The following is a 144179-nucleotide window of genomic DNA, read 5'->3' as shown; positions in this document are numbered from 1 at the left end:
ATTATAGATAGAGATAAACTGTCAACAGCAATAATGTTCAGCAAAGTAAGATTTACAAATAAGTCAACATGACCGAAATGGTCAATTGACCCCCTAAGGAGTTATTGTCCTTTATAGTCAATTTTTAACAATTTTCATAAAATTTGTAAATTTTTACTAACATTTTCCACTGAAACTACTGGGCCAAGTTCATTATAAATAGAGATAATTGTAAGCAGCAAGAATGTTCAGTAAAGTAAGATGTACAAACACATCACCATCACCAAAACACAATTTTGTCATGAATCCATCTGCTTCCTTTGTTTAATATTCACATAGACCAAGGTGAGCGACACAGGCTCTTTAGAGCCTCTAGTTATTTTGAATTGAAAGTAAACCTAAAGGAACCACAATCATTTATTTAAACAATGATCGAATAGTTAACTCCTGCAACGGCTTCCAACATCCTGTCTTGCTGCCAGGAAAATGGCAAAATTTGTTGTAATGACCCTATGATCTTTAGTCTATTTGTCTAATGTTAATAGTAAAATGCATCACAGAAAGACAACGGATTGCAATTCTCTTGTTGATAATTTTCAGCACTGAAATCTATGATTTCTCGTTGCATATCGGTTGAAAACACCATATTGTTTTGTCTGATGAGTTGTTATGTTCAACGTTTTAAAATGTTTTCGTTTTGAAGATATAATCATATGAATGTCTATTTGAGATGACGGTACATTGCCTTGATGATGTGTTTCTATTCTCACTCTTTGGTATGTATTTGAAAAATTGAAAGTAGATGTGTATAAATTAATGAGAGAAAGAAAAATCTATTGATAGAGTTGTTTTTGTATTTTTGCAGATAATTCTAACTATTTGAATGGAAGTGATTTGGGCAACGGTTTTAAATGTAAAATAAAAAAAGCAAGGATTACGCTAAGTCAGGAATATAGCATTTGTTATGAAAAAGTCCGTTTCTATGTATGCTTGCGTGTTGTTTTTTTTTTTTGTGTAGCAGTTCAGTATTTCTAGTGTTCCATTGTTGATGTGTTTCTCTCTGTTTTTGTTTGTAACAAAGATTTGTTTCAGTTAAATCGATGACTATTAAACAGAGGTATACTACTGCCTTTATTTATACATAATACTTTTGCGAAAAGCTCTTTCACACTCAATAAACGACGAAGTAACTTGAAGAAGCTGCTTCATTGGCGTTGCTTCACAAAATATAAAAAAGTATAACATAAATACCGAACTCCCAGGTAATTCAAAAAGGGGAAGTCCAAATAAACTGACAAGTTCAAACGTTATCAATCAAAGTGTGATGAATTGGAATTAAAGAATAAAAAAAGAAATTCCTAGTCGGAAATTCTTCTTATACGATTTTTTTTTATAAAATATCAATGTGACGTATATGTATTGTCATAATTACTTTGGTGATCCAATTAATTGAAAGCAATAAAGGAAGTATTTCTCGGTATTTTTAAACATGAACCTATTTCTTACAACAGGAAATCAGCATCCTTCATATATATATTCAAAAATATCTTCCCTGTTTTCACTTTTCGCAATCATTCATCAACAAATTGAACGATGGCAAAGTCGTACAGGTGCATTTCATCTTTAATAGAATGTCCTCCAGTATGCAATCTATGTGAAACAAGTGTCAGTGTACATTCCCGGTGTCTTGAGTGTCAAGAATTTCTATGTGAAAATTGTCGGAAAGTTCACTCGAAAGGAAAAGCTACGAAGTCACATAAAATTATTCAGATTTATGGTAATCGAGATGCTTTACCATTTACTAAGTTCATTAAATGTACGGATCATGAAAAAAGTGATGTTATCATGTATTGTCAAAACTGTGAAAGTTTAGTTTGTTCGGAATGCATCGCCATTACCCATTCTGGACATTTATTTCAACAGATAGACTCGGTTTATAACGTTAAGGTAGAAGAACTAGAAATGAGACTTGCAGGAATAGAAAACGATTCACTAAAGGAAATTTCATTGCACATTAAACGAACCAAGTTTAAAAAAAGACATAAGAAATCTGAAATTGAATTCTTGAAAGAGAGAATTATTCAACTAACAGAAGTACAAAAGAAAGTGTTAGAAAAGAGAAGAGATTGTATCTTGAATGACTTAGACGATCATTTTAATACTTCTGAAAAAATACTGAATGAAACAGAAATGGATCTGAATCTAATCAAAACGGAATTAAAAGACTGTCAGCAGATCATTTACAAATCTCTTTCTTCTTGTGAACGAATTGGAGTTATTCGATCCGCCAACTCAACAAAAGAGAAACTGGATAAGATAGATGTCTCAAAAGGAGTCCCTGCAATTGAATCGCCATCTTTTGAAAAGAGTGACCTTGACGCAGACATTTGTCTAGGTGTCGTTTCATTTTCATTGAATATGAATGGTGGCGATACTGTTAGTGAAACCACTAATGGTGTTAAGGTTGAAACATCAGTAGCTGGCGTCTTAGATACTGATTATCGGTTTATTTCCTCCGTGTGTCAGCTTAGTGGTGGATATTCTTGGACTGGAAGCTCTAGTGGTGACACCATTATGCTTGTGCATCATAACGACGATTTACAGAAGGTAAGCGAATTGAATGTTACTGCAGATGATATGGCACATTTAGCAGCTGACAACATTCTCGTCACTTGTCCAGATGACCCTATTATTCAAACAGTGTCAACAATTGATGGTTCTTCTCAAACATTTCTAGATGTGTCTCCTCTATACCCAACTGGAATTCACATCAATGGAAACAAGGACATTTTGGTGTCCATGGTTGAAGGACATCGTTATAGTTTCAAAGTCGACAGTCAAAGAAAAGTAGTTCGATATTCATCAGATAAGAATATAAAATCTGAATATCAATTTGCAGGAACAAAAAGACTTTTTACGTATCCGTACAAACTCTGTGAAAACACAAATTCAGATGTTTGCGTTGTTGACAAGTCTGGAGCGTTTACTGGCCGTCTGGTAATGCTAGATCAGTCTGGAAGTTTGAGGTTCACGTACAATGGAACCTCATCTATGGATCAAAAACCGACCTTCGATCCAAGAGATGTTGTCTGTGATAGCTTGGGTCGTGTTATTATTTCAGACTGTGGCAATCATACTTTGCATATCCTTGACCATGATGGTGATATTATATGCCATATTAATACTATAAAACTTGGGATAAAGTATCCATGGAGTTTATCATTGGAGTCATATGTGAAATTGTGGATAGGATGTAAGGCGGAACCAGAAAAGTCTGACACTGCTAAACTTTATGTTATTGAAACAGATATAGACCAAATGTGTATTATATAATTGCAGTGGTATTTTCTGACAATTTGAATTTTAAAATGCGTATGAGGAGGAACTCAACGCCTTCAATTGAAAAAATAATATCTGATAACCTTCCATATTTAACGTATTTTGTCTTTTCGTGAATAGTAATTCGCATTTTCCCTAAATCGCGCACGATATCAAATCAAGAAAACGACCATTTATAAGTGTGTTTTGAGACTATCCGTGCAAACACAAGGGCGACACAATAGAAGAAAGCTTCTGTTTACAATTTTCAGAATTTATTCACTGATTTTGTGACAACGGTTATGACATCCAAGTTAAGATACTTCTAAGATAGTTTTGATGTGGATGTTCAAATATGTCATAGGTCTTTTCCAATATTATAGTTATGTATATGTCTAAGAAAAGATTATCGTTATGTATATGTCTATGAAAGATTATCGTTATGTATATGTCTTAGAAAAGATTATCGTTATGCATGTCTTAGAAAATGGTTCAGAACAGCTACGTAAAACAGGTTCCAGTGAAAAAAACCTACTATGCACTTTGTTAAACCCATATTAACTCCAACTAAATAAATCTGTATATTTCGCCTTTCATGGTCATTAAGACAAACAACAAAATTCCAAATTCCTCATTGACTCGTATAGTATTTATATGGACAAAAAATGTTGCGGAGCTATAAACCAAAAAGGACCTCAAAATCATAGCCAAATCTATTTAAAGCCAACTTTGCTTAAAGGAATCGGAACCTTAGTTTCTGTATAATTTCAAAATTTATAAACGGGCAATTTTAGATATTTTGTGATAAATCATGTCAGTACAGAAGTATTGACTACTGAGCTGATGATATCATCGGGGACTGAAATTCCACCAGCAGAGATATCGACTCAGTGCTGTAAAGAAAGAAGAAGACAACAACACGTTATAAATCATGTGTAAATAGAGTAAAGAGAAACGAAAAAGAGTATTTGAAGTATATGGTCAGAGACCAAAATTGTCGTCCCTTCGTTGTCCACAAATATAGTCCCTAGTGTTGAAAGTGGGTTACTTGCCATTAATTTTTATACCCCTTCCAAATTTATTTCTCCATGTTTAATGACTCAAATTGCAAAAACGGGGTGAAATTACACTGTAAAAAAATTTGGGTCCAGAATTTTAAAGGAGAGTAGTGTGATTTGATCCAGCTGAAAAACTGACACCTCGAAAGCTGTCAAAAGATTTCAAGACGCCGTAAATATAAAATTGTCAATATTTTGAGTTAGAGCCGATGAAGTTTTCTATAATTTTGATATAATTTGTCCCAAAAGTAGTACAACACAATTTCTTTATGCATTGAGAAAGCGCAGGTGGGATTTTTTTAATTTTCATTTATGTTCTAAACGAAATGCACTACGAATACTTGAGGTCTCGGACCATATTGGTGAATAATTTTCAACGATTAACAATGAATCCATAACGAAATATTTTATTCTGTATTTATTTTTACCACTTTACTGCAATTCATGAGGGTTTAAAACACGTCATTGATATTTTGGAAAACGTTTAATTAGTGCATTTAATTGGTGCATCCTGTTAGTATAATTGTGACGCTGTTAATTTTACCACTTTACCGCAATTCCTGTAAAAAAAATCGAATAAAAACGTGTCATTGATATTTTCGAAAACGTTTAATTAGCAATTTTTATATCCTGTTAGAGGAATTGTGCATTTAGAAAAAAAATAGGAAATGTTTTTTTACTAATACAATTGTTCGTCCATTAATCTTTTATTTTGATTTGACAGAAATTGTACCGTATGGATATTTGACATTTTCAAAAAGCTAGATCATACGAGCCAATCTTCCAATGGTACTAACTTGTGATTAATGTTTATCAAGGAAGTTTTAAACTTAACGTTAAATAATCTGGTTAAGTTTTTTGTTTCTATTATGTCAGTTCGATAAAGGATCCTGAGCAAAACGAATGAAAAACAATAGACACAAAAAATATTCCTTTGAAAATATCTGAATAATATGCTGAATAAATAAAGGCAATAGTGGTATATCGCTGTTAGAAAGTCATAAATCGATTAGGAGAAAATAAATATGGGTTACAAACTAAAACTGAGGTAAACACATCAACTACATGAGGAAAACAACGAAACAACAGAAACAATGAAGTGCAACAGAAACAAAAACGACAATGCAACACACACAGAAACGAACTATAAGTTATCAACTGCTATTTTCCTGATTTGGTACAGGACATTTCAAGAAAAAAATGGTAGGTTGAACATGGTTTTGCGGTTACCCAAACCTCGCGCTTTTATGGCAATGTTAAATATAACACTAAAATGACAAGATTACATGACAGGACTACAGTACAAATAAATGCAAGAGCATTCAGGACAGAGAAATACACAAATAAACATTACAATAGGAAATTTCGACATAATAATAGTTATAAAAAATACCAGGCATATGGTCTACATAAGACTCGGAAGTGATGCTCAGATCAGTTATGAAATCAAGATTAAAATACGTGTTCAAAACTTTCAAAGAGCCATTTCAATTATGTGAAAAGATTGAACATACTAGGTTTAATAACAAGGGCATTTAGAAAAAAAATAATATCTAAACAGGTGATATTGTAAACCTGCAATGATTCTATTGACCACAAACCTGATGATAATTGGTCCGTAATTCATCAACTGGATTAATAGTTGTTTTATAATGCACATACTATATTTACTCTTTGTATTGCTGATTATTTTTCCAATTTACACGTTTAATAAGATAAAATTCGTCTCAAATTTAGCCTAACAATGTTATATCTCTGTTAGCGGGATTCAAACCCTTGCTTCTGTAACATTGTGTCAACACCACTTGCAACGTGTCCAACACGTTTATACTAGTCAATTTGTTGAAGGTCAGGTTACTATTGGCAACTGGAAATTGTTATTTAACAATGATTCTATGAACAAAATGTAATTAAACTGTAACTAGAAGTAGCTTAAAACCTGATTTAGAAACAAGATAACTTTGTCCAATGAAGAATACAGGGTCATGGTCAGGTGAACCAGTCAGACAGACAGATACTCATTATGTGATTCACCTTAATTTGCATATAGGAAAATAAAGGCAACAGTAGTATACCGCTGTTTGAAATTCATAAATTGATTGAGAAAAAAACGAATCCGGGTTACAAACTAAAACTGAGACACATCAAATATAGATCTACGACACAACAGAAACATAACATTAAAATGAAACACACACAGAAAAAGTGACAAACTGATTAAATCTGTAAATTTTAGTTCAACAGTTTATTAAATCAATAACCAAGAAAGTGAAGATAGCTTCCTTATGTCAGACAGAACATACACTAAGCAGTCTACAATGTATGTACAAACTATAGAAATTCTGAGAAAAAGCTCATAAAATGTAACTCTGTCCCTGGTATTCATAAAAAATTTACAAAGTATTGATATGAACCATGCAGAAATTTCAATCTTATTCACAATATACCCTCTTATAATGGATAAAAATACTGCCAAGCACTTACATTTTTAAGGCATTCATCAGTTCACAATATGTATCTACTTTTGAAATTGAATATCGGGATGTAAACTCGAACTGTTTGTAACCTTGACATGGCAGACAGGCATTCCAACCTTAGTTGTGACAAATCATGTGGTGTTTGGCTAAAATATCATATCAAAAGATCTTTCAAGGCATTTACAAGATGTTAACAGCCAAAGACTGTATATTCAAATATAGGTAAGTGAAGATGTCGGAAGTTTGTGACGTTGACCTAATAGACAAAAACTTTAAAACTCATTTTGCCAAAAAAATCAGGGGGTCATTTCGATCCTTTAAGACATTTAATAGTTCTGAATCAGACACAACTTGAACCCATGGACACAGAGACATCAATATAATTTTAGCTCCGTTTGTTTATTGTGTTTGTCCAGCTCATGTACCTTCTGAAATATTGAGCTTTATACTGTTAATTCACTTTTTAGTGCAGCAACGTTTGTGGTCTCAAAGTTTGTTCAGTTGACACCTTTACGATATTAATGTAAACTTTTTCCCCATTTGCTTAGCCACTAAATAGGAAGACGTTTCTAAAATATGTTAACATATGCTGGAACCAAAGTATAACACTAGGTTATACTGACCCTTCCAACAACAAGGTAATCGAAAATAATACCCCTAAAAATTTATTGTCCATAGAAAACATTGATGAAATTTATAGTATATACTATTCATCAGATTTTAATTAACAATACTAAAGCAAACACACGAACAAATAGTAAATCAATACCAAAGAATTAGTTTAAAAATAGATTTATTGATTCATAAAATATGTAATCATAATAACAATCAAGAAATATTGGTGATATACTTTATGAACACAGTGTTTATATAATCATGAATATAAAGAAATGTAAAGCATGAGCATATAATCTTTTAACCCTCATATCACAACTTTATACCGCACTGCAATGATTGAACAGCAACACAGAAGACAGTTATATTTTGGCTGATAATTTATAAATGATTTATTCTAAATTAAAAAGATACATATAATGATATAATGCATTTGATATGGCATTTATATGGAAATTATATTTCTTTATAACTTAACAACACTAATTATATATAAATAGGAGGTATGATAAGAGACATCATTTGACCCTTGAAATTGCAAATTTTATTCTAGAATTTTGTACAAGATCTCAAAATAAGCTACCTTTGTTAATTTTTTCAGTTTGGAAGTGCAAAATGTTGGAAGCCCTAATGCAAATATGTGAGAAAAAGAGAGCTTAACAACTCAATACTGATATCTGAGGACTTATGTCGAATGAACATCTAAAAGATGTTATTTGGACAATAATCATAACACTTTTTGATTTTCTAATTTAAGGGGCCAATAAAGTCTTATCATACCTTCGCATTAAAATTATTTGTTTCATTTTCAAAAGTTTGAGAATGGTATGAATACCATTTAAATGAAATGGACAATATTTCTGATTAATATGATCTAATGGTTTGGTTTATTCATGACTGGTTACTGTTGTAAACAAAACAAATATGAAAAGGACATTGTTTAAATTAAATAATAGCTTGTAGTACTATACTGCTAGGAGTATATTGACTGAGTATCATATCCTTACAACACTAATAAATGACACGTCAAAATGCCAGGATACATGTTGTCTTTTTTTAAATGCTAGTCCTTGAGAACTTTACTGATTATGCATATTCACATCAGAAAAAAAAAGGTTTTAATTAAAATTATTTTTTTTCCTTTTCTGTTTGACTGTTCATTCTATTCAATTGAAAACTGATGAAAAGTGTACATCCAAAAAATTTCCAATATATAGAAATGATAAAACCTATGACAACTATGGAAAACTGAAAAAAGAAATCTTAAATAACAGGATCAAAATGCATCGCAAAATTTTCCGTGTCACAAAGCAATCTATGTTTAATTCTTATGCAACTTGTAAGAGATTTTACGGAGGTTAACTCCTTAAATGAGGAAAAGAAAAGAGTTCATGGCAGACTTGGGAAATGAGGCTGATGAAAAACTTCAGAAATACATGTGATAAAAAGCTTTTTTCATTATACTTTCGTTTTACATAACACTTGCATTTTCTATTTTTTTAACAGAATGTCTTTTTTTCTAAATTCCAAAACAGTACATATAATATTTTGAACTGAATAATATGGGACATGATTTGGACAAAACCAGTGCCAGATCAATGCAAATATATTTTATTTTTGAAATTTGTAAATACAAGGAAAAACCAAGGAATTGTTTATAAAACTGTTGTCTTCTAAGTTTTGTAGTACTTAAAGAAAATGTAAATTGTAAGAATACTTTTGAACAAATTACAAAACAAAGAATGCAGGTATAAGTACAAAGTCAATATCAGAATACATCACAGGTAGAGCTATCACAGCTTCAAATTTTTCTGGCGACCAGTTTTCTGGAAAATTTAATGTCACACCTCTTTTCTATAAAAAAGAGAATCTGATTCAATTAATGTATTAGCTTTAACATATACTAGAAATGCAATGCCTATTTCCCTAGTATTTTATTAAGATTGTGACATGTTTTTGATGTGTTTTTACCATTTGCTGAATAAAGCACATTTCCAAGAACTGTTTTAAAGGTCAAACTTCTCTATTACCTATAAATTATCATATATAAATAAACTAAAAGATGAAATATCTCTAGGCACTCAAACTCTTCTTGCCCTAGTTCATTTTACTTTAATGTGAAAATTTTTGAAACCGTAATATGTTGTGACAAAAATAACCATAAAATAATAGAATAACATATTCATAACAAATCAACTATCAAACAAGGAAGTAATATAATTGCACAAACCCCAATATTTCAGGAAATAAATTATTAACAAGGTCATAAACTGATTGATTTCATTGATCTATTATCTTCCTTATGTTACAGTTAAATGTTGCAAAACTATATATAAACAAGAGGCTCTCAAGAGCCTGAATCGCTCACCTGGTAAACAATGCCTTATTGAACATATTGAACCATGCCAGGCAAACATGTACAGCTAACAATTCTTCAATATTACAAATATATATGACTGACTGTTTATAAATAAAGAAAATGAGACCAAAACACAAACACTTAAAACTTAGCAATGGACTGTGAAAATGAGGTCAAGTTCAAATAAAACCTGCGTAACCGACATATAGATCATAAAATATTTTCATACACCAAATATAGTTGACCTAATGCATAAAGTATTAAAAAAATAGACCAAAACTAAAAAAGTTAACTTTGACCACTGAATTATGAAAATGAGGTCAAGGTTAGATGACACCTGTCAGGTCATATTTAACTTATTTGTAGATCTTACTTTGCTGATCATTTTTGCTGTTTACAGTTTATCTTTATCTATAATGATATTCAAGATAATGACCAAAAACTGCAAAATTTCCTTAAAATTACCAATTAAGTGGCAGCAACCCAACAATGGTTTGTTTGATTCGTCTGAAAATTTCAGGGCTGATAGATCTTGACCTAATGAACATTTTTACTCCTGTCAGATTTGCTCTAAATGCTTTCGTTTTTGAGATATAAGCCAAAAACTGCATTTGACCCCTATGTTCTATTTAAAGTAAGGGCGGCCATGTTTTTTGACGGATCAAAAATCGAAGCACACACTTTGTGCAGGATAATCTAAGGAACTATCATGCTAAGTTTCATCCAAATCCATTCAGTAGTTTCAGAGGAGAAGATTTTTTAAAGTTAGCAAATATGATGAACAAATTGTGAAAAATTGTCATTAAAGGACATTTACCCCTTAAGGGGTCAATTGACAATTTTGGTCATATTAACCTATTTGTAGATCTTACTTTGCTGATCATTTTTGCTGTTTACAGTTTATCTTTATCTATAATGATATTCAAGATAATGACCAAAAACTGCAAAATTTCCTTAAAATTACCAATTAAGTGGCAGCAACCCAACAATGGTTTGTTTGATTTGTCTGAAAATTTCAGGGCTGATAGATCTTGACCTAATGAACATTTTTACCCCATGTCAGATTTGCTCTAAATGCTTTCGTTTTTGAGATATAAGCCAAAAACTGCATTTGACCCCTATGTTCTATTTAAAGTAAGGGCGGCCATGTTTTTTGACGGATCAAAAATCGAAGCACACACTTTGTGCAGGATAATCTAAGGAACTATCATGCTAAGTTTCATCCAAATCCATTCAGTAGTTTCAGAGGAGAAGATTTTTTAAAGTTAGCAAATATGATGAACAAATTGTGAAAAATTGTCATTAAAGGACATTTACCCCTTAAGGGGTCAATTGACAATTTTGGTCATATTAACCTATTTGTAGATCTTACTTTGCTGATCATTTTTGCTGTTTACAGTTTATCTTCATCTATAATAATATTCAAGATAATGACCAAAAACTGCAAAATTTCCTTAAAATTACCAATTAAGTGGCAGCAACCCAACAATGGTTTGTTTGATTCATCTGAAAATTTCTGGGCTGATAGATCTGGACCTAATGAACATTTTTACCCCATGTCAGATTTGCTCTAAATGCTTCCGTTTTTGAGATATAAGCCAAAAACTGCATTTGACCCCTATGTTCTATTTTAAGTAACGGCGGCCATGTTTTTTGACGGATCAAAAATCGAAGCACACACTTTGTGCAGGATAATCTAAGGAACAATCATTTTAAGTTTCATTCAAATCTATTCAGTAGTTTCAGAGGAGAAGATGTTTGAAAAATTGTTAACGACGACAGACGACGACGACGACGACGGACGCCAAGTGATGAGAAAAGCTCACATGGCCTTTTAGGCCAGGTGAGCTAAAAAAAAGAAATTTTTTTTTTCAAGGATTGATTATTTTTAAAATATATGAACAGACTTTAATCTTAAATATATTTCATTTCCTAATTAATAAGAGTCCTGCAATTACTTTTGACTCTTGATTATCAAAGAATGATATATAAGAAACCAAGACCAGATGTATGGCATAGTCAAGTACTTTACAGCTGCTGTATTGATAATGAGTCAAATGTTTTAAAACCTATTTCATAGTAATGTGACAGATAAGAAAGTATATAAACAGATTCCTCAACTTCAAAGTTACCACCCATGTATTGTGTTTATTGTGGTAAACATGCAGGGGAGGAGCCAGCAATTTTTAAAAGGGAGGTTCCCAACCCAGGATAAAGGGGATTCCAACAATATTTTCCCATTCAAATGCATTGATTGTCCACAAGAAAAGGGGTTCCACCCCCAGAACCTTCTTCCATGGATCGACCACTGCACATGTATCCCCTTTAGTGCGACATACTCAGGACCAAATGAAAAAACTTAAATAAAACAAAATGTCTGTGTTCACTTGACACAGTAATCTATCATGTTTAAATGAAGTGACTAAGGCTGGCAATAGCATTATGCAGAATAATAATATATATCACCGGTCATCCATGAATTTAAGCCAAAGCTAGCTTTTTACATAGAGTATAAGTTATTCTATTCTTGGTGCTTTCTTTGGCAAATTTGATGTCATTAGCAAATTAAGTTAAAGTTAAATTTATAATTTAGAAATTAACCAACAACTGAAGTGCAATGAATCCACCATGTCATAAATATCATACAAATATCATACAATTAATCAGATACAACTGTAAATAATTCACAACTTGAAGTATTCAATCATGAAACTTAGTATTGCTATCACATCAAACTACATTACTATTACCAGTAGCAGGACTGTCACACAAACATAGAGCATATAACTATATGTCATCTCAACTTTTTCAACTTGACATAAAAAAATTCTTCACAAAAAATAATTATCCTACTTAAGTGCTTAAATTCGAATTTTATACATTTCATTCTGATAAAATAACATTCTCAAATCTAACTATTGAGGCAAACATATAATAATAAAATTTTGCAATTATGAAATATTTAATAACTAATGCCTTTCTTTTGACAAAAGAGATTAAACAATTATATAATCAAATCAGAGTGAACAAGACATCACATAAAACAAAGGAATTATACTTGACATTACACAACATTTTATTACTACTTTTATTTACATACAACTCTATAAATAGTACATAACATGTTACTGGTGATAGTCACTACTGATTCTACATGTAACAGACACAGAAGGATATCTTGTTCAATAACAATACTTGCAGACATGTATGTATTCATCAACTTTTACCATGAAAGATAAAATTCCTTTTATGAATTAATTTCCATCATATCAAATTTTCTTATTTCCTTAAAATATACATGCATTTGACAGATTTTGAAGCTTTCAGTTTTTTTACATGTTTTTTTCAATTAACTAACACAACCTTTGACAATGAAACATTAAACCTTGTATACCAACCAATTGGTCCCAAAACCCAGACATATGATTCATTCATCAGAAAATACATATTAACCATCAATTTCATAAATAACAAAACTAAGAGATATTTACATATTTTGTATTACTCTAGGCAATGTGTTGCACAGCACCAATACATTTCAGAACACAACTGACAAACATTTCAGTTATCACTCAGGTTTCAGTGGATTAGCTCCCTTTGTAAGACAAACTAATGGTTTTATCTTTTTATCTTCCATACTTAGTAAATATCATTACAGACAAGTGAAATACCAAAGCAATCCGATTGGATAAAGCAAGATACTAAATGTATTTCAAAACTTATCCGATTACAGAATGAGATGATGAAAAAAATGTGATTCAATAAACCAATTCTAGCTAAAAAATATCAACTGCTGAGATATAAACTCTCAATTAAAGATGTATTCCATAAGAAATTTGATTGTGTGATTCCATAATTAAATGGCAAAACAAAATAAAGCTAGACTCTTGTGTATTTGTTTATTCTGACATTAGCCTTTGTTTGCTAAAATCTGACAGATCTCCCATGTGACATCATTTAGTATTGATATAATAAAAACATTTTATCACAGCTTTTACTCAGATTTTCTCACAGTCTTTGTTGAGATGTTTCAAAAATACAAGCAAAATCTTTAAGCAAGTTATCTTTTGTACTGAATTTACAAAAACAAACCGATACAATTTAAATTCTTAACAAAATAAATAGTAAACAAATAATAACAGCACAATAATGTAACAATACAGGCATATCCAGTATCTGAATAATGCTAACATTACAAATATTCCAACTATTCTACGAGGATATTCAGGACACCTGATTGGTTTTTAACTTGGTACTGTTTTAGATATGTACTAGATTTCTACTTGGTGTCTTTGGTTTCACAAACTAGTTTTATATAACAACTTGTTCTTTACGTGGGTGTGCTCAGCCAACCCTGTAAAAATCAAGTCGACAATTAATTAATTGCATAAACAGATCTAGAATATGTAATAAGATTTATCATTAGTATAAACCTTGAAATATTATTTTCCATGACTTACATTTTAATTGTATTCATTTAATAAATAAAAATGTGTGTAAGCACAGAAGGGTTAAGATTGTGTTAGTTTATCAGTGGGAAGTAAAATAAAATATTGCATTGAATAAATCATTGGTTTTAGTTGATTTAACTAAAATTCTGAACAATGGGAGATAACTCCAATTTTTAAAGACGACTATAACAATGACACCATTTATATTTTTTAAACAATATTAGATTCCTGCATCTTGCAAAAGTTATGTAATTTTCTTGACAGGCTTAACATCATTTTGTGACAAGAATATATGAGCATATATTACATTACATTGATTAATTTCTGGAAATGTTCATGGATAGGACGTATAGAATGCACTATATTTTGTGTATCAAAAAGGTAGTGATAAGCATTGGAAGATTTAGCTATCAAGTCAGTAACATATAGTTTTGATTGCATTTCAATCTTTACCCAAAAAATGTTGACTGCTTTTAATTCTTAAAATTGTTCTGTGTTTAAATTGTGTGCCTAATGAATAAAATATATCTATAACTGAAATAAATACTGTAAACTCATTATTTTTTTAATTGTTGTATCATTGCATAAACTGACATGGGATATGTTTCACAAAATCAAAAATGAATATTTTAAATTTTGAAAGTATTGTTCCTACATGTCCTATGCACCCTTACCTTTTGCTGCAATAATTATCCTGACATTTGTCTTCAATTTTGAACGATTGCAATAATAAAATCGTGTAAAAAATTCTGAGTTTACAGTGTATAAACAGAAATGAACCAACACCAAAGCCCCATGCATATGTATTGACAGGAAATAGGATTTCATGAGCACAGGGTATACATATGTATACTATTAAAAGTCTTTAAAACAGTGATGCTAAATACAACTTATTAATATCATTTTTTTGTGAAATAATCTATTGATCAGACAAGTAAAATATTCTTTTCTGTTTATAGCATAATGTCAAGATTATAAACATAGTATTGGTCCGGCAATTCAATTCTACAATTATTTTTTTCATCCTTTTTATATTCCTATACATTTACGTTTTTTATAAATTTTAATGAATAGACAAACAGTAAGGAAATCCCCATGGAAAGATAAGAAGAAATATAACAAACCCGAGAAATATCCTGGATCAGACCTGTGGATAATATAGCAAAGCTTCAGAACCATGTAAAATGTTTTAGTGTGTGTCATGGGTTACTGCTAAAAGATAATCTTTTTTGTCATGCAAAGCTTGGTAAGAATCATTACCCAGCAGACATAGAAATTCAAACTCACTTTAAATACATATAAATTTTCTGTCAGACAAAGGTTCCTAGGGAGCAGCATTATCAATAAGCAAAATACACTTTACTAGTACCAATTATGAACAAATATCTACATAGATGTCAACTCTGTCAAATATTCAAAAAAAAAAAAAAACTCAGAAATTGTACCCTCACATTTTAAATTTTGTAGGTTACATAATAGAGCTTTACGGTGCACATGAATATCCATACAGTACGAATGTTGTTAATGGAAATCTCACATTATAGAAGTTTTCAGAATTGACACCTATGTAATAATATTACTTCCAAGTTTAAAATTTCAGTGCATAATATATAAGACCAAATTAATCAGAATAGTTATCTCAGGATTAGTGTTATTGTTGTTGTTTGATATACTGTGGATTCCTTTTTTTCTTGGATAATAATTTTCGTGAATTGAGAAAAAACTGAATATTCTGGGATATTTAAAGCCAACCTTTTTCTTAAGTCTGCACACAAGCCGAAAGGAAATTAGAAATAACATTAATATTCAATTTGTGGCTCACCAAAATCCACTTATGTACTTAGGTAGCAGATTTTATTGACTTGATACAATTATGATAATTTCATTACAATCCAATAAAGCTTCCATTTTCAAATCTTTTCATACTTATTCATTTTGAAGATAGTTTATTTGATATCATTGTTTATATACTTACATTAGTTTTAGCATCTTCTCTTGCAACCACTTTCCTCATTTGTTCATCATTAAAATGTACTACAGTTCCTATTACTCTAGATAGAGTCTGTAAATAAAAATATAAAATACTTCAGTTCCAAAAGTTTGGTCAGGAACCAAAAATTCAAAATATTTCATATGTTGGAGTCAAGTTCCTAAGGAAGCAAAGTAGCTTTCTCTCTTAAGGGACCGTTCAATATTTATCAGATGGATGGGCCGGTGCATTCTTAATATTGTTTCATTAAAAAAGTTATTGCCCATCCTTTTAAATTCTGAAAAAAAGTCCTTGCCCATCTAAAAAAATCTATAAAAAAAGTCCTTGCCCCTCTAAAACTCTAAGACAATCAAAAATGATTTAGGTTCTTTTTCTATTTTTAAGTTTTTAAAAATTTTAATGTCTTGGAATCAAAGAATAGACTTTATACAAAATTTAAAATGTGCTAGTTAATTCTATATGTATATATCTATGTGTGTATCAGAACCATACATTTTATTGATTTTCAAAACCAGTATGAATATACATGTACAGATTTGATTTTATATACAGTACAGCCTCAAATACAATACTGATTTAAAATAAAGGAAATAATTTAAATTAAGGGATAATAACTCTTGGACTAGTAAACATATTATCATATACTGAATTACTGATTATTGTCTTAATAACAGAACTTGTTTATAGTTCAAATATCAATGTTCCTTTATCTATTCTACTTTTCAAAAAAGAAATTATGGTCTTCTTAAGCAAATATAGGCAGACATGTTTTTGACTTTGATGCAGCCTATGAAAATCTAAGTTGATTTAAAAAAGTTAGAAAAAAAATGAAAGGTGACCATCTGAACTTAGTCTAAACTTAAAATTGTAGCTTTTTTTCAACCTATTAACTAAATCCATAAAATGACAGCAAAAAACCAAAGTACTAAACAGCCTGGCATTCAGTAAGATCAATATCAAAATGATATAGCTGTAGAGTTTTATGAAAATGCAAGTTGATTTGAAAAAGTTATGAAAAAAATTAAAGATGACTATCTTGAAATAACCAAAAACTGAAAATTTAAGCTTTTTCTTAAACCTTTTTATTAAATTCATAAGAATGACAGCAACACACCAAACTACCAAACAACTAGGCATTCTATAAGATCAATATATAAATGAAATAGCTGTAAAGTTTTATGAAAATCCATGTTGATTTGAAAAAGTTATAAAATTTTTGAAAGATGACTCTGGATTTAGCCTAAACTGAAAATTTGAGCTTTTTTTTTTAACCTTTTTATTAAATCCATAAGAATGACAGCAATACACCAAACTACCAATCAACCTGGCATTCTGTAAGATCAATATATAAATGAAATAGCTGTAGAGTTTTATGAAAGTCCATGTTGATTTAAAAAAGTTATAAAAAAAATCAAAGATGACTATCTAGATTCAGCCTAAACTTAAAATTTGAGCTTTTTTTTTCTTACCTATTAATTAAATCTATAAATTTAACAGCAATACACCTAACTTCCAAGCAACCTGGCTTTCTATAAGATCAATATATAAATGAGATAGCTGTAGAGTTTTAGGAAAATCCAAGTTGATTTGAAAAAGTTAGAAAAAAATTTAAAGTTTACTATCTGAATTTAGCCTTATTTAAAAATTTGAGCTTTTTTTTCTTACCCATGTTACCTATTACTTAAATCCATAAACTTTACTGCAATAAACCAAACTATTAAACAATATGGTATTCTATAAGGTCAAAATAATTTAAAAGATAGTCTGAACAGAAACTTATAGCTTTTTATTCCTTAATTAAATCCTTAAAATTGACAGAAATGAGCCAAGCTAGCAGTTTGTTGAGACATGTTTTGAGTGCCCGCAAAAGAAATATCCTATAGCCAAATTTTTCCTATAAAATATGTTCTGGCCCATCCACTAAATATTTTAAAAAAAGTTCTTGCCCATCCAAATATTTCCACAAAAAAAGTGCTTGCCCCGCCCCATTTTGCACCGGCCCATCCATCTGATAAATATTGAACGGTCCCTAAAGGAAATGCTAAAACAAAATCTAAATGACAGTAAAAGATGCAGTTTTTAAATGAATAGTATTTTGACATTCTCTTCATTCTTTTTTTTAATAGTGAAAGAGCATACAAAGTACAGTTCTGATGACAGGAATAGAAATATAACATAAATCATGATCTTCAAGTACGATTCAATACACACCTTGGTCTCTCTTCCCATCATATACTGGTATAGTATGTTCTTCAGATACTAAAAAAATAAATCAGATTAAGATGAATATTTCCATGAAGATAGAACTATTTTAGTGAGGTAAAAAGCATGTCTCCCCCTCAAGGCCAAATTGGATGCAAACAAGGATGTTTCAGAGAGAATAAAAAAATTCAACAGTAATGAGGTCTTATATTAGCCATAATAGCACCCCTACCAATTAGCTTGCAATTATTTTCCCACATACTACATATCTGGGGTTGGTTTAAGGACACATTACATGTGAAAAGATAATGCCAAATAATTCATTATTTACATTAACATAAGGAGAAAGTGAAGAGATATAATCCAATTCATTACTAGATAACTAATGAGGTATAATATCTAAGGTTCCATAATTGATTTGTGGTGAATAAAAAAAATATTCTGAGATGTGAAAGCAAATTAACCTTTGGCCTTTACTCTTCATTTTTTTGCATGCAATAATCAGTAGTATGATAAAAACAAAGCTCAGAGACTCTATATTTTGCATATTGTCAATGTAGTAAAGTTGAAAACTAGGGGAGATAACTGACCTCACACTGAGTTGGTTCCTGCAACAGGGGACCAGTGGCATGGTAACCAGGACTAAGAGGTGGTGAATCAATATCACCATGTCTTCCTTCATAATGGTGTAACTAAAAAGTACAATGTATTTATATAACAGTTAAACAAAAAACACAAAAATAATTCATGATTAACCAGCATAGAAATGACTCTTGTTTTAAATAAAGCATCATAATAAAACATACATACAGATTGAATATTGAATTCTAGATGTAAATTATGGCAAACTAGACTAGTCAGCTTGAAGTCTTACTGGAATTTATTACATATATACTACTTTAATTCATTGACCAATATAAAGACCCAATGGCTTGAAGTGCTCATGTTAATGTAATAATGTTAAGCAAAACAAAGGTAACAAAAGAAAAGGATTGATCTGTAATATACCTTATTATTTAGTTCATTCTCCCTGATTTTGGTCTGAGCTAGTTCAGTTTTTACTTGTTGAAGTTTGGCCTGAAATATTAATAAAACAAAATAATCTCTTTTTAACACTCTGTATTATCCTATCAGGTAAAATAAACAGCTGCACTATGAGCGCATAATACGCCCATCACATTTTCAAAGAATAAAGTTCAATTATTTCTCAATGTCATATCAGATTAATGAAAATCAAAAGAAAGCTTACATCATTAGATATAAACAATTCACCTAAGTTTCATGAGAATTGCTGAAAGTGTTTTTGAGTTATTGTCCAAAAACTGGAAAATCCCGCCTTTTTTTTAATGAATAAAACTCCATAACACGGAAATGTATAATGTAAATTAATAAAATTCTAAAGTGAGCTTACATTAATCGATATAAACAATGCACCAAAGTTTCATGAGAAACTACTGAATTTTTATGGGGGGTTATTGTCCAAAAACTGGACCCCCTATTTTAAATGAATACAAGAGTGCACACGCTGAAATGTCTCGCCTTCTATACTAATCATTGAAATTATGTTGATAGTCGTAAGTATAAAGCTAAGCTTTATTACAACTGTCACATAAACTTAACATTAACCAAGATAACTAAACAAAGACCAATGAACCTTGAAAAAGAGGTCCAGGTCAGATGAACCATGCCAGGCAGACAGGTACAGCTAACAATGCTTCTATACAACATATATAGTTGACACATTACTTAAAGTTTAAGAAAAATAGACCAAAACACAAAAACTTAACACTGTGCAATGAACCGTGAAAATGAGGTCACGGTTAAATAAAACCTGCTCGACTGACATAAAGATCATAAAATATTTCCATACACCAAATATAGTTGACCTATGGCATATAGCATTAGATAAAAAGACCAAAACTCAAAAACTTAACTTTGACCACTGAACCGTGAAAATGAGGTCAAGGTCACATGACATCTGCCCGCTAGACATGTACACTTAACAATCATTCCATACAACAAATATAGTAGACCTATTGCATATGGTATGAGAAAAACAGACCAAAACACAAAAATTTAACTATAACCATTGAACCATGAAAATGAGGTCAAGGTCAGATGACACCTGCCAGTTGGACATGTACACCTTACAGTCCATCCATACACCGAATATACTAGCCCTATTGCTTATAGTATCTGAGATATGGACTTGACCACCAAAACTTAACCTTGTTCACTGATCCATGAAATGAGGTCGAGGTCAAGTGAAAACTGTCTGACAGACACGAGGACCTTGCAAGGTACACACATATCAAATATAGTTATCCTATTACTTATAATAAGAGAGAATTCAACATTACAAAAAATTTGAACTTTTTTTTCAAGTGGTCACTAAACCATGAAAATGAGGTCAAGGACATTGGACATGTGACTGACGGAAACTTCGTAACATGAAGCATCTATATACAAAGTATGAAGCATCCAGGTCTTCCACCTTCTAAAATATAAAGCTTTTAAGAAGTGAGCTAACGCCGCCGTCGTAGCCGCCGCCGCCGGATCACTATCCCTATGTCGAGCTTTCTGCAACAAAAGTTGCAGGCTCGACAAAAACCCTGTAACTCTGAAACATACAACCTAAAATTTATAAAAATCCAAAGGGAGACCATGTCAATAGATATCCACAATTCACCAAAATTTCTTGCAAGTTGATAAAGCACTTGAGTTATTGTCCAAAATCTGGAAAATCCCCCTTTCTTTAATGAATAAAACCTCATAACTCGGAAACTTATAATCGAAAATTTATAAAAAACAAAAGAGATCTCACGTCAACAGATATAAGCAATTCATCAAAATTTATGCAAATTGGTTGAAGCATTTGTGAGTTAATGGCCAACATGTTGACGAAGGACGGATGACCATACAGACAGATTGACAGACACAACAGTATACCTAAATACGTCCCTTAAATGGGCTTATAAAAATCAATGAAATCAGTATAATTTTTTTTCTCTTTACTTTTAAACATGATATACCTGGCACACAAGCTTTAATCTCCAAAGCTTAATAATTACTTGACAATTTAGCACAGCTTCTGTCATTTTCGAATGATATTGGTAACACTCTAATTTTGGTATATATAAAGTCTTTTAACAATTCACAATGCTCATATTTGTAAATCATGTTTACCTCCAAATCTATATTCATCAGTTCCATGTTCTGACCTTGTTCTGTCTGATCTTCAAAATGAACTCGTTTCTTCCTGAAGGGTGTGTCAATGAGTGGAGGCTGTAAAGAATTCATCTCACTTCTACCTTGTAGTTCTGCTATCTCTAGTCTACAAGAGAAGGAATCTTAATGAATATTACGACACATTTGTTATAATTACTTGAGGGTGTTGTAATTTCAAGTTTTCAATATGTATGTAACCACGAATGCTTTTCCTAGGTAATGCTTTAAATTTTATAGCAACTCACCTCATTTAGAAAAAATATATGTAAATCCCAGTTAGCAGCTGTACACCAAACAACTTCGTTAACTTTACCTAAGTAAATACCAGTTAATAGTACACCAAACAACATTGATAACTTTACCTAAGTAAAAGCCAGTTAATAGCTCATAAAATGAATCAATTACATATAAATATGGTCTTGGTGTGGCAAACTTTAACAGGAAACATGTACTTAAATATTCTAGAGTGAAAGTGATGAGTCTGTGAAATCTGGACTACAGGATACAGGATTAAAATGTATGAATTCGAGATCTGTCTTTTTAAGATTTTTAAAGAATTTAAAAATTTTGGAGTTAACAATGAACTCCTATAAATAAGTGTGTTTTGTAGGGTATAAGTGTGTTTTGTAGGGTATAAACATAGCTCACCTATGTTGTTCCTTTATTTCATCCAGTCTCCTTGTGAGTAAGACAACCTGTTGCTGTAATTGGGGAATGTTAGTTGAGCCTGGCTGTAAAGCACTAATAGCTAACTGGTTGTGATGTAGTAATTCCTGAAATATAGATCCAAAATTAGTAATGATTAAATGAGCATGACAGACCTCATCCTCATTTTGATCATTTACTACTGAAAGTGTTTATGATCAAATTCTAACAAATGAAAAACTTGTACCATTTGTGACATACAAATCTTCTGACCTAATTTTTTGGCGTTATCACACATACCAACTTAAAGAGCTAACACAGATTATTCAATAGCAGTCTGTATCAATTAATAACCTGGAATTTCAACAAATATCCTGTTATAACCTATTGTAGTGCCATGAGACTTCCAATGGCATAGGGTGTACAACTTCAGTCTGAATCGACAAGGTTTTTTCCAGGTTTCCTATCAAAGGTCAGTTGTTCTCTCTTTCATTCTTTTCCTGACAAGTAAATCTGGCACCCATGACATAGCCATGGGAGCTGAAAGTAGCATTAAATTTTAACAACAATAAACAAACAAATTCATATAGGCAAACTAAAAATGTTGCATAGGTTTGCTAACAAGTGGAATCTAATAATAATTATAAGAATGTAGAAATTACATGCAGTCAAATAATAAAAAAGAATTAAGATATCTAACAATTTGACAAGATCAAGTAAGTAAAAAAGATGAAAGGAATATGATTCATGCATGGGACTGCATATGACCACTGCTACAATTTAACAAAGTTTAACAATTGCCTCAGAAATATAGCAAGAATTTAGAGGAAGTTTTTAATTTTCAGTTTTGTTAAATTTCATTTCAACTATGCTAGAAATTTTGAAAGAAATCTCTGAAAATGTTAAAATAAAATATTAAAATAAAGAAATTTAGACTACCGGTACTTTTGGGACAAATTATATCAAAATTATAGAAAACTTCATCAACTCTAACTCAAAATATGGATAATTTTATGTTAAGGGGGTCTTGATTTCCAAGCATTGTTCAAATCATTACATTACTTTAAAAGTTCATCAGCCAAAACTTTTGACAGTGTAATTTCATCCCCTTACTTTCTCTGAGGCATAAAACATGAAAAATATTTGAAAAGGATATAAAAACAAGAATGTGTTCATAGTACACGGATGCTTCACTCGCACTATCATTTTCTATGAAGTTCTGGTTGCCATGTTTCCTTTGCAGGATTTATCAGTTTTTTTAATTTCTTTTTAATTATAAAATTCTCTCGAGCTCCTTTCTTTAAGAATAGTTAGAGACAAGAAAGCAATTGGGATAATTTACTTTTGCGTTGAGATCAAGTTTTAAAAATTCTGTTATAACAAAGCCATTAAAATGCAGTAACAAATCATATTTGTCAAGAGGATCATTAATGTACTATATGTTCAAAGGTTCGGCAGAATGATTAATTGAACCTTTCCCAACATTCTATTTTCAGTAAAGTTGTGTTTGAATGGAAGGTATATCAGATGGGAAATAATACATTCTTATAAGATGTTTGTTGATTCAGATTAGTTATTTTGGTAACAATTTTCTCATTGCTTTTGGAGATGAAGTTTTAAGAATTTGAGGAAAAATACTAAGAGATGGAGTGCTTCACACTAACCCTAATAGCTAGTTAAGTTAAAAATCAAAAAGGCAAGTGACATTAAACAATTAATTCTATGTGGACTATACAGTCACTATATAACATTCTTAATGAAAAACTATTGGATGTGAATCATGCAGGTCTTTTAATAAAGATACGTCAAAACATTATACTTTCAAGTAAATAAGAAAACTAGAGGCTCTAAAGAGCCTGTGTCGCTCACCTTGGTCTAAGTGAATATTAAACAAAGGACACAGATTGATTCACGACAAAATTGTGTTTTGGTGATGGTGATGTGTTTGTATATCTTACTTTACTAAACATTCTTGCTGCTTTCAATTATCTCTATCTATAATGAACTTGGCCCAGTAGTTTCAGTGGAAAATGTTAGTGAAAATTTACAAATTTCATGAAAATTGTTAAAAATTGACTATAAAGGGCAATAACTCCTTAGGGGGTCAATTGACCATTTTGGTCATGTTGACTTATTTTTAGGTCTTACTTTGCTGTACATTATTGCTGTTTACAGTTTATCTCTATCTATAATAATATTCAAGATAATAACAAAAAACAACAAAATTTCCTTAAAATTACCAATTCATGGGAGGCAACCTAACAACCAGTTATTTGATTCATCTGAAAATTCCAGGGCAGATAGATCTTCACCTGATAAACAATTTCACCTCCTGTCAGATTTGCTCTAAATGCTATGGTTTTTGAGTTATAAGCCAAAAACTGCATTTTACCCAAAGTTTCTATTTTTAGCCATGGCGACCATCTTGGTTGGTTGGCAGAGTCACAGGACACATTTTTTAAACTAGATACACCAATGATGATTGTGGTAAAGTTTGATTTAATTTGGCGCAATTTCAGGGGAGGAATTTTTTCTAAAAGATTACTAAGATTTACAGAAAATGGTTAAAAATTGACTATAAAGGGCAATAAATCCTAAAGGGGTCAACAGACCATTTTGGTCATGTTGACTTATTTGTAAATTTACTTTACTGAACATTATTGCTGTTTACAGTTTATCTCTATCTATAATAATATTCAAGATAATAACCAAAAACAGCAAAAACAGCAAAATTACCAATTCAGGGGCAGAAACCTAACAACGGGTTGTTAGATTCATCTGAAAATTTCAGGTCAGATAGATCTTGACCGGATAAACAATTTTACCTTTTTGTCAGATTGCTCTAAATGCTTTGGTTTTTGAGTTAAAAGCCAAAAACTGCATTCTATCCCTATGTTCTATTTTCAGCCATGGGGGCCATCTTGGTTGGTTGGCCAGGTTACCGGACACATTTTTTAAACTAGATACCCCAATGATGATTGTGGTAAAGTTTGGTTAAATTTGGCCTAGTTGTTTCAGAGTAGAAGATTTTTGTAAAAGTTAACGACGACGGACGACAAGTGATGAGGAAAGCTCACTTGGCCCTTTGATAATTTGTCAACATATATTACAGGTTTTTAACTATTTAAGAAAGCTATTTAAAATAAGAAACAAAACTGAAATTTTGTAAATGTGTGGCCCCATTCTCTAAATCTAAAAGAGGAGTTATAAGTATTAGTAAAAAAGAATTAGTAAAAAAAGAAACAAAAGTGAAATAAAATACCTGTGGTTCTATAATGGAGGAATCGGTAGCTCGCTGTACAACATCATACTAAACAAAAAAACAACATGCATATAAACTTAAAACTCATAATTGCATTTATATATTTGTCTGGTTGTCCTATCAACAAAATAAAATATCAACATTCCAGATTGGACTTATTATTCAAAATTCATTATTATTTAGTTACACAATTTTATCTACATAGGAATAACTACAGACAAACCTGTCTTCTGTGGCCTTCCAAAAGTAAAAGATAACTATAGCTAGCATTAGCTCTGATTTAGATAAAAAATAACGTTTATGAATTTTTTTGTTTCAAATATTTATAACAGAGAATCCTGAACTAATATTTCTCTATTTGAAGTCTGTATAGTTAAATTTTGTCAAAATAAAGTCAAAACATCGCTGATGTGTGCAAACCAAAAATGTTACCTCATCTGAATCCATATTCAAGCAACTTGTATCTAGAAATGGCTTGTGCTAAGCATGTTCAATTTTAAATTTATTTTTACACAATATTCTTGTATCAATCAATGTTTGTATGCCAACAACATCTATTTAGGGCCATTGAGACCACTTCCCTAAGATCAAATAGCCTGTATACTCACCTTCTTTAAATCCAATTCTTACCTGTCTCTCCTTATTCCATTCCTGTGTTAGAGCACTCACTTCCTGTTTTTGCATAACCTCTTTCTGAATGATGGATTCTCCATGTGACTTTTTTAATTTCTCCTGTAATTCCCATATCTCTACCTGATGCTGCTGCTTCAAGCTTGTAATCTCTTGTTTTAATTCTGATACTTGAGATAATATTTCCAAGTCTTTGTCCTACAGCATAACATATATAAAGATTGATAATAAAATCAATATCTTTATTCCAAGTGCTTGTGAGCATTGAAGGGTAAAGATTGCATTGTATTAAGCAGTGAAAGCAATAGTATGAGTTGTGAGGCCATATATAAATTGTAGTTGTTCATCTACAATTATGGACAAAGGAAGATAAGTCCTATTCTATAAATTACGTTCCTAATGACTTGATATTCCTGGAACAGATACTATCATTCATTCACTGTTAATGTTATTTTCTTGACAAGTATATATATATTTTTCGCTTCATTAGAATTAAAAGGCTTGCATCTAAGGACTTCATTTCAAATTTCAGATATTCTAACTAAAGTCATTGACAAAGTGAATGTATAAGAAAACTACACTGAACAACAAAACAAGCTACTTCTCCCCATCTCCCATAACACACACACATATTTAAGGTCTTTCCTCTCCGTGAGAAAAGACCTTACCAGTACTTATTGTTTTTTAATGTTTTTAAGGTCTTTCCTCTACGCAAAGGAAAGACCTTATTGTTTTTCTAATATTTTTTTTTCTTTTTTTTTTCCTTCCAACATTTTTTTGCCATGCTCTCCCCCCGTTTCTGTTGAAGTTATCAAGACCAAATATGGACCACCAGTTTTCCCCCTCTCAGACTCATTAAAGCTGATACTAAGCCAAACATTGATTGAAGAATTGTTAAGATAAAACTGTTAGTCCTACCATTAATCTTCCCTCCCATTCTTCATTCATTTTATCATAAGCCTCATCTTTCTCCTGTAATTCTTTGTGTAGGTCTGTCACTGTCTGGTTATGGTCTTGGAATAGGCGGTCTTCTCCTCTTTGAGATTTATCTGTTAATAAAAACACACTATTTTTTTAATAGACATTTATTAAACCTGACAGAACTTTTTTGTTTCATTTTTTTTATTTCGATGATATATGTTTCATGATATTTAAGCTTTATGCCTAGTTTGCTTTTGTAACTGTTTATCATGTCTTTTAATTAGACAAAGAATATACCGTACAACTGGCCAGTAGATCAGATTTTAAAGAAATGATGTTTACATTTGGACATCATGTAATGCATCATTATTTCATCAAGTTCAATAAAATACAATAGTAATTTAAAGATGTTATTTCCATTTGGAAATATATGACACCTCTCCTACAAAATAATGGGTCATTTACTTATTTCATGGGAATCCTAGATTGAACTTTACAGAGTTAAATGGTATAGTCATGTGAAAGTAAGCATAAGAGTGAATCTACTGTATAATAAAAGTGATAAAAATTGCTTTGATACAATACTTGTTATATGCTGATAGATAACCTTACCTAAAGCATTAGAGAATGTTTTCTCAAATTCTTTCTCTTTGCCTGCCAATGTCTTGTTGAATTCCTTGACCAGTTCTTTGATCTTGCCGTTATGGTCATTCTCTGTATCCTGTAACAACTCCTCATAATGTTTTTTCATTTTCTCTAATTCTTCTTCCTGTTCCTTTACCAATGATTCCCTATTTTCCTCCTTGTCACGCTTAAAATCACTTAGTTCTTTTTCAATTTTATTTTTTTCTGATTTTAATTGTTTTAAATCAGACTGACATGATTCGGACAATTTAGCTAGTTTGGATTCCAGTTCTAGAATCTGTTTATTTAGTTCCTCTTTATCATGTGACAGTTCCTCTACCTTTTGCTGTAAATTTTTCATTTCTTGTGAATTTGATTCAGATTTTTGTTCTTGTTCTGTAACTAAGATGTCTTTAGATTTTTGTTCAGAGTCTAACATCTGTTGGAGATGTGACTTTTCACTTTCGTGCTGTTTTAACAGTTTATCTCTCTCTGTTGATACTTCCTCTACCTGACACTGTAATCTCTGACACCTTTCCTCAATGTCTGATATTTGTTTGGAATGTTGAGTGAGTAAAGACTCTTTTTCTATTTGCATCTGTTTTTTTACTTGTGAAATGTAACTTTCAGCTTTTTTCTTATACTCTGACACTTTAGAAGTACTATCCATGTCACATTTCTGTGTTAATTCCTCAATTTCTACTGAATACTTTTGTTTTAACTCACATAATTCACTTTCAAATTTCCCTTTCAAGATTGTTTCAAGTGACAATTTTTCATTCAATTCATCAATTTCAGCTTTATATTTGGCTTCCATAGTTTCAATTTCTAAAGATTTATCCCTACTGAAGCTTTGAGTAAATGCAGACAAGTTTTCTTGATATGATGTTTCTGCTTCAGTTTTTTCTGATAAAGCTTTGTTCAATTCACTTTCTAAGTTTTTCACTTTAATATGAGAATTGTCTAACTGCTCTTTAATGTTTTCATAATCCTTCATTTGTCCAACTGAAGACTCCAATTTTTCTTGCATATTTTTAACTTCATTTTCCAAAGAATGAACATTTTGTTCTTCTTCACACAACAATTTTTGAAGTTCACTACATTGTTTTTCTCGTTCCGATACTTCCTTTTCTAAATTTGCTATCTTAAGGTGGCTATCTCCAACAGATTTCTGACAATTATCCGAAATTTCATTCAATTTAAGTTCAATAGCCTGGCAATTTGCTTTAACCTCCTGTAACCTTGTTTCTTTTTCATTAAAATCACTTGTTAATTTAAGTATTGTATTTTCCTTCTCTGTAATTGTTTCCCCTTGTTCACGTAATTGTTTTTCTAAATCAACAATGGCCATTTGAGAAGACCCTGAATTTTCTTCTAATTGTAAAAGCTTGGTATTGGAATGTACAAGTTCAGCAGAAATTGAGTCTTTTTCCTCTCGTTCAGCACTTAATTTTTTTTCTAAGTCACTAATTCTTATTTTTGCTTTTTCTTCACGGTCACTTATGGCTTGAACAGATACAATTTCAGACGCAAGTCTTTCTTCCAATATAGTCACTTTAGATTTTGAATCTGAGTTTTCAGTGTTAAATCTTTCCTGCTCTGAAGCTAATTTAGCATTAAATTCTTCCTTTTCAGCTTTTGCTTGATTTTGAAGGTCCTGAATTTTTATTTTGACTTTCTGTTTCAATTCATTGTTTCTAGTTTTCCACTGTTCATCAAGAGAAACAATCTCTGCTTTATGAACCTCTGCCTGCTCTAGTAATTTCTGTTCACCTTCTCGTACTTTTGACTGGAGAGAATTCTCCAGGTCTTCAGAAGTCATTTTTGCCTGTTTATCCATGTCTTCTAATTGTTTATTCAGCATGCCTTTTTGTTCCTCAAAACTTTCCGTTTCTCTCTGTAGTTTAGAATTTAATTCTTCGATTTGAACTTCATAACTCTGGATACAATCAACTAATTTTGCTTCTGCTTCGTTGACCTTGGTATTTAACTGTGTCAAATTTGACTGTAGTTCAACATCATTGGCCGACATTTCAGCCAATCGTTTTTCATATTCCTCCTTTACAACTTTTAATTCATTGTCTTTTGCCTCCTTTAAATTTTCACATTCAGATTTCATTTCCTCACACTTTGACTCAAGATCCTTAAACCTCTCATCTTTTTCACTTAATGTTGAATTTAAGTTATCTATTTGTACCTGAAAACCATTACACTGTGATTCTAACTCTTTAGCAAAAGCATCCTTTTGAATAAGCTCTGACTCAATCTCTTTTACTCGTGACTCACACTCTGATTTTACCTTCTGACCATTATTATCTAATTCCTCTTCCAAGGATTTAATTCTATCGTCTTTATTTTGGGTTTGATCATTTAATGCATGTAACATTTCTTCCATTGATCTATTAGCCTCTTCTAACTGACTAATTCTCTCTGATGACTGAGAAATAATATGATCTTTTTCCTGCTTTTCATGATCATGTTTTTCTGACACTGTAAACAAAGCAGTATTTAATTCTTCAATTTTAGCCTCTAATATTTTACATTTCTCTACATATTCTGCATTTGACTGATCTCTATTTTGCAGTTCTTCATTGTGTTTTTTGCACATATTCTCCCTTTCATTTTCCAAAGTAAGTTTAGCATTACTCAGTTCATTTAATTTTTGTTCCATTTCATCTTTGATATTCTTGACTTCATTTTCTTTATCCTCTGTTGTTTTCTGCAGTTCATTATCAACCCTAACTTTTTCTTTATTCAGTTTTTCTTCCCACTCCTGAGTCAGAGAAGTGATCTCTGTTTTATATTGTTCTGAAAGCTCAGTGAATTGTCTCTCTTTTTGTTCATTCATTGTCTTCATCACATCCTGTGTGCCCATGTCTTTCTGAGTCAGTAACTCTGTTATGGCCTTTTCATGTTCCTGCTCCTTTTCAGCCATCTTTTCTTGGTAACGCTCCTTAATCTTATTCATATTATCTTTATACTGGCTTTGTAATTCCTCAAACCTCACTTTGAATCCCTCCTCCATGTTTTTCAAATTTGTACCTCCTTCAGTAAGTTTATCCTCTAGTTCTTTGATTCTGACATTAAACTTGGTTGTACTTTGTTCTTTCTCTTTCTCATAATCTTGTTTCATATTTTCTTTTTCTTCACTCTCAGTTTGAAGTTTAAGATTAGCCTGATCCAAGTTTTCCTTGAACTCTTTCAATCTTGTTTTGGCTTCATTACGTAATCTGTCAAATTTTTCTTTCATCTTACTAAGTTCTTCATCTTTTTCTTTTACTTGTACTTCAAAAGTCTGAATTTGTGAATCATTGCCAGTGAGTACACTCTGACTGGCCTTTAATTCTTCACTTTTTTCTGCCAAGGCTTTCTCAATGTCACATATAATCACATCTTTCGTTTCAAGGTCATGTGATAAAGCTGATATCTTATCTTCTAAGCTTGACTTCTCCTTTTTCAGATGTTCTTGATTTGAGTTAAATAATTCTTTTGTCTCATTGACCTTGACATTTAAATCTTCATTGACCTTCATACTATCATTCAAAGATGTTTCAAATGACCTAATTTTTTCTTCCAATGCCTGTTTCTCACATTCAACCTTTGTCAAAATGCCATCTACTTCCTGCAACCTCATTGCTTTAGAATCAAGTTCTATAACTCTTGAATTAGCATCAACAAGTTGGGATGTCAAGTCCTCTATTTCTTTATCACTTTTGTTTATCTGTAATGTCAGTGTTTTAATACTTTCCTCTGATGAAGCAGATATTGCTGACATGGTATTGCTATGATCTTGTAAAATTTCCTCCACTTTACGTTTCCATTCTATCTCACAAGCAACAGTTTCTTGTCGCATGGTGTCGATCTGTTTAACATGTTCATCAAGTTTCTCAGTCATTTTCTTGTTTTCTGATTCTAACTGATCACATTTACTTTCTAATGACTGAATTTGACCTTTTAGCAAATCTCTTTCCTCCTCACTTGAAACTTTGGCGGACTCAAATTGTTTTATTAAATTCTCAAGATCTTTTTGTAACTTTTCATTTTGTTCAGATTTGTTTTGAATGCATTTCATGGTTTCTTCTTTTTCCGATTCAAAATTAGCTTTGATCTGTTCGATATTGCTTTCTTTCTCTGCTAAGGTTGACTTTAATTGTTGTATGTTAGCACTCAGTTGTTCTGCCTGTTGACTGCGTTCTTGTAACATCTGTTCCAGATTCGACTTCAGTGACTTTATTTGCTCTTTATAATAAGATTCCAGATCTGAACTGGATCCTTGCATTGATTCCTCATGTTTCCTGGTAAGATCTTCCAGCTGAGCACTATGTTGTTCCATTATTTCCCGTATCTGATCCTGTGCAGCTCGTAAAGATTCATGTTTCATGTTTTCCACCTCTTCTTTATGCTTTGACTGGATATTTGTAAACTCAGCTGTGAACTTTTCCTGTTGCTCCTTCAGTTTATGTTCAAATTCTACAATTGTAGCCTCATTCTGATCTTTCAAGGCTGACAAGGCACTCTCTAGTTCTGTTCTTTTCTGCAAAATGAAAAAAATTCAATCACACTTGTTTTAGAAATATTTTAAACAATACATCCATTTCTCTCTAATTTGATAAATGCCAAATATGAAAATCTTAATTCAAATCCTTTATGATAATTGCATTTTAATTTACCACGAAAATTGGCACATCTGTATATTGTAAATTCAGAAATTATTGCTATGGTTTTATTATTGTGAAAAATGCAGATTTATAACTGCACTAATTTAAACTCGCATTTTAAATTTTTCTTTATGGATGAAACAGATTTTTTGCGACATCACAAAAAATTTAATCGCATTTTAGTCTAAAATGACAAAATGGCAATAATAAATGCACGCAATAATTTCTGAATTTACAGTAGTTATTTGGCAAACAGGAATCACCACAGAGACTAACTGTCACAAACATTTTATATTTGGGGACTGTTCAATAAGATCCTATGTATTCAATGAACATCAATAGCTCAAAAAGAAGAGGTTGATTGCTTCCCCTAATATTTCTTTCTGTCGGCTCAAATCTTAATATAATTGCTCCAGATATGATCAAGTCAAAATCTTATTTAACAACTGAATAAATTGTATCTTTGGTTCTTCAAATTTTCTTTTTGGCATATTTCTATATAGCCCAGTAGTTCCAGAGAAGATTTTTGTAAATTAAAGGATGATGTTTTAAAAAAAATTGACCTTTTCCTTGAGTGAAAATTCTTTGTTTTATTATAAGAATGGCTAAAGTATAGCCTTTTTGAGCTGATGTAGGGTAATATTTGTCTATTGACAAGAAAACCATGAACTTTTAGCATAGCAATTATCTGGTTTTCCAATACCCTAATGCCCCTAAGACAGTATTATTATATATAGCAATACAGCAATGCCAATGCTAATACTTACACTAGTCAATAAATTAACCTCCTCCTGCAACTGTTCTCTTAGTGTGTCCTGCTGTGACATTGCAGCCATTTTCTGAAGGTCACGTTCCTCGACTGCTAACTTCATTTCTTCATCTTTTTCTGATAATCTGTGATTTATTTCTTCCTCTAACTGACGAACTGCTATATCTTTCTCTTTAGTCTATTAAAAAGAAATAACTTGAATGAAATATTTCATCACATGCAAGGGGAATCTATATGAACTAGAGGCTCTTAAGAGCCTGTGTCGCTCACCTTGGTCTATGTGCATATTAAACTAAGGACACAGATGGATTCATGACAAAATTGTGTTTTGGTGATGGTGATGTGTTTGAAGTTCTTACTCTATCTATAATGAACTTTGCCCATTAGTAACAGAGGAAATTATTGTGTAAAAATTTACCAAAATTTACCAAATTAATGAAAATTGTTGAAAATTTACTATAAAGGGCAATAACTCCTCAAGGGGTCAATTGACAATTTTGATCATGTTGACTTATTTGTATATCTTACTTTGCTGAACATTATTGCTGTTCACAGTCTATCTATAATAATATTCAAGATAAAAACCAAAAACAGCAAAATTTCCTTAAAACTAACAATTTAGGGGCAGCAACCAAACAACGGGTTCTCTGATTCATCTGAAAATTCCAGAGCAGATAGATCTTGACCATATAAACAATTTTACCCCCACGTCAGATTTGCTCTAAATGCTTTGGTTTCAAAGATATAAGCCAAAATCTACATTTTACCCCTATGTTCTATTTTTAGACATGGCGGCCATATTGGTTGGTTGGCTGGGTGACCGGACACATTTTTTAAACTAGTTACCCCAATGATGATTGTGGCCAAGATTGGTTTAATTTGACCCAGTAATTTCACAGGAGAAGATTTTTGTAAAAGTTAATGATGACGGACGACAGATGCAAAGTGATGAGAAAAGCTCACTTGGCCCTGTGGGCCGGTAAGCTCATAAAAATATAAACAATATACAGCATACATTTATTACCTATAAATACACCATTTGCATTTTCACAAGAAAACCATCTTTATGTCACCATATAAGAATCCCAAGTTTTGTACCATTTAAATCTTGTTTATAACAATAAAAATGAAAATCTTCAAAATTCAACTATATAATTTCAGTTTCCAAATTTTTTTAATTGAAAACCACATTAATAAAATTATATAGATTTTCATGACCTTTGTTGGTGACATAATTTTTACACCAACAAAAATCTTCAAAATGAAAAGCTTAAATTTTGAATAGCTGTCAATGATTACGAATGGCAATATATATCAAAGACAAAATATTCTTTGCTCTTCTTTGTTCTATTCCCCCTATGAAGAGCTAAAACTCAAACCTTACAGTAAGTAAACAAGGTCAAGTAGGATCTTTGATTTCTTAACCTTAATATCCCTATTGTGTCAAATCATTTTCATAAATTCTAATAAACACTCTTTCTAAGCTTTTCTTCATGTTAATTGATCTTTACTTATGTAGGAACATTCACAGTTAATAAAATAATCTAGTAAAAGGCAGAGAATAACATCTATGTGCATGAAGTTTATGTCATTATATCAAATTTATTCTATATGTTGAGCCATTTTAAATATAAGCTGCTGACGCAAAGTATATCTAATGTCAATCTTCCTCAAATATAAATGTATTTGTATGCTAAGATCTGATTGTGATATATGACAGCCACTGCTTTCCCCTATCATCCCTTCTCTCTCCCTCTCTTTTTCTGACCAATTATTCTCTTCTCTCTCTTACTCACTGACCCAATTCCTTTCTTTAACTTGTCTGTTACTACCTATACATACCAGAGTTTGTATGGCACTTGAATGTTGTTTCTCCATGTCATGTATTTGTTTCTCCCAGAATTGATCTCTCTCCTCCACTGTTTTCTGAACTTCACCCTCTACTTTCTTGTGTGTTTCCTCCTGTAATAATTACAATAGACTTAAAAATAAAAAATAAAGTATAAGAAATTTTTCAAAATAACAAACAATGTTAGTAATAAAATACCGTGCCAAATAAGAGTGTTTTAGTTCCAATCTATTCCATTCTATAAGCAATTACACTCCTGTAGTTATTCATTGTCTTACTTTTATGAAATGTTCTACACTTTAAGCAGAAAGTTTTCAGTTTACAGATACTTTTTTTAATTTTAATTTCATTCTTTCTACCTGCTGAATTGTTTATTTCTCTTTCATACCTGTAAGCAGGTCACTGCAGCAGCCTTTGCCCTTGACAATTCCTGTATCAGGTTTTCTTTTTCTTCCTCAATGGTTTTTTCAGCTTGTTTTATTCTTTCTTCTGATTCAACTACGACCTGCTTCTTTTCATCTTTTAACCTCTTAATTATCTCCCTTGATTTCTCTAGTGTTTCTTGACCTAAAATATCACAAGAATAGACAAATAATATCTTTCATATAAAATACAGGTATTAAATCATTAAAGTAACATATAACATTCACAAATATTGTGGGAAATAAGGAAATGCATTGTAGCTTCTAATTTTCTGTTTTCTGTATTACATGACTGATAAATTTTCCCTTTAAACTATATAAGACCATGGGAATATCATTTGAGTATAATGATAAAAACTTACTGGACTTTTCTAGTCGATCTACTTTATCTGTGTTAGTTTTATTTTCCTCCTGAAGTAAGGCACACTGCTGTCTGATTTCCCTTAGTTCCTGATCCTTGAGTTCCATTTCTTCGTGCACCTGTTTCTTCACCTCAGCAATGGCAACCTCTCTATCCACCTCTAGTTGTTCAATAACTTTCCGAGCTTCCTTCATCTGGTTCTGCAGTTTAATCATAGTGTCTGGTGCCGCAGATGACTGCAAAAAGCATAATATAAATACATTTATTCAATTAAAAAAAATTAAAAAGCACTGTGGTATATAAATCAAGATTCAATCTGAAATGCTTTTGCTTTACTGGCCATGGTTGCAATTTTTCAATAAAAGACTTTAAGATCGAGGATTTTCAATAGAAACATTTTGCTTTGGGTATAACAAAATAAAAGCTTTGCTTCTCAGACAATAAGAAAACAAATTTCAGAATTGTATAGGATTTCAATTAGAAAAAATGAAGAAGGTGTCCATGAAACACAGATGCATATAATGTTATAAAGGGACATAACTCAACTCAATAAACATAAAATTGATGCAACCCAAATGAGAACATGTTCCATGTTGATGTTCTGTGGTAATAATTACCATGTATAAGTTTCATAACATTAAGTTGTTGAAAACTAAAGTTTGAGAACAGAAACCAATATTGAAATGTAAGGGAAGACAAAGGTAACAAGTAATGCCCCTTTGGTGACAGTGAGTGGCATACAAACTTGATATTGCTGAACTATGAAAATGAATTCAAAGAGAAGAGACATGTGACAGATGCAAACTTACTAACATAATTAGTGCATCCTGGTCTTCTACCCTTAGAATATAAAGCTTTATACAAAGTTTTCTATAAGCCAATTTTCACCATAATGGAGAGAAAAATTAAGCACATAAGTATTTCATAGGAATGTTGAATCATTGTTACTGAAACTTCTATTCTTTTTTCACTGAGATACAGAACTTTGTGGAAACTTTACCTTTAATTTCTCTAATTCTGCGTTTTTCTCGTGTAGCTGTTTGTTTATCTGTTCTTTTTCTGTTGTGATCTGTGTATATTTCTCTTTGTTGGTTTTGATGGTATCTTTACATCTGCTTAATAATCCCTCCAGTCTTTTCACCTGAAATTGACAAAGTACATCAGATTAAGAAATATGAAATGAAACTGAGAATGGAACCATGTAATGTGTCAAAAAGACAACAATCTGACCAAAGCTAAGAAAACATCCATAGGCCACCAATGAGTCTTTAACTCAGTGGCAGGCTTCAGCTGAGTCCAAGCCAAATTCTCATCATAAGCAAATGGTCTTTACTATTGTGATATCAAAATCAAATCATAAATTTGTCATTGATACTTAAAATAATTGCAGCAAGTATGAATTACAAACCTTTTCATTTAGAATTTTAATGTCATCAGTTTGTATGTCTGAGTTGTCTCCCTTCCCTACTTCTTTACTCTGGACTTTAGATTTAGTAACTTTGTTTTCCAGTTCTGGTGGAATCTCTTTACCTTCTCTAAGTAGGCGAATCTACAAATTAAATAAGATTTTTTAATAAATTCTAACAGAAAACAATGACTGGTCTGAAAATTTATCAAAGATTTAAATGGCCAAGTCAAGTTTGCATAATTATACAAAACAGTTTGTTACCCATTTTATATGCTACAAGTTACCTCAAGAGTTGAGTTTAAGTTAGTTTTTTTTCAGTTTTATGTCACATAGGGGTCAAAGTAAAACTCCCTAAGTCTCATTTAAATTTGAACAATGTCGAACTATGAACTGCAAATATTATTGTTAAACTTTTTTTTGGGTTATATTTGCAGTAGGGTTTTTGTTATAGTAAAGAGAAGATATTTTAGAATTTTTTTATAAGTTTATTTAGGCATTTAATATTGTTATATTATATATATTTGGGCTTAGACAAATTAGATTTCATGATCTTATCTTTATTTTTTTAGAATGATCTAAATTGTATACCTGCATCTGAAACACTTTGATGTGCTCATCCTTTTCTTCCAACATAAGCCGATAGTTCTCTTCAAGATCTCTCTTAGCCATCATATCCAACTTAATCTGTTCTTTAAGTTCTGATATCCTCCGGAAAGCTTTGTCTTGAGTCATTGTTAGTGTGGTCTGAAAAAGTGATTTATATTTGTGAGAAAGCCTTAATTTTAAAACATCATTGTAGTAGGTTCTGGAATCAGTTATGAACATACATTTTATAAATATGAACAAGTAGATTTTTTTTTAAATTTATTTATTTGTGTTTTGTCAATTAAGTGTAAAATCCACAGTTAAAAGTCAATTACTGTTGAGTCACGACTCCTCAAGTATTTTATATAACATTGCATTGATGTAATTTTTTTAAACAGCTTTGCCCCAAAGTTAGTCATCAGGTGCAAAAAGCATCAATTTTGACGATTTTCGTCCTTCATCTTGACCCTGAGGACCCAGGGATGCTGGTACAGATATCCAGCTGTAGCCTGCATGTAGAGTGGACCCCAGTTAACAAATTGACCCCAACAGTTGTTAGGTAGGAGTGAATCTGATCTTGGTCATTTGGACCTAAAATACAGAATTTCAAGATTTTTTTCTGATTTTTGACATCAAATGGACCCGAAACCGGAAGTAGTCGTTTCCTATGCATATTTCAATGATAATTATGATCAGTAGTTATATGCCTGCTGGTTTGCACTATTTCTGCAAGTTTTAGGCCTCTGAACTTCCTGTGTCTCTTACACAGGAAGGAAGCCCACCCCTCCCGAAAACTGAGTTTCATCCGATTTCAATTTTCCAAGTCCGTATTTGTGCCCAAAATGAAATTTATACATTAGAAACATGATTATAGCTAGCCTCGATTGACGGAACATGCATAACTTTCGAAATAAGTATCATAAAGCTGACTTCTAAAAGTATGGAATGCCATTGGAGCCAAATAACGATAGTCTGGGTACGCCCGTCATAAGACAGGTACCACATGGTAAGGGTTAATATATGTTTTCAACATAAGAAATATAAATAAAATATAGATATTACAAGGTTATTTAGACCTGTTAGTAATGTTTTCTATTTATTTTCCTCTTTATATAATAAGAAAAGTGATTGAATTTATTTTTCAGTTTACAAGCAATTTTTGATATATATATATATATATATACAGTGAAACCTGGGTAAACCGAACCCTGATAAAACCGAATTTCAGTTTAAACCGAACAATTTTCAAAGTCCCACAAAATTTCCCTATCAATTAACTTTAATCTAACCTGAAAAAACCGAACCCTGTCAACACCGAATTCCGGACGCTTTTTGAAGGCTCATTAGTAAATATGTATTTAAAAATTACCTGTCAAAATCGATCGATAGCAATCAAAACAAAAAAGTATTTTTTATTATTTCATGATTTAATTAAACAAACACAGGATGACAGAGTATCCCCGAGGGTATTTGAGTTTAATGAATTGGTGACTTGTTATTCCAAACTAATTAGCATGTTTGTGTCTATGTATTCAGGGATCAAATGATTTTTTTTGTAAAGAAGCATTAAACTGGTCCCCTGCCCCTCTCGCCGAAAAGGACAAGAATGGACCTTTCCCTTAGATCAATTAAATGCACGTTACTCAAATATTTACAACCACAAACTCGTAACTGCCATTCAGTAGCTAGATTGTTTAATCAAATAATAGTTTTAAAGTGTTTCACTGGATTAAGAAGTCGTACAACACAACAAGGTCAACGATATTCAAATTATATTTACGGGATGCCGGATTCCCTTTAGAGGCCCTATATATAATATCCAGATGCTCCTGCAGACTCTCATTAGCTATTTATCAACGATAAAGTCCGAGAATAAACTGGACCCCTGCTGTTGTTTCGCTCTTATCTTGTGGCAAAGTATCAATCAGCGGGTGGCCAGTTTAGTCCGAGAACTCGTGTGTACAGATAATTGAAAATGACGATCTGGATTCAACTACAGACTCGTCATTTAGCAGTGACTGAGAATCTGAATTGGTCAGTGAATTTACGGAAGAGAAAATAATTATATTAAGCAAAATGGCTCCACTTTGGACATCATTGAACGATTAATACCTTTAAACAGCATGATTGCCGAAGTAGCGTTTGATTAATATATAAAAAGGGACAATACGTCTATCTTCATCTACCTGGATTTTTACATTTACATCTAAATCATCATGAAAAAAAATTGTCGTCTGTGTATCACCTATCGTCCCTTGTCAGTATTAAGTGTCAAAATTATTTTGGTGTCGACTTCCATTTACCTCTTCAATCCCAACACCTGTGAAAACCAACAAAGCGCAAAGTCCCGTGGGTGTTCGGTTTGGACAGGTTTCACTGTATATATAATTTTACCCCTTTTAAGCATGATAAGTGTAAAATATCTATATATAAGCTAGTTCAATCAAAGGTCATATGAACAATTCCTATTTAGTTTGAACTTGTCTATATTCTGCATGTTTTTAATAATGAAAATTCTGAAATTATTCATTGCAATATTTTTATTATTGTAAAAAATGCAACAGTATTTTAATCACAATAATTCAAACTTGCATTTTGAATTTTTTATATGAATTACACAGGATTATTCTCAATATTGCAAAAATAAAAATCGCATTTAGTCTAAAATGACAAATTGCAATAATTAATGCATGCAACAATTTCTGAATATACAGTTCATTTTTTAACCCATTGTGGTGCAAATAAATTGAGACAGTTTTTTACCTTGATTTTCTCCCTTTCTTGAGCCAGGTCTTTGTAAGCAGCAGCTACCTATCAAAATAGCAATATTTAAAATAAGAAATACATAAAGAATAGTCTAATATATATTAAAGTTTTAAATCCAAGAAGCACAGACAGTCAATAAGGTTTGGCTAAAATGAAAAGATATGTTTACCAGTATGTAGTTGTGCATTTAAAATTTTTATCCTTAAAAAAGTCTTTTTAGATGAATAGAAACAAAACTATGAAGTATTTGTATTCTTCACAATATCTAATATCATTATTATATCAGTCAAAGAAGGGAAGTAGGGAACAGAAATAACTTTGTCAGCAATTTAAACTTAGCACCTTAAGCTTCCTAAACTATTTATTCCATCAAAATCAAAATTATTTTTCATGTCATGTTTTTAAAGGGGCAAATAGGTATCAACTATAACTCTTCAGAGCTAGTGGTGACTAGGGAATATTTCAGCTATCATACCTCCATAAATTTAGACTTATATTTGTAGGCTCTTCGCTCAAATCTTTTAATCAGCATATATAAATCTTCTTTACTGTAAGAATCAAAGTTTGATGCTGATTCATCTATTTCACTCTCCACGTCTGATGGTAATTGGTAATGGTGAGTTCCAAATGTGGTATTGTTGAAGAAAGAACTGTCACTGGTAACAGAACTGATTGATGAAGCTCTAGATCTGGATGCTCTAGGAGTTTCATCCCCGGGTAAGTTGGATAAGGCTGATGCAAACTATAAAGTCAAATCAAAATAAATCAATAATGAAACTTATTTACATATCTGTTTGATGGTCAATAATTCAGTACCTTCTGTCTAGAGCAACTCCATTTAAAATAGTCTTGTAACATATGAAGGGTTACAATTTTGGTACTATACATGTAGGTTAAAACCTGATGAAAAGAAAGTTACTAGTGAAGTGGGGTTTTTTATTGGTGCAAGATGACTTTGAAAACAAGTCTATAAAATAGTAGAAATGTGCACATAATCAAAACATTAATGGCATATTCTATTATTTTGAAGCAATAAGAGAAGGTTTGTCAAATAAACCAAACACAAGGTTGTTCCTCAGATATTTGCAGAATCTTTTATTCCTTCTCTAAATCTGAACTTATTGAAATTGATGTCACTGGAAATCAAAAAGGTTACACTATATAGGGGGAGGTAAGTTTAATTTTGATTTTTTTTATTCCTTTAAAGAACAGTCATATTCAAAAGCAATTTAAAATGCACTGAAAATGATTGTTTAATAACACAAGGATGTAATAAACATATAGCTATGACAGCATGCCCTGACCATCTCTCATCAATGCTGTTATCAAGTAGTCACACTTGGTATTGACCTTTCTTAATCTTAAACACTTTTTATATATGCAATATACATTTGTAGATGTTTATCTGAAGACAATACATATATATAGCAGAATACCATTTTTATGCATCCAGGCCATTATTACATGAAATAAAATGTAATGGTCATTCTTGACCAGTAGCATTGTTCAGTTTAATCTTAAGTATGCACTTGTTTTTTTACGTCATTATTTACATACATCAGTTGTATTGTTAGGGGTTCCTTCATCCTGTAGTGGTACATCCACAAGCTGACCAACAGCAGGGCTGGAAGACTGGTCTCCTAACTTCTTTGGTGTACTCTCTGCCTGTGGAATACCAAAATCCTGTCCATCACCTTTTCCAGTCTGAGGACTACCTTGTTTTCCATTCTGTTTTGATGTTTCTTGCTTTGGACTTTCAGTTGCACTTGAATCATTCTATAAACAATTTGTAAAAGTTAGTATATACATGTATATATGAGTCTATTAGAACAGAGGTACATGTAGTAAGTACCCTGTATACTTTGTATGTTACTGTAAATTCTGTTTGCATCATCTCCAGTCTTAACTTTATTTTTTAAGACATTTTATGGTTACCAAATTTAAAAGACCATATATAAGTTAAAACATGCAAGACATTTGACATAAAACATGTGGACTCATGCTGGAATTTTGCTGCATCAAATTGATTTACTTTGGATAAATATATTTAAATAATATAATTTCTCAGAGTTTGCGAAAACTTTTGTTGACCCGTCCCATCATGGGATTAAATTGAACAAAGCAAGATTATTTGTCAGTCCTACAAAATCTGTCAATTTTATCATGAAATAAAATTACTAACATATTTTATGGAACAATAACTTTATTAATATTAGTTTTATTCTTCACACCCACAGGCAAATTAACAATGAAGGACCAGTTCAGGTCTTCTGATTGTTCTTATTTAGAATCATCTGAATCACTTTCTCGATTGTAACAGTACATGTATTGGTTGGCTTCATTGAAGGATTGAATCGCCAATTGTTTGCCAGGAATGGCTCAATGAACAAATTTAGTAGGCCACATGTAGATTGCCGATTTGGTTTGTTTATAATAAATTCGGAAACCAGTCCAAGAAATTGGCAGCAGGTACATCTGATGACCGATGCAAACACGCATTGGAAATAGTTTCTATACATCTAATAACTGATGTAAATCAAAGAGCAGATTGCTCTGAGGGATACAATTGCCATTGTTTTCATTGACACATGTATACATCATGTACATGTAGCTGGTTAATATTATTTTCAAAACTAATTCAACTGCACATGTAAAATGTAATTTACATAATCTGAATAGAAACAAAATAGCCAATCCCGGATACAAGTGTACATGTATGAACAATGTACTTATTGTGTTTTATTTCTGTACTATCAATTTCAAGTTTACTTTCCACAGCAGTCACTGAGACTCAGAGTGAGAAAAGGTACGTTAATTCTAGGAGGAACCCCATTCCTAACTCTTTAAATATTTAATTTCCTTTAGGTCAGTGGGCATGACTCCTTTCCGTACACATTCCTCGCTTTAAATTGCGATCGTTTTTTATATAATACGACGTTTATCGACAGAACGAGTTAATTTTTCCCAACGTGTCATATTGTATTTTGATTCAGAATTGATGGACGTTACTTCCTGAAGGGAGACAACTCGAAACGATAATATGGAAGACTCCATTTCGGCTGAAGGGGTGTTGTAATTACACCTTTACAATGTGGACTAGGCCAAAAAAAAATATATGTCTGTTTCCTGCTGCCAAGGCAAAAAAATCAGGGTCGGTAGGTCGGGATTTTTTTTAATTTTTTTAATTTTTTTTTATTATTTTTGCACTCCCTGTCAGATTTGCAGATGGTTAAATGTCATGTTAAGAAGCTTTAATTGAATAATCCTCCCAGTGCCGACATTTTTTAAACCTTAATTGTAGCACATTTGTGCTGGGAGCAGCCATTTTGATTGTTTGGGTATAGTAAAATACGGATCTGGATCGGATCGGAACCAAATTTTTCCGGACCGGAAACAATTTTTTTCCGGAATTGAATAAAAAGATCTAGGGTCAGGGGCTTTGAGTCAGGGTCGGTCGGGAAACAGGAAACAGACATATATTTTTTTTTGGCCTTACCTTTATTTTAATTTAAATAATGCATATGATTTAAAATTATGCAACAACAATAACCCTCAATAGCAGACATACATAGAAAATGGAATCACTGAACAACAAGTGTTTGACAAAACTACAATCTTTCTAAAATGGGCTCCAAAAAGACAAGGTGTGAGAAGAAAGAAGTTGAAGTTTTCACTATTATTAATAAATAAATTTATTTTAAAATTTTATCATATTGAAAATTTCTCTATATTAATCAGTGGTTGGACATTAGAATACAAGGGGCAAGAACAGCAAATTTTGTTTTATCTTTTGATCACTCAGACATTTCAAATTGACATTTGGCAAAAAATAAATTTAGGATAGTTCAATATTGAAAATATTTTTTTGCTGATTTTTTCAAAAATTCTCTTGGATGATAATTTGTGTTGTTATTTGCATATGGTTGAATGTTAAGAAAATCTTGGTGGTTAAATTAGGGTTCGTAGGAAAGCCCTTAACACACATATTTGTTATTCAGTTGATTGGTTGTTGACATCATCATGGTCAAGCCATGCTCTCATCACACGAATGTGGTCACTCAGTTTTTTTGTTAAAAATAGTAATCTTTTATGAGTAATTGACAGTCAATGGCATCTATTCAAAGTTTGGTGCACCCAACCACTTGTTGTACTATAATATGTTAACAAGAAAACCATCAACCAAAGAACATTATTTATATATCTTTAGGTCAACATACACTCTTCAACAATGAGCAAAAGCCCACACAATGTCAAATATAACCAGACAATGACTTTATTTAAAGTTGAACAATTTTTTTGAGATTGATTGATTGTTGGGTCTGATGGAGCAGTAATTGGATAAAGTTTCCTGCGTCAGAATGTTGATTGAGTGCCTTGAGAAGTCACTAGCTTGTGTATTGCTACAGCATAAAATTATAGACTGCAAGACACAAAAAATACAGGATGAATGACCATTAAGTTTTAGGTTGAAACACAGTTGAACACATCCACTTACCAATTTGGATTCTGTGTGGAATATTGTATTCACCCTGTATTCAATCTGAATTCAAATTAAGCTATTGGTTGAAACAATGTTGAAGCAACTCTTATACTTTATATTGATTGAAAGTTGAACATCAACGTTGATTCAACATAGACTTTCAACGTTGATACAAATTTGCAAAATCTAATAATAATTCAACATTGATTCAACATAGACTTTCAACGTTGATACAAATTTGCAAAATCTAATAATAATTCAACATTGATTCAACATAGAAAATAAACATTGATTCAATATTTAATCAATGTTGTGTGCCTGCAGGGCTGCTTTCCTGATGGAACATAATGCCATTATTGGCATTAATGACAATGATATACCCAACTTGTCTCAAAAAGGGGTCTCTTTCGGGGTTCTGATCCCGGATCTGCTTAGTGTTTTGTCAGATTCCTGTATCCCGCTTACACTAAGTACATGTATGTAAGCAATTCTCAGTCAAAGTGCAGTAGGACTCCTCACACTAAATTGGGCACCCAAATCCTATATTGATGTGATTCGAGACATCAAAGAACACATCGAGGACCTACGAACTAAAGGGATGGAAATTTGCATCCTATGGAAACCAGGACATGCAAATATTCAAGGGAACGATGAAGCGGACTTATTGGCAAAGCAAGCAGCAGAAGAAGCAACACAACTCTTGCCAAAAAACAACATAATTACCCTTCAAGACGTAAAACAAGGTGCACACAAGAGTGTCATGCTGAAGTGGCAAAGACGATGGGAACTAAGCAACACAGGAAGAGACCTTTTTGAGATAACACCAAACGTTAAAAACATCCCAATCTTTGACTATCCAACCAAAAAATTCTTCAGCATCTTTATACAACTTAGAACTGGCTACACAACCCTTAACTATTATTAACAACGCACAGGGCAAAACACCACCGACTTATGCAGCTGTGGAACTAAGGAAACACAACAGCACTACCTCACAGAGTGCCCCAACTACGAGAGTTATAGAGAAGAAATGTACCACCAAATTACAAAAGAAATTGGAATACGCAAAATCAACACATGCACACTGCTAGGAAGACTAGATCACGAAAACACAGAAGAATATAAACGGAAGTTAGAAATCATTTCGGCCTTTATTTCAAAAACAGGACGTTTCGACTTACCCGAACATCCGCAACCTCAATTGCAACAGCAAAAACAAAATTAAAGTACATGGAGAAAAATACATGGAGGAAGATACACATAGTGCGTAATATGCACCAATGAGAAGAGTTGTGCCATAAGGCCATAAGATTGAGGATTGGGGAATTCTCATTTTTTGTTAATTCCTGTGTCCCCATAGATTTCATTTCTCGTTTTCACGGCACAATAATTTGACTTTTTCAAGTGTCATGCTTACTTAAAATCGGCAATCCCGCTGCACGCTTAAACCCCAATGAGACCCACTCAAGTGAGTCAAGAAAAAGCAACACAAGTCAAAACAGAAAAATGAAAAGAATTTACAGACTACGGAATAAATGAGAATTTCTGTGTGCAATTTCTGAATTAGAAAAAATGTTATATATTTCATTTTTCTCCTGATACAATATTGGGATGATTATTTTGATAAAAAGGTACAATGTATATATTTTCAAGGGAGACAATTTCAAGATTTGTGATGGAACCGGATGCTGCAGAACATATATATGCAGATAAAAAATACCTTTGTCACAGCACTAAGTGCTCCTTTTAACGGTGTTTGTGCAACCCCCTGTTCAAGTTTCTTTTTAAGATTTTTAAACATCACTAAAGGTGACTAATTAGCTATAGGTAGTCTGTTTCTTTTTTCATAACAAATCTTTTCGCCGTCATGCGCACCTTTGACACGGACACGTTTCAAATCTCGGTCTTGTGAATGCTTGTAAAACAAAAACAAAAACAAGAGGTCTACATTAGTTTTGGATGTTTAATCGAGTTCGTACGAGGTGTCGAATTGACCCGGTCTCCCTGTTGTATTCCACACGCATAGAATTATTATGAATAGAATACTATTATTGTAAGATTGTATGGACAACATCAAAGGAGTAGGTTCAGTAAGACCCCTTTTTGGCCCCAAAATATATCAGTTTTACAAAATTGTTAAAATGTAAACCTTTAGTTATTTATTGGACAGTAGAATGCTTCTGCTACATAAATATGGGCTGTTTTTTGACAATACAACGTACATATATCCGGTACTAGCACCATTAAGTCATGCTAAATTACTGAAATCCTCATAATTCTAGCATTTTAGTTAAATTTTAGACGGTTTTCGTGTAAAACAAAAGTGGCCGCATTCGTGTTCATCCTTAATATTGAAATGTCAGTTGTATTTGATGATAATACATAACATATATAAAGGTTGAGGATGAACACGGATGCGGCCACTTTCATTTTTACCAAAAACCATCTGAAAAGTGACATTTTTCGGCATATTAGGTAGATTTTTCATATTTGAGCTTGAATCGGATCGTTTTTAATGACTATATCTGTTAAAATCTTTCACATAAACTAATTAATTCAAATAAAATAGACACTTAAGTGTTTAAAAAGTGGTCAAAATCTTTCGTCAGATGAACCTGAAATTTGAGGCCAAAATCGGTCCTTACCGGACCTACTCCTTTAGTACAAATTAAACATGGAAAGGTGACTGAGTATAGTAAAGAGGCATTATGATTATATGTACTGTACTAGTATAGCTGCCATGCAGATATAAAAAAAAAAAATTGTTCGTTTTGTTCAATCAAAATAATAATTCGCATTATGATAAGCAGACAATTTGGTTCAAATTTGTCAACAAAGGTAAAGAAACATCGCTGATGAATTAATCACTTGCAAGAGAAAAACTCGACCTCAAGTTGAATTCGTATGTATCATCATGTCCCTTCAATTTAACACCTTAGCCTCACTGGACACAATTACGAACGATTTTTGAACTTTAATTATTATTTTTTCCGTTTGTAGAATACTTTTCTTGAATTGTTTGTACCATAGAATTAAAGATGTATGAATGCTTTTCATTTTGAATCAATTCATAACACACATAATTTTCTATTTACGTTTGGATACTTTAGTAAGATTTTCATGACCTGGTTTTATGGGTCTAGCAAGCCCAATATGGACGCAATTATGAAAGGCACTGTATTTATATATCTGGCAGAAAAAATCAATGACATTGAACGATCTAATTTTATGAAACATACATTAATCTTATGTTAAACACATTTCCTAAGAAAATAAGACTGAAGTGTAATATGGTATTTTACTTCAAATTCTTCAGCAGTAGTTGAAAACGAAATTAGTGACAAAAAAATTTCTTTGAAAAGGAAATTATTCGGATTTTTTGTTTTTATGCAAGTTCTTTCGTCTAATAAGCACTGAAATCTCTTTTTAGTTAGTGAACCTATGATTTTAATTTATATTTAACCTTTACTTTCGGAGTTCTCGGGACTTTTCAATAAAAATACTATGTTCTTCTGAAAATTCTTAGGGTCACCCGAGTTTGAGAAAACGTTAATTTTTTGGATTATTTGGGCAAGATAAAGGGTATCACACATATGAACAGATTCAGGAGATATTTTTCTATCTATATAATGACATAAGAAGGCAATGTGCACTAGTTTGTGTGCTTTATTCATGTTATTTCCAAGAGAGGGAGTCATTATTTTGACATTTACGAAACTTAATTTTTCGTCGTCTGCAACATTAACCAAGTGCGCATGAACTTTTTTTTTCTCGTGAAAACACAAGTAATGTAGTGGGTTTTTAATTAATAGAAACATTTATTAATTATCATGCATTAATATAATATAAGGGGGCAAACATTAAAAATCGTTCGTAATTGTGTCCAGTCGTAATTGCGTCCGGTAAGCTCAATAGCTGGACCACCAATGGGTCTTCAATTAAGCGAGAAATTCCCGCACCCGGAGGCGTAGTTCAGCTGGCCCCTAAACAAAAAATGTATACTAGTTTAGTGATACTATACTCCGAACTATACACAAGAAACTAAAATTTAAACCCGCACAAGACTAAAAAAGGCCAGAGACTCCTGACTTGGGACAGGCGCAACAATGCGGCAGGGTTAAACATTTTTTTTTGAGATTTTAATCCTCCCCGCTTTATATTGTACCTCTAGGTAATGTAGAAAAAGCAAACACACAACAATACGCACAGTAAAACTCAGTTAAAAAAGTCCGAGTCCGATGTTTGAACCATAAATGAAAAATATATACATAATTTGAGTAATAGTATGTTTCAAACATGCAATAATGAATACTCTAAATCAGTATCTAATTACATCCCAGCTCCTTTGTTCTAACAGGGCTGATCTTAGCCGGATCACCCCTACCAGATCACCCCCGTTTGAGTTTCTTTGTTATGCATGCTTTCCTTTGTTCTGTAACATTTTGGCGGGAATGTCAAATCCACTATAAAACTTATAATTAATGATACAATTATACGGAAAAGACTATCCATCAAAATTCACGTAGAAAAAATCCAGTGTTTATGCTGGGGTTCGAACTCAAGACCTGTAGCATATCAAGCCACGACACATACCACTACACCAGGACGACTGGGTATGAACTAACAGTAATTTAACATACTTAAAGGAAGCAAGATATTTTTATAAGTGGGGTGAATTGGCAGACCTTTCTTTTGTTGAGTTTAAACCCTTTTCGTTAATAAGTTAGTTGTCAGACTGATTGTTCAATTTGATTTTACACTTTTTCAAAAGCTTTGCTTTAAGCTAGGTTCACACTGCCGATCAGATCAACTCGATCAAGCCCGTCCAAGACAAACTACGTGATCGGGGAGACTGGTCTGACTCAATCGACAAGTATGTTCGGGATAGTCTACCTTGCTCGTCATCGATCTGACTTTCTACCCATGAGTTTTTGACATGTCAAAAAATTCGAGTAAGGATCGAGAAGCAAGTCACTCGAGAAGAGATCGAGAATTCGTCGAGTAATGGTCGAATTGATCGGGAAAGGATCGTGTAGAGATCGGATTTGGTCGGAATACAAAAAAAATTACCAATCAGTACTCGATCATTTCGACCTTGCTCGACTAATGTCCTATCATTTCCAGATTAACTCGACCAATGCCCGATCGCTTCCAGATCACTGCGACTTGTACATTTATATAACCCCAGACCAACTGGACCATTGAATACCCGATCCCTTCGCGACCACATTCGACCACTCTTCGATCTCTACTCGGCCATAAACGAACACGACTGCTACACGATTCTCTAAAAGTGTGCAGATCTGATTAACTCTCCGCTTCCGCAAAAATATATTGGCAACATTATTTTAAATGTACAAAAATTTCTCCATGTACAGTACGTGTCATTACTTTTGCAAGGAAAGGTAACATTTTAAAAGAGAGACAAAAGACACCAAAGGAACAATCAAACTCAGAGGTTGAAAACAAACCGACACAACCGATGATAGCGAAAAACGGTAACCGACGAGAAGACAAACAGCAGTCCACATAACATAGAAAACTAAAAAATTAGCAACACGTAACCCAACAAAACCTGGAATGATCTCAGATGTTCCGGAAGGGAAGAAAATCCTGTAATTTTGGCACCGGCGGATTTTTCAAATATTAAAATAATTGTGCAATAGTATTCATTGTTAGACTGCTGATGACTAAGTTATCTTTCAAAGATGGTTTATAAGAACATCAGGACATATTATATTTTATCTGTTTTATGGGCTATTTTCTGTTTTGTCTCTCCGTATTTTCCGTTTGTCCAGAAATGTTTGAAGTATATAAAAAAAAGATGTGGTACAATTGCCAATGAGACAGCTCTTCACAGAACACCAAATGACACAGAAATTATCAATAACAACTATAGGTAACTTTACAGTCTTTTCGTATTTCATTTGAACTTTTTGACGTAATTTCACAGAAAAAGGAAACGAAAGACAAATATTTTTTATTTGGTACGAATTCTTTCTAACAGTAACGATACAACCTGTTCAGTGAGCACAAGTTTTGATCATTTGTTTCTAACATACTTTTGCAAGTTTGCATAAACTTTGACAAACTATATACACTCGCTGCAAATGCGTCTAAAGTTTGTCGTTCGTCGTTTGTTAGTTCAAACGATGCATTTCTTTCTAACTTTAACATTTGAAAATCAATTATCTAAACGTGTTCTTGCTTGTCATAACTCAAAACATTGTCTAAAATTACTCAAAATTTCAATCCCCTCTAACCAAACGATGCATTTGTTTCTACTTCTGTTACGTTTAACTATAACAAACGGTACACAACGTTTACCAAACTTTGGTTTGAAAGAAATGAACTCTTGATCTCTTGATAGATATATGTAAAGTTGTAAACTGTTTTAAAAAAAGTATCACTCCAGGGGATTGAAATTCTACTTTGGGTCAAGTTTTGTCCTCTTTTTGCAATATGTTTTTAGCAAATACATACAGGTTGTTGCCATACAGCAAAAAGAAAATAAATATCTTTAACCATTCAACAACTGGATATCAAATCTATGAAAAATACTGATTACACACTTATGCACATATATTTGACAAACAGTACGCTTTTATTTGTAAGAAAGCAAGGAAATGGGGATGGTAAAGTTTATGTATATTGCTATCTAACATAAGTACTAATCCAGTGAAAAATCTCATTTTGTGGAGTCATCTCCAAAAAAAGAGCAATAAAACATATCAATGTCCACTAAGAGGAAGTTTTTATAAGCATTGGGTTCCTCTGTATTTAGTTAGTGCAAGTCTCTCAAACTGCCCACACAGTGGTCGTCGTGTCAGCCACTGCCTCACCTAGATTTCTCGGCGCCTGTTAATGTCTACACCATCTTCTTCGTCTTCTATGCATTCTATAAACTCCATCACCGCTATTAACCTGTCTCTCTGAGCTCTTACCACCTTACCCACAAATCCAACTGCTTTATTTCTATGTAGATATTTTAAATGTTTGATTTTACTAGGACCTTCTACTGAATATAACCAAATAAACGGAGAATGTGTCCATGGGACACCAATAATGCCCCAGCTAGCATATATAACATTATAAAGGGTCATGTTGGGACGTACGTGCGTACGGACGGACAAGGGTAACACTTTATGCCCACTCCGAATTTAAGCGGCAGGGAATATAAAAATTCGGACGTTTTTATTAAAAAATGTGTATACCCGACCAATTCCCGATTATCCCTACGACCCATGTACGATCAGGTCGATTTGGTCTGGTCGAGATCAGGCTGAGAAGGTGAATAGTTGATTTGGTCTAGCTAGTCGAGTAAAGATCGTATAAAGATCGTGAATTGATCGGAATTATCGAATAAGTATTCATTTTGTTGTCGGGATGAAGTCGTGATGCAGTCATTAAGGAATCGTGAATGGTCGAGTTAAAGTCGTGTACAGTCGGATGGCGGTCGGGTAGAAGTCGTAAACAGGCCCGATCAAGAATTTAGTTGAGCTTGGTCGTGGAAATTTGGACAATCGGGATCATCGAGTTGATCTGATCGGCAGGTGAACCTAGCTTTAGGTACTAGTATTATTTCACGATCATTTCTCTCGATAAACCGAATGACACCCGTGTATTATAGTCGTAACTTTCCATACAAAAAAAAAAAAAAAAAAAAAAACACATGTAACGTAAATCATTGTTTTCCATACATTGTTCATCTTAAAAGGGGCACTATAGCTACACCGGAGATATATAAAATATGAAACATATGGTTTTTGTTTGTTTGTTCAATCATTAAAGAAAGTGAAATAGTGAAATAATATATTGCTTTTAGCAGTCAATTTTGTCAAAATAATAAAGCTAAGAAACATTGATGATGAATTATTCACTTGCAAGTGAATAATTCGACCTCATCGAATCCGTAAAAAAAATCAAAATGCATGATTCTGATACCTATTTATATCTATATTTATGTTTATATAGCTTATGTGGCAATCGGAGGACAACTCAACAGTTAATTAGATGGCATCTAGACTAAAATACACACTAAACGAAGGTACATATTATCGAGCCCATGTCCGGTATATTGTTTATTTTAGACTTTTTATAATTTGGATAAATGTTTAACATTGTTATAAATCAAAAATGAGTCAAATATTTTCAAAGGTTCGATATGATATCAAGGACTACAGTTTGAAAGTGTTAATATGTGTTTATATCATTTATTCATATATATGAATAACAGAATGGTGTGTCATTGACTGCATTTTTCTTTCTCTGCAGTTGATACAATATGAAATGGGATAATATATCGTTCATTATGCTTGTTTAGCGAACTGATCAAATTCATTTGAGCCAAAAACGTATACTGTTGCGCCAATAATACTTTTGGAGAGCCGTGGTGTAGTGGTTAGTGCATCGGACTACTATCACAAAGGTTCCTGGTTCGATTCCCGTTTGGGATGAAAATTTCAGGGACTGAATTTTCGGCTCTCCCTTGACATCATTTGCAAGTATGGCTATGAGGAAACGATGATAGTCCGTCGGAAGGGGACGATAAATGGCTGACGCGTTTTAAGAGAGAGCCATATCTCTTGCACGTTAAAGACACCCTTGTAGATTTCGAAAAATAGCAGGCTAATGCCGCTACAAGGCAGCAATCGCACCCGCAAAGTGGAAAGGGATTAATATAAGTTTCAACACTTTTTTCCCAATCCACTATAAATAAATATGTTTAAACTAATAATACTTTTGGACCACTTAATATGGAAAACTACAGGTTTAATTTGCGCCAGTAAAACTAACATACAATTCCGAAGTCATTCAAACTATATTTAGGTTACCTGTTGAGCTATGCTAACTTCATACATACATGTATGTATAGTTTTCAAATGCAAACGGGTTGCGTTTTGCTCATTTCTGTCCTATTTTATCTTGTTGTCTTCTGACAGCTTATGAGTAAATGTTTGTTGTTCCCTCAGAATTGTCAACCATTGCTTCTGTGACATTGTGGCGATAACACCTGCACCGTGTGCAGCGTCCCAGATCACTATACCATCTAGGTTGTATAAAAGTATTGTTTTCGCTGGTAGAGTTATACCTTTCAGAGTCGGCTTGATCTAGGGTTGTAACACAGTACATGATATATAGCAGGTAGTAGATGATGTGCCTTTTAGATCAGCTAATTTGTTTGTTGTAAAGGATGATAATGTACTTAGTTAATGCTGATTGATTGATTGATTGATTGATTGATTGTTGGTCTTTTAACGCCACTTTTGGGCTCTTTCACGGCAGCCAGTTTTTCGGAGGAGGAAGATAGAGTGCCCGGAAAAAATACCGTCCGACCTTCGATAGGGAATCAATTAAGATTGGAGTCGAGTGCACCTGAAAGAGCGGGGTTCGAACTCCCAACTTCGGTTTGACTGGCTATTGATTGCAGTAGTAACTACTTAGACCTCTCGGCCACTGAGGCCTCTGAAATCTTATACTGTCTGTAGCTGGCTCCCAAATGATAATCCTATTATAGCTTTTTAAAGCCGACTCAAAATATTGTATGGGTTTTCTAATTGTTGAAGGCCGTAATTTCTTTTGAACTTTGGTGGATAGATGTTGGAGATAGTTATTGTTTAAAAATAGTAAAACAGGTAAATTTTACGCAAACGCCGGTAAATGCGTTTTTTTGTCTTGCAATTGTGTGGATTTTTTTCGCGCAAACGTTACTCGCCGATTGATAAATGGGCTATTGAATAGGTGAGCACAGATCGTTAGCAGTTCAACGATCGTCGCACAGCACAGATTGAAAACTAACGAATGAGACTTCAAATTAGTATAGATAAACAGAAAAGTTTATCTCAAATTTTCCAGACCCAGTATAGCACTTTCAGAAGATGTTTTGTAGTTTGTGTGGATTTTGGGGATGACATTTTAATTGCATTTATTTTTCTGTCATCAAATTAATATACAGGTGCTTTTGTACGGCAATATGAATCGTAGGTCTTTTTGTCTGGTTAAATTTCTAAATCTAAAATCTGAACTTTTTGCTGTTAGATGATAACACTGCTATGTAAATTTATTGCAAGAAGTATTTTTTTTATTGTTAACCAAGATAATGAGTATTTGTGGTAATCATAGGATGCTGGTAGTAACTTGAAGCATTGGCCCTGCATATTTTTCGACAATCATTTCAGTGGTATTAGACAACATGTCTTTGATTTTGGCTACTTTGTATTTATTTTGTAAAGCCTGTATGGAGAGCCTCCCTTTTTCTTATTCATTATGCAGATGTCCATTTTAGGCGTTTGGGCATCGTGTTGACACTTGTGGTTATTTTTTTACCGCAGTAATTTGTTAGATATATAACGAGCTGCTCGTCTTTGGATCATCTCGCGTCGGCTCACGGGGGGTAACTTCGATATTTTTTTTGGTAGGGGTGTGCCATTTTTGCCTCAAAAAACGTACCCATTTTAATATAACATTCACTGAAATTCAGTACCTATAGTTATATAAATATTTAAGAAAGAATGACCTATACTTATATACAATATTTAAAATATGACCCATGCTTGTCATGCTTATATAAGCACTAACTCATCATCACACATAATTCATAAATATACCAGCTACCCTTAAGTTTTTATATATGAATTGACATCGTTTGGTGCACATATCAATTATAGCATAAATATGATATGTAGAGTCATACCCCAAATCAATATACAGTTATCAAACGTAAATGCATTTTAATATAGGATGGTACGGTCCTTGTCGACCCAGCGTGTGGTTTCGGGTCGAGTTGTGTATGGTGCGACTTGTCACATATTAATTTACATCCGGTTAAAAGTGAAAGTTGGAAATAACCTGCATGTGATAGACGATAGAACAGTCAACAATATTTTGCAGAATTTTCAAAGACATTTCCAAAAGGCTATACACATACAATATTTTGCAGAGTTTTGAAAGGCATTACAAACAGGCCATACAAGTATAATAATAAATCGTATTGGTACATGAATAAATTATACATGATTGATGATATCTAGAGCTTTTTCATTTCTTGTTTTGGTAAAATTTCAGGTTTTCATGTAATCATTGTATTGTATTCTACTGATATGCCATTGGCAATTTATATCTGCACAACAATAGGTGAGTTAAACAGTGTAACAGAGTTGATGTATTGTATCAACATTTTTTTTAGCTCACCTGGCTCGTAGTCCGGCGTCGTCTGTTAACATTTACAAAAATCTTCTCCTCTGAAACTACTGGGTCAAACAAAAAAAACCAAAATGAAAATAAAAATTTAACCAAACTTGGACACTATCATCATTGGGGTATCTAGTTTAAAAAATGTGTCCGGTGACTGGGCCAACCAACCAAGATGGCCACCATGGCTAAAAGTAGAACATAGGGGTAAAATATAGATTTTGGCTTATATCTCTGAACCCAAAGCATTTAGAGCAAATCTGACATGGGATACAATTGTTTATCAGGTCAAGATCTATCTGCCCTGAAATTTTCAGATGAATTGGACAGCTCATTGTTGGGTTGCTGCCCCTGAATTGGTAATTTTAAGGAAATTTTGCTGTTTTGGGTTATTATCTTGAATATTATTATAGATAGAGATAAACTGTAAACAGCAATAATGTTCAGCAAAGTAAGATTTACAAATAAGTCAACATGACCAAAATGATCAGTTGACCCCTTTAGGAGTTATTGCCCTTTATAGTAAATTTTTAACCATTTTTCGTAAATCTTAGTAATCTTTTACAAAAATCTTCTCCTCTGAAATTACTGGGCCAAATTAATCCAAACTTGGCCACAATCATCTTTAAGGTATATAGTTTAAAAAAATGTGTCTAATGACCCGGCCATTCAACCAAGACGGATAGATTTGGTCTCTGATGGATAGTTGTCTCATTGGCAATCATACCACAGCTCCTTATTTTATATCTATATATAGATTTTAATTTGTACATTGCTTTAAACAGTTGGAACACTCTAAAACAAATACAATTATTTATTGATATATGTTATTATTTTCTAGTTTCAGATTTAATTGATACAAGAAAAGCAACAATGATAGTTCAATACAACTCACAGTTGTAGAAAGAAAAGAAAATTCAGGATGCAAGAGGATCAAGAAGGGTAATTATTATTAGACAAGTGAATTTTATTGAACTAATACACAAAAGTTTTTGCAAGTTTTATTTGTTTCCAATACTAGTATCAGGATAACAATTTTTGAATACATGACAATGTTTACAATAACAAGTTTTTTGGAAACCTAAAATTTTGGCCATTTAATCTTTAAAGTGACATTCTAGGTTTTCTGTACTTATCATTTAAGAAATTTATATTATTTGATAAGTTTTTTTTTTATCTTGTAAGTGATATTAAATGGGCATTCTTATGTTGTACTGCAATACAACTGTCCCAGGTCATGTTTGACCCCGCCACATTATGTATGTATGTGCCTTTCCCAAGCTGGGAGCCTGTAATTCAGTGGTTGTCATTTGTTTATGTGTTACATATTTGTTTTTCGTTCATTTTATGTAGATAAATGCGGCCATAAGCTTTCTCGTTTGAATTGCTTTACATAGTCATTTCAGGGCCTTTTATAGCTGACTATGCAGTATGGGCTTTGCTTATGTTGAAGGCCGTATGGTGACCTATAGTTGTTAATTTCTGTGTCATTTTGGTCTCTGGTGGACAGTTGTTTCATTGGCAATCATACCACGTCTTCTTTTTTTTCAATTTTCTGTCAAATTCATGTTCATCAATTTGACTAAAATTCTTATATTTGATTTATAACATACAAAAACATATCCAAATTATTAAAATTCTAAATTAAGCAGTTTACAATGCCTGGGCTCAACAATATGTATCAGCATTTCATGTGTATTTTTGTCAAGTCGCCATCTAATTAACCATCGAAGTGATCTCTGAAGTGACCTCTGAATATAATCCAATACAAACATGAATAAAGATATAAATAGATAGTGAATTTAGTCGTTTGATTTTTTTTTTTAGGTCTGTCTGATTTCATATTATAGGTTAAAATATATGTTAATCATCATTTTTATCTGTATAAGAATGAGATTTTGTGGATCGAATAAGTCAATCAAATGTTTTTTTTCATCAGTCAATCAAATGTTTTTTTTTCTTGTTTCACTTTCAATATTGGCATTCTTTTCCTTTTACAGCAAAATGTATTGAGTGTGTAGGTAAAGGTAATATCTTTGGTTAGCTTGGTTGTTAGCTGAACCGTGAAGTCATTATATGGTTTACTGTAAGAGTAGTCTATTCCAAGTATGTAGATTGGTTATCTATCGAACTAGTCTACTCTTAAAAGAGGGTAGTATACCTGACCTAACAATGACTTCAGGGTTCAGCTAGCAAGCAAGCTAACCAAAGATGATACCTTTACATACACACTCAATGCATTTTGCTGTAATAACTGAACGTGTCTAATTCATGCATAAGCCATCTCTAGTTAAGGGGTTAAATGAAAGGTAAGGTAACATAAATATGGATTGAATAGAAGCAAATTATTCACTTGCTCTTTAGCTTATTTTGACTTAGTTGAACAAAACTGGTGGCTAAAAGCAAATCATTATTTCACTATTTCATTCTCATTAATGATTGAACAAAAAAAAATCATATTTAAATTTTTTGAATCTCGTAACTATGCCCCTTTTAGAAAGTTGTATAGTCATATGAAGTTCAACACTTTATTAAATGATTAACATCGAGCACTCATCCATTTCTTTAGTTCTGCATTCAAATGCAGTTATACAGAAGACGAAGTGGAAAGCCTTGGTATCATAGATTTAAGTGAGATATTAGAGAACAACACTATAAACTATGATAACTTGGAAACGGAGAAAGAGATGAGAGAATTAGTGTGTACATTGATGAAGAAAGGGAAGCAACCAACTGAGAAATCAGATAACACAAAAATGACATTCAAAACTGATGCCTCGGTATGTATTATATTTTGATGCAATGTTTTGTGATAGCATCATGTAAGAAAAAAGGTTTGGATGAAGGATTGATGGTTATGAGAAAATATCAAATAAAGTATGATACTGACCCTATAAAAAAAGTCCTGCTAACTTCTTTATCCATATGTTAAAAAAAAACCAGAAGAAACATGATCAACATGTCACCCTTTATAAATGGAAAAATTGCTAAAAACTTTAGTTTTCCTCTTCCAAATGATAAGAAAATTTTACAGAATGCTTATTACCACCAAACACAGATCAGGTTTTATGGGCGGAATCTCTTTTGCTGTTCAATTTAATCATTATATTTTTGTGCCCCTGTCATTTCGGTCTATCCTATGTTGTATATAGGTCTATCTGTACATTTGTTTGTACCAAAATTTAGTCAAGTAAATTTTATGAAACTTATATACACCAGGCTTAGTACCAATAAAGCACTTATCAAGTTTCAATTTTGGTAGAGTCACTTTCACAGTTCACCATTCTTGAATTGCTAAATTAGTCATTTCAGCAATCTAACCCTATAAAACTAAAATACAATGCTTATTACCACGAAATACAGATCAAATTTTATTATGGGTGTCAAGTGTCACCATTTCTCAGTTCTCTAGTTGCTGAATTTGTCATTTCCGCACTATAACCTTCGTTTGCCTCAAATGTTACAAAACCTATACACAAGGCTTATTACTAAAAAACACAAATCAAGTTCAAATTGGGTACTAAGTGCCTCTTTCACTTTTCTCAATAATATCCCTCATTTATGAATTGAAAAATTGCTAAGTTTCCATATATTTACAACCAGGGCACCTGTAACCCATGGACACATTCTTCATTTATGTTTATTGATTTCAGTACATTGGGTTTGCCTTAAGTAAAATAATGAACCATTGTCTTATATCTATCATTTTCTGAATTTTAATGGAACTTTGATAAAATCATTATGAAAATTCAATACCTTATACTTTTTTTAATGATACATGATATTTTCATTTATCCTAGCAAATAAGAATATTTTATGTATCTATAGAAAGGAGGGTTTCTATAGAGATGATTGTAGACAAATTAAAATCAAATAAAGGTAAAATATCTTCTTTATTTACTCTTAGCAACAAGGAGCAAAAATAATAGAGAAAATTTTAGAAAAAGACATGGAGAGGAAAACGAAACTGAAAAATCTTTATTGTGACCTTGAAAGGTTTATGGCTAATGACAATGTTGACAGTGAATTAAAACAAGAAATGAGAACAGAATTTGGTGATGTTTTAGAAGAAATTAAGATCTATAAAGAAGAGTTAATGGAGGAGCAGTGTCCAATTGTTGTGGCAGGTATATCAGTTTTACAAATAGAATTGTGATTATGACCATTTTTGCATATCTTAATCTTGATACTTTATTATGCCTTGTTTGTGATGCTTACACTGCAACTGTGCTTACAAATTGTTGATAGTATGTTTCTTTAGAGTATTATTTATGAGGTCAATAAAGAATTCGGATGAGTGAAACTTCAATTTGCCTTTTTGAAATTCAAAATTGTTGGATTTTACCCCAAATATTTCATTTGAACATTATTAGAAGAGTAGCAGTATACATTTTATTCATAGCTGTCTTGAAACACAACAGAAATGCTGGGCACAGTCTCACATTCTACGTACCTGTTTCTAAGCCTTGAACAATTATATTTTATATATTTAGACAATGTATGTAAATCAGTGTAATAATGAAATTGTAAAATAGTTAGGTCATCAATTGGTCATTGATTTTATCTTTAATAGCAGCTTGAAACAAAACTTTAAATTTAGACCTCAGTGCTTGTAAACCATCATATGACAAGTTGCATGATTTGACAGAGTAGTTATCAATGATCAAAACATCTATCAATCTCATTATTTTTAAAATGCATAGATACCTGTAGCAGAAATAAAAGTTGTAGATATTTGTTGAATTTGATAGTAGGTTTATATATGTCTTGACAGAAATCTCTTTCATCTATAAAAAACTGATAGATCTGCCTATAAGTTATAGTGAACAAGTTTTATATGTTTCCATTTTATTTGTTTGTAAGGTGAGACAACTGCAGGGAAAAGTAGTTTACTGAACCTGTTACTTGGAAGTGATGTGCTACCCCATTCTTTGCTGACTTGTACTACCACAATCTGTAGACTATGGAATAAGGAAGAGAAGGCTGTCTTAGTGACTGACGCAGATGATCAAGTTATACCACTTCCTTTACCTAAAGACACGGAAGCTTCATCAATGAAAGAAAAATTGCAAAATTATGTCAGTGATGCAAGCCAAAATAAATATAAATTTGTAGACATACATTGGCCAATACCTATTCTGAAGGTATGCCTTATTTGTAATATGCCTTTAGTATTCTTATTTCTGTTCAGCTGGCTAATAAGCTAGTGTGAGCAATTGCTGTCACTTTTGATCTGTTGTTATCTGGTGACAAACACAAGTGATACATTGCATTTAGGGCTCTTTTAAATTCAATGCTATATATAACTTTTCATATTCTACTTTGAACTATTAGGTCTATATTAACCAATCATATCAAGAATTATGTATTGCAGGTCCTCTACAAATTGTCTGCATTTGTTTCTGATTGGATGAACAATGCCATCTGAGGAAACTTTTGATTTTTATTGTCCACTTATACAAAATCTTCTGTGAAATTTCATGTAGAAATGTATTCTAACATCAGGCAAATGATTAAAGCAAACACATATAAGGTTAATTTGTCAGAAGTTATATCTTGTTAAATATTTAACTGCAAAATCAAATGTATCCAAGAGTTGTTAAAGTCTTTTAATATCTGGTGATCCCTGAATGAAGAAAAACTGCTGGTCCTCACTACTCTTCTATAACAAAATATCACAATTGTGTCAGCCCTTTGCATATCCCTTGGACCACTACTTTTGTAGAACTCTGGTATCCTATTTTCATACTGGTATTTTTAATATAACAATATAAGATTAAGGAGATGTGATAACATTGTGACCAAATGACATGGGCCATTTTCTTCTAATTAATGATTTTGTCTTAACCTCACAAAATTTGATTACCATAAGGCAATATAGACTATTATGTTTTTAATAAACAATCCCGCTATGGTGTAATGTTTCCTACATCAGAATTGAGAATGCAACAATTGCTATGTTTTTTTTTGCATTGGCACATCTTACATTTGAAGTAAGTGTCATACTTGCCAATAAAAGTGCGATGTTTAGCTGTCAAATGTTTTTTATTTATTCCATTTTATTCTATTATATATAATCTAGATGACCTGTCCTCTTGAAGTGAAATTTAATGCCATATTTACTACATGGAATTTAATTTTAGGTACTGCAAACCAAGTCCGTAAACAGTAATATTGGAATTTCCAATCAGCTGAAAAATTAGTCATTTTCTACAAGGTTTACCAGGTTACATTGTGTTAATTATTTCATACAGCATTAAGATAAACTGTATCAAGTAAAATTTTTGTTGATTTCAGCACCAAGCCATTATAGTAGATACTCCAGGAATAGGATCAAGTGAAGAGCTTACCATGCGATTACTTGACTATCTACCAAAAGCTATAGCCTTTATATATGTTATAAACAGTAGTAATGCTGGAGGGGTTCAGAGTGACAGGGTAAGCCTTATATATGTTATAAACAACAGTAAATCTAGAGGTGTTCAGAGTGACAGGATAAGCCTTTCTATATGTTATAAACAATGTAAATCTAGATGTTTATTTATATTATAAACAGTATTTTATCTGTAGGTAAGCAACGAAGTTGCGGAGGTATAATAGTTTTCACCTGTCCCTCTGTCTTTCCGTCCGTCAGTCATGTTTCTTGTCATCGCAACTCTTCTCAAACCACACAACAAAATTTATGAAACCTCTTTAGATAAGAAGGACATACTATGCAGATGTGCATATCGACAGGAAATTACGATTCAGTTTATTTTCTAGGAGTTAAGCCTCTTTGAACTTATTTGCTTCAATATATACTACTGCAACAGTTTGTCATCGCAACTCCTCTGAAACAACAAAACAGAATTTCATGAAACTTTGTAGATAATAAAGACATACTACGTAGATGTCTATATTGACAGGAAATTACGATTCAATTATTTTTCTAGGAGTAACGTCCCTTTGAACTTATTTGCTTCAATATACCCCTGCAACAGTTTGTCATCACAACTTCTCTGAAACCACACAACAGAATTTCATGAAACTTTGTAGATAATAAGGACATACTATGTTGATGTGCATAACTTCGGAAGTTATGATTCAATTTTTTTTTTCTTATACAATTTTTTTTTTTACAAATATTTTATTTCTCCAGTGACAATGTGGGGGACGTGGGGTAAGTGAGGGTGCTCACTAAGGTTCTTTGATTTGAAATACCTCCAAGTTAAGGTATATTTGGTAAGTTAATGAACAAATTTTAATGATATGTTTATGCGCCAACTATGATAGTAGAGAGGCATTATGTTTTATGGTCTATGCATCTGTTCATTTGTCCGTCTGTTTGTCCGTCTGTCTGTTTGTCCATCTGTCCCACTGCAGTTTAAAGTTTTTGGTCAAGGTAGTTTTTGATGAAGTTGAAGTGCAATCACATGTTCCCTATGATATGATCTTTCTACTTGTAATTCCAAATATAAGTTTTGATCCCAATTTCACGGTCCACTCAAAGATTGAAAATGATATTGCAAATCGTGCATCCATGTATTATGGACACATTCTTGTTTAAAAAAATATACTAGTGTATCAATTATAAACATGAAATATAAAAATATCTATTTTCTACAGCTATTGAAGATATTTGAGGTACAAAAGAAGGATAGTAAGATGTATGAGTTTGATCCAACAAGAGCTATATTTGTGTGTAATAAATGGGATCAAGTTCCTGCTGAGGAGGATGACAAAGTTTGGAACAATACAAAGACAAAACTAAAAGATAACTGGCCACACTTCAAAGAATCTCAGATGTTTAAACTCAGTTCTAAAGAGGTAAGTTTTGTATGGAGTAGTACAATTTTAGTTCATGTTTTCAAAGGAGAGTTGGTTTATTTTAGCATCAAGATCTGTAAGAACTAAGGTAGATGACAAATTGTATAGCAGCAGTTATATAAACATGACTGACACACATAATATTCTATTGTGAGGTAGATGTGTAAAATCCTTTGAGAGAATATTAAATTCCTATCTTACAGTAGGTTGTAATTGGTCAATATATAATGAGCAAAGCCCATACCACGTAGTCAGCTATAAAAGGCCCTGATAAGACAATGTAAAACAATTCAAACGAGAAAACTAACGGCCTTATTTATATAAAAAAATGAACGAAAAACAAATATGTAACACATAAACAAACGACTACCACTGAATTACAGGCTCCTGACTTGGGACAAGCACATACTTAAATAATGTGGCGGTGTTAAACATGTTAGCGGGATCCCAACCCTCCTCCTAACCTGGGACAGTGGTATAACAGTACAACATAAGAATGAACTATAAAAATCAGTTGAAAAAGGCTAACTCATCAGATGGACAAAAATACAAGTGGATGTGGCCGGGTACTTGTACATTCCGACATAAAAAGACACTAGGAACAGATCTGAGAGTACTCGCAGTTATCTGACTGCTAGTTCAAAGCTACTAACAACTAATCAAACAAATCATGCATCTAAGACTAAACTATCAATCCGTACACATCCAACATCCAATGGATTTAGTGTAAAGACGTCATAAACAGCCAGAAAAAACATGACCTTGTGCAATATAGCATGCTTCAAGGAATCCAAATATGTTTTTTGTTGATTTCAGATCTCATGTAAGTGACAGATAGTCATATAACAGAGAGATTAAAAAGCAGAAAGCTTTTCATATGACAATATTTTTTCTTCCTAAAGTTTGATATCCAATATAAGTGACCTGGGAACCAAATGGTCTACATGGATTATAGGTGGGGGGGTTAATATTTGCTTTAGTTATTTGAAAACATGAATGGCACCTTAAATCTTTTTTAATTCGATTAAATATATCAGTTCCTGACCAAAAGACAGTGGTTTAAATATAGGCTCTCCAGCTTATTGAAGTTACTCCATCAGTAACATTTAAAGTCATGAATTATAGAGACTGGCATTAATTTTGGGATTTTCCCTTACAAGTTCATAGACAAAGTAATTCCTGTTTCTTACAGTTTGTTAATCAGCTGAGCAACTCCTTGAAAATGTAAGGATTGATGACAAAATTTGAATAACCAGGTTTATACCTCATGCATGACTTCAAAATCATATATATTTTATATCTTAAAATATGTGATTATAAAAATTTGGAATGATAGATCTTTATTTGATGATATCAAAGTGATCATGTTATTTCATGGTAGGAGACAAGAAGAGCAGCTACTCCAGGATTAGAGTATACTAACAATTTCCAGAGACTTCTTATAGGAATAGGAGAGATGATTCCTGCTAGTCTAGAGGCCAAAGTTTCTAGACATTCAAGGTAAGATGGTACTAAAAGTCTATAATAGTTCATAACTCCAATTTTTATTTATAAAAGAGGGCTTGCATTGTCTGGAATCAAAGTTATTTATCCAAATCAAACATGGTGGAAGGATAGTAGATATGTTGTAAAGACTACATACTTCCATCTCTTTATCTTGTCATTTCATTCTGTTTAATAAAATTTTTGTGAACATTCCAGTTTTGAATCTTGAGTGCTTTATTGAACTTTGTCTTCTTTTTATTCAAAGAATGAGAACATGTGTAAACTATATTCTATCTTCCTTACAGATGGCAGAAACAGTTCTTAGAAAAGGCATTGAAAAGAATTGTAGGGAGAATTAAATTATCCAGAAAAACTGAAGATGAAAAGAAAAAACTGAAAGTGAATATTGAGGAACGAATAAAAACTTTGAGTTACAGTATCAAAGAGGTAACAAATATTTAGTTGAATTATTTCATTTTTAATTTGATTTACAAATACACAAAAATACTACTGAGTATTCATTATTTATTATTCAAAGTAATCACACAGTCTGTTGTTATGGGTTTTTATATGATTGAATTCTGTTTGGTGAAGCAAAAAACAACTTTCTGACTCCATATATATGGGACAGACATCCATAATTGAAATCAAAGTACTGACATATTATTAACTTGTTTAATCCCACAATCTCACTACTTTCTCATTAAGATTTCAATCTCTAACGTTAAAATTTGTAGTAGTAATTTACAGTTGTTTTCTTTCATCCATGTTCAATATTACATGCTTATTCCGGATGATAAAAATTTAACAAGTAATCAATCTGATAAGTTCTGTCTGCACATTGCAAGGGACAATGTGCGAGTCTTACTATGTTTTCAGGATGGTGAGCCTGCTTTGAATGCCGAATTACATGTTCAGGATTTATTTGGAAATCTTTTAGCATTTCATTTTTCTAGTGACAAGAGTTAAAATACATGATGGTAAAAAAATATATCAAATTTTGTCTCTAATCTTTTCACATTTACCCTCTGACTGTTTGGGAGACTTGAAGCTATTTACTTGATTTCTCTGTAGAAATGGTAGGATATATTATATTGGAATGACAGATATACCAGTAATGCATTAGCAGGTGACATTTTGACATTTTACTATTATTAGTATGCTTTCTTTAAGGTGAAGAAAAGAGTGAAAGAAGAGGCTGAATTTCGCTGTGTACAGATTTCCACCAATTTATATGAGCATCTAAGGTCTAAGGAAACCTATAAATATATGTTCTTATGGTCGAATGCAGAATTACCCAAAGGTGGAGATTTTGAAGTGATAGAATATCAAGCAAAGAAATTGATAATAGAAAGGATAAATACTGAGACTAGAGCCTGGTGTAATAGAGAGAATGTCAATGACATCACTCAAGAATTGTCTAATTTATTTAAAGCAGAGTGTAAACTTATTGATGCACAATGTGAGGAGATTAATAGGACTTTACTTGACATAAGTATGCCTCTTGATGATGGACTGCATGATTACAGCAACAAACCGGAACATAGTAATGATCCATTGTTTACAAGGCATGAGAAAATTGTTCTTGCAGTTACCTCCCCTCTTTGGCTTCCTCTTGTCATTGGAGCAGGCCTGATAGCACTTCCCTTTGGAGTAGCTGCTGGTGTCAAGGACTTAGTTCAGCAGTCATGGAAAATAAATGATTATAACTCAAATAAATTGAAATATATGATGGACTGGTGCTCAGAGGTTTTACAGCAGTACAACAAGGAGGCTATTCTGAAATTAATGGAAGAGACATATCTTAAAGATTTTAAAATGAAAGTAGATTTTGTCTGTGAGACTGTTATACCTCAACAGATAAAAGCAGATGAACAGTTTATTTGTCATATCAAGAATGAACTCCGAACATCATGTGAAATTCGAAAGCAATTTCAGCCATTAGAGTTTTCCTGCAAGAGCATTCTTGGTAAACTACTTCTGATTAACATGGATTATTTCTCGGGATATAAATTATCAAAGAAAAATATAAGAAATGGTGGAGAAGAAATTGGTAAAGGACAATTTTCAGATGTACATGCGACTGAAGTTCTTATCAATGATCAGTGGATCAAAGCTGCTGTAAAAACACTGCGGAAACCCTTGGAGAAGACAGATTCCTATGTACAATTAAGTGAAGTGCAAAATCTAAGGTGAATATTATAAAGAAAATATGACAAATGTCTAATGGTCAATCTGATTAAGATCAGATCTTCTCTCTGCGCTTTTTGATTTGTTAGGTAACATGAGGTCATTTTAAGATGCATTTGTTTGCAAATATTTAATCAAACAATCATTAAAAGTGACAGTCTTGCATTTTGATTAACAAATTTACGGAATTGAATCAAAATTGTACCTTTGTTTTAATAAAATATTTTATTACCTTATACACAGTTTAAATTCAAGAAATATGAATTAAACAATGACACTTTACTGCTTTGCTTAGTTCAGAAATGTTTATGATTCAGCCATGCTAGATCTTTGTGATCACTCCAGATTTGGAGATGGTGCAAAATTCTAAGTTGAAGACATGTCATGAAAATAATTAAATAATTATGTGTTTCTAGGACTTAAAGAAACTTTATACACCATTTTAATCACCAACTGCCAACTTTTAATATGCTATTTGTCCTTAAATTAAGAAAAGGTTGGACAAACAACTTTCTTTATTTTGGATATACATTTATACACTTGCATATAGTTCCTTTGTAAATCAAAATTTATATTAAATTGCCATTTATAAATTAATGTGGAGAATATGATTTATCAAATTTAAACAGTTGATAAGAATAATGAAAGTGTTTTATCAATATCTTATGTTCCTGTAAGCCATTGAATAAAATTTGGTTCAAGATGTGTATTGATATCAGTGCTGATTCCCACACTTTTTTGAAATTCTATTATTCCTGTTCTTGCATTAGGCAAATGGGATAATTGATAAAATACCAGTATGATGGACAGCTGTCATGATTTTCAAACACCTACATTAAAAGGTGTAAGTATTCATTGGATTAAACTCCACTCATGATCATAACCACAGTTTCATATGTCTGATTAGCTACAAAATTTGCTGAATCACAACAGCCCTGATGCTTTGATTTAAATTCTGCCATCATTCTTTAGTTTATTCTTGAGACCAATAAATTGATAAATGTCATTTAGGAAACTGGTGCTGATGGCATATCTTTCATAGTCTCTGTTAGATTTATTCAGAACTTTTATAAACCATTACTGATTTAGAGATTGTCATTTTGTTAATTACTTGTCTATCCTTGAGAATGCTGTCTAAACCTAAAAAGGTTTGCATGTTATTTTTTTCTTTAAAAATCATGAGATCATGAATTGATGAAAAATTCCAACTTGTGTACTTCACAGAAAACTTGATCATCAAAATATAGTGGAATTATTTGGGGTGTCATACAGACTTGGGAGTCAAAGTAAAAAGTTTCTTCAGATTTATATGGAATACTGTGATGGCAGCTTAGAACACATTGTATACAGGAAAAGAGATCCTCCACCATGTTTCAAGTTCAAGGACGTGTCATTGTGTAAAGCATCATGGGAGTTTTATCTGAAGATGATGTGTGGTGTATGCAAAGGATTAATTCATATCCATTACATGGGATTTGTTCATAGAGACCTCAAGCTAGCTAATATTTTGGTAAGGTTAAATCTTTTGTTTGGTATCTTGGTAAGTCTAAAACCTTTACTTTATTTGCTATATATGTTTTAATATCAAAATGTGATATGATTTCCAATAGACAACTATGAAGTATAAATGAAAAGAATTAAAGGTCCTATAATATTGCATATTGCTTCAACTGTGAGATAACCCATACCTACTAGCAAGTTTAAAAAGGCCATAACATGATAAAATGTGAAACATCTGAAAAATTTAAAATGAAAATAATTATGCCCCCGCTGTAGTGGAGGAGGCATTAAGTTTAACCCTTGTCTGCCTGTACTTATGTACGTTCCAAAGTTGGTTTCCATTCTCTAACTTTAGTTTGCCTCAACCAAATTTAATGACACTTATACACAATGCTTATATAAACCACAAAACACAGATTGAGTATAAATTTTTGTGGTGTCACTTCAACAGTTTTAGAGTTATGCTCCTTTATATAAGTTGAAAAATTGCTGAATTTTTAGTTTCTCTTCTCTAACTTTAGTTTGCCTCAACCAAATGTTATGAAACTATACACAATATTTTTTAACATAAAGCTATGATGAAGTTCAAATTTGGGTAGCGTCACTTTTACCATTCTTCAGTTATGTCCCTTTTTAACTTTATATGATATGCAAGCTGAGGCATCATCTGTGTCCCATGGACACATTCCCCATTTATTTTTATACGACCGCAAAAATTGAAAATTTTTTGGTCGTATATTGGTATCACGTTGGCGTCGTCGTCCGAAGACATTTGGTTTTCGCACTCTAACTTGAGTAAAAGTTCATAGAAATCTATGAAATTTAAACACAAGGTTTATGACCATAAAAGGAAGGTTGGGATTGATTTTGGGTGTTTTGGTCCCAACAGTTTAGGAATTAGGGGCTAAAAAGGGCCCAAATAAGCATTTTTCTTGGTTTTCGCACAATAACTTTAGTACAAGTAAACAGAAATCTATGAAATTTTAACATAAGGTCTATGACCACAAAAGGAAGGTTGGGATTGATTTTGGGAGTTTTAGTCCCAACAGTTTAGGATTTAGGGGCAAAAAACAGGTCCCAAATAAGCATTTTTCTTGGTTTTTGCACAATAACTTTAGTATTAGTTTATAGAAATCTATGAAATTTCAACACAAGGTTTATGACCACAAAAGGAAGGTTTGGATTGATTTTGGGAGTTTTGGTCCCAACGAATTAGGGGCCAAAAGGGTCCCAAATTAAACTTTGTTTGATTTCATCAAAAAATGAATTATTGGGGTTCTTTGATATGCTGAATCTAAATGTACTTAGATTTTTGATTATGGGCCCAGTTTTCAAGTTGGTCCAAATCGGGGTCCAACATTATTATATTAAGTATTGTGCAATAGCAAAAAAATTTCAATTGCACAGTATTGCGCAAAAGCAAGAAATCTTCAATTGCACAGTATTGTGCAATAGCAAGAAATTTTCAATTGCACAGTATTGCACAATAGCAAGAAATCTTCAATTGCACAGTATTGTGCAATAGCAAGAAATCTTCAATTGCACAGTATTGTGCAATAGCAAGAAATTTTCAATTGCACAGTATTGCACAATAGCAAGAAATCTTCAATTGCACAGTATTGTGCAATAGCAAGAAATTTTCAATTGCACAGTTTTTATGAAATATTCTTTGAAAATTGGAGTTATCTTTCTTTGTCCAGAATAGTAATTGAATCAACTTCAATCAATGTTTTATACAATATACAATGTATATTCACTTTTACTACCAACTAATAAATTAAAACAATCTTTACCATTCAGTGATTACAAGCACTTTTTTTACATTTTAATATTTTATGATGAATTTAAATGAGTAGTTATTGTTGCAAACTCCATTAGAAATTTGAATTGAGATCAGTTTTGGAATAAGGGAAAGGGGATGTGAGAAAAAAAAATTGGGGGGGGGGGGGGTTCAATTTTTCTCATTTCAGATTTCATAAATAAAAAGAAAATTTCTTCAAACATTTTTTTGAGAGGATTAATATTCAACAGCATAGTGAATTGCTCAAAGGCAAAAAAAAATTTTTAAGTTCATTAGACCACATTCATTCTGTGTCAGAAACCTATGCTGTGTCAACTATTTAATCACAATCCAAATTTAGAGCTGAATCCAGCTTGAATGTTGTGTCCATACTTGCCCCAACTGTTCAGGGTTCAACCTCTGCGGTCGTATAAAGCTGGGCCCTGCGGAGCATCTGGTTTGTTTTGTTTTCCATCAATCTGTTAAATGACTTGAACGATTAGATAAAATTTTACACCATGATGTAAATATTAAAAATAATCTATTTATAGAAACTACAAATAATAACTAAAATGAAATACATTTTTTTTAAGGAAAACTTATTTAAAAAAAGGGGGAACTATGAAAGCTTATGTTGTCTCTATGTTGTCTCTGTTTGTATAACTTGTCGACTGTAAATAAAGCTTATTTATTTACTTATTTATTTATGAAAATGGCAGGTATGAATTAAATAAAACTGAAAAATTGGAACTTCTATGGTCAGCTAAAACCATCTTTAAAAAATTCTATATTATTTTCAGAAACGAAATGCATATATAACTTGTCTTGTTGATCAAGTTGTTTCACTGATTATGTTTAATGGGAGTGTATTCCATTATTCATTCCAACATATATAATAAAAATGGATATTTTATATGACTTTTTTTCCATCAGGTGAAAGATGGTGAAGCAAAGATTGCAGATATTGGTTTAGCTAAAGAGGCAGAGGACATCTTGGGTACAGTCACTGGGACCCCAACTACAATGGCTCCTGAGGTCCTTCAGGGGAAAATGTATGGAACAGAAGCTGACATATTTAGTTTAGGGATAATTTTATGGGAAATGTGGTATGCACGTCCAGGTTACACGCACCCAGTTGGTGTAGAGTCAGAAGGACATCAATTTATAGCTAAAAATTTAAATGAGTTGAGTAAATATGTAATCAATGGTACTAGACCAGAGTTAGAAACTAAGTATAGACCTCATCACAAATTGCAATTTCTCATGAAGAAATGTTGGGATAAAAATATTGCAAATCGTCCAACAGCTGCAGACGTATTTGGTAAACTTTCAGAGATGAAATCTTGAATTAGTAATATTTGGTTTTGTCTTGCCATCAAAGAATGTCAAAGAACTTTTTTAGACATAAGGATGCTATTCCAGCAGCAACAACAGCATGAACTATTTGTATAAATCTTTAAATTTTAAAAAGTTGAAGCGCTTGATAATTTATATCTTGTATACAAATACCTCATGGCTTGAAGTTTGTATAGAAGAATTCCAAGCTGAACATGAAGTAAATCTTAGGAATTTTTACTCCCTGTCGGTTTTTGGTGGGCCCCCTTTTCTTTGTTTGAAATTGTTTAATCCTACACTGTACACCATGACTCTGTATCCACCATCGATGATGGCTTGCAATACAATATCATTGAATTGAGTAATTTATAACAATTATTTTAGGCAGTTTTAGCAACACTGTTTCTATGACATATACTTTTCAATATTTTAAGTCCATTCACCAATCCAGATTTCAACCAATTTCATTGCTTGACACATGACCATGTTAAAATTTATGATTAGGTTAGTTCAAGTGAACTACTTATGATATGGTAATGATATTTTGTTTGAAGAAGTCATACTGGCATTACCAAATCTAATATCTCAGAAACTATTTGGCCCTGTTTCTTCATTTAAGGTTAGTTTGCATAATTTACACGTCAAGGTATTTAAATTATATATCAACATTTGCATTTTATTATCAAATTATAAGCAGATGAAACATATCTCTGTGTTAATAGTTTATCAGAAGTATACATTTTTGTTCCCAGAGCAATCACGTTGTGTAGACATAGAGATACCTGGTATTCATGTGTCTGTCTGTCCCTCTGCCCATCTGTCAGTTCGTCTGGTAATGTTATGCTCTCACATGAACAGTTCTTGAAATACTCTTTGAAACTTATATCATGGGTTTATCAGCAAGACAAGTTAGAAATCAGTACTGATTTTTTTTTTTAAAGTTATGTCCCATGAAAATATCAACTGGTTCAACTGACATGAACCTCATTCATGTCATTTATAGGGTTCATGGGTCAATGTAAAGTTTTCATAGATAAAATATATCTCATATTTTATAAGTAGTAGTCTCAGTTTTATTGTATGGTTTGACATTCAACCATGATAGTTAATGCAGGCATATCAGTGTGTGCACTCTTAATAGATACATGCAAACCAAAAGCATTTGTTATTTTTGTTACAGTTCTTCAGTTTAATATGATTCTTGAAACAAAAGTGTGTAGAGGGGCATTATGTTTTCTGGTCTGTGCGTCTGTTCGTCCGTCCGTCCATTTGTTCGTCCGTCTGTCCCGCTTCAGGTTAAAGTTTTTGGTCAAGGTAGATTTTGATGAAGTTGAAGTCCAATCAACTTTAAACTTAGTACACATAATCCCCATGATATTATCTCTCTGATTTTAATGCCAAATACAAGTTTTGACCCCAATTTTACAGTCCACTGAACATAGAAAATTATAGTGTGAAGTTCAGGTTAAAGTTTTTGGTCAAGGTAGTTTTTGATGTCAAGGTTGAAGTCCAATCAACTTCAAAACTTAGTACTCATGTCCCCTATGATATGATCTTTCTGATTTAAATGCCAAATTATAGTTTTGGTTCCAATTTCACGGTACACTGAACATGGCAAATGATAGTGCGAGTGGGGCATCCGTGTACTATGGACACATTCTTGTTCATATTAAAGGAGAAGTTACATTTTATTTATGTTATATTTTGTAATAAATTTTAGGAGAAGGGAGTTAAATTTTATATTGAATTAGTTAATTTAATTTCAGAAATAAGTTACATTTTATATTATATTTAGTTGATTACATTTAATTTTAGTATATTTTGTTACTTTAAAAATTTTAAACTATGTATGACTAATATGTACATTTAAAGACCATTGTTGTTGTTGATTGTTTATTATTATATTGAACTTGACTATGATGTCTTCTTTCTTCTAATTTACTATTTTCAAACCAACAGAACTTTAAAAATTCTCAGTTTTCAATCACAATTTGATTACATCAACAAGGTTCACAGACTTTACTCAAAACAAATGAACTGTGTTATGATATATCTTTCTATGTTTAGTATGTTATTTCTCTTAAATTTTATGGTAAGTTTCAGAAAGCAGACGACTTTTACATGACCATACAGATGGAAACTGATTCTTAGAGATGTTGCTGTCAAATGATTTTTTCCTGAGTTCGCCCAGTTTAATGCATTGTGGACTAATGTTTGTGTTTTCGTGAGTTTTCTTTTTTATCATGGTGTCCCCTTTTCTTCAACTTATGGTTATGATTATCCCCTTGGTATTAAATTACACTAATTTTTGTTATCAATCTTATCTGATGGTGCTAGAAATCAACCTGTCATGTGTTCATACAACAAATGTTCTCTTTACATTTGTAAACTACCTCAATATTGAAAACAAAGTAAATGGAAAACAAAGGATTTATGTTTAAAAATGATTGATGTCAAGTTATTGAAATAGCTTAAAAAGTCTTCAAATGACAGAAAAGCTAAAAAAAAAAATAAAAGTAAAATGTTGATTCAAGATCTTTCATCTGTTATTTTCTCTTATATTGAAAACTGATGAAATAATGGGCTTGTGAGTATAATTTCTGATGGTCCACCAATTTACTAAGACTTTTGATACATGTACTACAAATAAAAAAGACTATCCAAAGAAGGTAAATTACAAAAAAAATACTCCCCACTTTCAAATGTTGAATGAAGGTGGGCGAGTGGTCTTAGTAGTTACTACTGTAATCACTAGCCAGTCAACACAGAGGTTGTGAGTTTGAACCCTGCTCCTGCTGGTGCACTTGATTACAATCTTAATTGACTAGGATTGTCAGTTTTCCTATAATAATTGAGGGTTGGTGGTTTTCTCTGGGCACTCCAGCTTCCTCCACCAATAAAAACTGGCCTCCATGAAATAGCCTAAATGCGGTGCTTAAAAGTTGCGTTAAAACACCAAAAATCAAATCAAATCAAATGTATATTTTTAAGTTGTTGCTTGTTTAAGTTAAACCATTATGAAACTCTTTTTTGTATTGTGTTGTTGAGATGTATTCCATTATTTTAATGCAGAAATTTTTCATTTGAGATATAATTTCATTTAACTAACTAATAGATATCTTATACAAAAATAATGCCTCTAGCAAATACTCTATAAAGAAGATTATGCAACTGTATATCATATAAATTAAATTTCTGCAAATAAATTTAAGAAATAAAACCACTAAATTTTAACACCACTATACATTGTTTTTCTACTGTATAACTTTTGTGGCCATAATTGTAATTTAAAGTAATAAGATAGAAGTAAAATTATTAAATTAATCATTGTGATTTCTTTAATGTCTAGTTACAACTATTAGATGTACATTCAAGATGAGAACAGCATAGCAAAATAAAACCATAATGACCCCTTCACATAAAGAGATTTTCTCTTACGAGTTCTCACTGATCACCAACTCATAGTCATTCACAAGCATCCATAAATTACCCATAAACATTTTGTTATTGCAGACACTCTTTAGGATTCATGCTGTAAATACATTGTAATAACTCATAGTAAACCCTAATAAACCGTAAGTAGCACATTATAACCCATATCAGGCTCTGAACTAAGCAAATAACAAATTCCAGTTAACCTTTTAATTTGTTTTGAAATAGGTTTTTTATTTTTTTTTTTAGCTTATTTGCATTACGATTCTTTAGCAGTTTGCAAAAATGCAAAATTAATTATTACAATTTCAGTAAATGCAACATACAAATAATGCTATTAAAATTTGTGAATCAAATCCTATCGCAATTTCTGGTCCCCTGCCCCCCCTAAATCTGCCTCTGAATAATGAAATTCTAAAAGTTTTGCCAAATACAATTAAGGTAATCTACTCCTTGGGTAGAACATTCTTAGTATATGCAAGTTTTGTTATGCACATTTCTATATTGTCGACATTCCTTAAGTCAATTAGTAGATCAATTAGTAGATAGACTTCTGACATTATGTATATTACTTACTAAATGTATTGTGGAACCATTTTTTATTATAAATTAGCTAATAAATAATCTATGCATTTATTTTTAATTTTTACACATGTTATATATCTATTTGATTATATGTTTAATTTTTATGACTGACTTTAATAAAATATCAGAAAATTGGTTATTCCTTCAATGTTTTGACTGTGATGAGTGCTGGGAATCTAGATATTGGTTTGCATCACATTTTCTGGAAGCATTGTCCGCAAAATACTGGGAGAAAGCTGTCTTTCAGTTATTTATGCCAACCTCTGTAGGATATTTTCCATATTGGTGTCTACAGATGACATATCTACTTTCTCCTGGAATCTGGCCACAAATGTGGAGGGATCATTAGCTAAGTAGTCAGTGTTTTGGTACTGACACAATTTATAACAAACATTTCCTTTTATTTATAGAAACTGTTCATAAACAGAGGTTCAAACTCCCTCAGCAAGTTAAATTAACTTTCAGAAGATTTTATTATTCTGTGTAGGTCATTTTGGTAATAAAGCTCCTACATATTCAAGTATTTATACATCCTTGGCTTTTTTTTTTCGGTTCAAACATTCTTTATGAAGTTCAATCCAGAGACCATGAAGGATATATTCAAGTTTTGAAATATTTTTGTTATTTATTTTTAAGTTGTTTAAGAAAGGTTCTAGATTACTATAAGTTTTAGAGCTACATGTATTACAATAAATTCATCATAGATACAAGGATTGAAATTGTGTACACCAGATGCACGTTTTGTCTACAAGACTCATCAGTGACCCTGAAATCAAAACAGTTAAAAGGGCCAAATAAAGAACAAAACTAGAGAGTTTTGAAGACCCATAAAGTTTTGTCAGATCAGTTTAATGTGGTTATCTTTTCCTGGGGAAGAAAACCCTTAGTATTTTAAAAAAATCAAAGTTTTTTAGCTCACCTGGCCCGAAGGGCCAAGTGAGCTTTTCCCATCACTTTGCGTCCGGCGTCCGTCGTCGTCCGTCGTCTGTCGTCCGTCGTCGTCCGTCGTCCGTCGTCGTTAACTTTTACAAAAATCTTCTCCTCTGAAACTACTGGGCCAAATTGAACCAAACTTGGCCACAATCATCATTGGGGTATCTAGTTCAAAAAATGTGTGGCGTGACCCGGTCAACCAACCAAGATGGCCGCCACGGCTAAAAATAGAACATAGGGGTAAAATGCAGTTTTTGGCTTATAACTCAAAAACCAAAGCATTTAGAGGAAATCTGACATGGGGTAAATATGTTTATCAGGTCAAGATCTATCTGCCCTGAAATTTTCAGATGAATCGGTCAACCCGTTGTTGGGTTGCTGCCCCTGAATTGGTCATTTTGAGGAAATTTTGCGGTTTTTGGTTATTATCTTGAATATTATTATAGATAGAGATAAACTGTAAACAGCGATAATGTTCATCAAAGTAAGATTTACAAATAAGTCAACATGACCGAAATGGTCAGTTGACCCCTTTAGGAGTTATTGCCCTTTATAGTCCATTTTTAACCATTTTTCATAAATCTAAGTAATCTTTTACAAAAATCTTCTCCTCTGAAACTACTGGGCCAAATTAATCCAAACTTGGCCACAATCATCTTTGGGGTATCTAGTTTAAAAAATGTGTGGCGTGACCCGGTCAACCAACCAAAATGGCCGCCACGGCTAAAAATAGAACATAGGGGTAAAATGTAGTTTTTGGCTTATAACTCAAAAACCAAAGCATTTAGAGGAAATCTGATGTGGGGTAAAAATGTTCATCAGGTCAAGATCTATCTGCCCTGAAATTTTCAGATGAGTCGGTCAACCTGTTGTTGGGTTGCTGAGCCTGAATTGGTAATTTTGAGGAAATTTTGCCGTTTTTGGTTATTATCTTGAATATTATTATAGATAGAGATAAACTGTAAACAGCAATAATGTTCAGCAAAGTTAGATTTACAAATAAGTCAACATGACCGAAATGGTCAGTTGACCCCTTAAGGAGTTATTGCCCTTTATAGTCAATTTTTAACCATTTTTCATAAATCTAAGTAATCTTTTACAAAAATCTTCTCCTCTGAAACTACTGGGCCAAATTAATCCAAAGTTGGCCACAATCATCTTTGGGGTATCTAGTTTAAAAAATGTGTGGCGTGACCCGGTCAACCAACCAAGATGGCCGCCACGGCTAAAAATAGAACATGCAGTTTTTGGCTTATAACTCAAAAACCAAAGCATTTAGAGGAAATCTGACATGGGGTAAATATGTTTATCAGGTCAAGATCTATCTGCCCTGAAATTTTCAGATGAATCGGTCAACCCGTTGTTGGGTTGCTGCCCCTGAATTGGTCATTTTGAGGAAATTTTGCTGTTTTTGGTTATTATCTTGAATATTATTATAGATAGAGATAAACTGTAAACAGCGATAATGTTCATCAAAGTAAGATCTACAAATAAGTCCACATGACCTAAATGGTCAATTGACCCCTTAAGGAGTTATTGCCCTTTATAGTCAATTTTTTTTTCTCTGTTACTAATGGGCAAAGTTCATTATAGATATAATTGTAAGAAGCAAGAATGTTCAGTAAAGTAAGAACTTCAAACACATCACCATCACCAAAATACAATTTTGTCATGAATCCATTTGTGTCCTTTGTTTAATATGCACATAGACCAAGGTGAGCGACACAGGCTCTTTAGAGCCTCTAGTTAATGCTCTTTTCTGTAATCCCTACATTGCCAAAAGTCAATTACTAGTAATAGACTAGACATTATGTGTATTACTTACTACTTGTAATGAGGAAGCATATTTTATAATAAATTAGCTAATAAATTATCTATGCATATATTTTTTAATTATGTACACATGTTATATATCTGTTTGATTGTCTGTTTATTTTTGATGACTGACTTTAATAAAATTTTAGAAAATACTTTATTCTGCTTATGATCAAATCCGTTTCAAAATACTGGGAGAAAGAAGTTTTTTAGTTGATTACATAAATAAAATTTATAATACCAGGGGGTTAAATAACATCCTCATTTACATTAACAAGACAAGTTATACAGGTGACCTACAGCAAATATAAAACTCGAGCGAATTTCCAACTTGTTGGCCTCATGATTTGACAATACTAATAAAATTAACGGTACCAATTTTCTTGCACCAGATGCGCATTTCGACAATACATGTCTCTTCAGTGATGCTCGTGGCCAAAATATTTGAAATCCAAAGCTTATATAAAAGATGAAGAGCTATAATCCAAAAGGTCCAAAAAGTATAGCCAAATCCGTGCAAGGAATCAGAGCTTTGCATGAGGGAGATACATTCCTTAATTTATAATAATTTCTATCATTTTGTAACAGCAAATTTTAATTACACAAAAAATCCGTATTTTCATGCCAGTACCGAAGTACTGGCTACTGCCATGGGCTGGTGATACCCTCGGGGACTAATAGTCCGCCAGCAGAGGCATCGACCCAGTGGTACTAAGTGATGTATTATTTGCTTCACCAATTGAAAATATCGTTTTTGGATCTTATTGGAGTTGTGACTTACAACCAAGTTAGTGTTCGAATTAAAGTAAGATATTGAGTTGAATTTTGAGTTATTGTTGATACATTTTAATAAAGTTGGAGTTGAATTTTGAGCCAAAGTTTACGTTTATTTAACGCCAGTGTGTCCCTTGTTATAGTTGTCTATTGGACATTGTTTTAAATTTCTTTTATTAATATTGCTTTTATATTGTGCTATAGATCAAACTTATTCGTTCAGTGTATTTTTATTTATTCTTGTCTACATGTCTTTTTGTTTGATCGAGTTAAGCCATTTCAATTGATATTTGATATGATGTAATGTAACAATATTGTTTCAGGTTAGGATGAATTTTGATGTCTGTTAAAACGTTTAAACCCGCTGCATTTGTATGTACCTGTCCTAAGTAATGAGCCTGTTCAGTGGTTGGTTGGTTGATTGATTGATTCTCTTTATTTCCTCCAATATACTGAAGATTTACATTTTTAACCGGATTTTTGTGACAAAAATGTCGGTTATTGATTTGGGGATGTACGGCGGGCGGGCGCCAGATAGCAAACATGTGTTCGGCCAATATTGGCATTCTGTTGGCAACATTGTTGGGCCAATGTTGGAAAACTATGTTGGGCCAACGTCATTTTGCTCATCGGCCCTCAGTTGGCCGAACATGTTTGGTCTTTGTTGGCCCAACATCAGTATGCCAACAAGGTTAACTATTTGCCAACAATCTGCCAACAATGTCAACTATTTGCCAACAGTCTACCAACGTCGTCTAGTTTTGAAATTATGTTGGACCAATGTTGGTCGAACAGCAGTATGCCAACGATAGCTTCAGTCTGTCAAACATGTTTTTCATGCATTTCATGTTATGTATTAAGAAATATTTATCTCTAGTATATAATGTATATTTTATTGGCAGGTCAATCTCGGCTGTCATGTGGAGAGTGTGATATTACACTCGTGTCTAATGAGCAGCTGAGTTCAGTTGATTAGTTATATATATATGTGGTGGTGTTTAACGACCTTGACTGGCCTTTCAGCCCTCGCACGGTCGGCTCGGTGCCCGAAGGCGTTTGGTGAGCTTTAAATATTCTGGAGCCATGGGTCAGGAACAAGTAGTGGAGGTCGCAATATGGAGGCCGCCATCTTGGTTTTGGTGAGTTGTTTTTGGTTTTTGACTATTTTGTTGTTTATTCTTCACTAACGGCTGCTTTCAGGGCCAGTTTGGTCAGCTTGGCAGCCCGCTAGCCTCGATGATGGAGTACTGGTAGATGATCTCGGACGTAGTTCAAAAGATGACAGGAAGCGTTATCAGGACCAAAGCCGTGAGGCAGTGAAATGAAGGTCGTATCACCCAACAGCCTAGGATACAGCCCTCGGACGTTAATCGGCATAACACTCCCCATGATACAATGGTTTTGGAGTGCATGTTAACGCGGGTACGCCAACCGCTACGTCTATCTGTACGGCATGGATTGGTTTCTGTCATCTTAAGTAGTAAGTCGTTGATATCTAACTGTAAACCCTCATCGAAGATAGAGGGTAAAGTAGAGCTGGCCCAGCACGTCCGTTCAGCTGTAATGACTGAGACGTGACTGAATGGATTGAATTTGTTGGTAATGTTGTTGATTAGTTTAACAACTTGCAGAAACTATATTCAAATTTTATTTGTATTTTTGGGCTGGTTTTAAGTATTTTTTGTTTGTGCATAAAATTATTCAATCATTAAGATACATACATTTAAATGACTACACAGATTTGAAAATATTAGATAAACAGAATGAAGAGCACATTTTTTGGTTTGCACTTTGAAATAATATCTAAAAACAAATTTAAAAAATCTGTGGTATAATACGGGGAGATAAGAACTTAATACGTTGGCATATTGTTGTCACAATGTTGGCTCATATTTCAATATTGTCATGAAATATCAATGATATGGGTTTTTTTTTATAAAATTTATAAATATACTGTTTTAAAAACTTTTGAATTATTCAAAATACTAAGAATTTTCTAGCTCTTGGCACAAACGGTTTAAAATAGTCCTATTTGGGAAGACTTTATTATTTGATTTTTTACTAAGTCCTCAATGCCCTTCAAACACAATCTATATTCTCTACGATAACATAGAATCATTCAAATAAAGTTCGAATAAAATTGGTTCAGTAGTTTCAGTCAGAAGATCTTACACTGAACCAATGGATAACGTAAGTCAAATATCGTTGGGCAAGCTACTTTAAAAATAACAGTTGGTAATAAAATGTTGGACCAACATTGGGCCAATAACACCATAATGACAGTTGGTGGAAAGTCGTTGTGCCAACAAGGGGCCAATAGTGTCAAAATAACTGTTGGCTGAGTTTTGTTGGGCCAACAAGGGGCCAATAGTGTCAAAATAACTGTTGGCTGAGTTTTGTTGGGCCAACGTCGGTTTCTTGTTGTGCTGCCAACGCCAACTATTTACCAACTGTGCCAACCAATCACCAATGTTGGCCCAACAAAAGTATTGCTATCTGGGGCGGGCGGGCGCCAATCAAATGTTGTCCGTGCATTAGCTCATGAACCGTTCAACCAAAGCTTTTAAAATTTTAATATGTTGTTACTGACAACTAAATGAAGGTCAAGTTCAATAATGCCGTTCAGGAGTTATGGTTCTTGAAAGATTAAAAAATGGAGTTTCCAGTCGTGTCCGTGCATTTACGCATGAACTGTTCTACCAAAGCTTCCCAAATTTTAATATGTTTTTACTGATGACAAAATGGAGGTCAAGTTCAATAATGACGATTTTGACTTTTACGGTTCAGGAGTTATGGTTCTTGAAAGATTGAAAAATGGAGTTTCCAGTCGTGTCCGTGTATTTACGCATGAACTGTTCTACCAAAGCTTCCCAAATTTTAATATATTGTTACTGATGTGTCCGTACATTTTCTCATAAACCATTCAACCAAAGTTTTTGAAATTTTTATATGTTGTTACTGATGACAAAATAGAGGTCAAGTTCAATAATGACGATTTTGACTTTTACCGTTCAGGAGTTATGGTTCTTGAAAGATCGTAAAATGGTGTTTCCATTCACGTTGTTGCATTTACTAATGAACCATTCAATTTAAGCCTTTCAAATTTTAATATGTTGGTACTGACTACAAAATGGAGGTCAAATTTGATATTGACGACTTTCACTTTCAGCATTCATCAGTTATGGTTCTTGTGATATTGCCAGGACACAAATAAATGTTAATAAATCCGGTTTGCTGTCGTTGTGACAGCCTCTTGTTTAAACACAAGTATACTAATTACAAGAAATGAACAACATATAAATACAAACTACAATTAAAGCACACACACGTGCACACAAAAAAAAACATAAAGAAAAAACCAATTTTACATATATATATATATAATATATATGTATAAATATATAATATATATGTATAATATATATATCTACATGCTACATTTGTTTGATGCAAATATTTTAGTGACCAAAATTAAACCTATGCTCAGATAATTCGCCTTTAAATTTTCCGTACAGATGAAATATATGATCTGCCAAGCAACACATCATGTTTCTCCAGTTGTAAGAGTTCACAGAATGCATAAAATCTGTAATGCCGCCAAGTAAAGCTACGATTATATCACTATCATCTTGCTGAAAAAAGCGTACAGACTCCTGGACCGGTAAAACGTCAACAATTCCGTAAAACATGTTATTTTTTACATCCAAAAGTTTTTCACAGTACAGAATTAAGTGTTGAACAATATCTGTGGAATAACATCCACATAAAGAGCACTGACCATCCTTTATTGCTATTGAGCCCAGTTTTACCATGACTAATTAATAATTTAGTATTCAAATGCGGATAGACAACGGCAAGACGTAAAAGTCTGTGAATAGATAGTCTGTTTTGTATTTCATAGTAACGACAAAGTTCTGGTCGACTCTGTATTGATGATTTCCAAATATTTTCTTCTCTGATTTCAATTGATTGATTAACAATTTTGGACCATAGTTTTTTTTATCCGGGATATACAAATCATCCATGTAACTCTCAAGAAAGGAATGCATATCATATTTAATCAGAGTTTTTATTAAGTCATGTATTATTGAACGTTTATCGGATTCGCCAAGCAATAGTTGACTGAGACGTAGAGTAAAAACTTGTTTATGAGTTGTATTGGATTTAGCTCTGAACAACCGTCCCAGGATCAGTAGTTTGAATTTATCGACGAGTCCTTGTATAGACCATAGCCCGACAGAACTTGTACATGCATCAGTTGGCGACCGTTTATCTAGGCCTAATACAAATCGCACGAAGTATCTTTGCGTTTGCTCTAACATTCTAGTTTCAGCAAATGTTAACTGACCCCAAAGCTCACACGAGTAAAGTGCAGTTGGTAACACAATACGTTTCCAAATAGTAGTATTTGTAATTGAGTTCATGCCATTCCGATTAAGTCCTATACCGTATAGAGAATGTAAATTCATTTTCATCTTTTTGCACGCCTTTTCAGTACGGTCGTATGATTTCATATTGCTATCAATCAAAGTTCCAGCATAAATAATACTTTGCTTCATAGGAATCTTTGTTTCACCCAGACAAAATTTTTTGATTTTGTGCCACTAAGTAAAGTGGTATCGTCCGCTAGTAAAATTGTAGGTATATGTATGTGTCCAATCATTAACCCACAGTTTCTAATAGTTAAGTTATTAAATCGTTGATAAATGACGCAAATAGCCACGCTGACATAACTCGACCTTGACCTACACCTTGTTTTATTTGAAACACCTGACTATTCAAACGGTTATATTGTACATGTGCAGTTGCTGTCTTATATGACAAATGAATTATTTTCCACATTTTACCGGTAATTCCAGCATTCCACAATTTAAACAAAAGTCCGTCTTGCCATATACGATCAAATGCCTTTTCGTTGTCTAAGAATATTGAAAACACATATGAGTAACGTTCGATATAGTACCTAATTGATTCTTTTAATGTATAAATAGCATGAGGTACAACATTGTTAATATTTTCCAAAAGCTTTTGAATACGAGTCAAAAATATCTTTTCTAAAAGTTTTCCTAAGACTGTTGTTAATGTCTTCTAACGTAATTTGTTTTTCAAGTTCTGGAATAGATGCTTTATCAGTGTTTTGAAAGTATGTTTGCACTTTTGACGATATTTCATGGAAAAAGGTTTCATCAAAACAGCCAGTTGGTTGTTCAGAGAATAAATCACGGAAATATTCACCCCATAATTCGCATATACTACTATCGTTTGTAGCTTCAGTGCCATTGTATGACAGCTTTGTAGTTGATGGACCACTTTTTCGCATACGACGTACACGTTGATAAAATTCACCAATATCCATTTCAGCAGCAAGTTTTATATCCTCGAATTTTTCAGCGATTCGTTTTCGTTTACGAAATTCTCGTTTTTTATTTTTATATTCAACATAACTGAGATCAGTTTTTTCTCTTGTTTTATTGTTGTTTATCCATTTACCGTACGTCTTGCATTTCTTTGCTCGAAATGACTGTTATTTAGGTTTTAAGTATGGTCGGAATGTTCCAACAGGAATACAAGAATTTGACGCCATATGTAGAGCATTTATTAGAAGAGAGGAGAATCTCTCAACATCACCTTTTGATAAGTTATCCGAGTTTGTCTCAAAGTTTAAAAGTTTGTCGATTTCGGTTTGATACATCTTAAGTTCAAAATCATCTGCTTTTGTCCATTTCAATGTCTTTTTATTTATGTTGTATGCGTTTGACGTCCTACTTAGCAGATTAATATTCAACTGTACAAAGACTGGATAATGATCAGAAACTTCATATGGACAATTTGATTTAATCTCTAAGGTAAAAATATCATTTGACAAATAGTCAGGTATACAAATATAATCTAATAATGTTTTTTTGGTAAAATCTTTACTTCTAAAAGTATATTTAGGACCAACTCTGCCCTGCAGTAATGGTGCAGGACATAAATTTCTATCATTCAAAAAATTTGTAAAGCAAGTTAATTTACTACTTGTAGCATTACCAGTTAAGTCAATATTACAGTCACCTCCTACAATAGTAGTACAATCTTCAGAATACATGTCATAGCATGTACATAACTCATCAATATAACTCATATAAACCTCCGAAGAAAATTTTGTGGAGGGTAAAAGTACACATATAAAGCACATGTCATAATATTTTTCTGAACAGAGTTTTACTCCACACATTCTATCATTTGTAATATTAAGATTTTGTATTTTAAAATTCAATGATTTTCATACTAAAATTGCCGTTTCACAACCTTTAATTGTGTTAATACAGTTTATACCAATACTGTATACCAAATGCAAATTATCTGCAAAAGTGCTCAAAAATGAAATATTGTTTTCGTTTAACCAATGTTCTGTTAATAAACAAACATCTGATTCATTTAACACAGACTGAAAGTATGAGGTACCAAACATTGCACCTCTCATATTCCATGTAGAAACCCGAAACATATGAGTAATTACAAAAAGTATAAAAAATTGTTTAATTAGTCCCATTTTGAGTCTGCTGGGTTGTTGTTTATATTTGAGCTGTAGGGGACGTAATCCCTCCAGTATATTCCCTTTGGCCAGAACTGGTTGTCCGTTTCAATTTTGTTTAAAAAGTCATCTTCATTTATATTCACGCGCATTATATATGTAGATCTACCTCTATTTTCACGCTTTTTCAAAAGTTTTGTAAACGTAATATGGCCATTGTTATATTATAGTTCGTTTCTGTGTGTATTACATTATAACGTTGTGTCGTTTGTTTTCTCTTATTTTTGAGTGTAAATTGACATTGCGATAGGACATGTCACGGTACTTGTCTATCCGAAATTCATGTATTTGGTTTTGATGTTATATATATATGTTATATTTGTTATTCTCGTGGGATTTTGTCTGTGTGTGTTACGTTTTAGTGTTGTGTCGTTGTTCTCTTATATTTGGTGCGTTTCCCTCGGTTTTAGTTTGTTACCCCGATTTTGTTTTTTTGTCCATGCTTTTATGAGTTTTGAACAGCGGCATACTACTGTTGCCTTTATTTATATGTACATCTTTCTGTTCCGCATACGTTCTCACGGCACTATTTACTAGTTCGTATGGTTTGTCGGCAATAACATTATACAAAACTATTCGTTTGGTTCGTTTTCTAACAACACCTCGAAATATAGCTGTATCATTGTCGGTTACCTTCGTCTCTATTGGTCGCACCATTTCACCACATTGGATGTTATTTGTTAGTGTATAGTAATCAACGTAGTTTGTAGACTCAGTGTAACTTTTGTTGTCTTCTTCGTAATTATTGCGATCATTTGATTTACTTTCATGAAGGACGATGTTATTGCCACTTGTTACCGGTTGCTTGCTGATAAACATAAGGTCTGTTGTTGCGTCATTTTTCGTTGATTTTTTTTTATGTTGCATTTTGTTTCTTAAGTTTATTGTCTATCACGTCCAGTCGGCTTATTATTTTGTCGTTAAGCTGCCTTTGTTTTTCGTTGTCATTAATGTTGTCGTCTTTGTCTTTTATCTGTTGTGCTTGTAATTTCACTTCAGCCTGAAGTTTACCAATTCTGTCTCGACTCTCGTGTATTTGGCTTTGTAAGTTTGTTATCAATATGTCTTTTCATATAACTTGTTTTTCAGAATTTTTGTTTCATTTTCAAAGTTTTTGTTGAGCTTGTCAATTTTGTCATTCATCGGTTTCATATTATCATTAATCATCTGTTTTATTTCCAAGAACATTGAAAGCACAATAGTATTTTCATTGTTTGTACTAGTTGTTTTGCTTGATAATTTGTTAAGAATGTCGGACATTTTAGAATCTGTTTCATCGGATATAGTAGCTGTTCTTTTGCTCTTTGACATACATTGTCTCAACTCAGAAGCATTATTAGCTCCTTCAAGATACTGATAAATGACATATATGTCATCCGCTATTTTTTCACCTAGTGGCTGACCATTGTCACGCTGTGTTCTTTCTATTAATTTTGTATCATTGTATGTTTGCTCACGATTCCGTATTAAGTCAAATAGAGAATGATGTGGTTCACAAGTGTTTCTCGTTTCTCTATATAGATCAGACCGTTCGTTTACCTGCTTAAATTGTTTTACACTTTTAACTTTGGGGCCTTTTATAGCTTGCTGTTCGATGTGAGTCAAAGCTCCGTGTTGAAGGCCGTACTTAAACTATAATGGTTTTTTTTTTTTTTTTTACAAACTATGACTTGGATAGAGATCTAGAGTTGTCACTCATACCACATATTCTTATTTTTATATAGATACATCTTTGGCTTTTTTTTTTGTTTTTTGTTTTGCGCCATTAGAGACATATAATACTTTGAACTATACATTTTACATTGACTCTGGCGCCAACAAATTAGTTGAACTTTGCCACATTCTGTATGTGACTGTCCAAAGCCAGGAGCCTATAATTCAGTGGTTGTCATTTTTAGCTGTATATCATGTCTGTTTTTCGTTGTTGTTTTAATTTTTTTTTTAAATTAGGCCGTTGGTTTCGTCTTTTGGATTGTTTAACTTGTATTTAGTGTTTTAAATGGACAACAATTGTAAAGTGTTATTTACATTTTCCTAGATGTGGGTCGATATCGCTACTAGTAGACTTCTTACCCTGGAAGATTATAAGCTCAATAGACGATAATGACATGATTTATAACAAACCTTTCCTTCAATTCTCCTATAAGTTAAGAAATTATTGAGAAACAAAGGTTTCAACTCCCTCAGAAGGCAAAGTTGACTTTCGAAAGATTTTGCTATTCTGTGTAGATCATTATAATAATAGCTCCTTACATATTCACGTATGTTATGCATCTTTAGATTTTATTTGTTTACTTCTATTAAAGCATTCTTGGTAAAATAACCATCAGACTACACATGCCTTTGTTTGAATTCTTTGCCTATTTGTTAAACTTTGATGATATTAACTAACATCGGATTCTCAATGCAGGTGCAACGTTATTTGATGGGATTATTGTGTGGAGGAAAATAATACTGAATCTTTTCAGTTGTTAAGCAGTGCGGCTTTAGTAAATGTAGAAATTTTGGATAAAGCGAGGATTTGGATTAAAATGACATTTTTGTCATACAGCTGGAATAGGGTTGTCTTGTACGACTTGTGCTGGATTATTGCTAAAAAGAAGAAAGTACACTCAGTAACTGTGGGAAGCTGCTTTCGGTGGTACAAACAGGCAAATGTGGATATACCTTATGTGCTGGAGAATGGTACTAGGATGGGTATGGACTATTGGTTAGTCTTTTTGCGTATGTATTTTTATGACCTGATTGGTTCACCATGGGTATGCTGTCTACATAGTTAAGGATATTGTTTTGGGATTACTGGAATACAAGGAATGATTTATTATACAGTCCAATTGTTTTATATAACTTTCTAATTTTTGAAATATTTGATAAACAAACAATCAGTTTGTATGGATTCCAGTATAGAAATGTGTGTTTTATATGGTTAAAGTAATACCATAAATAAAATCACATATTGGGGCACCAGATCAAGTGGTTCAGTGTTCGTGTATTATAGACTTTTATAGACTCTTTGTGAGTCAGGATTTTATAAGAAGAATGTGCTTCTAAATTTATTCAAGTGTCTGACAGTATATGGGAGATGAAACTGTAATTGTTTCAGTGCGTGGATAGCTGGCCACATTGAGGGAACATTGGAATTATATTGACTGTTTTGCTGATAATTTTGATCGTAACTAAACCACATGGAATTAAATGTTGGGAACACTTACTTGGACTACTTTACAGATTTGGAAAATCTACTGCCGTGTACTGGATGACTTTTACCACATTTACCTTCCTGTAATGTGTGCCTGCATGCTCCGCTCGAACTTTTAAATTGGACTCCTTACTCTGTGAAGATGTCTCGTGATGTATTTGTGACTTTTGAACATTTAAATAAAGACCGTTGAATATCTTTGAACTATTTTTCAAATTATTATATGACATTAACAGCAAGAAGCAGGAAGTCCCGACAAGAATAATTACATGGCCGGTCCCGGGAGAAAGAGTTACGGATTTTTTTTTATATTTGTTATCCTCATCGAATTTTGTATAATGCTTAGTTCGTTTCTGTGTGTGTTACATTTTAATGATGTGTCGTCATTCTCCTCTTGTATTTGATGCGTTTCCCTCGGTTTTGGTTTAAGACCCGGATTTGTTTTTTTTCTGTCGATTTATGAGTTTTGAACATCGGTATACTACTGTTGCCTTTATATAAAGAACATCAATTAAATGAAATTACTTGAAATTGTGCTTGTCAAGTTAGTTTACAATATTTGGTCATGCATGTATGTATACCTTCTTTCAATTTTAGATTTTTTGTCAATGAAACAAACCCTACTATAAAATCAAAAATGTATTCATCATATTAAACAACCGAAGTTTACAATGCCGATGTCCGTCAATTAAATTGTTTACTAACATTTTTTAGCAAAATTTCATGCATATTCTGCACATAATGTGTCAATTGAGCAAACAATCAAATGTTGCTGTAGTCTGCGTTTCAGTTCCTTCTTCAAATGCACATACTACTATTTCAGTATACCCAAATGAAACCTCAACTTTAATAGGACGGTTTTTGCCTTTTGATGTATCCGGAATGGACACTGTTAAATCACCAAGTCGTCGAACTCCTTTGTCAATAGTATACATCGGACATTCGCTGCTACTTTCATAAATTTCAATTGTGGCTTCAGTATCAAGTGCACGGGTAGGCAAACATGTATGTTTGAAAATTTCCTTTCCAACCCTTATTGGATGTCCTATTTGTACAATCGGCTGGAAAATATCAGTGCACATCTCCTTTCCATCGTATACAACCTTCAGTTTCGCTGGGTGAACTTTATTGTTAAATGCTGTGTTAACACTAATGCCATATGTAAGAGGTGAAATGCGCTCGGAAATCAAATTTGGATTATGGCCAAAAATAACTGCACCTTTAACGATTGCATTTACAGCTTCTGTTGGACATATCACTGTTATCCGTTTAAATTCTGATATTATTCTTTGGCTTAAAATAGAGGAATCTGAAAAGCCACCAACCATTAGAATGGTCTTTATATCTCTTCCTTTCTTTTTACTTTCATTAATTATTTCTTTAACATGAGCTACTATGGAATCTATTGGCATCCGGAAAAATGCTTTAACAAGCTGGTGATCAAACCTAAGTTTGTCTTTTTTTACTTTTATCGTTTTTGCAAATTCTGATTTTTTAATGCTTTCTTCAAAAGATGAACAATTCTTAGCAATCTGATATTTTGCAAAAAAAGAAGCTGGAAATGATATTGTTGTTTGGTCATCAGCTGAGGCATTAACACTTTTCTTCTTTGCCTGAAATCTTCGTTGAATTTCTAAAACATCTTCAGGATTCTCTTTTGAATATTCGCTCCATATATCAGCACCAAAAAGCTCTTTGAGGAAGGTCGTGTATTGATTATCAACGTATGTACCACCCCATGGTCCACCAGTTGGTCGTTGAAGTTCCCTAAGATCACCATCGTTTTGAACTTGGTATGCTGTCACATCTACTGTCCCACCTGAAAAAAGTCAGTAAACAAAATATGAATAAAAATTCTAAATATTTTTAAAGAAATAATTCAAGCTTTTAAAGACGTTTGAATAATATCACAAGGAACTTGCTTTGTGTACATAGATTTATTTGTTTTCCTTAGATTTGGTGAGCTTTCTTGGTTGATATGTTAAAATAAGATATATGATCGACTCTCATTGCTTTTATTTTATAAAATAAAACTTGAACAACTTAAATAGAATTCATATACTAAGTGTGCTAATATGAAACGTTTTTGATACCTCCCCAATCTAGCACAAGGAATTGTTGCCCTGGTTCAAACGATGATAATAAACTTGATTCTGCTCCTTCTTTTTTCTGTACAGTCAATTCCTTATAGTATAAAGCAACAGCCTCTAGTTCATATGCAAGGGTCAACATATCATCTGGAATACCAGCCTATAAAGTACACACAATGTTCTTTGTGTTTAATTGTTAGCGTGTTTGGTTAGTTGTGTTGAATTGAATTTTTTTTTTTCAACTGAAGGTTTCCCCGTCTAATTATGTCCATTTTATACTGCAGTATAAAGGTACTGATAAATAAAGGCAACAGTAGTATACCGATGTTTAAAACTCATAAATCGATAGACAAAAACTATAGGTACCTAGTTTTTCCTCATAACGATTTTTTTTAAATCATGTGAACTACATTTCTTGACCAGGAGTGGTTTCGAATTTTCTGAAGTGAAATCTTTTTTTTTAATTTTTGGATGGCATAAACATGTGCAAACACGTCAAATATAAAACCAGATTGTCTTTCACGAAATAAAAAAATTTCTTGCTCTTTGATCTTATTATTTGTTGTTACAAGTAGTATACCTGTAAATGTGTTACTGAAACGACAGAAATAATTAGTCTTCTCTATACTCATGTACCTTAGCATCTAAGAAAAATAACTCAACTACAAACTTAAGGTTGTTGACTAGCTCGCTGCGTATATCTTTTCTGAGCTGCCGCTTTATTACAATACAGCAATATTATAACAACATAACATATATACAAAATACTATTTGCCATCATCTTCCAAATTATCAATATTCAAAACACACAAAATACTGTTTCGTGGCCGATCAGGAAAAACCAATTTGGAAACCTGTGTCCTTTTGTCAATGCCAAGCGAAACTAAGTGTTAGACCGCACTAATATAACATAAATGTTCATGTACCAAAAAAATGCTCAATCTAACTTAATAAAAGGGAGTTTTAGTCCGAAGACTACGGCTATAAAAAATTTATAAGACAACATATAATCCAAATCCGATTACGTCTATATAGCCATACCATATATATAAAAACTATATATAACAGACCATTAACAATTTACAATTGTCAAATTGAGCATTCTTTATGCTTATATGAAAAAAATTGATGTACACAGTACGAACGCAAGGCTAGAAATGATACTCATATAACCATCTATTTACCACTACAATTTTTGGCGCCAAAAATTCCTACGCCTCGGAAATACCTTACCGAGAAGACAATAAATTCACGCTTTACTGCGTGCCGCGGGAATTATCTAGTCTTCTCTATACTCATGTACCTTAGCATCTAAGAAAAATAACTCAACTACAAACTTAAGTTTGTTGACTAGCTCGCTGCGTTTATAGAACAACAAAGATAGAGTATAAAGAAAAAACTGACCAATTGGTAATAATCACAGTAATGTACAAAACAAAAACCTTCAAATAAAGGACAGCTAAACAGCAAAACATTTTGAACACAATAACAATTTATAAACCTAAATGCTCTGAAACTTGTAATCGGTTAGCAACCGAATCTGCTACATAACCATCCTTACTTGAATCACTCTTCCACCTTCCGTGTCTTTTCCAACACCTGTCATTAACACCTGCATTAGCAGCCGAAGTGGCACCTCCTGACCGTAAAGAATGTAAACCAAGGTTAAGCTCTGGAGCGACCATTTTCAAACGCTTTATCATACATTCTCTTGCAGTAGTATAACTTATAGGCCTGTTAACCTTAATCAAACCACATTTATCTTTAGATCTATACAAAGGACGAAATAAATACATGTCTGTGGATATTTCAATATTCGCCAAACCAAGATATCTTAAAAACATAGAATAAGGACAAGCTAAAGACTGCCCCTTAGATACCAACACCTCATCTCCAGCTCTATACTGGTCAGTCTTACTCTTCCTAATTTTAAGTACCAAATAACCTTCTTTAATTGTGACATCATTGCATTTCAATTGACTCAATTCACTAAAACGTAGAAAAGCACTAAAACTTAACAAAATCATGACAAGATCTCGTACAACTGTTAAATCATTGGAATATTGATACATACTACATAAATCAATTAAAATATCTTTCGACACTGGATCTTTCTTGTTGACAGGGTTTTTTGCAGTTCGCTTAGCAGACTCGAGTAAATTTTTCACAAATGTGTTGCTAGTTGGATCTAACTGACCACACATTTCGTGAGCCCACTTAACGGAGTAAAAAGCAGTGTTAACAGTACTAAATGTACCACCATTATCTAATAAATGTACAAAATATAATGCTATATGAATTGGCGATGCTGGCAAAGAAAGTAAACTATGTTCTATACAAAATCTTTTCCATTTCATAAAACCGTAATAATATTTTTTATCAGTACTTTCACTTCTGGCATCTAGTAACCGTGTAGATAAACTCCTCACTAAATTATGTAACGAATGTCCCTCTTCAATTCCACTGTCCTCCACGGCTTCGTGCACAAACTGCTCAATGTTTAAGCCTGTTCCAAAAATAAAAAACACATCAATCAAATCTTATCTTAAATGCAAGCATCGTTAATGCCCCTTGTTTCCCAAATAAACCATTATTACCTCTTCCTGTAATAACAGAATTATCTTCTGTCAAGAATTTTTTGTTGTTTATAAAACGTTTAAAATTCCCGTTTGATTCACACAATAACACCCAATAAGGCGCAGATTTCCAAAAAGGAACTACTAAAGTACCGTTTGCCTCGTCTTCCAAAATTTTTCTATTAACTTTACAAACCAAATTAGGCGGTGGGACGACCCAATTGTTTTCGCCTTTCCAATTTGGTTTAAAAGTATCTACTGCTTCTGCACAATTACACAAAAATTTAGAATTAAATCTTGTACATTTAGTGTTATAGTCTGTGGCAAATCTGTCCACTGTATGAATACCCCATATACTATCTAAGCTATTAAAGACTTCAGTACTGATACCCCAGTCATCACAATCTGAGTATCTACTCAGATTGTCGGCCACTTTATTTTGATCTCTAGGTATCCATTGTGTCGTAATTTTACAACTGTTTTCATAGCATAATGTGTGCAATTCACATGCTAAAACCTGAAGGTCGGTTTTCCTACTCCCGTTTTTTACTATGGTAGTAACATTCTTATTATCTGTATTAATTTGTAATGTCTGATTTTTAAGCAAGTGCAGATAACTTTTAACTGTTCTATTGACTGCCTCGAGTTCATGCCATGTAGAACTCTTGATCCTCTCATGATCTGCCCAACTACCCACTACAGTGTGCAAACTATTTCTGGGCGTTATCAGACTACTGTTCATCTGAACATCGCTAGAGTCACAGACCGACTCAGCACTATTGCTATCAATAGCAGGGACAACAAATCCCCCAAAACCAATATCTGATGCATCCGTATAAGCCTTAAGATCATACAAATCTGACTCATGCAGATTCACACCCATCTCATTCAGATCATTTACTGAATTTAACCAAAATCTAAGCTCACCAACCGCTGGAGCTGTCAAAGCAACCAGTGACTTCCAACTGGCTCTAAGAACTATACACTGGTATAATTCCCTTGTCCTTAATCTTACCAGACTTCCAAAAACAACCTGCATTGAAATAATTTGTCCAACAATACAAGCAACCAGTTTTGCTCTGTATAAAATTTTCCCTTTACTGACACCATCTAGAATTTTTACAATACTTAATAACAACCTATCCACTCGCTCTTGAGTAATCTGAATTCTACCTAAATACATATCCCACACTAAACCTATCCAAATCAAGTTTTGTTGTGGATACCAAATACATTTGTCCTCAGCTATAAGAAAACCAAAGTCAGACAAACTCTTTCTGATATAATCACTAGCTCTTTTAGCAGAAACTAAATCACTAGCTCCACCCAAACCATCATCAAGATACATAATTATCTTTAATCCCTGTTTTCTCCAGTACTTAACCACCTCTTTCAAAACTTTTGTAAAAATATGTCCTGCACTTGCAATACCAAAAGGAAGAACATTGAAAACAAAGTAGTTAGCCACTCCGTCAATAACCCAACTAAAACCTAAATATTGCTTGTGCTCCTCTCTTATTTCAATATGATGATATGCACTTTTTAAATCATATCTAAATAGATAATCTCCCTTTTCAAATAATTCTCTTGCCACCGATGCATCTTCAAATTTAAATTTAAATTGGTGTATGCAACTGTTAATGTGCCTGCAATCTAACACTTATCTAGGTTTTTGTAATCTATTAAAAGCTACCGTAAGCGGATTAATAACGAATGGCTTATTATCAACCTTAGAAATACAACCTTTTTCTAATAATTTAGATATCTCGCTTGCAACAAAATCTCCATTGTCTCTCGAAGATTTGTTATTAGGCAAAAATACATTTTCAGGAAGTTCTTTAAAAGGTATACCGTAACCTTTTTCTATTACCTGTAAAATATAATCAGTCGCACCCGCTTGTTTCCATTTGTGTATCGATGAGCTGAGTTTACCTACGGGACTGATCAATTTCGTGGGTGTATTTAAATGTCTAGACAATTGATCTACACATTCCTCACGGTTGAGTAAACAAATACTATCATTGCCAGAATCTAGTAAGTGAGCTTTGTTTAAATTAGCTGTTTTCAATGTTAAACTTTCATCAATGAAAAAACTTAAAGAATTACTATTTCTATACACATCATTATATAACAATAAATTACTATGTGTACTTAACTTCTTATTCTTTTCTGGACATTCAAACTGCCAATGGCCTGGTTTATAACAGTTATAACACACTACTGGCCTCCTAACTGACTTTACGCCACCACTGTTGTTACCATTATCTACTGAAGTTGAAGGTCTAGAATATGGAGTTGAACGCTTCTTTTTGGATTTTTCTACTTTCGCCTTTCTCTCTGCACGCGATGTTGCCCTCATGATCTTCCTGTCGTCTTCCGAATCATCGGCCAGCGGGTTTGACGTATATTCTTGGACTACTCTCCAACCATGTTCAGACGAATCAGCCATTTTAACTAGTTTTTGATGATAAGCTAAAAGTTCTATACCTTCACTGTTTAGCGTGAGCGGACTTGTCATCTGAAGAATCCAAACAAGATTCTGCTTCCTTTAGTGTCACGTTCATCTTCTTGTTGAACTTGAACTGGTCTTCACAGCTCTTTTTCTGGAACTTGTATGTATCTGCCGTTAAAATGTCAGTTTGAAGTTTACACATCTGCGCCTCCGAACGCTCTTTTTGTTGGTTGCCAAATGCCTGCAATCTTGACGTGAAAATGCCATCTAACTTGCTTAAGAAATCATTTTGAGACCTTTGAATTTCTTCTCCAACTATCCTCTTAACGTTAGTTTCAATGTCCATGGGGTCCATTATGAGGAACTGGCACTCAGAAAAAATTTGATGTACACAGTACGAACGCAAGGCTAGAAATGATACTCATATAACCATCTATTTACCACTACAATTTTTGGCGCCAAAAATTCCTACGCCTCGGAAATACCTTACCGAGAAGACAATAAATTCACGCTTTACTGCGTGCCGCGGGAATTATCTATTCAAATAGTTTGAAAAAATCTTTTTATTCAACCCGAAAAGACGAGTAAAAATAGGTTTCAGTAAGAGTGAAGGTAAGGGTTAAGGTATGTACCTATTACAACGTTTAAATCCGCTGCATTTATTTGCACCTGTCCTAATTCAGGAAACTGATGTTCAGTGGTTGTCATTTGTTGATAAGTTTATAAGTGTTTCTTGTTTCTCGTTTTTTTTTATGTAGATTAGACCGTTGGTTTTCCCGTTTTAATGGTTTAAAACTAGTAATTTTTGGGGCTATTAATAGCTTACTGCTCGTTGTGAGCCAATGCTCCGTGTTGAAGAAATTACTTAAACTGTACTGGTTTACTTTTACAAATTGTGACTTGGATGGCGGAGAGTTGTCTCATTGGTCATCATACCTCATCTTCTTATTTAGAAGGGGGAGGGGTAAGAAGATAAAAAAAAAGAAAAAAGAAACAACACTAAACAAAATCAAGAATGAAAACATCATGACAGTGGTTACAAAGCTGTTTGTCAATTTCAACTTTACTTTGAATTAGGATTAAAACATTTGATTATGTAATAGCCTCTTTTGTTGTCAATACAACATTGTCATTTATTCATAAAAAAGAAAAAGGAAATGGGTGCATAAGAAAACAAAAAATCAGCAATATATATTTAGTACTGATGTTTCAAATAATAATCAACTGTGAAGAAAATTCTGGAATCGTAAATTTGATTTCATTTACATATGAAAACAGAGAAGTGATCAGGAGTTCTATTTTGTAAACGTCAGTTAAAAAGTGCACCTCTTTGTAAATTGAAATTAATACATTTACACTACGTGCGTTAATATTCTTTTGTAAAACACTGTGACGAATCCAGAAACTTTCATAAAAGGTGGGGGGGGGGGGGGGGGGGGGTTCCTACATTGTCGATGCGACTTTATCTACCAAGACCATATGTCCACATAACAAAATTTAGGGTACACGTAGAGAACCTCTTGCTGTAACAGGTTCATATATTCTGTATTGTTAGCTAGTGCTTGTTTCGACTTTTGCGTCCTATTTTTTAAATAATTAGTTGATGAACTTATCCCCACAAAATACTTGCAAAATATTCTTTCTCAATCAATAGTAGCTTGGGATCCTGGCCTACTGCAGTAATGACAGTCAGCAAAGACACTAGTTTGGGCCAGGACGCCAAGCTGATCAGTTTAATATAGACGTGGCAATCCACCACGTTTATCCAACCAACTGTCCTTTATGAGAAAGATTGGCGTGTGGTTGTAGTCGAAACAATGTCATTTGTGTAATGACAATGTAATCGTTTTAGGACACAGTTACATTATAAACACCAAACGGTACTTTATTGTTGAATATAGTTGAGCCGTGGAATACGGTTCAAAATAAAATTGATTTCGACAAGTTGCTTTGTACGACTGTCATGATGTTGGGTATAGTACGCTCAAGAAAAATTAACAACTGGTACATCGATATGATAAACAAGCCAACAACTTTACTTAATTTTATTACGTAGGAATATATTGTAGAAACAACAGTTTACGATTCTTGATAAAATTGTTGATTAAAAAGTATAACAAAAATACCGAACTCCAAGTCAAATTTAAAAAGAGGATGCCCATAAAATAATTTACACAGAACGAGTCAGAAACAAACTGTCATATTTCTGACCTGGTTTTATAGCTAGCTTTACCTCCCACTTTTATGACAATTGTTTGCGGTTCCGTAATATTGATTAACATCAAGTTTTTTTCCCATCATTTTATTAATAACTATGCTTCTCTTCTTGTCGACTTTTTCTCTATTCATATAATGCCTAATTCATGCATAAGATTCCTAGGATGAATGAAAAGAAGATATCATTATTCTTTTACGTCACGTTTCGCTTTAGAGATGATGTTCTTTTAAAAATAACTCCAAATTTGTTGACTTTTTTTAACAGATTTATCCAATCAAACTTGAAATAAAAGATACATCAGACACAGTCAAGTCTACCTCACCACCTGACTTACATCTAAAGATATTGACAATGGGGATCTATTGACAACAAAACTTTACTACAAGAGATATAATTTCAGCATCCCATTGGTTAACTGTTCATTCCTATATAGCAACATTCCAGGAGCGCCAACATACGGAAAATAAATATCCTAGCTTTTGTTATTTTCAGCGATTGCATTTCCTATCATGATTTCCTTGATAAAGAGTTATTGCTTACAAGGAAACTATTGAATTAAGAGTACTAATTGGCGAAGTTGAAATCATTCATTTGAAAAAAGTTTACGGACGCCATCACGAGTTGGTAACCCGTTATTGAATATTTGTTACACAGATAACATAACCTCAACCCCGTCCTCTTCTCCATGAATTTGAACGTATTAAGACGTATCACCGGTTATTTACTGTCATTGGTAACACTATGGGTGCCACCTGTGTAACAGGATAACAGAAAATTCTAACTTTTGTGGAGTACATGAGATTCCCCGGATTTTTATGGGGCTGTTTTGTTCATTGTGTTTCGAATACTATTGATTGTCTATTTTTGTGTTTTACTCTAGCATGTCAGTTTCTTTTTTACGTATCAGTTGTTTGTTTTCGCTCAATATACTACTTGAAAAAGAATATAACTTGCGTGTGGAACGATTGCTTTTAGCACTTGTGTTTTAAATGGTTTAAATACCCATTCGTCTGTCAAATTAAAAAACTGTCTCAATGTTTCAGTTCTCTCTTAATTGGAATTATGTTCACAAAGCACAAATCCTTTTCAAAATACAGATCAGCCGTAACTTGCGTAATAAGAGTTAAAATACATACATGTTTATATATAACAGTGCAATCGAGTACAAAACGATAAAATTGAGAATGGAAATGGGGAATGTGTCAAAAAGACAACAACCCGACCATAAAGAAGACAACAGCAGAAGGTCACCAAAAGGTCTACAATGCAGCGAGAAATTCCCGCACCTGGAGGCGTCCTTCAGCTGGCCCCTAAATAAATATATATACTAGTTCAGTGATAATGAACGCCATACTAAACTCCAAATTGTACACAAGAAACTAAAATTAAAAATAATAACTAAACTAAAATAAAGACTAACAAAGGCCAGATGCTCCTGACTTGGGACAGGCGCAAAAATGCGGCGGGGCTTAACATGTTTATGAGATCTCAACCCTCCCCCTATACCTCTAGCCAATGCAGAAAAGTAAACGCATAACAAAACGCACATTAAAATTCAGTTCAAGAGAAGTCCGAGTCTGATGTCAGAAGATGTAACCAAAGAAAATAAACAAAATGACAATAATACATAAATAACATCAGGCCACTAGCAGTTAACTGACATGCCAGCTCCAGACTTCAATTAAACTGATTGAAAGATTATATCTTCATCATATGAATATCAGGCACAATCCTTCCCGTGAGGGGTTTAGTATCATACCATCATAACATATATGAGATATAAATATACATTTTCATATTCATTTGTTCTATTTAACGTAGTACATCAGTATGACAGTCAAACAATGTTCAAACAATGTTATGGGTCATTTCTGAACAGGTCATAAATAAAGGCAACAGTAGTATACCGCTGTTCAAAAGTCATAAATCGATTGAGAGAAAACAAATCTGTTAAATCATAAATGCCTTAAAATAGGAACAAAAAAAAAACAATAACGAAATTTCGAGGCTTTATCTCATAATGGGGCAAGAAGGACATCGTTTATCAAGACAAAAAGTATGCCGGAAGTAAAGCTACACATTTTTCGGATATTAATAAATTCAATTTGACTATAGCCATGTTCTATGCTGAATAAAGGAAATAGTAACATTCCGCTGTTCAAAAGTCATATATCGATTGAGAGAAAACCAATCCGGGCTACAAACTAAAGCCGAGGAAAACAACGGAAAAACAGAAACTCCGAAGGGCAATAAAAAAAGCTAATATACATAGAAATGGGACTATTTGATGCCTTTGATAACAACTGCCATAGTTGTAAAAGTTGAAAAATGATACTGGAAATTTATTATTAAAGAGTCTATATCATACATAATGAAAAAAAAAATTATTATAGACACATGTATTTCCGTTAATGGCTGATTTTACTAGTACACCAAAATGAACGACAAACTAAACTCTGAAACAAACATCTATAATCCTTAAATAACGAGGTCCAATTTGTCAGCCGTCATGGGATAAAAACGACAAATCAAAGAATTCAACTTTATATATAGCTGATATAGGACAATGGTGTAGATTAAAAATTACACCACTCCAGACCCTTTTTTTTTACACATAAATAATATTGCCAATAATTAACAAGTTCCAGGTCGAATCCGATACCGACACCAATAGTATATTCACCTGTAACCTATCACCTTATCTGTACGTTCCGCATCTGTCAGGCGCACCACCAAACGCTGTATTAAGGATTTTGCTATATACAGGGGTCATAATCACAGGGTTGACACTACTAAATTCAATCATTGTCAAATTGTTCCCTATCGTAGTATTTTAATCATTGAGACTTTCTAAGATAACAATACGAATACTAAAAATCTGGACTTAAAATAAGGCGTATAGGTACAGTTTTCAATTTGTTAGCGGGCATGACGTAAAACAGCGAATCAAAGAATTCAACTTTATTTATAACTTATATAGGACAATGCTGTTGATTAAAAAATACTTCATTCCAGGACCTTTTGTTTTCCAAATAATTAATATTACCAATAATTGATCAGTTCCAGGTCGACGGGTTCAAACAGAAAGATTTGAAAGCAGAGAAAACTGTGTATCTTATAATCGGCATGACTTTATCAGATGACAATACCAATACTAAAATAAGGCTTACGCATAGTTATATACTTTAATTCAGTCACGGACCCGCGATATCACGTGTGTGTTCTAGTACAAATGAAAAAAAAATGAAAAACAATCCACATGAGACTAACAACAGCAAGATAATCTTAACTTGGGACAGGCGCAAAACTGCATTGGGCTGTGTTATTATGATTTCAAGAACAGATATAAACACAAAACGTTGATCAAATCTCGGTAAATAATTGTCGGCCGTGGCAATTGACAAGTGACTACGAAATCAGTAGCTGGTCTTCAACTCGCAAACAAACTTGCTTCGTATAAACTCGGTACTAAAATAGACAGATATGTCGTCCCCCAGATGGTAAGCATGTACGTCTGCACACACTTGTTTAAAGCTAGTTTTACGCTTTGACATTGACATTAAAGGGTAATAAAGAAACTGACCTGTTTTGCAGCTTCTCTCATGAACTGCTTAGCCCTGTCTGTCCATATTGCTGGGACTGTTAACACCCAGTGGATATCATTATTAGCTTCAAACCTTGCACCTGTTTGTTTTGTAGGAATTGGTCCTTTAGATACCGGATAGATTCAGCAAATACAATCAGAGCTGATTTATATATTTAATATGAGTTAAAATTTATACATGTTTGTATATAGCAGACCAATCGAGTACAACATGATAACTATAAATATACATTTTCATATGCATTTGTTCTATTTTACGTAGTACATCAGTGTGACAGTCTTATGTATATTCGTCAATGTTCAAACAACGTTATAGGTCATAAACAAAGGCAACAGTAGTATACCGCTGTTCAAAAGCCATAAATCGATTGAGAGAAAACAAATCTATAAAATCGTAAATATCTTAGAATAGCACAAAAAACAAAACAACAACAAAATAAAACAAACCCCGCAGTTTTTAGAGATTTTGGCAAATTTTGAGAATTTATCCTATAATGGTGCAAGAAGAACATCATTTATCAGACAAAAAGTATGCCGGAAGTAAAGCTATACATATTGTTCTGATATCAATAAATTCAATTTGACTAGCCATGTTATATGGTGAATAAAGGCAACAGTAGTATACAGCTGTTCAAAAGTCATATATCGATTGAAAGAAAACAAATCCGGACTACAAACTAAAACCGAGAAAAACAACGGAAAAACAGAAACATCGCAGTGCAATAAAAAATAGAAAATATGCATAGAAACGGACTATTTGATAACCACTGTCATAGTTGTAAAAGTTGAAAAATAAAAATAATTATTATAGATACATGTATTTCCTAACCAGATGCTCCGCAGGGTGCAGCTTTATACGACCGCAGAGGTTGAACCATGAACGGTTGGGGCAAGTATGGACACAACATTCAAGCTGGATTCAGCTCTAAATTTGAATTGTAATTAAATAGTTGACACAGCATAGGTTTCGGACATAGAATGAATGTGGTCTAATGAACTTAAAATATTTTTTTTGCCTTTGAGCACTTTGAGCAATTCACTATGCTGTTGATCCTCTCAAAAAAATGTTTGAAGAAATTTTCTTTTTATTTATGAAATCTGAAATGAGAAAAATTTAAACCCCCCCCCCCCTATTTTTTTTTGGAGTTTGCAACAATAACTACTCATTTAAATACATCATAAAATATTAAAATGTAACAAAAGGTGCTTGTTATCACTGAATGGTAAAGATTGTTTTAATTTATCAGTTGGTAGTAAATGTGAATATACATTGTATATTGTATAAAACAATGATTTGAGTTGATTCAACTACTATTCTGGACAAAGAAAGATAACTCCAATCAATTGAAAATTTCTTGCTATTGCACAATATTGTGCAATTAGATATTTCTTGCTATTGCGCAATACTGTGCAATTGAAAATATTTGCTATTGCACAATACTGTGCAATTGACGATTTCTTGCTATTGTGCAATACTGTGCAATTGAAAATTTCTTCCTATTGCACAATACTGTGCAATTGAAGATTCTTGCTATTGCTGAATACTGTGCAATTGAAAATTTCTTGCTATTGCACAATACTTAATATAATAATTTTGGATCCTGATTTCAACCAACTTGAAAACTGGGCCCATAATCAAAAATCTAAGTACATGTTTAGATTCAGCATATCAAAAAAGCCCAAGAATTTAATTTTTGTTAAAATCAAACTTAGTTTAATTTTGGACCCTTTGGACTTTAATATAGACCAATTTGAAATTGGACTAAAAATTAAGAATCTACATATACAGTTAGATTTGGCATATCAAAGAACCCCAATTATTCAATTTTTGATGAAATCAAACAAAGTTTAATTTTGGACCCCGATTTGGACCAACTTGAAAACTGGGCCAATAATAAAAAATCTAAGTACATTTTTAGATTCAGCATATCAAACAACCCCAAGGATTCAATTTTTGTTAAAATCAAACTAAGTTTAATTTTTGACCCTTTTGACCTTAATGTAGACCAATTTGAAAACGGGACCAAAAATTAAGAATCTACATACACAGTTAGATTTGGCATATCAAAGAACTCCAATTTTTCAATTTTTGATGAAATCCAACAAAGTTCAATTTTGGACCCTTTGGGCCCCTTATTCCTAAACTTTTGGGACCAAAACTACCAAAATCAAACCCAACCTTCCTTTAGTGATCATAAACCTTGTGTTTAAATTTCATAGATTTCTATTTACTTATACTAAAGTTATGGTGCGAAAACCAAGAATAATGCTTACTTGGGCCCCTTTTTGGCCCCTAATTCCTAAACTGTTCAGACCTCAATCCCAAAATCAATCCCAACCTTCCTTTTGTGGTCATAAACCTTGTGTCAAAATTTCATAGATTTCTATTTACTTATACTAAAGTTATAGTGCGAAAACCAAGAAATTGCTTATTTGGGCCCTTTTTGGCCCCTAATTCCTAAAATATTGGGACCAAAATCCCAAAATCAATCCCAACCTTCCTTTTGTGGTCATAAACCTTGTGTTAAAATTTCATAGATTTCTATAAACTTTTACTAAAGTTAGAGTGCGAAAACTAAAAGTATTCGGACGACGACGACGACGACGACACAGACGACGACGCCAACGTGATACCAATATACGACCAAAATTTTTTAATTTTTGCGGTCGTATAAAAACCGTAAAGTTACTCAGTACACCATGTTGCTGTTGATTGTTTTTATGGCATGTAATTGCAAATTTTTAATTAAGGACATCGTTAACCAGTAATGAATTATTGTGTATCCAAAAAAAACAAAAAAAACATAACTTTGCTTCAAACATTGTTTTGGTTAACAATGCCTCTTTAAACTTTTTTTGGGATAAATACTCAAAATTTCCCAGAACAACTCAAAAGTATGGTTTTGGGCTGTCTTTCGATATTTAAAGTTTTATGACCCCGTTAAGAATAATAATATTATTACCTTAAATTAGAATAGAGAAAAGCGGTAAATGGGTCAAAATTACAACAACCCGACCAAATAACAGAAAAACAGTCGGAGGCCACAAATTGGATCTCAACGCAACAAGAAAATCTCCATCCAGAGGCGGGCTTCAGCTGAATCCTAGTTCACCAAAATGAACGCCAAGCTAAACTCGAAACAAACATACAAATGAACCAAAATTTGAAAAAAAATCTACATGAGACTTACAAAGGCTAGATCATCGTGACTTGGGACAGGCGAAAAAATGCAGTAGTGCATGTATTGGGCTGTATTATAATGAATTCAAATACAGATATAAAAACTAAAAAATGGCCAAATTTCAGTAAATTTTTATCGGTCGTGGCAATTGACAAGTGACTACAAAATCAGTAGCTGGTGTTCAACTCTTAAACAAACATGATTCGTATAACTTCGATATCTCAAAGAGAAAGATATGTCGTCGCCCAGATTGTAATCATGTCCGACTGCATACACGTTTATTATCTTAGTTCTACGCGTTGGCATTGGCATTGAAGGGTAATAAAGAAACTGACCTGTTTTGCAGCTTCTCTCATGAACTGCTTTGCCCTGTCTGTCCATATTGATGGGACTGTTAACACCCAGTGGATATCAGTATTAGGATCCAACTTTAAACCCTGAACTTGTGCGTTCTCCAGGAAGTGGTTCTTTAGATACTGGATAGATTCAGCAAATACAACCAGAGCTGACATCGGTTTTCCTTGTTCGTCTTCTATCATCAAATTCTTGGTTATTTTGTCTACTCTTGTCTGTAAAGGGAAATCATATTTTTTATTAAATGTTTTCTGAAGGTATATTTTTGTGTCCTTTTTATAATTTCTTTATTTCCATCAGTTGCCTGTTAAATTGTCTTCAACAAGTCCAAACTCTTTGTGTAGAATTAGTATTGTTTTCAATTATATTATATTAAGAAATGAAACATCAATCTAGTAAATGTTTTTAACATTAACTTCTTCTAACTTCTTTGTAAAATACATTCGTTTTGTAAATTTTCTAATAAATCGACACAATACATCAAGTCCTTTCATTTTTTGTTCAGATACATAGTAGGATTTAAAATTGAAAATCCAATAAAAGTAATAAGATAGTTTAAGCCAAAGTAATACATATCTGCTATCGTGTAGCTTACGACAAGATATTTTAATGTAATAGCTTTTTCTTTATTTACTTCCAAAAATTTATCTCCAAAAATTGTTTAAAATAACATGATATAAAATAAAGATGAAAATCTTCTTCTGTTAAACTTATGTTACATAAATCATTACATGTGACCTTCCATCTAAACAATAATTTTTTAGTAGGTAACATATTTTGTTAAAGTGTCCATCGATACATTTTCTTCTTATGAAATCTGAAGGTATGGTTAGTTTAATAAGTTTTAATATACATGAAGAAAGATATTTGATAACTAACACTTATTTCAGAGTGGTTTTACATATTTTTTGTCTTGATTAAGTGGGTACTTTAAAAATATACAAAGATGTTGGTGTACTTGAACAGGTGTTTTGTATGATAACTTAAGACAAATATATAATAATATACATATAGATTATTACATTGGCCATGAAACCAGTGGATTATCGGATTTATCCAATCGAGATAGTTAAATTATCAATTTTAACTATCGAGATTGGATAAATCCGATAATGCACGCGTAACTATGTAATAATCTGTTTCTCCTATAATGATTAAAAGATAAATTTTCCTTTTTTTTCTAAACAAAAATCCCCTTCGAGTGCCTTCCACTTTCCACGAAGTTGTCAATTTCATTAACACCTGTTAGAACATTTTGATTCATTCAGTGAGCTAAGAAAGGTTATGACCCTTAAACTCAGCCAATCATCTTCTGAGATCAACGGCAGCCACACGTTAATTAAATTTTTTTATACAATGGGTTCGGAAAGGGATATATTTCCATAGAATTAGAGAAACGAATATATAACTCTTACACGTTCAAGTATCTTCTCCTCTCCTCGAAACAATCTCATCTTAAACCTCCTGAAATATCTCCATCCTTCTGCCATTTCATCTTCTAGTAAAGTATTGTATTTCGCCTCTGCTTCGTATCCGAATTTACAAAACTGTTTATCCTCATTGAAAAGGATGACTGTTGGTGTTTTGGTTGTAGCAAGTCCGTCTCCAGATCTCCAATCGCTGTTGCTATACACTTTAGTGTGATCTTTCTCATATTCGGCCCGGAATGAATAGGCATATCCGGAATAAGTTGTACCAAAGTCGATAGCAACAACTACCAACGCATCACCTTTCTTCTCCATGATAGTCTACATGCTAATTCCACTTCAAATTATTTCCAAAATGTTCAATTCTGTAAAATATTGCACTGTTTTATTAGTATTAATATCCCCATTGCAGGTTTACTTGTTTAAATTTTAGTCTAGGAAGACCTAAATTAGTATAATTTTTAATTAATGTTGGACGTTGATTTGCTTACCTTTCCGGGGATTACCCCGTATATTTTGTGGTGTTTGTGTTGCTCATTCTTTAGTAACTCAATTACTATGTGAATATTGTCTTTCTGTTTGATATTAGTCTTAGGAACGATCTGTTGAGTCTTGTCTCTTTGACAATTGTGTGTTCTCTTGGCTTTTATTTCATATACTCTGCATATTTGTTTTTCTAATTATCATTGCGTGTTTGTCATACAAATTTATTGTGTATATTTATTGTAAATTGTTTTTAATATTTTCCTAGGATCGATGTTATGCATTTATTGTTTGAGAATCAACACTTGAATTCTCTTTTTAATCATTTGTCATTGTGATATGAAAGCTTACTTTACAGTATTCCTCGTTTTTGGGAGCCTAGCAATGAAACACAGTTGTTCATTTTCTTTTCGTTGGTCTTGATTTATAGATGTATTATCATTGTCAATCATGTTAATATAGTCACATACTATAGATATTTTTTTCAAAAGAAAATTATCATGTTAGTGAAACAAGAAGTCAGATTACACTAGCTAGCTTGATTCAATATAATAAGTCATATATGACATCTGTCTCATACACACAAAGAAACTAAAGAAACTAGTTGGCGATTACAGGAGCACAGTTATTTCCCATAGGAATGAAGACTTTAAATGGAATTCACGTCCATTTGTTGCAGTAACTCTCATGTACAGTTTACCCTTCCCGGAACACAACAATTCACGCTTACTTTTTAAAGAGATTTCTATTGATTTTACGTTCGTAATTTTGTGTTGTAAATATTTTAATTTCTGTTATGTTTTAATTTGTATTGGTCTGGTTTATTCTTATCCCCAAATCTGTGTTGCCACCTCAACCTATGGTTAATACATTTGGTAATATAACTTCCTTGGGTTAGACAATATATATCTAACAGTCCGTTCTGGTGTATACACTATTCGATGGTACTTTCAGGAAAAATATGATGAAAAAGCTGTATTTTTGAAATATTTGAAACTTTATTAAATAAAGGTAATAGTAGTAAATACCGCTGTTCAATCGTCATTGATCTATCGGATCACAAACCAAAACCGCGGAAAACACATCAACTGTTAAGTACTACCGTTTAAAGCTAGGTTCACACTGCCGATCAGATCAACTCGATCAAGCCCGATCAAAGCCAAATTACGTGATCGTGAGACTGGTCTGGCTCAATCGACAGGAATGTTCGGGATAGTCTACCTTGCTTGTCATCAATCTGACTTTCTACCCGAGAGTTGACATGTCAAAAACATTCGAGTAAGGATACAGAAGTAAGTCACTCGAAAAGAGATCGAGAATTCGTCGAGTAGCGGTCGAATTGATCGGGAAAAGATCGTGTAGAGATCGAGTTTGGTCGGAATACAACAATTATACCAATCAGTACTCGATCATTTTGACCTTTGCTCGACTAATGTTCGATCATTTCAAGATCAACTCGACCAATGCCCGATCGTTTTCAGATCACTGCGACTTGTATATTTATTTTATCCAAGACAAACTCGACCAATACCCGATCCCTCCACGACCACATTCGACCACTCTTCGATCTCTATTCGTTCATACACGAGAACACATGACTGCTACACCATTCGATAAATGTGTGTGCAGATCTGATTAGCTCTCATATCTCTGCTTCCGCAAAAATGTACTGGCAACATTGTTTTAACTGTACACAAATTCCTCTATGTACAGTACTTGTCTTTACTTTTGCAAGGAGAGGTAACATTTTAAAAAAGAGGCAATGGACACCAAAGGAACAATCAAACTCAAAGGTCAAAAACAAACCGACACAGCCATAGCGAGAAACGGTAACCAACGAGAAGACAAACAGCAGTCCACATAACATAGAAAATTAAAAACCAAGCAAGACGTAACCCAACAAAACCTGGGATGATCTCAGATGTTCCGGAAGACAAGAAAATCTTGCAATCTTTGCATCGGCGGATTTTTCCAATATTTAAGTAAATGTGCTATAATATTCACTTTATGACGAAATTTCACACAAAAATGTGACGAAAGACAAATATTCTTTATTTGGTGCTAATTTCTTTCTAACAGTAACGATACAAACTGTTCAGCGAGGACACGTTTTGATCACTTCAAATTTTGTTTCTAACATACTTTTGCAAGTTTGCATATACTTTGACAAACTATACACTCGCTGCAAATGCGTCTACAGTTTGTCGTTCGTCGTTTGTTAGTTCAAACAATGCATTTCTTTCTAACTTTAACATTAAATCAATTATCTTAACGTTTTCTTGCTTGTCATAACTCAAAACATTGTCTAAAATTACTCAAAATTCTAATCCCCTCTAACCAAACGATGTATTTGTTTCTACTTCTGTAACGTTTAAAAAACGGTACACAACGTTTACCAAACTTTGGTTAGAAAGAAATGCACTCTTGATCTCTTGATAGATATATCTAAAGTTGTATACTGGTAAATTGTGTCAGAAAAGGTATCACCCCAGGGGATTGAAATTCTACTTCGGGTCAAGTTTTTATGGAAATATGTGACATCTTCGCCCTCTTTTTGCAATATTTCTTGGCAAATACATAGAGGTCGTGCCAATACAGCAAAAAGAAAATAATGACTTTAACCATTCAACTACTGGATATCAAATCTATGAAAAATACTGATTACATACTTATGCACACATGTTTGACAAACTGTACGCTTTATTTGTAAGAAAGCAAGGAAATGGGGGTGGTAAAGTTTATGTATATTGCTATCTAACATATGTACTAATCCAGAAAAGTTATGAGAGTTAATCAGATCTGCACACACTTTTAGATAATCGTACGCGTGCAGCAGTCATGTGTTCTTGTGTATGGCCGAGTAGAGATCAAAGAGTGGTCGAATGTGGTCGCGAAGGTATCGGGTATTGGTCGAGTTGGTCTTGGATACTATAAATATACAAGTTGCAGTGATCTAGAAGAGATCGGGCATTGGTCGAGTTAATCTGGAAATGATTGGACATTAGACGAGCAAAGGTCGAAATGATCGAGAACTGATTGGTAATTTTTTTGTATTCCGACCAAACTCGATCTCTACACGATCCTTTCCAGATCAATTCGACCGCTACTCGACGAATTCTCGATCTCTTTTCGAGTGACTTGCTTCTCGATCCTTACTCGAATGTTTTTGACATGTCAAAAACTCTCGGGTAAAAGACTAGAAAGTTAGATCGATGACGAGCAAGGTAGACTATCCCTAACATTCTTGTCGATTTAGTCAGACCAGTCTCCCGATCACGTAATTTTTCTTGATCGGGCTTGATCGAGTTGATCTGATCGGCAGTGTGAACCTAGCTTAAACCAAAGCCATATGCAATTAAAGTAAAGTTCACACTCTCTGCACATTAAAGAACCTTTGCTAGAACTTCGGTGTTCCCGTGTGTGTCCCGTTACTATACATCATTCCTTTCCCTATCAAATGAACCCTTATTTCCCTGTGACCGTGAAAATTTCCATTCGGTGGTCCCACCTTACAGAGCTAGCCTATCTTTTTGTATTTCTAAATTTATGCTTTGTTTCGACTTGAAATTGAGTGTCATTAGTCGCTAATCAAGCAACAATCAATGAATTGAATTCACAACAAAAATTATATTCGCTGAGAAAGCTATTTTGAGGAAAATAATACCCTGACTTTACCTTCTCTCTCAGAGCCTTCACTTGCGTCATTATAAGTTGGAATTTACTTCCCTGTTTGTAATGTTTATATATATATATATATGATAACATTATAATAAATTAAATATCTATTAATATATTTTAGATTTACGGAATTCAAAACTTCTGTCAAATATGGTTTACAAATGGAAAATATTAAAATAACATGAATAAAACTCTTCTTTATAGCCAAAATACTCAAAAAATTTAGGTAAATAAGAAAGCAACCAAAAGTATAATGTGGTTTACTCTGATGTGGATTACATATAACAAAAATGTTTGAAGTATGGATATTTTTTATGTATTTAAAGTTAATAGCACAAAATTTGAACCTAAAATAAAAAAGTAGACTATACCTTTGTAGTATATGTAATAAAAAAATGCCAGTGATAGAAAGATAAACAGATAAGCAACGGTCTAGGACCAAATAAGGGAGGGGGAAAAAGCCAGTATTAGTACTATTTCTCAGAACGTTCAACAGATGCATGCATAGACAGACCCAGGGAGTGGGAAAAGTTTAGTTGATTATATATGAAATCATCGAAGCATGACGGGAGTGGGCAACCCTCTGGTCAGTAAGACCCCCCACCCCTTAATGGAAAGTTCTGGATCCGCCACTGAGATTTGCAGGTTTTCTTTGTAAAGATAATTTTTAGCCAGTGAGCCCAGCTAATGAGCTAAAATGAATCAAACTGTGTGCTCAGTCAGAGTTGGTAATATTTTAAGGTGCACAGTATTGCACAATAGCAAAAAACCAATGTTCTGTTAATAGACAAACATCTGATTCATTTAACACAGACTGAAAGTATGAGGTACCAAACATTGCACCTCTCATATTCCATGTAGAAACCCGAAACATATGAGTAATTACAAAAAGTATAAAAAATTGTTCAATTAGTCCCATTTTGAGTCTTCTGGGTTGCTGTTTATATTTGAGCTGTAGGGGACGTAATCCCTCCAGTATATTCCCTTTGGCCAGAACTGGTTGTCTGTTTCAATTTTGTTTAAAAAGTCATCTTCATTTATATTCACGCGCATTATATATGTAGATTTACCTCTATTTTCACGCTTTTTGAAAAGTTTTGTAAACGTAATATGCACATCTTTCTGTTCCGCATACGTTCTCACGGCACTATTTACTAGTTCGTATGGTTTGTCGGCAATAACATTATACAAAACAATTCGTTTGGTTTGTTTTCTAACAACACCTCGAAATATAGCTGTATCATTGTCGGTTACCTTCGTCTCTATTGGTCGCACCATTTCACCACATTGGATGTTATTTGTTAGTGTATAGTAATCAACGTAGTTTTTAGACTCAGTGTAACCATTGTTGTCTTCTTCGTAATTATTGCAATCATTTGATTTACTTTCATGAAGGACGATGTTATTGCCACTTGTTACCTGTTGCTTGCTGATAAACATAAGGTCTGTTGTTGCGTCATTTTTCGTTGATTTTTTTTCTGTTGCATTTTGTTTCTTAAGTTTATTGTCTATCACGTCCAGTCGGCTTATTATTTTGTCGTTAAGCTGCCTTTGTTTTTCGTTGTCATTAATGTTGTCGTCTTTGTCTTTTATCTGTTGTGCTTGTAATTTCACTTCAGCCTGAAGTTTACCAATTCTGTCTCGACTCTCGTGTATTTGGCTTTGTAAGTTTGTTATCAATATGTCTTTCTCATATAACTTGTTTTTCAGAATTTTTGTTTCATTTTCAAAGTTTTTGTTGAGCTTGTCAATTTTGTCATTCATCGGTTTCATATTATCATTAATCATCTGTTTTATTTCCAAGAACATTGAAAGCACAATAGTATTTTCATTGTTTGTACTAGTTGTTTTGCTTGATAATTTGTTAAGAATGTCGGACATTTTAGAATCTGTTTCATCGGATATAGTAGTTGTTCTTTTGCTCTTTGACATACCTTGTCTCAACCCAGAAGCATTATTAGCTCCTTCAAGATACTGATAAATGACATATATGTCATCCGCTATTTTTTCACCTAGTGGCTGACCATTGTCACGCTGTGTTCTATTCTATTATGTTTGTTCAAGTCAAATATAGAATGATGTGGTTCACAAGTGTTTCTCGTTTCTCTATATAGATCAGACCGTTCGTTTACCTGCTTAAATTGTTTTACACTTTTAACTTTGGGGCCTTTTATAGCTTGCTGTTCGGTGTGAGTCAAAGCTCCGTGTTGAAGGCCGTACTTTAAACTATAATGGTTTATTTTTTACAAACTATGACTTGGATAGAGATTTAGAGTTGTCACTCATACCACATATTCTTATTTTTATATAGATACATCTTTGGCTTTTTTTTTGTTTTTTGTTTTGCGCCATTAGAGACATATAATACCTTGAACTATACATTTTACATTGACTCTGGCGCCAACAAATTAGTTGAACTTTGCCACATTCTGTATGTGACTGTCCAAAGTCAGGAGCCTATAATTCAGTGGTTGTCATTTTTTGCTGTATATCATGTCTGTTTTTCGTTGCTGTTTTAATTTTTTTTTAAATTAGGCCGTTGGTTTCGTCTTTTGGATTGTTTAACTTGTATTTAGTTTTTTAAATGGACAACAATTGTAAAGTGTTATTTACATTTTCCTAGATGTGGGTCTATATCGCTACTAGTAGACTTCTTACCCTGTGAGATTATAAGCTCAATAGACGATAATGACATGATTTATAACAAACCTTAACTTCAATTCTCCTATAAGTTAAGAAATTATTGAGAAACAAATAAACAAAGTCAACTCCCTCAGAAGGCAAAGTTGACTTTCGAAAGATTTTGCTATTCTGTGTAGATCATTATGATAATAACTCCTTACATATTCCAGTATGTTATGCATCTTTAGATTTAATTTGTTTTCTTCTATTTAAGCATTCTTGGTAAAATAATCATCAGACTACACATGCCTTTGTTTGAATTCTTTGCCTATTTGTTAAACTTTGATAATATTAAATAACATCGGATTCTCAATGCAGGTGCAACGTTATTTGATGGGATTATTGTGTGGATGAAAATAATACTGAATCTTTTCAGTTGTTAGGCAGTGCGGCTTTAGTAAATGTAGAAATTGTGGATATAGCGAGGATTTGGATTGAAATGACATGTTTGTCATACAGCTGGAATAGGGTTTTCTTGTACGACTTGTGCTGGATTATTTCTAAATAGAAGAAAGTACACTCAGTAGTTTAACTGTGGGAAGCTGCTTTCTGTGGTACATACAGGCAAATGTGGATATACCTTATGTGCTGGAGAATGGCACTAGGATAGGTATGGACTATTAGTTAGTCTTTTTGCGTATGTCGTATGTATTTTTATGACCTGATTGGTTCACCATGGGTATGCTGTCTACATAGTTAAGGATATTGTTTGGGGATTACTGGAATACAAGGAAGGATTTATTATACAGTCCAATTGTTTTATATAACTTTCTAATTTTTGAAATATTTGATAAACAAACAATCAGTTTGTATGGATTCCAGTATAGAAATGTGTGCTTTATATGGTTAAAGTAATACCATGGGCTATATGCTTTCGGTGACCTATAAAATTACATATTGGGACACCCTATCAAGTGGTGCAGTGCTCGTGTATTGTAGACTTTTATAGACTCTTGGTGAGTCAGGATTTTATAAGAAGAATGTGCTTCTTAATTTATTCCAGTGTCTGACAGTATATGGGAGATGAAACTATAATTGTTTCAGTGCGTGAATAGCTGGCCACATTGAGGGAACATTAGAATTATGTTGGCTGTTTTGCTGATAATTTTGAACGTAACTAAACCACATGGAATTAAATGTTGGGAACACTTACTTGGACTACTTTACAGATTTGGAAAATATACTGCTGTGTTCTGGATGACTTTAACCACATTTACCTTCCTGGAATGTGTTCCTGCATGCTCCGCTCGAACTTTTAAATAGGACTCTTTCTCTATGAAATTGTCTCATGATGTATTTGTGACTTTTGAACATTTAGTTAAAGATCGTTGAATATCTTTGAACTATTTTTCAAATTATTATATGACATTAACAATAAATTAATTGTTGTTTATAATTATATATGTGTCTGTATAATATTTGAAAATTTTGGTAAGTATACCTCACCGATCTTTGGACTAATATGTGGGCAGATTATGTCTACGAGAGGGGAGTGTAATGATGGTCACTTTGTTTACTTGTTTATTCTATTTATTTGGGGAAATTGGTTAATATTAGTATTACTTAAAGTTCCGTTACTCTTTCTCCCGAGACCGGCCATGTTATTATTCTTGTCGAGACTTCCTGCTTCTTGCACGTGCCCTACATCCGGCCGGGTTCGGGACAGTCTACACTTAGGATTTGAAATGAGCAGACGCTCATACAATTTGGTTTGCAAATATGGAACTTGACAATGACAAGTAGATTAGCCACCACCGTATATTGTATTATTATTGTACGTAACTTATATTCAACCATAATGTATGTCTTTAAATAAACATCTTGTTTATATTTCCTTGTTTTACGTAGTTCCAGAACTTGAGTAGACAACAGGAAAATGAAGCCATAGGAAACTTCCACTCCTGTTACTGTTATTGATTCGTATTCATATTTATTGTCATAAATGGATTTGGAAAATCAAATAATTTGTTTGATTATACTTCAAATTGTTTTGGATTAAAAAGTACATTTTGTACTTACATTTCTGTCATGTAAAAGGTTGTAGTTTTATCTTGTCTTTGTGAATGTTATAGTAATTATTAAGCTTTGGATGTCGGGCACGTGTAAGAAGCAGGAAATCCCGACAAGAATAATTACATGGCCGGTCCCGGGAGAAAGAGTAACGGATTTTTTTTTATATTTGTTGTCCTCATCGAATTTTGTCTAATGCTTAGTTCGTTTCTGTGTGTGTTACATTTCAATGTTGTGTCGTCATTCTCCTCTTGTATTTGATGCGTTTCCCTCGGTTTTGGTTTAAGACCCGGATTTGTTTTTTCTGTCGATTTATGAGTTTTGAACATCGGTATACTATTGTTGCCTTTATATAAAGAACATCAATAAAATGAAATTACTTGGAATTGTGCTTGTCAAGTTAGTTTACGATATTTGGTCATGCATGAATGTATACCTTCTTTTGATTTTTTGTCAATGAAACATACCCTACTATAAAATCAAAAATTTATTCATCATATTAAACAACCGAAGTTTACAATGCCGATGTCCGTCAATTAAATTGTTTACTAACATTTACTTGCAAAATTTCATGCATATTCTGTACATAATGTGTCAATTGAGCAAACAATCAAATGTTGCTGTAGTCTGCTTTTCAGTTCCTTCTTCAAATGCACATACTACTATTTCAGTATACCCAAATGAAACCTCAACTTTGATAGGACGGTTTTTGCCTTTTGATGTATCCGGAATGGACACTGTTAAATCACCAAGTCGTCGAACTCCTTTGTCAATAGTATACATCGGACATTCGCTGCTACTTTCATAAATTTCAATTGTGGCTTCAGTATCATGTGCACGGGTAGGCAAACATGTATGTTTGAAAATTTCCTTTCCAACCCTTATTGGGTGTCCTATTTGTACAATCGGCTGGAAAATATCAGTGCACATCTCCTTTCCATCGTATACAACCTTCAGTTTCGCTGGGTGAACTTTATTGTTAAATGCTGTGTTAACACTAATGCCATATGTAAGAGGTGAAATGCGCTCGGAAATCAGATTTGGATTATGGCCAAAAATAACTGCACCTTTAACGATTGCATTTACAGCTTCTGTTGGACATATCACTGTTATCCGTTTGAATTCTGATATTATTCTTTGGCTTAAAATAGAGGAATCTGAAAAGCCACCAACCATTAGAATGGTCTTTATATCTCTTCCTTTCTTTTTACTTTCATTAATTATTTCTTTAACATGAGTTACTATGGAATCTATTGGCACCCGGAAAAATGCTTTTACAAGCTGGTGATCAAACCTTAGTTTGTCTTTTTTTACTTTTATCGTTTTTGCAAATTCTGATTTTTTAATGCTTTCTTCAAAAGATGAACATTTCTTTGCAATCTGATATTTTGCAAAAAGAGAAGCTGGAAATGCTATTGTTGTTTGGTCATCAGCTGAGGCATTAACACTTTTCTTCTTTGCCTCAAACTTTCGTTGAATTTCTAAAACATCTTCAGGATTCTCTTTGGAATATTCGCTCCATATATCAGCACCAAAAAGCTCTTTGAGGAAGGTCGTGTATTGATTATCAACGTATGTACCACCCCATGGTCCACCAGTTGGTCGTTGAAGTTCCCTAAGATCCCCATCGTTTTGAACTTGGTATGCTGTCACATCTACTGTCCCACCTGAAAAAAGTCAGTAAACAAAATATGAATAAAAATTCTAAATATTTTTAAAGAAATAATTCAAGCTTTTAAAGACGTTTGAATAATATCACAAGGAACTTGCTTTGTGTACATAGATTTATTTGTTTTCCTTACATTTGGTGAACTTTCTTGGTTGATACGTTAAAATAAGATGTATGATCGACTCTCATTGCTTTTATTTCATAAAAGAAAACTTGAACAACTTAAACAGATTTCATATACTAAGTGTGCTAATATGAAACGTTTTTGATACCTCCACAATCTAGCACAAGGAATTGTTGCCCTGGTTCAAACGATGATAATGAACTTGATTCTGCTCCTTCTTTTTTCTGTACAGTCAGTTCCTTACAGTATAAAGCAGCAGCCTCTGGTTCATATGCAAGGGTCAACATATCATCTGGAATACCAGCCTATAAAGTACACAAAATGTTCACAGTCTTTGTGTTTAATTGTTAGCGTGTTTGGTTAGTTGTGTTGAATTGAATTATTTTTTTCCAACTGCAGGCCCCGTCTAATTATGTCCAGGTAATGATAAATAAAGGCAACAGTAGTATACCGGTGTTCAAAACTCATAAATCGATAGAAAAAAACTATAGGTACCTAGTTTTCCTCATAACGATTTTTTTAAAATCATTTGAACTACATTTCTTTTGTCTTGACCATGAGTGGTTTCGAATTTTCTGAAGTGAAATCTGTTTTTTTTATGTTTGGTTGGCATAAACATGTGCAAACACGTCAAATATAAAACCAGATTGTCTTTCACGAAATAAAATAATTTCTTGCTCTTTGATCTTATTATTTGTTGTTACAAGTAGTATACTTGTAAATGTGTTACTGAAAAGACGAGTAAAAATAGATTTCAGTTAGAGTGAAGGTATGTACCTATTACAACGTTTAAATCCGCTGCATTTATTTGCATCTGTCCTAATTCAGGAAACTGATGTTCAGTGGTTGTCATTTGTTGATGTAAATTCATAAGTGTTTCTTGTATCTCGTTTTTTATGTAGATTAGACCGTTGGTTTTACACTAGTAATTTTTGTCGCTCTTAATAGCTTGCTGCTTGTTGTGAGCCAATGCTCCGAATTGAAGAAATTACTTAAACTGTACTGGTTTACTTTTACAAATTGTGACTTGGATGGCGGAGAGTTATCTCATTGGTTCTCATACCACATCTTCTTATTTAGATGGGGGAGGGGTAAGAAGATAAAAAACAACAAAAAAAACCAAAAGAAACAACACTAAACAAAATCAAGAATGAAAACATCATGATAATGGTTACAAAGCGGTTTGTCAATTTCAACTTTACTTTGAATTTGGATTAAAACATTTGATTATGTAGTAGCCCCTTTTGTTGTCAATACAACATTGTCATTTATTCATAAAAAAGAAAAAGGAAATCGGTGCATAAGAAAAAAAAATCAGCAATATATATTTAGTATGTTTCAAATAATAGTCAACTGTGATAGATATTCTGGATTCGTAAATTTTAAACGTTGATTTGATTTCATCTACATATATGAAAACAGAGAAGTGATCAGGAGTTCTCTTTTGTAAACGTGAGTTAAAAAGTGCACCTCTTTGTCAATTTAAATTAATACATTTACGCTACGTGCGTGAATATTCTTTTGTAAAAGACTGTAGCGGATCCAGAAATTTTCATAAAACAGGGAGGGGGGGGGGGGGTCCTACATTGTCGATGCGACTTTATCCACCAAGAACATGTGTCCACATTACAAAATTTAGGGTACGCATAGACAGCTTCTTGCTGTTAGACGGTTCATATATTCTGTATTGTTAGCTAGAGCTATTTTCGACTTTTGCGACCTATTTTTTAAATTATTTGTTGATGAACTTATCCCCACAAAGTACTTGCAAAATATTCTTTCTCAATCAATAGTAGCCTGGGATCCTGGCCTGCTGCAGTAATGACAGTCAGCAAAGTCACTAGAACTGTACTGGTTTACTTTTACAAATTGTGACTTGGATGGCGGAGAGTTATCTCATTGGTTCTCATACCACATCTTCTTATTTAGATGGGGGAGGGGTAAGAAACATATATTCTGTATTGTTAGCTAGAGCTATTTTCGACTTTTGCGACCTATTTTTTAAATTATTTGTTGATGAACTTATCCCCACAAAGTACTTGCAAAATATTCTTTTTCAATCAATAGTAGCCTGGGATCCTGGCCTGCTGCAGTAATGACAGTCAGCAAAGTCTCTAGATTGGGCCAGGACGCCAAGCTGATCACAATTACGTAATAGGAGCTAAAATACATACATGTTTATATATATATAGCAGACCAATGGAGTACAACCTGATAACTATAAATATACATTTTCATATGAATTGGTTCTATTGTCCTTTAACACCATTTCAGAGTATGGTCTTGACAAACGATATGATAGTCCGTCGGAAGGGGACGATAAATGACTGACCCGTGTTAAGAGAGAGCAACATATCTTGCACGTAAAAGACACCCTTGTAGATTTCAAAATAAGAAGGCTAATGCCGCTACAAAGCAGCACTAGCACCTGCAACGTGGAAAAGGATTAATGTAAGTTGTAATGACTTGTTTTTAAATCCACTATAGATAAATATGTTTAAACTAATTGGTTCTATTTTAATACATCTGTATGGCAGTCGAACGTATATTCTTCAATGTTCAAACAATGTTATGGGTCATTTCTAAACAGGTCATAAATAAAGGCAACAGTAGTATAATACCGCTGTGCAAAATTCATAAATCGATTGAGAGAAAAAAATCTATAAAATCATAAATGCCTGAAAAAAGCGACAACAAAAAAACGACAAAAAATCCACAGTTTTGAGAGATTTTTGGAAATTTTGAGGATTAATCTTATAATGGTGCAAGAAGGACTTCGTTTCTCAAAACAAAAAGTATGCCTGAAGTAAAGCTACCCATTGTTAGGATATTATTAAATTCAATTTGGCCAATCATGTCATTTCCTGAATAAAGGCAATCGTAGCATACTGCTGTTCAAAAGTCATAATAAATCGACTGAAAGAAAACAAATCTGGACTACAAACCAAAACAGAGGAAAACAACGGAAAAACAGAAACTCCGAAGTGCAATAAAAAAAAAACAATATATACATAGAAATGGGACTATTTGATAACAACTGCCATAGTTGTGAACGTTGAAAAATGATACTGAATATGGTAAAGTTACTCGGTACACCATGTTGCTGCTGATTGTTTTTTTGTGTATATAATTGCATATTTTGCAGTAAGGACATCGCTAAGTAACCATTAATGAACTATTGTGTATCCAAAAAAAACCAACATAACTTTGCTTCTAACATGGTTTTGGTTAACAATGATCTCTTTAAACATTTTTGGGATACATTTTCCCAAAAAAATCAAAAGTGTGGTTTTGGACTGACTTCCGATGTTAATAATTTTATGAACCCGTTTAGAAATAATAATGTTATGACCTCAAATTAGAATGGAGAAAAGAGGTAAATGGGTCATTATTACAACAACCGATTTCTTCCAATGTTAATAATTTTATGAACCCGTTTAGAAATAATAATGTTATGACCTCAAATTAGAATGGAGAAAAGCGGTAAATGTGTCAATATTACAACAACCCAACCAAATAACAGAACAACAGGCGAAGGCCACCAATAGGATTTCAACGCAACAAGAAAATCCCAATCCAGAGACGGGCTTTAGCTAAATCCTAATGAATGATGTTTACTGCACAGCTACTTTTATATAGGTACTATTTCTGTACCAGAAATCTGTAGTACTGGAAATCTACTTTGAACATTCAGTACTATTTTGTTACTTTAAAATTATTGTAATATTGAGGTACCTGTATTTTATAGTACTTGATTTGTACTTGAAATTTAAGTACTACATATTTTTGGTTGCACTGTAAAATTTCCGCATTTTGAAAGTTTGTTTATTTCAAATCCCTTAAAGTCATGATGTTCAAACATGGAATACTGTGATCATTGTTGGTAATATTTTTGTACCAATATTTTAAGTACAAATCAAGTACTGAAAAATTCAAGTACCTAAATATTACAATAATTCTACAGTAAAGAATATAAAGTACTAAATATCTAAAGTAAACTTCATGTACATAGTTTAAGTACAGAAATTGTGCAATGCAAAAGTAGCTGTATAGTTCACGAAAATAAACGCCAAACTAAACTTTGAAACAAACATACAAATGAACGAAAATTTGAAAAAAAAACCACATGAGACTTACAAAGGCTAGACCATCTTGACTTGGGACAGGCGAAAAAATGCTGCATTGCATGTATTGGGCTGTGTTATTGTGAATTCAAATGTAGATATAAAAGTTGTCCAAATCTCAGTAAATAGTTGTCGCCGTGGCAATTCAGTGACTACAACATCAGAAGCTGGTGTTCAACTCGCAAATACACATGTTACGTATAACCTTGGTATCTCAAATATAAAGATACGTCGTTGCCTAGATGGTAATAATGTTCCACTACACACACGTGTATAAATCTAGTTCTACTCATTGACATTGACATTAAAGAAACTGACCTGTTTTGCAGCTTCTCTCATGAACTGCTTAGCCCTGTCTGTCCATATTGCTGGGACTGTTAACACCCAGTGGATATCATTATTAGGGTCGAACTTCAAACCTTGCACCTGTGTGTTTTGCAGGAATTCCTTCTTTAGATACTTGATAGATTCAGCAAAAACAACCAGAGCTGACATCGGTTTTCCTTGTTCGTCTTCTATCATCAAATTCTTGGTTATTTTGTCTACTCTTGTCTATAAACAGGAATCATATTTATTTTACATGAAATTTGAAGGTATATTTTTTCCCCTTTTGATAATTTCTTTATTTCCATCAGTTGCCTGTTACATCAGCTCCTTGTGAACAATTAGTATAGTTTTCAATTATATTATATTAAGAAATAAAACATCAATCTAGTAAATGTATTGTACATTAACTAAGTATTTAACTTCTTCTAACTTCTTTGTAAAATAGATTCGTTTTGTAACTGCTCTAATGAATAGGACATCAAGTCCTTTCATTTTTTGTTCTGATACATAGCAGGATTTAAAATTGAAAATCCAATAAAATTAATAAGATAGTTAAAGCCGAATTAATACATATCTGATATAGTGTTGCTTAAAACAAGATCTTTTAATGTAATAGCTTTTTCTATATTCACTTGTTTCAATAAATCATGATTTTTTTTCTCCAAAAATTGTTTAAAAAATAACATGATATAAAATAATGATGAAAATCTTCTTCTGCATGTAAAGCTTTCGTTACGTAAATCGATGTATGTGACCTTCAATCTAAACAATAACTTTTTAAAAGGTGATATATTTTGTAAAAGTGTCCATCAATACATCTTCAATTTATTTTCTTCTTATGAAATCTGAAGGTATGGTCAGTGTGATAAGTTTCAATATACATGAAGAAAGATATTTGATTTCTTAAATTAACACTTATTTCAGAGTTAGTGGTTTTACATATTTTTCGTCTTGATAAAGTGGGTATTTACAGATATACAAAGATGCTGATGTTCTTGAACGTGTGCTTTGCGTGGTTAAGTAAGACAAACATTAAATGAAATACATGTATATGTATGTAAAAAAAATTTCATTAATTCTTACACGTTCAAGTATCTTCTCCTCTCCTCGAAACAATCTCATCTTAAACCTTCTGAAATATCTCCATCCTTCTGCCTTTTCATCTTCTAGTAAAGTATTGTATTTCGCCTCTGCTTCATATCCGAATTTACAAAACTGTTTATCTTCATTGAAAAGGATGACTGTGGGTGTCTTGGTTGTTGCAAGTCCGTCTCCAGATTTCCAATCACTGTTGCTATATACTTTAGTGTGATCTTTCTCATATTCCGCCCGGAACGAATATGCATATCCGGAATAAGTTGTGCCAAAATCGATAGCAACTACGACCAACGCATCACCTTTTTTCTCCATGATAGTCTACGTGCTAATACCCTTTCATATTGTATCCCACAAAGTCTCACTTCTGTAAAATATTGCACTGTTTTTATTAGTATTATAATCCCCATTGGAGATTCATTTGTTAAAATTTTAGTCCTGGAAGACCTAAATAAGATTTTTGTTAAGTTGATGTTGGACATAAATTTGCTTACCTTTTCGGGACAATTTGGGTAACCCCGTGTATTTGATGGGGTTCGTGTTGCTCGGTCTTTCGTAACTCAATTACTATGTGAATGTTGTCTTTTTATTTGATATTTGTTTAAGTAACGATATGTTGATCCTCTCTTGTCCCTAGAACAATTGTTTGTTCTCCTGGCTTTCATTTCATCTACTCTGCATATTTGTTTTCTAATTATCATTGCTTGTTTATCGTACTAATTTGTTGTGTATATTTAATTGTAAGTTGTTTTTAATATTTTCTCAGTATCGATGTTATTCAGTTGCTGCTTGAGAATCAACACTTGAATTCTCTTTTTAATCCTTTTGTCATTGTGTTATGAAAGCTTACTTTACAGTATGTTGTTTCTCGTTGTTGGGAGCCTAGCAATGACCCACAGTAGTTCATCTTCTTTTCATATGCCTTGATTTATAAAAGTGATATTGTAAATCATGGTTATATAGTCACATACGTTTGATTTTTTTCAGTAAAAGGAAATTATCGTTTTAGTGAGACAAGATGTCAGATGACACTAGCTTCATCCAAAAAGATAAGTCATGTTTGAGATTTATCTATCTCATACAATATATATCATACAAACAAAGACATGAACTGTTTGGCGAGTACAGGAGCATAGTTATTCCCCATATGAATGACGACTTTTAAGTGGAATTTACGTCCACTTGTTGAAGTAACTCTCCTTCCAGAGTACCATAATTCACGCTTACTTTTCAAGGGATTTCTATTGATTTTACGTTTGTTATTTTGTGTTGTATATGTATTATTTTCTGTAATGTTTTAATTGTATATTCTTTTCCCGAAAACTGTGTTGCCACCTCAACGTTAGGTTAATACATTTCGTAATGTCTTGGGGTTAGACAATACATATTTAACAATCTGTTCTGGTGTAAACACTATTCGGTAGTACTTTCAGGAAAATATGATGAAAAAGTTGCATCTTTGAAATACTTGAACCTTCAAATAAAGACAATAGTAGTATACCGCTGTTCAATAGTCATTAATCGAAATTCATCAAATCTGATAAAAAAACCAATACAGCGGGAAACTCATCCACAATTAATTACTATCGTCATAACTTAAACACGTCTATATGTACACCAAAAACAAACAGTGAAGGGCATATAGCTGCTACTTTGTATGCACAACATCCCTAGAGTTGACGGTGCTAAAGAAGTATGGTAATCCCATTTCTTTTCCCTATCAAATGAACCCTTCTTTCCCAGTGTCCGTGAAATTTTCCACTCGGTGGTCCCACCTTACAGAGCTAGCCGAGGAGCTAGCCTATCTTTTGAATTTCTAAATATATGCTTTGTTTTTACTTGAATATGAGTGTCATTAGTCGCTAATCAAGCAACAATCAATGAATTGTATTCACAATAAAATTGATAGTCGCTCAGAAAGCTATTTTGAAGAGAATAATACCCAATATTTACCTTCACTTGCGTCATCATAAAATGGTAATTTACTTCCCTGTTTGTAATGTTTATATATATATATGATAATATTATAATAAATTAAATATCTATTAATATATTTTAAATTTACGGAATTCAGAACTTCTGTCAAATATGGTTTACAACTTCAGAACCCGAAAATAGTATAATAAAACACTTATAGCCAAAATACTCAAAATATTTAGGTAAATAAGCGGGTAAATATGAAAGCAACCAAAAGTATAATGTGGTTTACTCTGATATGATTATCATCATTATGTGGTTTACATATAACAAAAATGTTTGACTGAAGTATGGATATTTCTTCATGTATTTAAAGTAGCACAAAATTTGAACCAAATATAAAAAAGTAGACTATATCATGTATATACCTTTGTAGTATATGTAAATATTCTGAATACACTAACATAGTTAAGTGTATTAATTATTATAAGTATTTATATACTTAAAATTTTATGTTTAAACAAAATAAATGTGCTCCCGTTGTAAACAAAGCATGTTTTATGTATAGATTAGTAGCAAAAAGAGGGGGTAAATCTCAAAGATTAACTGATACTAGGATTTTTCCTTTTCTATATATAAAGCTGAATGCATTAATAAAAGATTTTAACTCTGTTTTTACCTGAAGATAGTGCATAAAATGTTCACAACTCCGTTTTGGTTTTTTTTTTAACAATTTGGATCAGCTCAGTCTTGACCTTTTCAAGGTAAGTCAAAGTTCGTCGTCTTCTGATTGTGTTTTGCTCGACAAAGCCCATAAGGATAAGAACACTGATTAATCTAGCCTCTTTATACCTGCTTGGCTTTATAAACTGTTTAATGCATGGCTGGCGCATTTCGTAGAGAAGTTTTAAACTAATGTGCCCAACTAGATTATAATAAACATAAAAATTGCAGAGGCAGATTTAGGATGGTGACAAGGTGCCCGGACCCATTTGTAGGAAACATTTGATTATAGAAGGAAACATTGAAACATGACTTGAGCGAGGCCTCATAGGCAGTCAGTGACAACTCCCTTTATAAAATTTCTGGATCCACCACTGAATTGCACAATACCAAGTTGGAGGTTTAGATGAAGAAAAAAACCCTCAAAAAGCCCAAATGATGCATGAATGTGCATGAATGTGCATGAATTTTGCTATTAAACTATCTAGGAATTATTGATTATTGTGAGACTACAACATATTATTCTTGCACGAATGAATAAAACGTTGAAGATTAGATTTGTCTCCCGTTGGTCGATAGATAGTTTATTCACATAAAACCATGCAAGTACAAAGGTTACAGAGAAGTTGAAAAAATAATATACATAAAAATAACAATGCATTAAAAATGCATAAAATTTCGGATGAAATAACATATAAAAGAATATATATATATACAGTCAAATGTAAAAGTTAAAATTGTATAATGAAATACTTTTTGTGTATAAGTACGATAAATAAATCATGGTTGTTAAGAAGGAGTGAGCTTACTATTAATACATCGTATAAAATTGCAGAGGTTTCTTTAGTGTCTTCGGTTATTTTGAATTAAACAGTGTGTTAAATTTGATAATGTTATATCTGGGTATTAGTTCATTTGGAATAAATCTTCTTCTTTAATCTTGTAAAGCCGGGCAAACAAAAATATAGTGATATTCGTCTCCGATATCTCTTTTCGTACATATTGAACATTTTCTTTCACTTCTGTCAATGTTATGCCATCTCCCCTTTTCTACTTCGATGTTAGGAATTTACATAAAGTGTATATATGTCACAGTCATTGATGATGTCGAAGAATTAGACATATTTTCATGAATTTATAACTGTCACATATTATTTTGAATGGTGTAATTATTCACACGTATTATGCATGTGTCTCGAATAATATAAATATAAATAGGCAGTGTGTGATAGATTTTAGCAAATATTGAGTATTTATAAGTAAAAAATGAATATAATAGATAAACTGAAATCAAGTTGTTTGGAAGTAAAGGTGTATCTATTGTCTTTTGAATACAAATACATGCATATTATGTTGGTAACAGATGGTGGTTTTATCAAAAATTGTAATATAGTATCAAACTTTTCTTTAGTCACTTAATAATATGTATCGCTTATGGATTTGTGGATGTACATGTACCTACAAAGATATGTTAGGAATCATTAAAGATAATCATTGATCAAGTTAGCAGGTTGAACATGTGCAAATACGTCAAATTCAAGAATGATAATTAAAGCGGATAAAGTGGAAATCATTAGAAATTTATTGGTGTTAACAAAAGCTTTTACAGTGTTCTTTTAAAATTTTATAATTTTGAGAGATATATGCATTCCTTGAATAGCTCAAAATTATATACATAAAGATGTTAAATTTTTGCAGCTAACAAATTAATTATTTTTCCTCGATGTCAGATATATATGTTGGTAACTAACCGTGACTCTTTAACAGCTGTTTCGTCTGTAATTATTTACTGTATCTTAATTATCCGTGTCTGTAGCAGCACTAGATAATTATTTGTTAAGCCAGACAAAAATATACAACGTCCTGCAATATCCATCTACACTTGGTTAACTCTTTCTTAACTTTTTGAACTGGTACAATATACATAAAAAGTCTGTCTTTTGGAAAAGCTATGTAGTATGATTTTCTGTTAGTTTAAGTTTCTGTTCTTTTTACTCTCAACTTTATCCACAAGTCGACGCACAGTGGCGGAGCACAGTGTAGCACTATAAGCATGTGTTAACAATTAATTTTGCCCCCCCCCCCTAACCTCCTTCTTACAATTTATTTTCCAGTGGCTACGCCACTACAATGCCATAATATATCGTGGTCAAAAACAACTTCTCGTAGCAATATGAAATACGAAGATGTGATATGATTACCAATGAAGGCTTTGGTTCACTGCAAGAACAAACCAGCGTATGTCAAACATAATTGCTGCTTCTCCGCCGAAAACGTTTTGACATTTAGAGAAAACTGTACATATCGGATGGCCCAGGATCAGAATTTATGTGTACAGGTATAGAAGACATATGTCCTTCGAACCTTTTGAAGACACTACCCTGCATGCGTGTTTGTTTCTAGGACAAGCAGTGTTCATATCTTATTAACTTATTATTACATGTTATCGTCTGAATATGCATATAATTTGCTTACAACTGACTTTAATTGTTAACAAACTCTGTGAATGCATCATAAAAGTAAATGTTTGCAATCTTAAAGTCAGAAACAGGCATGCTTCAGAAATAGGTGCCGCCAACTATTTACGCTTACATTAGAGCGATTATGATTTGTCAAGTACAACAATCAGATGTGTTGAGAGATATCCCTTTAAATTAGACGATTTGTCTGTCACAGTGAAGAAACAATTATTTCTCTATGAACCAGTACCAACCTTTGTGTGTGCTGATGTTATAACATTTGTATAAAATATGTCATGCACTAAAGATAAAAGACAGAAGAAACAAAATTAGGTGCCAGTTGCGGACATAGAACTGTCTGTATTTCATCGACAGTAGGATTTTTTTATCAATGAGATAGAACGTGTATTCAACGGATTTTTTTTAGTTTGAGTTTTTGCAATGTATCAATGCTCATTGAATGCTTTCAATCCCGTTTTCAAAAGTATCGCTTTGAAAGAATGTAGCAATACTCATTAAATGCTTTCAATCCAGTTTTCAAAAGTATCGCTTTGAAAGAATAATATAAGGGGAAACATACAGTTGTTGGCATGACACGGGTTATGATCTTCTCATATATATTTCATGATGGTATAATTTTAAACCCCTAACAGGAGGGATTGTGCCTGATATTCATATGATGAAGACATAATCTTAAAATTAGTTTAATTGACGTAGGAGCTGGCATTTCAGTAACTGCTAGTAGTTTGTTGTTATTTATGTATTATTGTCATTTTGTTTATTTTCTTTTGTTTCATATTCTGACATCGAACTCGGACTTTACTTCTCTTAAACAGAGTTTTACTGTGCGAACTCTTGTGAGTTTGTTTTTTCTACATTGGTTAAAGGTATAGGGGAGGGTGGAGATTTCAAAAACATGTTTAATCCCGCCACAATTTTGCGCCTGTCCCAATGCAGGAGCCTCTGGCCTTTGTTAGTCTGGTATGATTTTTAATTTTAGTTTGTGTATAATTCAGAGTTTAGTATGACGTCCATTATCACTGAACTAGTATACATATATATATAGTTGTATAGGGGCCAGCTGAAGGACGCCTCCAGGTGCGGGAGTTACTCGCTACATTGAAGACCTATTGGTGGCCATCGGCTGTTGTCTGCTCTATGGTCGGGTTGTTGTCGCTTTGACACATTCCCCATTTCCATTCTCATTTAATGATTAAAGGTAAAGCAATAGGCATGCATGCTCTCCACATAATACTACACGGAATACTTTAGGATTGAGCGTTACGAATCAAACCAAGATTCATATATCCAGAATAGTACAAGAAAGATCTGCTCACCCGTCCGGTGCACATGAGATCACCCCCATGTTTTGATGGGGTTCGTGTTGCTTAGTCTTTCGTTTTCTATGTTGTGTCATGTGTACTATTATTTGTCAGCGTGTCTTTTTATTTTTAGCCATGACGTTGTCAGTTTGACTGTCCCTCTGGTATGTCCCTCTAGTATCTCTCGTCCCTCTTTTACCGAACATCTAATACCTACTAATGCGAGTTGAAACTTTTTTTATGGGGTAAAAAAAAAACATACAATAATATATATCAACTGTAATGTTTTTTTAATTTTCAAAATTGATATCGGAACAATGACTTTAAAGCTTTAAGTCGTATACTTCATAACAAAATTATTTTATCTTTTCTCTTTTAGTTTATTGCTAGTATTTTCCGACGAAAAAGTGTATATATGCATATGATGTTCAATATTTCTAACGGTTAGTCTCCATTTTACATTTAGCTATTACATGTATATTATAACTGAACTGAACAAGCATATTTGTCATCCAAAGTATTTGGTGATAGTTGATTTTTTTTTTATTGATGTTTGTTAGTCAAGTACATTTTAGACGTTCTTTCCACTATGCAAGCGCAATCGAAAAAATCAAGATTACGTTCACATTTGATTCCAAGTTTCATTTCATATGCATTTGGGGAAAACAAAGGATTACTAGTAATACTTTTTTTTAGGAATGAAATCAAATTTCTCTACCACTGAATAAATATTTATTAACTTTAACACATACGATGGGTATTAATTACTAAAGATTATTGAATGTTTTAAAAGAAATCATTACAATTTCTAATTAACTAGCATCTAAAGCCAACTACTTGTTTATTCAGTCCCGCTGTGTAATCAAGTATCTACAAAGGGCAATGATATCCACGTGTCCAACTTACAGAATACACAAATATCCATTTCTTGATTGTTGTTTTAAATCTGTGGTAAATTAAACTTCTACAAATATGCTTTAGCTGTTGAAATATCAAAGAGAATTTTGCACGATGAGGAGAAATATTTTGACAAAAGTTTGTTTATAAAATTGGTAATGTAAATGTTTTCATACCACTGCCGACCTCACGCTGCTGATAATTACAGCAGGTTAATCTGTTTTGTATATAGAACGAGATATCACCTTTTAAAAAGCACCAACAGTTTGACGATACATTTTAGCAATCAAAAATATTTTGAAAGAAAGAACAAATTAACGACCGATATTGGAGAATATTTTGTCGTATCACTAGTAATATGTTGCTGAAATATAGCACTGTTCACATAACTATTTTACTTGTAAGAAAACGATGTTCAAGATCAGTTTTCTGTCGATTCGCAATGTACTGTGTATTAAAATTCGCATCGTTACGATCCTTTGAAATATTTAATGACCATCAACACTTTATAAAGACGAAACAACAAAAAACCAACTCCATATGGCATTTACAAATTTCCGATTCTTTCTCCCAGGTGACAACATTTTCAGTTACTAGTTCGAATCACATATAATTAACTTAACACATATATCCGAAGAAACAAAAACTTTTAATTTGGTTAATGTTAATTTCTTTGATTTTTTTAGTCGTTTTTTTTGGTGAAACAAAAGTCAAAGTTATATTTTTCTGATGAAACAAAGGCAAAATGACGAATATACCGAACTCCGAGAAAAATTCAAAACGGAAAGTCCCTTATCAAATAGCAAAATTAAAAGCTCAAACACGTTGAACAAATGGATAACAACTGTAATATTCCAGACTTGGTACAGGGAATTTTCTTATGTAGTAAATGGTTGATTAAACCTGGTTTTATGGCTAGCTAAACCTCTAATTTGTAAAACAGTCGCATAAAATTCCATTATATTGACAACGATGCGTGAAAAAAACAAACAGACATAATAGGTAAAATGTCAAACATAGGAGTAAAGCAGTCAACATTCTGTGTTATAATCTTTATCATCAGAAAAACAAACATAAATATATAAAAGAAACACTCAAAGGCATATATAAAGACAAAGCACATTAGCAAAATTTGAAAGATAGATACAAAAAAATACCATAGATTATACACAATGACGAGATGTACAAGTACCCGGCCACGTCAAAGAGATATCGCAAAAAAAAAAATAGACTAAACAGTAAAATAATATTCACAAAGACAAATAAAAGAATACTATGTAACACGTCATTCAGATGATAAACAACGCCAATATCCAGAATCTATATCAAAAAGGTCTTGGTACCGTCTGATTAATTCATCTTTTTAGAAGAAAAAAAAATGACTAGACGTTCTTAAACATACCCCTGGATAATCAAACATTCTGATGCATTACATTTGTTTAGTCACTTGTTTTGTTTTGAGTGCACATATTAAACATATCATGTACTTAACTATAGATTTAAGAAGATGTGACATGAGTACCAAAAGAGACAACTCTCCATTCAAGTCCCAATTTGTAAAAGTAACTATGGCCACTTCATGAATTTTATATAACTCTTTGTTTTTTAAATAAATAAAAACGTTAAGGATAAGGTATGATAAATCGTTTTTGGGGATCTTGATTTTAGAAATTCAGTGAGTTATGTATACATGAAGACAAGATTAGATAAATTGTCAGACTGCCGTCCTAATTCTTGAATTTTCTTAACAGCTACAAACTTTGTATCGAATGCAGACCTGTAAATTTGTATGGCAAAAAGAGTCATTCAACTTGTCATAATTACTAAAAAAAGCACCAGCATTAACATAAAAGATATTTCTACAAGATACATTTCAACCTTTTAAAAAAAAACTCTAAATAATCCAAAAGACGAGATCCAAAAAGTGAATCTCAGCCCTGATGCATGGGTCAACTCTAAGTGTAAGCACTACCCGACCCAAGTGATGATATATCGTCTTGGAAAGCTAACAAACAATTAAAAAAAATAGGAACTTGACAAATATAGTACGCACAATGGTGGAATATTTCAACAATGTATTCAGTGAACACTAAGAAATCTAAATTGACAGTAATTGTTTCTATCTATTTATTTATTTCACATAGGAATCTATAATGGTTTACTTTTATAAATTGTTATTTGGATGGAGAGTTGTCTCATTGGCAATCACACTACATCTTCCTATATCTATCTACTGACGAATAACAATTATTCATTAAAGAAATATTTTTTGACATATGAAGGGAAGAGAAGCACGTATATTGAGATACTGTATTATGTTTGGGTATGTCTGGACTATACGATTAAAAAAACATACATTTATTAACCACAATCGATATCGTTTTTCATTTAAGTATAAGATTATCATTGTCTAAACTATTGCTATATGATTACCCTTGTACATGTTAATATAGGTTAATATGGTAAATGATAGTATATTAGTTATAAAATTACTTAAGTAATAATTAAAAATTCATTTCCATTTTCTTTGTCTTCAAAGGAACTGCATATTTTTTTTAGCCCGACATATCACGATGAGTGCACGCAGCTACGTGACATTGAACACTAAGTTGACCTTTGGTTAACGCATTTGGTTTTTTTTTGCTTAACATACATGCTATTTTGGTTTGGATGGCTTGGGGTGGTGTTTGAACGAGGAATATTTATTTTCTCACTTTGCGCCTCTAACTTACTTTTTTATTTTTGTATATATTTAGTATCTCTGTGCATTAACATAGGCAAACTATATTCATTTACTTTAACTGTTGGTTTTTTGTTTTGCAATATTCCTATGCTTTTTATTTACTCCTTACCAGGATTGAATATTTATTTCCAAAAATCCTGCTGTCCCCCTTTCTAAATTTGAAATGACTGCTGTTTGACATTTGATTTCAAAACATCAACACAGCTACGACTATACAATGTATCACAAGAACCATCAAATAAATGTTCATGTCACTTTTTACTTTGATCATGTGCAAATCGCTTGCGTTCTTTTGATTCTTCGAAAATTTGTCTTTCTCAGTCATGATTAAAAGACTTGTCACAAAAAAACATCAGCGAAGGAGTCAGACAAATGCACAAAAATGTAGCAGCAAAAAGAAAATATAAATGACGCGTAAAGCAGACTCGTGATTGCAGGGTGTTTATCATGTTAGTAATGATCCCGAACTGTGTAAATTAAAACAACTAATTGCAAGGAATCATAAACAAACAGTTAAACTCTTAATAGCTACATTAAAGGTTTCTATAGTAGAACGACGCACTTCAGTTAGGGGTAATTTATTTTCAATAAAGAGAACTCCAGCCACAAAAGTTCTTTGTAATTGTAAGAGTTAAAAACTGGACACTCCGGGGAGTCTGTACCGCTTGCGTTGCATTTCTGCAGATCACTGGCTTAAGCCTCGGTCACACCTCTCTGGATAGCTCGAACGGACGGATAAAATGTCCGTTGAACGTCCGTTAGGCGTCCGTTTTGTACGGTACTCGTCCGTTTCGTTTCCGTTTTGTATCCGTTACGTGTCCGTTATACATCCTTTGGAGGTCTGGAAGATAAATTCACCAACGGACTTCTACTGGACGTTTAACGGATAAAACGTATGTTGAACGGATGAGAAACGGATAAATGCCAATTGAAAATTTCAGAAATGCCAATTATTGGTATGTCAGATTTCTTAAGGTTCATGAATTCTTGTTATTCATAATCGATCTTAGAGTATAGGCACGTCAACACAATCAAGCAGTTCTTATTCAGACAAGACACTGCCCTTTGGCGGAATTTTGAAGAACAAACCAAAACCAGTTACACAGAAACATTTTGAATATTTATGCGATTTACATGTATCATTATTGTCGCCTTTGATTTTTCCGTATATCTTGTTCATCCGTTTTATGCGGTACTCGTCCGTTAGATGTACGTTCGACATCCATTCTGTCCGGTACGTGTCCGTTTCTCGTACGTTGCATATCCGGTGTGTGCGTTATGCATCCGTTACATGTCCGTTTTATTCGGTCAGTACATCATCGGACTCCCAACGGATAACAATTTTGTCAACGGACAACTTTTATTTTCATCGGTTAGGCGTCCGTTCGTGCTATCCGGTAAGGTGTGACCGAGGCTTAAAGTAGTTAATAAAGGTAAATTAAAATAATCAGTCCGACAGTAGTATGTTTACCAGTATTTTCACAATGAGTTCTCTAGTGTCAGGCTATTTAAAATGATAAATATATGTACCCGACACATTTGTGATTATTCACGTTTTGCTGGTCTTTGGACAAAACTTTATACTATAACCAATAATCATAATGCAAACCTAATTGTTTGAGAACCCTTAGCCTAGGGTTGACTAAAATATAGAAGTATGGACTTCCTTTGGCTTTATCCAACTTGCAATAAACGCTATGCCAACGAAGGGCGTCCGTTTGACTTTTCGGATGTATAAATACGCAGCCACGTCCGGTCGGAAAACAGGAACATTCAAACCGAGGCATTGTGTTTTGAGAGAGTACTGAGATCTCTGCGGGCTATAGAACCGCTTGAATCAATTGTTTGATGGTCCGTATGTTTAATCTTAAAGGCAAAATTTCTGCCATTATTCAATACATCTTTTTCAGTGATAGTCTAAATTTCCCGCTCTTTATACCTGTCTATACCACTGAACATGACATTTCCTATTGCTAACTTGTTCCGGTCCTGAATATGAATGTGTATGACATAAACTTATCATTAGCTTCAGATAATTAGTTATTAGATGACAATAGGCTTAGCTTACAGTGAATCTTTCACAATTTGAACAAGGTTAGGTAACAGCTTTTAAAATGTATACTTGAAACAACCAACTTTCTTATAAAGAGAAAGGAAGCAAAATGACCCATTCGTTTTGTAGAAATTTCAATTTCTATATAAGTAGACGTCAGATATTTTACTTACACAAATATTTACACCCGACATTGTACACCAGCAAATATTCGATACATATTAATTACAAGATGGTATTGAATGACTTAAAGTAAATCATTAGGTTTTCTAATTAACGCTGCTCAAAAGCCGACTGTTTGTTTATTTAGAATCCCAAAGTAATCAGTAGGGCAGCAAGGTGCAACGATATCCATGTGTCCGGCTTACTAAATACACAATTTCCATTTCATGCTTGTTGTTTTAGTCGGTACTAAATTAAGCTTCCGCTGAAATATTTCTATGTTGTTGAAATATCAAAGAATAGAATATGCTATTGGAAACATCACGGGCAAACGTTTGTTTTTGTTATACTGGTAGAGTAAAGATTTCTTATACATACCGCTGATAATTTACTAAATATCCACACCAAATAGCAAATCAGAAATCGGTTAGTACCTTTACTAAATACCAAATGCTTACAATGAAAATATTAATATTGAATAAGTCTTTCCATATATCAAAGCACAAGCTTTACACGAGATATAAATTTCAAAATACGGGAGAAATTAAACAATTATGTACAAAAATGTATCCGAAATCTTAATTTTCTGATGTATTGTTTTTACACATGAAATCGATAATATTTGAAAATGATTGATACTTTATATAAATCATATATATATTCATGACTGAAGTGATGGAATTACAATTTTCGGATTTCACATTTGATAACTTATTTTTAAAAATCATGGAACAAAAAGTTTTCCTGTACACAAAGGTGTGCTGAAGGAATGAATAAATTTAAGAGTCAATATTTTTGCCTGTGAAATTGTCTTGCTAATCATTTTTGATTATTTAAGTTTAAGTTTAATGAATGATAGATAGTATGCTAGAAAATATAAGTATTAGAAATTTTTAACTTCTTTGCCAATTTTTATTTTATTTCAAAAATATGATTTTAAAACAAAGTATAACAAGCGTGGTATTCAAATACTGACTGTACGAAATTTCTGATATTTTGAAAGTTCGACCTGAACGAAAATTAAATGACAGAATTTTAGAAAATGAAACATTAAAAGTTAAATCTAAGATATGCTGACAGATATATGAAAAGAAAACTGCATTACTGTTTTCATTAATATGCTGCATTACAAAAAAGATATATTTACAGTCAATCAAACTATTAGAGTTATCTCCCCCTTAAACGCGGTCTTTAATAAAGTTTGGAATCAATAAACACATTTTATGCATTTGATTATTTTAAATATAATATCGTAATAATTTCAAATGAAAAAGCTCACCAATAAATCGTATTTATGCACATTTTTTTTTTAAATTAATTACAAATATCCAATATTTTGCGGTTATTTTGGTATTACAGCATAATCCCATATTTCATCTATTCAAAATTATACGCTTTACATGCATAAAGGTGCACGTGCAAGATCATTTATCATTCATGTTTTTTAAGTCGCTTTTATAAGAAAGATGAGGGTGAATTTATAAATAAAGTATAAAATGTGTTATATTCATCTTGAACTATAAGTTGATAAAGGGATTTTCTGAATAATTTTACAAAAACTTATATCCTTAAATTAAGTATGATACTAAATGTGAAAACGTTAGCAACCTAGTCACGAAAAAAAAGTAACAAATGACCTCAATTGTCGAGTGTTTGCTAAACAGTTGACAAATTTTGTGGTAAGATTCTGAAATGTAACCAAGTTTGTTTACCCAGTAACAAGCTCTAATGTGAAAGTGTGACCACTGTATACTTAAAGAGTATATACGATACTGATGTTTAGTACCAAACATTCATATTTAGCAAAGGAGATGGTGGCCAAATAATCACACATAACGATATTTTGATAGCCTATTATTGTTAAACAAATTCTTTAAACTTTTGGTTATTTAAAAACAAAAACAATGTTCCCAATTGTATATATATTTACACGGAAGTACGCCCCTTGTATACCCATGACAACCCCTGTTTTTATTGTACATTCTAAAGGATGTACTTTACGAAACAACCTGAAGATAAGAATTTATTATAGTTGTTAACGAACTCATACCAACTGAGTGCACGTTTTACATCTAGGGCAAATCGTCTAACATTGAATTGAAAAGTCTGAATTCAGTTAATATGGTGTATAGGAAATTAGTCTCCAAAACAGAAAAAGATAAGAACAATCTGCTTTAGCCAAAAAAAATAAAAAGTTTCCAATGCAGTGCGAGTATATAGTTTCTGTATAGACCATTGTAAAGCAGAACATAGAGTAAAACCAACACTATACTAAACACGCTGTTATAACTGCCACTATATATAAAAATGATAATACATTGGTAAATAGAATGGGTGACATTAACTATTTTCCCCTTTCACTTTTATGGTGACAGAAAGCCATCAACAGAAAAAAGCATTTAACAGATGTATTTATAGTATGTAAAAGGCAATTAAACATTTCAATAAAATTTTGACCTTTGTACAAAAAACAAGAATTATTTCACAGAAACAACACAAAAGACTGGTATATCTACATGTACTTTACACCGTATTATAAATATAAAATTTACGGTAACATTGAACATATAATCTCCTGCAACCAAAACTGAATTTTCAAAAAAATTTAAATAATAAGTATAAAGGCACGGCATCAAAGCTCTGTGTCTTTGCTTTAAGATTTTTAAAATAACACAATGCCCTATTTCTTAACAGTAAACAAAAATAGAGTGAACATCAAAAGATGTATGGCTCAAAATTTCAATACAGGTGATATTGGATACAATTTTATGCATTTTTCACACAATAGGAATAATAAAGACTTTCATTTCCAAAAGCAAAATAGTTCTGATAATTAAAGTAAAGTATATATATCATTGTTTTCCCTAATTCAAATTGATTCATGTTGGTTACGATGGCTTTCGTAAATGTTTCGTAAAAACATGGACATGGAGGAATAACTATCAAAATTGTCTACAAAAGTAATGGCAATAGCGAGTATTCAATGTTTGATGTCATAATGTTTAAATACATGATTGTCGAAAAATCTTTAAACGTTATAAAACCTTTTCCGACCCCCCCCCCCCCCCCCCCCCCACGCCCATGCAAGTGAAGCAAATAAAGGGTTGCAGATTAAATCTATTACATTTGATATTGGAAAAGGGTGTGATAACATATTTTGTTATTCTTATACTTCTTCTTAGATATATCTTAATAACAATCACTTCAATAGACATATCTTGGTCCTAAAACCGCTTTCATTAAACTGGCTATACACTGCCCTTCTCTAACAGATACTCTTAAAAGTCGTAACATTGTTTGGTAAAGATGTAATATATCTATACAAAATCAAGGCAAAAAAAACCATATGCTATAGGAAAATAAAAAATGCGGTGTGGTAATTATAAAACATAACGGAAATCTATAGATGCAGAGGATAAATGTATATTTCATTTTTAAACGAAGTGATTGCTAGATGCAATTCCAAGAAAATTACCAATATATTTTACGGCTTAATATTTAAACAAAATCGTGTCTTTGGAATAAACCATGAGTAAACTTATTTGCTAGACACTAAGACACTTCAAATCTATAAATGTAAAACAAAATTGCAATATTTTATACGTGTTGATGAAAAAAAAATATCACTGGTAAAATTGTAAAAAATACTTTGAAGGCCCGTACTTTGAATTTTGTTATCTGTATAGCATAAATATCTTAAAACAATATGTCGGACCTTCTACATATATATTTAATACACTTATCAGTAAGAAACATTTAAGGCAGGTACACCATAATTACTAACTTATGTATGTTTCTATAGGAAATACTTAAGCTTTTACATAATTTAGGGTATTGCTAACGTTCCCTTACAGGGTTAAAAATCACTATTCAATGAAACCGTTTAGAATTTGAATATCAAACTGTCTTGATTAGTTCTTTAATGGATTTAAACGATATACATGTATTCGTAAATCAAAGTGTCGTTCAGAACTACACATTGATACCAAGGACTGAGTATTATATATTGTAGATTGCATCTGTTTGTAAAGTTTCGCAACTTGGAGATTCGACCAAGAACCTAAACAGAATACGTAACTGAAGGATATGCATTGCTTCAGGTCAAACTAATTTGTGTCCTTCTTAGTCAACTTTTTTACGATTAATAAAAAAGTCAAAATGTTTTTCAAAGTTTCATTTTTGCCATTTATAATTTAGTTACGAAATTAGACACAATGATGCTATAATTCGTTATTGATAGAATTACTTTATTTGAAAATGAGATTGGTTAGGAAAATTGACCGCTTGCGTTCAAAATTCTCAACAACTGTACATTTTATCACACGGAAAACTTTTTTTTTAACAATTTACGGTAGCTATAACGTATAACTAATATTTGTTGCATTTTTTCATAAATTGCACAGAATCAATGTCTACTTAAATAGAATTTTACACATTAAAAAGGTATCCCTTGTATCTAAGTAATAAAACTGGGCCTGTATGCATTGATATCTTTTATTGTGTTCGAGGGGATATTCATGTAAGACATATTTTGGAATAGTTGTATAATTATTATATAATAAAATATTTTATTTTGAATAATTGTTCGTTACTTTGGTTCTTATGCTTCTTACAATTTAAATTCTGTCTTGAATAGCTAATAATCACATAGCATAATACATGATCATTTAAATAATAGGCGTTAACAAAATATTATTAAGCTCCTCCCATATGTTGACATAGAATCACGTGTAGTCAAAAGTGATAGTTCCTAATGATTATTTATTTACACATTCCATAAAATGATACCCGCCAGTTAATCGCACTTCATTATAAGATATAATGCATGCTGATCCTATCATATTTGTACACCAGTGAATGAAAACCGTTTGGAAAGTGAATTAGATTTTTCTGATTGGAATTATTTTGAATATTATTGAACTTTTACATTTTACATTTTAAATGTTGATGAACAGGGAAATTACTGACAACAAACAGTCAATGTGTTCTGAAAGTAATAGAAATTTGTGGGAAAACGAAAGTGAAGATGAAGATATTGACATTGAAGATATACCGGGATCTCCCGGCCAGTCCGAATATGATTCTTCTCACAATTCGTCTTTTGAGCATTCGACTCCTGAAACGTTTAACGAAGACGGTATAAATGAAAATGGAAAGCAAACCGATTCTGAAAGTGTGACAGAAAACAGTAGTACAGGACATAAGAAACGATCGAATCTCGTAAAACCGCCATACTCATATATTGCTTTAATAACTATGGCAGTTCTTCAGTCACCTAGGAAAAGATTGACCCTCTCGGGGATTTGTGAATTTATTATGGGACGATTTCCGTACTACAGAGAAAAGTTTCCAGCATGGCAAAACAGCATTCGCCATAATTTATCTTTAAATGACTGTTTTATAAAAATCCCAAGAGAACCCGGAAATCCCGGTAAAGGAAATTACTGGAGCCTAGATCCTCGCTCAGAAGATATGTTTGATAACGGAAGCTTTCTCAGGAGACGGAAACGATTTAAACGTCCGTCATTAGAGATGATGCAGCAATCAACAGCATTTGCTCATTCTCCGTATTTTCATCATCATCACCACCACGGATTATTCTCGCCACACGCACCACATCCGTCAGTAATTGAAACAGGTATACCATATCCGTATCTGTCACCAATGATGACACCACATCATCACCTTTTACAGCAGGAGGTCACCACAAGAACTCCGCTACCTCCCATATCATTACCAGTAAGGGAGAGAGGACATTCACCGTCTCCCAAGGTAATAAATTCTAGTCCGCCAGCAACTAAAGCAGACTTTTCGATTGACAAAATAATTGGTAATACGGAAACGCAGAAAGCGCAGAAAGTGCCGACAACATCCTCATTTAGACCTCCATTATCGGGACTTCCCCATATGTCATCGATACCACAGTTGAGGCAAGGTGACAATGACATTTCTAAACTAAACAACGCAACCTACCTGGCACAACTTCAAGCTGCACTAACACAAATGAACTCAATAGACATTGAAAAGTATAGAAAATATCTACAAATATATGGTATGAATGGATGGCCCGTGTAATGTTAAAATACTTCTAATTCTATGTTATATATTTATTTATTATCAGTTCATGTAAGTACTGTTTATTTATCGTTGTGTTTCATTCCGTTATTGAATGTGTTGTTAATCAGCTAACGACCAAAGAGACTTCAGGGACATATTTCATGTAATTACCTTTTATTGGAAATTATATGTCATAAAGGGTAATGAAAATAAACGTTTTTGTTTTTTCTTCTTCTTTATATATTGTTACCGACACTGTATTCTTCCTTCAGTATATAAGAATTCGTACAAAATGACTATAGAGGTTTCGCCAGTTTTTTTGGGAAACAATGGCAATTTATTGTTAAAAATATGAATACAACGATACAAATCAACGACACACACGCACAACACGGGTCAATTTAAGGTTATTAACCACAACACACACAAGCATATTTAGGATAACAAATGTCTTTAACAATATACAAATGCTTGTACGAAATGTGATTTTTATTATCTTTAAATATGATGATGATGTTGAGGACAATAACTTGAACTACTAAAATCATAATATTTATTTAGTGATTTGTAAAGTGTGGAACTTTTACACAAGAAATATCAGTATGGAATAAAAAGCTGTAGATACATTTTTCTTACAAAACTGATAATATTTTAGCTGAACATTTCTTGCATACATAAAGAAAAACACAAAAACATATCTTCTTTAAACTTTTGGATTTGGATTAGGTCATATTACCAAATCCAACGTTTCTTTTAAATATAACTGCTATGTTAAATTAATCCAAGTTAAACTTGAACAATTCAATGAAAATATTTTGAAAAGGTACTAATTATTATGTAAAAGTGGTTTATAATAATTTAAAAATATAAATCTGATTTTGATAAATTCATAAATTCAATCGTATTAAAGTTTCTTTCAATTGAAAATTATTGTGAAAGGTGTCTTTATAAGTAAACAAATAGTCAGCGATTGTAAATCTTCATAATCAGCTTAGATAAATCAGATCATACGGTAAGCCTAATGTTATCTTATTTACTTGTTTTATTACGATTCTATGTTAAAATATGAAGTAAAATTGAATGAAATCTAAGCATCAACACATCAGAAATTAATATGAAATAAAAATTGTAAACGAAGAATGAAATTTATCAGTTATCTTAAAAGTATAAAAAACGACTGGCTGAATTTGATAAAAACGAAAACATTGTAATTTTTGTAACAATATATTATGGTTATTAAATTATATTGTTGAACTTGTACTGCTTCTTCCAGTGAAAAACTGGCCTATTAATGTCGATATATCTATTGTTTTATCTTTTTTTTTTAAACTATTCTCTGTTCGATTTAAAACATTTTTTTTTATTATTCAAATTTTCTATCGCTGAATATATTTGCGGTAGAGTACAAACACGAATCTCACGCAACGTTAAGATGTGTGATAAGTAAGAAAGACAATAACTTTAAGAGGATTTGAATTAAACACTTTATTGCACAATTATTATCCGTTTAAGGATTAACCAGATTTAAAATTTAACTTTTTATAAAAATTAATCTCTTTATGAATATGTTAAATAAATAATTTTGATTGCTTAATTCTATCATGATAATTATTAAACTAATAAGTCTTTATTATATACTACTAAGTCTTTCAATTAAACACAACTGTAAAGATTAATGTACTGAATTGGAAGATCCATGATATAATAATAATATAAACTCGATTATATATAACTGGGTAACATGAGATTTTTGAATAACTAATATGTATAGACTGGGTTAATAATTCTTTTATTTTTTTTTTATGGAAAGCCGCTTAGTGGAATGATATAACAAAACAACAATAATATAACAAAACAACAATAATATAACAAAACAATAACCAAATTAATAACCAATGAAAATGAAATACCAAAGTCATACAAGTAATTTTTTTCTGCAACGGAAAGTTTATAGAAGAGAGGCGAAATGTACCAGAGGGGCATTCAAACTCATAAGTCGAACATAAACTGGACATGGCTAAAACGAAAAAGACCAACTGACAAACAAAAGTACACTCAACACAACATTAAAAACTAAAGACTGGGCAACACGA

The 144179-nt window shown here is 32.6% G+C and overlaps 6 protein-coding genes across 9 annotated transcripts; 3 read left to right on the top strand and 3 right to left on the bottom strand.

Moving 5' to 3' along the window:
- Nucleotides 1–1546: 1546 nt before the first annotated feature.
- On the top strand, nucleotides 1547–3774 carry LOC143064731 (uncharacterized). The gene has a single exon (XM_076237785.1). The coding sequence runs from the start codon at nucleotides 1573–1575 to the stop codon at nucleotides 3310–3312; it is 1740 nt and encodes a 579-aa protein (XP_076093900.1). The 5' UTR covers nucleotides 1547–1572; the 3' UTR covers nucleotides 3313–3774.
- Nucleotides 3775–7608: 3834 nt separating this feature from the next.
- LOC143064730 (uncharacterized) lies at nucleotides 7609–46936 on the bottom strand. 2 transcript variants are annotated; one of them, XM_076237784.1, is made up of 23 exons: nucleotides 46778–46936; nucleotides 42135–42353; nucleotides 41053–41319; nucleotides 40575–40622; nucleotides 37815–37970; nucleotides 37227–37367; nucleotides 36819–36959; nucleotides 35820–36054; nucleotides 35424–35602; nucleotides 35029–35148; nucleotides 33185–33364; nucleotides 27748–32293; nucleotides 27133–27263; nucleotides 26215–26412; nucleotides 25585–25632; nucleotides 22326–22450; nucleotides 21636–21783; nucleotides 19458–19526; nucleotides 19040–19141; nucleotides 18459–18506; nucleotides 16233–16319; nucleotides 15382–15404; nucleotides 7609–14160 (listed from the first exon to the last, which is right to left on the bottom strand). In XM_076237784.1, exons 1-22 carry the CDS (start codon nucleotides 46856–46858, stop codon nucleotides 15399–15401), a joined length of 7275 nt encoding a protein of 2424 aa, XP_076093899.1. In that variant the 5' UTR covers nucleotides 46859–46936; the 3' UTR covers nucleotides 7609–14160; nucleotides 15382–15398. The 2 variants fall into 2 exon arrangements, with proteins under 2 accessions (XP_076093899.1, XP_076093898.1); XM_076237783.1 differs by lacking the exon at nucleotides 15382–15404.
- Nucleotides 46937–55875: 8939 nt separating this feature from the next.
- Nucleotides 55876–76495, top strand: LOC143064728 (uncharacterized). 2 transcript variants are annotated; one of them, XM_076237781.1, is made up of 12 exons: nucleotides 55876–56029; nucleotides 57089–57189; nucleotides 58817–59027; nucleotides 60155–60374; nucleotides 61111–61391; nucleotides 62545–62685; nucleotides 63853–64053; nucleotides 65435–65553; nucleotides 65844–65985; nucleotides 66712–67730; nucleotides 68953–69238; nucleotides 71942–76495. In XM_076237781.1, exons 2-12 carry the CDS (start codon nucleotides 57170–57172, stop codon nucleotides 72353–72355), a joined length of 3054 nt encoding a protein of 1017 aa, XP_076093896.1. In that variant the 5' UTR covers nucleotides 55876–56029; nucleotides 57089–57169; the 3' UTR covers nucleotides 72356–76495. The 2 variants fall into 2 exon arrangements, with proteins under 2 accessions (XP_076093896.1, XP_076093897.1); XM_076237782.1 differs by having other exon boundaries at nucleotides 55883–56050.
- A 13789-nt stretch (nucleotides 76496–90284) lies between these two features.
- Nucleotides 90285–111766, bottom strand: LOC143064727 (heat shock 70 kDa protein 12B-like). 2 transcript variants are annotated; one of them, XM_076237779.1, is made up of 5 exons: nucleotides 111720–111766; nucleotides 107550–107926; nucleotides 106116–106349; nucleotides 91752–91908; nucleotides 90285–91477 (listed from the first exon to the last, which is right to left on the bottom strand). In XM_076237779.1, the coding sequence occupies exons 2-5, from the start codon at nucleotides 107874–107876 to the stop codon at nucleotides 90405–90407; spliced, it is 1791 nt and encodes a 596-aa protein (XP_076093894.1). In that variant the 5' UTR covers nucleotides 107877–107926; nucleotides 111720–111766; the 3' UTR covers nucleotides 90285–90404. The 2 variants fall into 2 exon arrangements, with proteins under 2 accessions (XP_076093894.1, XP_076093895.1); XM_076237780.1 differs by lacking the exon at nucleotides 111720–111766 and adding an exon at nucleotides 111437–111538.
- A 5122-nt stretch (nucleotides 111767–116888) lies between these two features.
- On the bottom strand, nucleotides 116889–125746 carry LOC143064726 (heat shock 70 kDa protein 12B-like). Its single transcript, XM_076237778.1, has 5 exons — nucleotides 125707–125746; nucleotides 123742–124120; nucleotides 122650–122883; nucleotides 118356–118512; nucleotides 116889–118081 (listed from the first exon to the last, which is right to left on the bottom strand). Exons 2-5 carry the CDS (start codon nucleotides 124066–124068, stop codon nucleotides 117009–117011), a joined length of 1791 nt encoding a protein of 596 aa, XP_076093893.1. The 5' UTR covers nucleotides 124069–124120; nucleotides 125707–125746; the 3' UTR covers nucleotides 116889–117008.
- Nucleotides 125747–140828: 15082 nt separating this feature from the next.
- Nucleotides 140829–142300, top strand: LOC143064725 (forkhead box protein D3-A-like). The gene has a single exon (XM_076237777.1). The coding sequence runs from the start codon at nucleotides 140971–140973 to the stop codon at nucleotides 142102–142104; it is 1134 nt and encodes a 377-aa protein (XP_076093892.1). The 5' UTR covers nucleotides 140829–140970; the 3' UTR covers nucleotides 142105–142300.
- The last annotated feature ends 1879 nt before the right edge of the window (nucleotides 142301–144179 follow it).

The sequence above is a fragment of the Mytilus galloprovincialis genome, chromosome 2 (assembly GCF_965363235.1).
Source record: "Mytilus galloprovincialis chromosome 2, xbMytGall1.hap1.1, whole genome shotgun sequence".
Lineage (NCBI taxonomy): Eukaryota > Metazoa > Mollusca > Bivalvia > Mytilida > Mytilidae > Mytilus > Mytilus galloprovincialis.
The sequence above is the reverse complement of the archived record's forward strand: the minus strand, read 5'-3'. Positions and strand labels throughout refer to the sequence as shown.

Excerpts from the sequence above, each read along its gene's own strand:
- LOC143064727 (XM_076237779.1), bottom strand. The coding sequence starts at position 107,876 with ATGGAGAAGAAAGGTGATGCGTTGGTAGTTGTTGCTATCGACTTTGGT. Across the intron at positions 106,350-107,549 it reads AGGAGAAGATACTTGAACGT|ACAAGAGTAGACAAAATAAC; the intron begins GTAAGAGTTATA and ends TTCCCTTTACAG. Across the intron at positions 91,478-91,751 it reads CCTTGTGCTAGATTGGGGAG|GTGGGACAGTAGATGTGACA; the intron begins GTATCAAAAACG and ends GACTTTTTTCAG.
- LOC143064731 (XM_076237785.1), top strand. The coding sequence starts at position 1,573 with ATGGCAAAGTCGTACAGGTGCATTTCATCTTTAATAGAATGTCCTCCA.
- LOC143064726 (XM_076237778.1), bottom strand. The coding sequence starts at position 124,068 with ATGGAGAAAAAAGGTGATGCGTTGGTCGTAGTTGCTATCGATTTTGGC. Across the intron at positions 122,884-123,741 it reads AGGAGAAGATACTTGAACGT|ACAAGAGTAGACAAAATAAC; the intron begins GTAAGAATTAAT and ends TCCTGTTTATAG. Across the intron at positions 118,513-122,649 it reads TGAGAGAAGCTGCAAAACAG|GCTGGTATTCCAGATGATAT; the intron begins GTCAGTTTCTTT and ends TGTACTTTATAG.
- LOC143064730 (XM_076237783.1), bottom strand. The coding sequence starts at position 46,858 with ATGTTTAAAAATCTTAAAAAGAAACTTGAACAGGGGGTTGCACAAACA. Across the intron at positions 42,354-46,777 it reads CACTTAGTGCTGTGACAAAG|AATGATTCAAGTGCAACTGA; the intron begins GTATTTTTTATC and ends AATTGTTTATAG. Across the intron at positions 18,507-19,039 it reads AGGAACCAACTCAGTGTGAG|TATCTGAAGAACATACTATA; the intron begins GTCAGTTATCTC and ends TTATTTTTTTAG.
- LOC143064728 (XM_076237781.1), top strand. The coding sequence starts at position 57,170 with ATGCAAGAGGATCAAGAAGG. Across the intron at positions 57,190-58,816 it reads ATGCAAGAGGATCAAGAAGG|TTCTGCATTCAAATGCAGTT; the intron begins GTAATTATTATT and ends CCATTTCTTTAG. Across the intron at positions 62,686-63,852 it reads GAGGGGTTCAGAGTGACAGG|CTATTGAAGATATTTGAGGT; the intron begins GTAAGCCTTATA and ends TATTTTCTACAG.
- LOC143064725 (XM_076237777.1), top strand. The coding sequence starts at position 140,971 with ATGTTGATGAACAGGGAAATTACTGACAACAAACAGTCAATGTGTTCT.